The sequence below is a fragment of the Strix aluco genome, chromosome 3 (genome assembly GCF_031877795.1).
Source record: "Strix aluco isolate bStrAlu1 chromosome 3, bStrAlu1.hap1, whole genome shotgun sequence".
Lineage (NCBI taxonomy): Eukaryota > Metazoa > Chordata > Aves > Strigiformes > Strigidae > Strix > Strix aluco.
In genome coordinates, this window is record NC_133933.1 from 30837279 (window position 1) to 30981457 (window position 144179).

Sequence of the window (144179 nt, forward strand, 5' to 3'; positions counted from 1 at the left end):
TACCTGGATGTGCAACATCTGCAATTCCCCGGCTGTAAATATAAGATGATTATATTATTAGTGTCACTTGCTTCAGTCAGCTAAACCTTTCTTGACCTCTACTAAAAAGTCTAATCGTCTTTTTAAAGGATTGTAAATTTCATTTTATAAAGGGATGAGGGTTGAGGTTCACATCAGTAATATTTTTTTACTCTGTTCATACTTCAAGATGACACATTGTACTCCCCCCAGTCTGCATTAGGAGGCTCTTTCTTGCTCTGGTGGAAGTACATAACCAAGATAACGCCTGATGCCTTCTGACTTGTGCTTAAGAGCCAGTGCTCCTCACAGCTGTCTTAACTACTCCATCTGTAATGTTATTGGGAATTTGTTGCCAGAGATGAAGTGCTTGTGGATTCTCAGCCTATTTACATCTTCAGCTCTCCCCTAGGTCCCTGCAGCTTCCTTCTGTGTCCCTCAAACTAGACTTCATGGTGATGGCTAAGCAAGTAAAATCCAGGCCTCTAGGCCTAGCGGCTAGCTTTGGGAGCAACCTGGACCGAAGGGTTCAGCGTGTTGCTGCACCATATGGTTAATGTCTTTTATTGGGACAGTGGACATTGCACATGCAGCTGTACAGACCTTTTTCTTTTTGTTTGACATGAAGCCCTATCAGCTCTCATGCTCCAGTCTTGGCATGTCATTTTAAGTGCATTTTATTTTATGCTAAATAACTTGGTGTTTTGTTTAGAAGCTCCACCACTGTGATAATTTTCTTTATGACCTGAATGTGTAGAGGAGAAGCTGAATGTTCAACCTACTGTGCAAGTACCTTCAGCAGAAAATCACAGCTGTTTTCCTTTCTGGAAGATTAAATTGCACAAGGGGAGTTGCATCTCAAATCTCTTCACAGCAGAGTCCTGTTGTGATCAGCTGAGTATGCAATCTGCCTCCCTTCTCCCCTGGACTTTCCTTCTCTGTTCTTTTTTAGGAGATGCCTTTGGCAAGTTGTGGCTCTGTATTTCCATTCCACTCTTGAGATTATTGAGATTATTATTGCCAATCCTGCATTTTAGTGGGAGTGGGATGGTGCTCTTCTTAACTGGCATTAAATGAAAACTTTCTTAGGGAAGCATCCACTTCTCTACCATTAGCTGTTCAGTTCCTCAGCTCCTTACGGTGGGTGTCCCAGAGTCCTACTTGACCCTGCGTGGAGAAGGTTGGAGACTTCATGAGAATAACACTGGATTCAGTTATTATCAAGGCTTGCCTTCTGCAGGAATGCTTCCAGCTGCTCAAGGAGTGACCCCAGCCAGGGAGCCTGCCTACACAGCTAACGTGTCACCATTTGACTGGCCACTTTCTCTGGGTAACTGGTTCAGGTTCTCTTGGTACTGCTTCAACATATCCTCAGGGACAGGCACACAGAAAGGTTGCTTACCAGTGATGGGAAGTCTTACAGATAAGTTTGTCTTTAGGGAAATATCTCTCCTTACTATGACTTTTTTTTTTTTTCCTCATGGGATTTGAATGTTTAGAAGAATGGGAAGGTGTAGAGTTGGCTGCTTCTTTTGGGCTATGTTCAAGCAAAGGTAGGAAGAGTCCCACACTGCAAGCAAGTATTGCTGAGGCAAAAAAGTCTCCATCTTTTAGTGCCTGGTGGAAGTCTTGTGTGTGTGGATAGCACATCTTAATCTCCAGTTGGTGATAACTTCTAGTTACCAGTAAGCAGCTTCACCTTGTTGAAGTGTCATTTGTGGTTTGGGGAACTAGGAGTGGTTGATGGAAGGATGTTACTATCAGCCTGGGATATCTAAGTAGAATTGGCTGCTGGGACTCCAGCAATTGCCCAGGCTGCAGGAGGCGTGCTCAGAAGGAGCTGGAGCCTCCCTGCCTCTCCTTGCTGCCAGCCACCAGTACCTGTGCAGTCTGGGGGTTTGCTGTCGTAGACGTTTGAACTGTTGGCTAAGGGACAGTGCAGAATTCCACATCAAGTGGGTGGTTGGAGATCCCAGGCTTGATAGAGGCTCTTGGCCAGTCAGTGCTTGCCCTCAGACCTGGCTCTGGAAGTTCATCCACTGGAAAGCCCTCTGAGGCCTGACAAAGTCCCACAGAGCTGTGCTCTTCAGACTGTTAGGCAGCTCTTTCCAGTAAGAGGGAGAAGGGGGTTTATTATTATCTATTTTATTCCAAGGCTAACAATGGTCAGGGGAAAGAGCGATTGCTGGTTCTGTTCTGGGAGAGTCAGCTCAGCGGTGGCTAATTCAGGTGTGACTTTTGTGCAACTGTACTGAGCTAGCTTTGTCAGTAATGGGTTTTTTACCTGGTATTAATCAATACATATTTTGTTAAATGTTACAGGCTGATACAGGAACATAAGCTACATTAAAATAGTTCAGATGTTTACAAAGCAGGGCTCTGTGAATACCACACGTTGAACATGTGTTGTACCCCTCTGATCGTGTAGGGTGTGTTTGGATGCTGTTTAGTACACCTTATCCCCAGCTGGCCCTGAGAAGTAGCTGAGTATTTATGGTGGTAGATGGAAGCTTCGTACTAAAACATCCTCTCACTTCAGCTTGAGACCCTATGGAAGGGCACGGTGATTTTATTTCTTATCTTATATCTTATTTTGAAGCTCAGTGTATCCACCTGCACACATACACCCACAGGCACCAAGATGCATGTGTCCAAGTGGTCTGGCCAGGGCTATGTGCTACAGAGGACAGGAGTAACAGCTGCTGAGTCCTCCCTACATACCACATGGTTGGTGATGGCAGCTGCCTTTTGGAAAGGTCTTTTATTCAGCATAACTGTGGTGCTGGTGCTGTGTTTTGCCTCAGTATCCTGCTTCACCTTTCATAAATCTTAAGTAAGGCTGCCCATTGTCTTTTCTTGTTTTGGAGTGCCTTGGCTAGAATATAATAATGTGAAGAGGAATGGCACACCGCAGTCTCATTTTCTCCCTCTCGTTACCAAAGTGCAGCTCTGCTTCTGAGAAGTCAACTATACTGTGGCCATTTGGAGCTGAGGCTTCCTGGGCTGGGTGTAAACAGCATGTTTCTTAGCATCTACCCACTTTATTGCTGTCAGTCACATGTTTATCTATACATGCTGCTCTTTAAAGGTTTGCTCGATTATTTCTTCTGCTGTTTCATACATGTATGTTTCTATTCATACTTCATTTGCAGCAGTTTTAGCCTTTCTTCTACAAATTTTTGTACCAAGTATAAAAACTGCTTTGCATGTTCTTATCTTGAGGCTGTTACATATTCAGCCTCTATTTTTTTCCTGCTCTTCTGCCCCCTTTCCCCCTCTCCTGCCTTGCAAACATTAGATGGCCCAAATGTTACATGTTTGTGTCTTGATGGAGGGATTTGTCAAATATTCTTCTCTTGGAGGAAAAAAGAAGAGAGAGAGTATGAGGAGTTTCGCAGTGCACCAGGTGTAGGAGCTAAGAAATGGCAAGTACTGATCTTCGTCTCCATGACAGCAATGATTAAATGTTACTTTTTTATCAGTTTGTGAATATATATTTTCACAGTCTCTTTCCAGACAGCGTGAGCTCGGAGGTGGTAAGTTTTCCAGCTTGTCCTTTGCGTAGGATCCTGGAAGGAAAGCCAGGCTGGCTAGTCAGCCCGGGGCAGGGTGGGACAGCTGAGCTCAGGTTAGCGATGGCATCTGTGCAGACCACTGTGGGGTGTATTAGTGACTTAGAAAATCAAGATGCTGATTTGAAATCAACTATGTATGTGAGGAATAATGTGTGAAACATATTTCTGTACTTGCAGTACGCTAAACATGGAGGATGCTAAAGCCTTCTAATAAATCAGAGAAAAGGTTGTATAAAAATAACAAAGGCAAGGAGATCAGCAATATGTTCTCTGATGTAATCCACTGGTGTCCTCTAACCAGAGAAACCTGCATTAGAGAGGTAATGTTTGCTTCCCATAAAGACAGCTCCAAGGAGCCTGTGTCTTCCTGCAGTGATTGTATCAGAGTCTTTTGGAATGAATGAGTAATTCAGCACAAAATACACTAGAAGAAGAAAAAAAATCTGCGGTAATGGTTGGGCATCTATTTAATGCTGTTGAACTAGTCAGGCATCTCCTCTCTGTATTATAAATCTTTTCATGTCAAGGTCTAGTAATTCATAAAGTGCTTTAGTAGCTGAAAACTGGCATGAACTCTGAAACAAAGTAATTGATGTTATATTATTTTTTTCTGTGTACTACTTTACAATGTAGGCTTTAAGCTCTTCTCTATCTCTACTGTCAGCTTGAATAGGATGGAGCTGAAAATAAGGACTTTTTGAGTGGGTTTTTTTTAATAGAGAGGTAAATGCTGTGTGATAGCAGTGTATGTGGCACTTGGGGCATGCAGAAGGACACTGTTCAGCTGGGAGGCTAGGGGGTAACGGCTGTTAATATCAACATGTGAGACATTTAAATAAAACATTTCAGTGTGGGTAGCATTTCAAATGGATGGGCAGATGTGGAGTAAAAGTTACACAGGTGTTGAAAGGGGTCATGTCCATCTAGGACAGCAAACCCAAGAATCAGCATGGTTGCTTCACTGCACTGGAGCGTAACACGGGCTCAGGGTGGGAAGCTCTACTCCAGGCATAGCTGTTGAGGTGTGCAGGCTTTCCCAGCTGTGATTGCAGTGACAGGAAGATGCGGTGGTTTCCTGCTCTCAGAGCTTCAGGATCCACTTGTAAGTCTTCACCAGTGACAGAGACCTAGTTGTGAAATATTTGAGGAGGGTATGTGGTGCTGGGAATGAGTACCCACATAAGCAGCACTCTGGTTGAGTGCCAGCTTGCAAAGAGGGAGAGGACAGAAAGTCATTTTGTCCCACTGAAGTTGGGGACATGCTGTGGTATAATTATCTGAAATCTAGACATACCATTGTGAGTCTCTTCCTGAACAAAATGCTTCCTGAAATGAATTTAACCCTTTTTTAACATCACCTAATCTCAAGAACAATCTGAAGTACTCTACAATTTTAAAAAAACTTGTCAAGTAGAGAATAAATTTAAATTTTAGGTTCTAATTACATTTAAAATTCTGGGGTAAAAACAAGAAATGCTGTCATAATTTACTTAAAATATGCCTACAGCAACATTACAGAATCAATGTTACTTCTACTCTTGATTAATATATATAATTAATGAAAGATTCATTCATATGAATTTGTGAATTCACCTTATCCTTGTTTGTATTTTCCGCCTGTATTTCCTTCATCTTTAAGCTTAGTCTGTTATTTGTGTCAGAGAAATGAGTTTATATGTGTAAATGGGAAAACTCACACCCATTTGAAAAAGCCTTTGTCTAAGGCAGAGCTGTGCTACCCTCTGAACAGGTTACTTGGGTAGCTGAGAAGGCAAAAAGCAATTCTGAAAAGGAAAACTTTGCTTTGGGGGACTATGCGTGTGTTGGATCAGATGGATCTCCTTCCAGTTTGTGTCTACTGACATTGCTGCCTGGCTGGAGAGGGGGCTCGGTGTGTCTCCAGCTGGGAGGAGTGCACAGCTGGGAGGGACAGCGGTTCTTTGACGCTGCTCTTAAGTTCTGTATTGTCGCATATTTCAAAGTGACTTCTGTGGGGTTTTTTCCAAGAATTAAACTTAATTTTCATCCTCTTAACATGATTGTCAGTCTGGGGAATTGTGTGTCTCAGACTTACTGCTTTGGTCTCCTCCTTTCATCACCCCTCTAGCTGCAGCGATGGCTTACCACGTTTCGCATGCCCAAGTCTCCCCATTTCTGATTTGTGCTGCTTGACCCGGTTTTGCCTGGGAACATGATGTAAAATGTGTGGAGGCTTGGTTGCCTAGTGAAGTGGTGTGCCTTCAATCAGACAACAGGCTGCAGACCTGCCCTTTGGTCCTTGTTTTGCTGAGTTTGCCTAGTACATCTGATTCCTGCACCACCCTTTGCTCTGGAGAAATTGGCTTTGAGAACAAACTATAGAAATGCACCTCATAATGAACTTAATAGTTGACTCATGTTTATGGACTATCCTTCTTTTTAGTAGAAACAGGTTAATCAGGCAAGATTGTTCTCTGTGTGTTGCTTTGTAAGGGGCTGGTGAGATGGAAGGTGGGAGCCCTGCTCAGCTCTTCCTCTGCACCACGAGTGAGGGGGAAACTGCAAAACGAGGGTGCGTTCCACAGGGAAGGGTGCTGCAGAGGTGGTGCATGTCATGGAGAGCCCACAAAGCTGAGCTCCAGGCCAGGGTTTCTTCCAGCTTTCCCACCTCACAAATGTGTGTTGGATTAAAATTCAGAAAGTGTGAAGTGTCACTGTGAAGTGATGTGGGACCTTCAAATGCAGGTGCTTTGAGAGAGATGTTTTACGACTTCAGTGTTTCTGTCAGTCACTGAACATTGTGAGTCTGATATAATTAAAAAAACAGTTTCATACACGCATTACTTCAGGTTTGAGATAGCTGCATTGCTGTTACCATACATAAATATGCCTAAGCTTCTGTCTCCCCACAGGGGGCTGTTATCACATGGCACCATTCTATTTTTCTGGCTTTATCTCTTAATTAACTAATCTCTAATAATGCTTTTTTTTTTTAATAAACATTTGTGATCTGTCCCCGTTTTACCTTGATTATGGTAGTTTACAAAATGGTTTTATTTTACAAAATGGTTTACAAAACAAACAAGTCAGGTGGAAATAGTTAACTGTTTTGCCGGGATTCCTTTTCTTTATATCAGCCTTGAAAAAATCTTCCCTGGCCATTAGCTAGGAAGTGTGCAGTGCTTACAAGCTCGATATAGCATTCCCATGCTCTTTGCTAAGCTGCACGGATGCGTTTGTCTGGTATTATAAAATGTCCCAGCTCATGTAATGCATAGAGGCTAATCTTATCAATTGTATTAAGGTTACTTAGGAATTAATAGCTTTAAGGAAGCTGTTTATATTTTCTCCTTTAAAGCACTTTAGTGTGTTCTGTGTACCTTCAGATAAATGTCACCAGTAAAATAGTGCACTTCTTGCTATCTCTTTAAAAAAAAAAAAAAAAAAATCTTAAAAGTTGACACTTCAGGGCCTTGGTCTGGCTCTCAGATCTGGGTGCTTGGATTTAAGCCGGTAATCCGTATGAAGGTACCTAAAAAGAAGTGGCCTGGTTTGTATGAAATAAGCTCACATCCTCCTGAAGTTTGTTAGTTTGAAAATCAGGGCATGGCTCTGGAAGTTGTTGGATTGCTGCAAGCAGATTTGACTCATAAGCTTTAGACTTAAATTTAAAATAACAACAATGCTTTATTTTGAATGTGTGTTGTAAGTTAGATTTAAATGGGGAAAAAAGAGGTTATAAACCCAGTTTAGCTGATTGACAAAGATCCTGAGGATGACAGTGGTTTCACTTGTTGAGCATGTCTAGAAGTTAAGGCCTGTGAAGATGTTTTAATTCCTATGTACCACAAGATGATACTACTGAAATGGTCCAGCAAATTCTGTTTCTAGTAAGAGGCAAGTGATTTAGGGGTCTGTTTGCACATCCTGAGCTTAGCTGGGCATGTGAGAAGAGGAAGGTTTGCTTTCTCTCAGAGCATTATATAGAATGGTGGAAGAGCCCCACCTATAGAAACACATAAAGCGGGTCCAAAAAAAATGAATTCAGAAGCGAAAAGTCAGCAGTAACGCAAATTAAAGAAATCTGTATTAAATTGTATATATTTAAACATTTTCTTTAAAGAGATCTTTACTTGCAATAGAATTTTTAATACCTAAATTTACATTTGCAGGCAGCAGAGATAGCTTTATCTAGAACAGCATTTACGAAGTCACAAGAAAGTGTATGTCAGATTGGATGAATGGTATATTACAGGTAATATTTTACAAAGCAGTCATATTACAATCTTGTAGTAATTATAAGATGTTACAGAGATTTTCATTAACCAGGAGGCTTTATTTTAGACAGCATTAGCATATACACTATTTGTTCTTGTATTTATGAAGCCCTGATTCCAGTACTATTCTTCATAAACCTGTCTCAGATGGTGTCTCTACCTGCCTGATACTGTGAGACTCTTGCTCTGGGAACTCGTTTCTCCAATGTGGCATTGAAAGAGTAATTTGACAATTTGTTATGTCGCTTTAGCAATAGATTGAAAAAAAAAAAAATAGAGGCCACAAATAATTGGAGAGTCATCTCTAAATCAATGGCCTAAACCAGATTTCTAGGGCAGCAATAAATCTAGATCTCTTTGAAAAATCAGATGTCATCAGGTAACTGGTATAGATCACAGCACACTGAAGCCTCACAAGGAAAAACTGTAATTAATCCTTGTAATGCAGCTCCTATCCATATGTGACTCCTCTGAAAAGCTCTTCTCTGATATATGTGGCCACATCATGCTCCATCCACAATCCTGTTCTTCTCTAATGGACCAACTGAGAGGAGCAGCCAGTCGTAGCAATCTCTTACTGAGAAGAAAGGAGTTGGTCTGGTTTGTACAGTTCTGCCATGCAGAGTATCCCCTCAGTAAAGCAATAGATGATAGGCTGTGGTGAGTAGCAAGTTGGCTTTTATCTTAGTGCCCTTGTTCTAGTCAGTCTTGCGCACAAAAGAAGAGTGTTGACTTTTTAATTAATTATTGTAACTAAATTCATTATTGTAACTGAAGTTAAAAGCTTTGACCAGCTTTGAAAAAGTGAAAGGATGCCACAAATACCTGTCAAAATCAAACCTTAGGTGCAGATGGCCTGAAACAGCCTGGCCACTGAGATGTAGACTATGGTTTGATGTATGGACATGTCCCTACCTGTCCTGCTGTCAACTGGTCTGTCCATCCTAGAAGGAGTTTGAACAAAAGCTGGAGGAGCTGAGTGCTGCTGGGGCAAGTGCACAAGTGATGAAGAATGAAAACTAACAGGCTGCACTATGATTAGGCAGCTGCAAACATGGCTTCATTTGAAGACTGGCCACCAGCCAGGTGGAAGGGACCTGCTGAGAAAACTCTCCCAGGTACACTGCAGAGTACAGGATTTGCCCAGCTGGGGTAAAAAAAAAAAAGTGGTGCCTGGCTTGTAGCTGAGGGACTGAGATGTCTGCAATTGTTTGTGCAGGAGGTTGGGGCTTGCTCTCAGGTTTCTTGCCCTTTAGCTGAAATTATCTAGCAGCTGCATGATGCTCTGTTCCCTTACTAGAGGCCACACACCACAGCAAACTCTTTCCATGTCTTATTCCAACTTTGTATATGAGAAAGGGTCCCCCAGCTATGACAATATGTTTGGAGAAATGCAGCATATGCAAAATGTGCCTTTCCTTTGACTTAAAAGGTATAATGAAGGGTACCCTATCACTGATAACGAAAAGTAAAACTTGTAAAATTTGCACACCGGGGACTGATTTAAACTTACTTTTCCCTGGCCTCAAAGTTTGAGGCTTGATGTACTTGCAGATGAATGGTATCCATTTGCTAGGATGCTGGAAAACATTTAAAGTGTTAGTTCTAAGTAGCCTTTTTTTTTTTTTTTTCTTGTTTTAAAAATAGTTGGGCTTGAATATTGTGGAGCAAGCTATGAGATTACATACTCTTTAAAATGTTCAGAATAACTGTAGCTGGCACATGCTCATAGCATTGATTCCACCTACTACAAGTGGAATTTTCTAAGCTTCTGCTTGTTTAAATACAAGGTGAAGCGTAAGTCTACAGCATACTAATTCAAGATATACAGGCTGAAAAAAACCCTGAGAAACAAAACCCATAAATCTTACCTTAATGTTGTTTTCATGATACTTGTGCTGTTTCATTAAATTACAATTTTTGCTTAGTACATAAATTCTCAGCATAAGTTTACATTTTGTTCTATGTACATCTTAAGAATAGAGCAGAAAATACCATTGCTTAGCACATTAACAAAAATAACATTATATGAGAGGTTTGTCAAAATAACTGTATACTAAGTTATATACAATTCTGGAAATACTTCTTCCTTTGAGTTCTAAGATGTTACTCCCCAGAAAACCAATCTGTTTGCCTTCTAAAGTTGAAGTACATAAAGCATGCTGATAAAGCAACTTTAGCAAAAAATACTAACTTTTCAAATTCCACTTTTAATTTCAAAATAAGATGGAATGGATCACTGTGTGATGCCAGCAATTTTATTTTATTTTTTTAAACTAACTGTCCCTGATAAGGGAACACATAAATATTGCAAGTCCTAGAGGGGTCATTTCCCCAAGAAGATATTAATATGGTGTACTGACATTGTGGATAAATGTATTATCCCAAGGTGCACTATGTTGTATACTCCCATACACAAAAAAAAAATAAATACGTAGATATGTGTGTTCTGATGGTTGATACATAGCTTTTAAAACAGATCTTCACAATTCTCAGGTTTTTTTGATTCCTCTCTGATAAAAAGTCCACATCAATTAGAAGCTCAACTGACCGTTGTGACAGCTGGCGTCTTCCCAGCTTCCCCTCCTTCGGCCCCTTCGGCGTCTGCTTCCACCTGATTGAGCTTACCAATCTTTTTCAAACTCTCCAGCGCAGACTTCAAAGTGTCCTTCAGGCTGTTCTCCAGGATCCACCCTTCACTTTCACATTCAGGGTCTTCGGGATTTGGAATGCTTTCCAGAGAGGTGTGCAGAAGACGCAAGCCAACCGTCACAGACATCTGTGCCATGCAATGGAAAAGACAGAGTGTCAGGCAAACCTTTATACCTTTGTCCGCATCCTTACCGTCCTCTGCTATCAGCAGCCTGGGCTGGTGACGTGAACAAAATGCCAAAGGCACCAAACAGATACAGCTTAAGCGCTGTGGGAATCCTCCACAGGAGAGGAGATCCTGAGCAGCCCTCCTGCTTTGAGATGGCCAGAAGAGGTGAAGGGGAGCTGGCAGGAGGAAAATGTCCCTTCACAAGTAGGGAAGGAGAGGGTGGAGGTCTGAAATGAGTGAGCACCACAGCAAGTGTGACAGTTGATAAGCAATGAGTGGATGCATCAACTGATGAAGGAAGCACATGCTGGCTGCTGCAAAACAGCAGCTTTGTGTGGCCATGTGCACAAGGGGCCTTTCCACGTACCCCATCACAGGGGTGGCACCTTCTGGGAGATTTTAATGAAATTTCTGCTCCTGTGCACTAGATGTCCATAAAGCTGTATGTGCAACAACATCCTCTGCCACCACTCAATTTTAACTCTAAATGTTTTTACTTTACATTGACCTTAATATGTGTGGCAAGTATATTAATCTGATCAAGGAAATATTCATGAGTGTGCAGAACTGAGCCGTATTAGGATTTAAGCCATCAGCTTGTCTACTTCAAATTCTGGTTTTGTTTTTATATAGGTATGTGCAAATAAGGAAATCAAGGCAGCAGGTGATCTGTATCTCTTGCTGGTTCCATCTAAAACAAATATCTAGTTCTGATAATATATTTATCAGGCCCAGCAGCCCTGAATGAGACTTCTTCTACTGCATTATGCTGATGTAACACCCCTGACACAGGCAACACCCCAAACCTGCCTCCAGAGATAAATAATGTTTTTAGCTAGTCTCCTGCCTTCTAACACCATGCAGAACAGCTGGAGTTCCACCGTTGTGGTGCTCATGAAGGAAAGTGATGGATCTGTGAAGTAGAGAAAGAAAGAAAGAAAAGACAGTGCCGAGAAGAGCCAGCTTGATGAGATGGTAGAGGGGGTGGTCAGGATGAGGCAGCAGTAAGACTGATTTAGTCTTTCATGTGCTAGGTAAAGCTAAAATTGAGACCACTTCTTGTTGTTAACAACCTCATAGGATTTGTTCTGTAAGGGAAGTACAATACCTCTGTTATCCTACCCAAATTGCCAAGGAAGTGATTGGTCTTCCTGAACCCTAATGGCTAAAGAGGTCAGCATCCCTGTGTGTTGCTTATCTGGTGTCACAGCTGAGGCCCATGGAGAGCTGCCCTGGACCTGCAAGGTGCTGCTCTCTGTTGAGGCTTTTCAACTAGAGATGGAGGAATCTTGTAAACTCTCATGCAGGATTACGGCATCGTGTAGCTGGGTAGATCTGAAGTTGGGATTCAGCCACATAGCATGGCCCATGGCAAAATTCACATCTGGCTTTTGGACTCATGGAACTGCTCAAGCATGTGCTGCTGTGGACCATTCATTAGCCTGTCTACCCTGGTCATCCTGCCTGTGTATGTCTCCAAACTCTTGGAAGACTAAAGCTACCATTGGTTACTCCCAGAATTTTCAGATGTTCATGTTTCTCTGCCTTCACTCAAGAAAGGGAAGAACATTGGTCAAACAAAAAAGCTTGATCAAATACTTCCATATTCAAAGAATATCCATACCCATATTCTGTTTAACTCGCATGAATGACTCACAACACCTTGGTCCTCAAAGAAGTTTACTATTTGGTAAATTAGTCTATCTTCCTAGATGATAGCATAGAGCCTTGGGCCATCAGTTTTGTGAAGTCCTGCACCAGGGAAGGAACAACCCCATCCACCATTATATGCTGGGGGTGACTGGCTGAAAGCAGCTTGGCAATAAAGGGCATTAGGGTCCTGGTGGACACTAAGTTGAACATGAGCCAGCTTGTGGCGAAGGTGGTGAATGGTATCCATGAGCACAAATTGAAACACAGGAACTTCTGTTTGAACATCAGGAAACACTTTTTCGCTGTGAGGCTGACTGAGCACTGGCACATGTTGCCCAGAAAAGTGTTGGAGTCTCCATCCTTGGAGATTTTCAAAAGCTGTCTTAGACTTGGTCCTGGGCAACCAGCTCCAGGTGGCCCTGCTCGAGCAGGGAGTTGTGGACAAGAGGACCTCCAGCCTCCCTTCCAACCTCAACCAGTTTGTGACTTTGAGTGGTAGACTTGTGCTTAATCACAACCCAGCAGAGAAGGCCTGGGCATCAAGGTCTCACAGCTAGCCCAGCCTCCCTGAGTGATGATGTCCCTTAGCCGATAGACAAACTGTCATGAAAACTCTTGTCATTTTATAACAACTTTAAAGTGGCAGGAAGAACAAGGCTGCAGTGTTTCTCCAGGGCTGGGTATGGGCAGGCTGGGCTGGTGCATCCCTCTGCACCACAGCATGCTCAGCCCCTCGATCTATGCCAGCAGAGCAAACTGTGTCCTTCTGGACAGTCCCTGCTGCCTGTGGGCTGGTTTTGAAGATTATCAGGAGTTCACTCCTAGTATTCAGTGCATCAGAGTTTACTCTCCAGCACATGATGTGCAATCCACTTCCTGCTCATGTTTGATCACTCTCCTGGGTTCCCACCTCCTGGAACTCAGTGCTGGGCTCCCTCTGTGGCACCACACATGAGATGAATCTCAGGGTATCAGCCATTGCAGTGCCTGTGACCTATCAAGAGCCATGTGTTTATACAGGTGAAGGACCTGGAGCATCTCAGGAATCAGCTACTGCCCTCCCTTTTGAAATACTCTATTCAGGTCACCCCCAAACCCCCCATTTCCTCTTTTCTGGCTGAGGCAAGTCAAGAAGACAGCTAGGCTTGCTCTGCTTGGCCTTCTGCAGGGAAGCCCATATGTTTGCTAGGGTTTAGCCTGAGGCAGCTTAGCTAGAGCAGGGTGTGATGTTTTTGTCACCCTCATGACTGGTTGTCACTCGTGCAAAGCCTACAGCTTTTGCTAGTAAAAGCAGTATGTGGATAATAATACATTTCCAGAAAATATGACAGGCTACATTTTTTTTCAAATAGAAGTTTTGATACTTCAGAATAGGTTCATTTTTCCTTGCACCTGATACAGAAACACTAAACCTAAATGTCCTTCCTTGAGGTCCCTACAACCATTTGGCACGTTATGTTTTTCTACAGCTCAAAGTAACAGCTGCAATTAGTATTTTCCTCCATGCTCTGTCCCCCTTCCCACACCTCAGTACTACCAAGCCAGCTGGAAGAGTCCTCCATCAGCCCCCAAGAAGGGCTTTGCTAGGGAGGTGCTGTGGCTGAGTTCACAGTGGCTCCAGGTGCAAAGCAAACCAGAACACTCCTTTGCTTTTGCACTTTTCTGTAATTTCTCATCAAGCTAGTCAAAGGGAAAATGAGAAGCACAGAGTCAGTGTGTTGACTGACTGCTGGTCAGACTGACATCTTACCTTGGCCAGGAGTTGGGACCTCTGCTGTGCTCCTACTCAGTATAAAATTGTTTCCTACCTGACTGGAATTTAAAGAAAGTAGTTATATTTCAAGGGGGACTAAATTACTGTCTGCTTCCTGCTTTGCCTTAAAAGCAGAGGGAGTTTGAGACTCAAATCTGGAGCCTTTATGGTAGAATATCAGGCAAGTCATAAATATTCAGGAGGGCCAATTATTATAACCCAGGACTGTGATATTTCTTTAAAGCTTTGCCCCGAGAGTCCTCTGATTGCCTGAAAAAAACCTCACCTTATATTTTGAAAAAGATGAAGAAAAAAGAGAAGATTGTATTTCTCATTACGCCACAGATCGAAAAAAATACCTGGGTGTACTTTGAAGAGTTAGAAATAAAATACTGCATTTCTGTTGCTGCTATTAATGTTAGCGTATCACTGTCATTAATCTCCTACAAGTCAGCAGAGGTGTTACAGGTTCCTAGTCGTGATTTGTTGCAGCTGGCATTAGTATCTCTGCACATTTTTCCTCCGACTTTTTGAATTTCCTTCTGATTTTCATATACAGCTAAAATTACCGTCTCTTCAAAAACTCTCTATTTGAATCTGGGCTTCTCTTTCTTTTCTTACCAGAATAACAGTGCTACGAGGAGGTAGTACATTTCTCAGCCCTGCAGAGTGATTATTTTTAAAATAACACACATGAAATAACTTTATGACATTTTTTTCAGTTCACAGATTATTTGGGTAGCTGTTTATTTTCTAAAAAGCATCTTCTTTCCTGGAAGGGTGTAGGTCAGTGCTTGTATCAAAATATAATGCATCTTTTTAAATTTGCATTTATCTAAATTTTTAAAAAGCCAGCTGAATCATTTAAAATAGGCAATGTCATTTGCAGCAGCCGTTTCAAGGATTAGAAAGGGTCACACAGGGAGCTTCACCCTCCCCGTTTCCCATTCGGTCCTGCCCTACCTCTGCATCCAGCACCTCATGCGCCAGCCCTTGTGCCACTGCCAGCCCATGCTCCCTGCCTATAAGTATTGATTAAACACCCCTGCTAGAAAACTGGCCATCTCCCAGAGGCAGAAGGACATGTTTTGCTCACATTGAATGAATAGTATTTTAACAGCAAAGCTAAAATGCTATTATGGGCTATGGTCCCCACAAACATCTGAACTGGGCAGTATTGGCACCTGTTTGCATATGCATGGTCGTTTTGGGAAGCAGAATAAAATAAAATTAATCCATCTGCTTCACCTAAGCCACTTCTTGTGACCTAAAAGATTGGTGGAGCTGATGATGGACCTTAAACCAAATGCTGCTCTGAAGCTGGACCCTGTGCATGGCTCTAGGTCTTACTCTCATCAGCACATAAATCCCTTAATTGCACTTTCTGTCCCACAAATTACTGCCATCTCTTTCCAATACACTGCTTTGTGTACTTTTCATTCTCCACTAATGGTGACACATGTGAAATTAATGCATCTGGACAGCTGAGCCCTCACATGCTCTTCTCTTCCCAGCACTCTGCATTTGGCAGAAAATCAGGCCCTTTTTCCCTCTTGCTGTGGGATACTTGAGGCTCTGGCCCCTTGCTCTGAAGGGGAGGACTGTAACCTAACACCCACCCCATGCTTCCCAGCTATGTCTCCAGCCTGGGACCTTTCAGGCCTTACGCAGATGTTCACTATTAGATGTTTTCTCAGCCAAAGAACAGTGACAGATGATTTATTTTAAACAGATCTGATCTTTAACTTGAAAGTCCATGCTGAGAAATGCTCTGCTCCTCTAGAGCTGGCGCTTCAACAAAGCATGGCTGAGGGGACAGGGTTACCTCAAAAAGCCAGACGAAAAGGACAACGGCACCCATGGAGGTCATGATGCTGCTGTAGTAGTGCAGGAGGGCTTCCCGACAGCCATGGCGCCAGAGGTTGAGCTCCTCCGTTTGGTAGTCGTAGCTGTAGTGAGCTGAGTTGTTGGTGACTTGGTGCTGGATGCAGGGTCTTGGGGAGCTGGGGTTGCAGCAGCTGAAAGGGACGCCGTCCACCAAGTACCTTCCATCCACGTTGCTTTTGATCCGACTATGGGCAAGGAAAGAAGGAAGCGTGAATACACACACACACATATAAAAATATACTGAAGCAGTTTTGCACAAGAAAGGCAAGCAAAGGCAACGCGGACTTTCCACCACACCTCCTGGCCATTTCTCTGCATCCCCTGTTCATATGGCGGCATTTGTCCCAGGTGTTTTTCTTTGAAATCTTTTCCCATATCAAGGCTACACTGAGTCTATAATTAACTCTTCGTGATGGAAATGCACTCTCTTGGGTCACTTCTTCAAAGAAATTAATTTTTAAGAAAACTAAATGGCAGAGAGAAATTTCAGGAGGGGCAGTCAGAAAAGAGTGATCACAGCATAGTTAGGGTGGAAGGGAAGTGTTGGAGGTGACCTGAGCTTGGAAAAGGACCCACAACAGCCTTAGGACCCACCATATCCAGCTAGACCATTGATCCAGCAAACCTAACATCTTCTTTTTGATGATAACAGCTCCAGGAAGAGATTACGCATTTATTCTTGGATTGGGAATGTTGCCAGTGTTTAAAGCATGAAATGTGCTTCAGCAACAGGATGTTGAATAATGTCTGAATTTCTGAAGGTCCCAAACTATTGTTCATTTGAGACTGTGGCTGCTCTCCATAAACAGCCATTTAGTGTGGTGCCTTATGAGATGTTTAGATGAGAGATACTTAGAAGGGAAATAGTTCCACTGACACTGCAAAAAAAGACTATAATAAGAGGACTGCAACTCTGATAGATGCCATTTTGCTTAGAAAATGGCAGAATGGAGACCTCCAGTGATCTAGAAAGGTGAAAAAAATCTGAGAGTCGCTTGTAGCATTCTATATTGATATTTTAAAGTTGTGTCATAGAGAGAGAGGTGATTGCAGCAGCCTGGTGAAGCAAAATTCCACTTTGCAGTCATGGCCTAAATATATCTAAACGTCAAATGCAGTTGAGATTTTATGTCTAGATGTAAAGTGTGCTCTGAGTTGGGTCTAATTCCTATTGATGTGTAAATGCTGCACCAGTTTCAGAGAGGTTGGATCAGGCCTTCACTCTACAAAAAATATAAAAATCGCATTGCAGGGGACAGACTCCCACCTTCCCTGGAACTAAGGCAAACTTTGCTATTGACTTCAAAGGGGCCCGAATATCCCACCAGCAATGTGAGCAGAGATTGTGCACCACCGTGTAGTTCAAACCTTGAATTCACTCATTAACATCCATTTGTGGATTTTTAATGCCCTATTTCCTGCCTCAGTTGTACAAAGAAATTGCCTTGAGTCTCAGTCCCAGACAAGACATCATTTATTAAGGACAATATAACCTTGTTTTCCCTCTGTGCTTTGCCCTTCCACTGCTGCTGGATTAAGTTACAGCTCTCAAATCTCCATATAATGCTGGCAAGGTGAACTTATTATGTTTTCAAGTAGTTATTTATACCCATGGGCATACCTTCGTAATGCAAATACTCCCTTATTAAATAGCGAATATATTTGTCATAACCCTGCAGTGCGATAGGTTAAGCCTGTAACAGTTTTCACTACAAAGTCCTACTTCAAAATTGCAAAACCAACCAGATCACCCAACAAGTAAAAGCAACATGCGGAAAGACACACAAGTGAAATACCATTTACACAGCCAGGCAGGGATCCCAAGAGATACACAAAGCTTTTTGCAAAATTACTTCAGACATTTTTAACATAGGCAGTATATTTAAAAGGCAGATTTCTTCCAGTTTACGAGACCCTTTGTGCAACCACACAGTATGAATGTTAACGAGTGATGTTCCCAAAGAACTCTGAATAACGATCTCTTCCCCTGGTGCTTAATTTTTTAAAAGGCTGTGGATATTTATGCTCAATGCTCATTTTTTAATTCAGAAAGTTAATTTGTTCTCATGTTTATTTTTTACTTGCGCTTACTGCACCTAACCTGATTTTGAGATTACTGCTTCTTTGGGCACTGACATCAGAGCCATTAAGGTGTTTCTGGTCAACAATCTGCTCTGGTTTGTAAAGTTGGAATCAGTGCTGTTTTCATGTGAGGTTTAAAAAAATTAGGCACAAGTATATATATTGAACATGTTTTTATACAGGAGAGGATTTAAAATGCATTTGGCTACAAGGGGCACTGTGTAAAGCTAGGAACGTCAGTGGATGTTGATGCTCAATATTGTCACAGCACCAAAGCAATCCATTGAGGGAATATAAAAATAAAATTCTAAATCTTAAGGGTTTAAAACACATGAGTTATTGGTAAAGCATTACTGTTTCTATTTGTTTCCATGAGACTGATTAATTGCCAGTATCTAAAGTGAAGTTTTAAAACTGGTATGAACAGTATATAGCCAAGGAAGTCTTTTTTAGGAACTTAATAAATTGCATTGAAATCTGCTTTAAGAATACTGATGTTCTGATACTTACCTGTTGATTTTGGGAGGAGGCATGTGTGGCTCAACATAATGGGTTTATAAGGAGGTAAAAGACAGTAAAAAATATTATTTTAAGTCTGTTTACATCGCACTGAGTAAGAGTGAGAATTGTATTTTGGTGCTTTATATTTTATGTTCTGGATAACAAAAGAGAAATTTGTCAGGGGAGGAAGCAATCTAGCTGATCATTTGGGATGCTTATTAATCAAGAGTAGAGAAAAAAAAACATTTTATACAAAACCCTCTCCAGTCGGTGCCTGTTGTGATGTACATTTCTTTAGTATAATACCAATCAAAATAATGATAGTACGCGATACAAACCCCACTAAGTCACTTACTCTTTCACTTCCTTGGAGCTGAAGTCCAGGTATCTGTTGCTGATCCACTGAATTTCGAACCAATCTTTGAAGCCATTGTTCCCACAGCATTTGAACTCAATTTGGAGCATGTCAATGGTCTTCTTCATGAAGCATCTTCCAGGGGTGTCTGTGTCCCGGTAGAACTTCATGCTGTTCTTGAGCCCCTGAGCCAGTGTGCTCTCCAGATTGCCCCGCATGAGAAAGCAAATCAGAGCAACGAAGAAAATGAGAATGTTAAAGAGGAAACACAGTGCCAAATAAGGTTTCAGCAAAGGCTTCCACCTGGCAAATTTAGCGGGATCCAGAGAATCATAACAAATTTTGCCAGCAAAACCATTGGAGGCGCAGGATAATATACCCATCAATATCAAGGAATTGGGCACAAAGTGGCTTTCAGAATTGTCCATCACGTCGCTTCGCTTCCGGAGTTCAATTTTGAGGAACAAACCCATGCTAAAAACAAGGATTCCAGCAAACACTGAAAGCCAGTTCATGAGCCATAGTCCCTGCGCTAGTTTTACCCGTTTCTTCTGACTGAATTTGATTTTCAGCAGTGCCATCTTCGTAATGTGAGATGCCGGAAGATTTTGCAGCCTCTACCCCTCTTCTCGGTGCAAGTGACTTGAGGAAAAACCATTCAGGCGTTAGCAGAGACCCCGAATGGCACGGTTGGAAGCAAGCCACTGCACGGTCCTTCCATCTTGAGCTTCCCCAGTTAGTATTCAAGCAAGTAAAATATTCAAATATCCCAATTAACAATTTCACATTAATGAGAATAATGGGCAATTAGCATCTACAACTATTTCTGGTGGTTCTTTCCAAGCAAAGGAGAAACAGACTCAAGGTTTCGAATGGTTTGATCTGGATCTGCACGACGTCATTCTAATACCTTTAATCATTTGATCCAATTTGTAGAAATGTCTGTCAAGAGATGAGTGGAAATAATCCCTCATTTTACTATTTAGTAGATTTGTGCTTTCTTATGATAGGCTGCCGGGCAGAATATGAAATTGCAGAGAGATAAAAAGATCTTTTTGCCAGAAGAATATGGATCCTTTGAGGAAAAAGGAAGAGGGCTCCAAGATTAAAAAAGGCTGCTTGAATACAGATATATACTTACCCCTACAAGACCTTGATTTATTCATATCTGCAGCCAAAACCACCTTTCTAGTCCTTATCCTTCTGTGTTGACCTGGGTTGCCATTCTGTGGTTTATGTGTTCTGGAAGCAGATAAGTGTGTGGTTTACAGTGACCTAAAAAAACTAAGTTTGGTATTTTCTATTTACTTCCAGGGCTTGTACCATCTCTTGGCCTTGGCAGGAGGGAAGGAGAAAAGAAAAGTTCAGAGAAACTCAATAAATAAACCCAGGGCTGAAATCTAGAGATGCTTTTATAAAAAGTGAGCTGACATGAGCAGCTTACTGGATAATCACTGGGCCAGGGAGGGGAGAAGGGCTGCCCAAGCTGACCCAGGAGTTTACACCAGGGAGGAATTTGACCCAGCAGCTGGGGAGGGACCCTCGGGCTGTTGTCACTAGCCAGTGCAAGGGTGGCACCCCCCGGGTCCTGGGGGTCTGCTGAGGGACCTGCAGCCTGGCTCTGCTTTCACACTGTAGAGGGCAGAAAAGGAGGGATGCAACCCCTCCTCTGGCAGAGGCCTTCCTGCTTATGCCGCACTGCCATTTCAGCCAAGCATGGATGCTGGGCTTTTGCTCTTTCCAGTGCTTTAGGAGTTTTACTCACTTTGAAATATCACCTCCTGCTCACCCCTCGCCCTGCAGAGGTTCAGAGCTATTGGGAATGTCCTGCGCTGGCTCAGCACCTGCTGCAGAAACGCAAAATCAGCCCCAGGCAACCTCAAGTAATGCAAAATTATTCTGCAGGTGTGTGAGAGTGTGGGTGCTAACACTGCAGGTGAGAAAGAGCAGCCCCAAGAGAGGGACTGGGGGGGGGGGCTTTGCCCTGACCCGAGCCAACTCGACTTGCTGCCACCCGAGTGCATCCTCTAGTGGCTGCCAGCAGCATGGAGCACCAACGCCCAGGGAATGGTGAAGGGACCTGCCCAGGAGGAAGGCAAGTGTGAAAACTAATTATAATAATTTAAAAAAAAATGCACTGAAACCCATCATTTTGGTAGTGGGGTGCTGTGGATGCTGCTCAGTTACTGCTTGAGATCCTGGGACACCAGAGGTCTTTTCAGGAAGGACAAAGGCTATCAAGCTGCTACTTTTTCCAGTACTAATAGAAGGTTTTTGCCATGGACCTTTCCTGGCCCATCTGGGTGCTATCGAAGTGACCTGGAGAGCAGCTGGTAACTGGTGTTTTCCTAAAGCAGGCCTGATTTGTTCACATTGCTGCTGCCCTTGCAGGTGGAGGGTGAGTGTGCAAGAGGAAAGAGGAAGGCAATTATCCATCAGGGCCTATTCTCTCTGCTTGCCATGAAATGGATGAAAAGTGCTGTATTGTGGAAAAACCTGTTAAATACTTTTGTGTGATAAGCCATAGCACTGAAATAATATCCCTCCTGGCCTCTTGGCAAAATAGCCCACAACCATGCAGCACACATTACTATGTTTTACTGACTCCTCCAGGGCTCAACTAGGAAATATAAGATAGTCTGGAGGGTGTATTTATCTGACAGCCTGAAGTTAATTCTAGATAAATGAACCTGAAACTTTTTCCTTTCTTGTCAGTGCTGACAGAGCAAAACTCTAGTTAAAGTGGAAAAGAATTTTCTATCAGGTCTGTGGATCATGAGGATATACAGTGAAGTATGTTCTGCAGTGCAGTTAACATGACAAGAAATAGTAAACCTGCCCATGGCAGATGTAAGCCTGGTGCTGCTCTGGATATTGGGAAGCTTATATTCAGGATCACAGATAATGTCTGAATACCCATTACCTTAATTAGCATTCAGACGTCTGCAATAAATCTGATGCAGCAAAACCATGCCATTGTATACACGATAGTGTTTCCTGTTAATTCAGGAATAAAAATAGTGAAATAGAACATACAGCACATGCTTCCATTGATCCACTTAAAGGAAGGTAACAGGAGGGGTCCTAATAAACCACTCCCAAATACTTAATGTTTTCTAGGAGATGATCAGTGAAAGGACACTCAGATAGTAATTAGACCATGAACACTTTAGGTAATACCTTTCAGCAGAGAGAGCAATCAACATAACCAAAACAACACAGATTTGTAAATTTGCTGTGTTTATTTAAATAGTTTCAATAGTTCACTACCAGCTGGGGACTTAGAGTGGCACAAACTACCCACCTATCAAGTCAGCTCACCATGCTTGGAAACTTTAAAGGGGGTTGGTGACATTAAATCATAGGCTATACTCTGAGCTTCCTTCAAAAAATGAAGTTAGTACTTTTAAAAGCGGGACGTTAATGCTTCCCAATTATCTCAGACACAGAGCTGATGAGCCCTGTGCAAGCTTCAGCACAAACTGATCACCTGAGGGCTGTCTCAAGCAAAGTAAGCTAAGGAAGAGCAAGGTTACAGGGGATCATTGAGAAGTGCTTTGGAGTGTGGACAGCACAAAAAAGAAAACTGGTTTTGCCTGGCATCTGCTTTTCTTACAAATCTTTATTTTGGCTGGGATTTGCCTTTAATTGGGCAGACTTACTAATGCTTTCTACTTCAAATAGAAAATATTGAAACTGATCCATAGCAGACAAAAGCTAATTGCAGCAAGGATGTTTGAGTTAATGGTCTCAGAGGTTGCATATTAACTCAAATGTAAAATTCATATGCCATTTCAGAGAAAAAAAAAAGGTAGAATAAAATATTCAAATGGTTATTGATCTGCTAGAACTCAGCATGAATGTGTTCAAATTCAAAATATTGCTAAAAAATTATATTTTCTAAGGATGACAATACAATATTGATACCTTTCCAAAAAGCTCTGTCTGCTAACCTAAATATAAGCCAAAAACTTATCAGTTAATGTTAAGAGGGAGGAAAAGGGTTTTTTTAATGCTGATAGCTCAATCTGGTATTTGGTATACAGTCTGCTGCCCAGTCCTGGAGTAACCATGCTCTTTCCGTCTTCAGGAATATGAGATATAAAAGGCAAGTTCCTTTTATATAGGTATATCCTATGTGCCTAAACTATGGAAGTGCTCTTAGTTGGTAAAAAAAATAATTTCCAGGCCCAATCTTTCTTTCACACTGCTCTGTGATATGAAACATGTGGCTTTCTCTGGTTCTTTTTTCTTTTCTTTTGTTAGAAGGGGTTAGGTTTCATTGCAAGGATGAAGATGTCTGGTTTTACCTATGATAGGAAGTTGTTATGTAGAGATAAGAGTTTGTTTATGTACTGTAGTTTATTGTTTGAGTTTATTGTTTGGCTTGCACTTGTAACTGTGTGGAGTGTACAGGGACACTCCTGAGGAACAACGTGATAAAATGGCTGTACCACACTGTATGATTAACAGCTGGAAAAAAGTCTGATTTATGACTCCTTTTTTTTTTTTTTTTCTCCAATGTACACTAGTAACTTGGTAGGCTACTATTTCTGTGGCATGTGAAGTGACTACAGGTCCTGAAGCTGAAAACAGAGGCAAGTTGCTAAATTCACTGCTGGAGCTGTTGGATACACCCTGGGAAGGGTGATTTGACCTGCTGGACCCCGTGGCATCTAAACTATGCTGGGGCACACCGCGGGGGTTTTAGTGTCATCTTGCTCTGGGTCATTCCCAGCATTTCAGCCATCCTTATCCACAGTGTGGGTAACATGTTCAAAAAATACAGTTTTCCTTTGACCCCCAAGATGTTCATTATGAGTATTTATTTGTATTACTGATGCCTAGGGTGTAGTGTTCACTGCTGAAAGAAGAGGAGTTATAAATCAATGTTTGTACTTGCAGAAACAGGAAAGAAATATGTTGGGAATTGAAAGAAGCTTACAAAAGGCTCACAATAGTCATTACTGCTGGAAAACATCTCAGCACAACAGATGGACCCTCAAGCAAGTCAGATAAATCAGATCACGATGTGAATGGAAATGCTGCAATTCCACAAGTTGCACAGATCTATTTTTTTTTTTTCTCAGTATTCATATCTTTCCTTGTATGTGATGAAATTGGCTTTTAGTACAGTACAGGCTGTGAGCTCTCTTGTGCAGACCCAATGGTCGTAACAGGAAAGCTGCCTAGAAAAAAACACCACAATCATAGGGGTGGGGGAGAGCCTGATGGAAAGTGGGAGGTAAGGGCACAAGGCTGAGCAGCAAAAGGATGATGCATAAAGGAGGTAAAGAAATGTATTTGTCTGTATACAGTTCTCAAATACAACAAGTCTGCCCTCAGATGCCACTCATATGCTGGGAGAAATCCACTTGGAAAGAAGTAGGATGCATATTAAGGGTGGGCTGGGGGGAAGGATTGTATATTCACAAAAAATCCTTCCACTAAAGAATTTCTAAGTATTTTGTAACACCTGAAACAATTCCAGGTAAAGCCACTAAGATTTGATGCTTGTCTACATAGAGCTATTGCCTAAATAGGAAGAAGCTTTAAAAAAAAAAAAATAATCCCAGCCTTCAAAAATATAATGCTTAAAAATGTGTAAGAAATTGTCTTATGTACGTATTTCTTACCTGTTTTTCACACAATTTTGTTAGAGTCCACACCAGAATCTATTTAAATGAAAGAGGATTGGATAAAGAGAGGATACAAATAACTCCATTTTTGTTCCTGGTATTCAGAGTAACATGTGCCAACAGAGGGAAATGCCTGGATTCTGTTGGGAACTGAGGAGGTTGGACAGACCTCCAGGTGAGATGATGGCCTCATTGGAAGCAGCAGCAAAGCTCTCCACTGCTTCTCTGGAGGCAAGCTTTGGTTCGTGCTGCCTCTCACAGCCTCAGCAAATGCTGACACTCAAAGCTCTGTATGGTGCCGAATAATGCTCTCAATTTTCTTCTACGGGTTCATGTGTATTTTTGCACAGAACTATTTTATTTCATTCACAGACACATATGAGCTTTAAAAAGTTGAGTAACAGCACTGTGGTGAGCTCAGGATGTTTCACTGGCTCTAAAGATTTTGATCAGCTGGAGGAGGGCTGTACAACCAAGCTGTCTTTCAAAAACCCTTAAACCAGGAGTTTGCTCTCCTGACTCCCTGTGGAAAACAGTTCTGCACCTCAATGCCCTGCACTGTTTTTAAAATTTTTATGCCAGTTAGCCCTGTATTCAGGGCCAATTTGCACCTAGTTTATGGTGCTGATGTTTCTGTTATCCTCATGTCTTCACAACCATGTCCCTGGCAGGCATTTATTTTTCAGCTCCTTCTGAAGCCTCGCATAATTAATTTCTTTAGGATATGTGTTTTTTAAAGAAGTTCCTTGGTTATTCTAGCAGCAATGAGATGCAAACCAGAGCTAGGGTTCTTGAGGAGGCTTTGCTTCAGTCTTGCATTATGCATGTTACATGAATCCCATGCGGGTCACACCGACAAACTGCTGCAGACAGAAGCAAAGAGGTGATGGTGGTGCTCTTAACTGGTTGGGAAATTACCGTCCCTGAACATGCTCATTCAGTGGGCTCCTTTGAATAGTTTTCTCCCTTGCATCATGTTTTTAGTTCTCCATCTTGCTACTAGGCAAGGTAGCTTGAAAGCAGCTTGATTTCACAGCAGTCCTGACTGCTTCTGCCCTCCCTGTAGCATGGCTGTGAGCCTGATGTTACCTGCTACCTGCTCAGCCATGAAACTTGCTCACCGCACAGACTTGCACAAAGCCTCCCAGACAAAGTACCTCTGCCCCTGTGAGTCTCCTGGAAAGGGGATTTTTGGAAGCTCTCCCTAGTAGGTTAGACACAAAGCAATCCTGGCTCCTGGCCTAGAAGAGGCTGACAGGCTTTTTCTTCATGTCAGCACTGCTTATCACTCCGAGGGAAGACACTGAGCATGTGCTGTGCTCCTTTCTCCAAGATGCGATTAGCAGAGACAAAGTGGTTCTGACCAGGCTGGCATTGCAAGTCTCCTTGACCCAGGAGAACAGACAGCCTGGCAGATCTCAAATCAGATGCTGCAGAAACTCTGCTCAACCTTCCCTCTGAGTATTTCTTAGTTGCAAGCTTCAGAAGGGAAATTCAGGAGCCCGGCCACTTGCTGCTGACAGCTCAGGGCATGTCACGACACACTCCTTACTCTCTTGGAAGGAGGTTTGCTTCTGTGTGATGTATGAGATGCTCCATCATCAAGTCATCTAGAGACGGGATAGCACAAAATTCCTCACTTGTTGAAACAAGACACTCTCAGTAAAACTATTTCATTGCTTTCATACTTAAGATATGCTTTTGACCTCTTGAACAAACAGCTTAAGGCTCACCCACAGACAGGAAGCAATTTTTCTGATGCCTTGTCAGTTGATGCAAAAGGTAAAGAAATGCGATGAAGCTACAAATACTGTGGACTAGACCTTTAGTCTTCCCGTGTTTAGCATTTACTCTGTTAAGTAGTTTCACTGAAATGATCTAGACAACTCTATAGTCTAGACGTGCTAAAGTATCTCCAACATCTTATTTCCAAAACATTCATTTATGTCAACATGAAAAAAAATTTTTCCATCTAAGAAAACAGATGCTAAGAAATTAGTTTAAGAAATAGCTGAGAAATTTTAAATACAGATTATACACAACTAGCCTGTAAAACTTTTTTTCATATATATACACACACTTACTCCTACCATGCTTTTAAATACTTTTGTAAAAATTTAATAAGTATATAACTCTCAATACATCTGAGCTATCATTTTCCACTAGATTTGACTGGAAAATGGATTCTCAAATGAGTAACTGTACTTTTTGGCCTATCAGCTAATATTCTCTCACTCACATGGCATTTTACTTTTTTCCTCCCTACAAGGGCTGGCAGAATGCTGTGGGTTATAGCAGAGGTGAGTAACACACGAGCTGTCTACACTCTTGTTGTCAGGAGGAAGTGTTCTGGGGCACACAGATGACAGCCTGCTAGTGCTTATAGCAACCGTGACTTCCTTTTCCATATGTATTTTTAATAAATATATAGTGTTGTTAAAATAGCTAACTAGATAGAAATGCTTAGGTGTTTCTTTCAGACCTGAAAAAGCTGCAATTTCTATACTGATTGAGCCTGTGAATATGCTAGCAAACCTTGTCCAGTGCGTAACTGGTGTGCACACACTACATTACTATTAACATGACATACTTGTTTTAATATAGTTTTGAATTTCTGCTAGCATGAGTCTACATTAGGAAATTAACCTTTAAAAAAGGAGCATGGAAATGTGCAACTGTGTGTGTACATATATGAAGGTACATATTTAGAACTATAAATCACACATAAGTATTTGCCTGAACAAATGTTTTCAGACTTGCTGTCCTCAAATTAAATTTTCTTGTTTGATGTCATGCTTGAGACCAAGGTACACTTACCTGTTTGTATTACAAAGGTAACGATAAATCTTTAAGGCAAAGTAATGGTTTGGAACATCTTTAGCAGTCTCCCCTGAAGTCATGTTCCTGAAGAGTATTACCTAATAATTTTGCTTAGACAAAAATTAAGTATTTGAAGAAAACATTAGGAGCTGGGATATCAGTTACTGACCTCTGAAAAATGTCACTAGGGAAGCATTTTCAGACTTAAATTGAAGTCTAAATTTCCTTGGTTTGACTCCTGCTATTTATTCAGGCATTATTGCATGCTATGGACCAACAGCTAATACAGGAATGCACTCACAGGCCAGTCTGAAGCGTATTGAGAAGCTCACATCTGGTACCTGCTACAGCCTAGTGGTAGTCTCTCCATTTCTAGATTTGCCAGTGTCCATCAACACAGTAAACATAAGCCTTTATAGCTTTTGGCTAGCTGAACAAAGGCATTTCTGTAGTTCCTACTGGCTGAACAATTTGCAGTCCCAGGATGAGAGGATGCCAAGGGGATTTGTCACTATGAGGGTATGTGGGGAAGAAAGATTAACTACAGAATCACGTTTGGTACCATGATGGATGTATTAAGATACTAGAGAGCCTCCCTCTAACATCCCTCTAACAACAGGTATTAAAAATTATGTACAGTAAAGCAAGACTAAGGGTGTTTAAGTCATTCTACCATGCTGTCAATGCAAAGAAGAATCATTAGTAAAGGGACAACTGAAACAATTGAACAAATATATTTGAAATGCAAAATCATTAACAGAAGTAAACAAATCAAAGTTGTGAAGAATATAAAAATTCCCTTTTTCCCCCCTCCCCTTTTACATTAAATATGCTGAAAACAACTTCAATAAAGTTTCTCTGCTCAAAATCAGCCAAGTACTCAAGTGAAGTTTCAAGAACTTCCCATAGCAGTGATGCAGTCTGCTCAGCTAGTATTCATTTTCTGTTAGAGGCACATATATGATGGTAGGGCAGCATAAATACTTTGCAGTTTTAAATACAACTCTAAGCTCATTCTTAGCCAAGATAAGCAGTGATTTCTTGCAAAATGCCACAAGTTAAGGAGCGCACTTTATGCAAAATAACATGCGCTCTTGGAACTGGAATATAGCACCTCACTTTCCCATTTTCCTGACTCCCTCTTGTCAACACTGGACTTGGGCAGTAGCAGGGGGGCTGTAAATTAAGATCACAGCACCACTGAGCATATTGTCTGGTGGACTGATGAAACAACTAGTAGGACATACCTGAACATTTCTCCCCTCAAGTTTCAGAACGCAGTAGAACAATTTACCTAGCTTCTGTAACGTTAACCAGCACTTACTACACCCCCCCAAAAGTACACTCAAAGCACTCATTAGTCTCAGGTTAAAACTCTTTATAGAAGGAGCATCCTTTTACATAATATTTTCAGTCTGTGAAGATTTAGTATTTATATAGCCTGTATAGGTTTGTTAATTTCAAGCAATTGTTAATATACTAGGAGAGCATTAAATGTTTATTAGACTCTTTTTCCTTTAGACTTAACTCACCTGAAATAAAAGTCTAAAGACAACTTACAGATTTCACCCACATCAACAGAACCTGGCTCATAATTATACCATAGGCTAGGCTATGCTGTTCAGTTACAAATTCCTTTGAATTAACCTTTTGTCTCCATTACCTCACAGAAGTCCTCTCCTGCACTTGCTGTAATATATAGTGTACTGTTGTCTGCAACTTGAGAACCACAAAAATATGAAAAATTTGGTATTTCATCTTTTCACTCCAGTACAGCTTGTACTACTTGCAGCTAATTTAGATTCTGCCTGGGTGAGTGAAAGCAGCACAACAGCTCTAACAGAGGCTCGCTGTTGTTTGTCTATCAGTGCCTCTTGCCCCTCCTTAATTAGAAAAAGCAGTGAGGTACTGCAGTAGATGGCAACTTCCACAGTGACACACAAAGATTACAACAGCAACTTGTGTAAGCACAGCAAACTATATGTGACTGGTATTCTTCGATTGAAAAAAATCCAATCATACATTGTAATTCACAATTTAAATACCGAATGGAATCATTTAATGGCATATTGGGGACCAAACCCCAGAGTTTATGAATCGAGACCGCGTTTACGCCAGGATTTCTTGCTCAGCAGGGAGCTGCCTCTGCAGTCAGTCAGTCCCAGCAACTGATTCTCTCGTGCTCGGGGATGAGGCTCCAGTTGGGCGAAGGCTCGTCAGTCGCCAGCCAGCCAAAGTCATCCACCAGGTTCCAGTTGTTTCTGTTTCTGTCCAGCCCCGAAGACTGGAAATCTGCCTCGATGCCAGGGTAGCTCCAGGTGTAGGGGGCGAAGGAGACCTTAGTGCAGTCCTCGATCACGGCTCGGCTAGTCACCTGCACGTAGAACCGGCTGTCGCGGGTGCGATGGATGCGGAGCTGCTGGCAGGCCAGCACCAGGAGGCAATCGCTGCAGCCATCCACCAGCACGGAGGTGGAGACGGGCCCGCAGAGCACGGTGCAGCCCCGGCAGTCCCGCACCCGCAGCGTGTTGGCGTTGCCGCGGAGCCGCACCCGGCAGCCGCGCAGCCCGGCGAGCACCACGTCGCGCTGCAGCAGCTCCGCGGGGCCGAGCTCCAGCGCCTCCTCCTCGGCGCCGCTGAACCCGCACAGCGGTGGCCCGCCCGCCTCCCCTTCGGCGGGGCCGCAGTCGGGGGCCGGCGCGGCGGCCGCGGGCCGGGCGGGCTCGGCGGGGCGCGGCTCGCTGCCCGGCGCCGCTTCTTTCTTGAGGGCCCGGAAGGCGAATTTCTTCTTGGGCTGCAGCTGCTGGCGCCGGGCCGCCAGGTCCCCCTGCAGCCGCGCCACGGTCTCCTGTCCCTGCCGCACCTCGTAGGGCGCCAGGAACCGCACGCTCTCGGTCAGCAGCTTCTGCAGCCCCTGCAGGCGGGCGGCCGCCTCCTCCAGCGGCCCCGCCGCCAGCAGCGCCTCCACGGCCTCTCGCTCCCTGGCGAAGGCGGCCACCAAGAACTCGCTCTGCTCCTCCTTCACCACCTGCGCCTCCTTCTTCTGCCGCTGCCGCTCCACGCCCTGCTGCCGCTCCGCTTCCCGCCGCTGCAGCCGCTCCGGCAGCACCGCGGCGGCCATCTCGGGCTGCAGGGAAGCCACGAAGGCGGCCGGCGCCCGCAGCTCCTGGGCGGCCGCCGCCTCTCCCGCCGCCTCCATCTTGGCTCCTCGCCTCCCCTCCGGTCACTAAGCAGCCCGCCGATTGGCTGCCGGCAGCCCCGGCTGCGTCGCTGCCGCCGATTGGCGGGCTGGGGGGCTCCCGGCGGGCGGGGAGGAGGGCCGGAGGGAGGGGTCTCCTGTGGTTTTAAAGGGGCCGGCGCCTCTCTGCGGGATGGGGTGAGTCCTGGCGGCAGGTGCCGCGCTCCGCGGGGCGCGTTATCCCGCTTCCCAAATTAGCAGCCGGGCTATAAATAACCCTCTGCCCTCCCCCGTCCTTCCCCCCTGCGCGCGCGCGCGTAAGTGCCCGCTCCTGCCTCCCTCCCTTCCTTCCCTCCCTTCCCCTCCCCCCTCCCAGGCCGCGCCTGCGGCGGGGAGCGCGGCGGCCCTTCCCTGGGCCGATGGCTCGGAGAGGGGGGGCCCGGCTGCCGGCACCCCCCACCCGCCGCCCTTCCTGCGGGCGGCAGAGCCAGAGCGGGGCCGGGGGCGTCTTGCCCCCGCCGCGGGGAGGGGCGGGGAGGGCGGCTCCGTGGCGGGGAGGGCGGCTGAGGGCCGCAGCCGCTTCAGCCGCCTCAGCCGGGCCGCCTGCTGCAGGCGGCGGCAGCTCTCCACCTGCTGATAAAAAGGAAAAGCCGCTGGCTGCTCGGGTCTTGTCTGAGCTGGTCGCGTATTTCTGGTGGGCGTCAGGCTACCCCGCGGGCCCGCCAGGTGCCTGGTGGTGGCGCTGCCCGCACTCAGGGAGGCGCGGAGCCCCCGGCCTGAGGCCGGCTGGCGGCTTGGCAGGCCCCATGGCCTCAGGAGGCTCTGTACCTGCCGCGTTTTCACAAGCCTTCCCTGCCGTGTCCTCTTCTGCAGTGAAGTAGTGATGAAAAAGGCTGTTAAATACTTGTACGCAACTGCAAAGGTGCTGCCACAGAGGCCGTTTTTCTTCTTAGCTGCTTACCTGATTTCTTGGGTGTTTTGTTCCAGAAGAGGGTTCAGTTCTTGATGGAAAATGTGAGAGCAGCGCCTGTGGATTGCTGTGCCCTAGAGGGAGGTCTGTAGGAGAAATCCATAGAGGCTTCTATGAAAGCATGGCAAGGAAAGCTTTTCTTGCATGTTTTTTACTTTTTTTTTTACAACTAGGAAATGCATTTTAAGTAAATTTGCAGCAGGAACCAGAAATGAAGTACACCTGGCTACAAAGTAGACAAGTGACCATCATTCTTATCCTTTTGAGAACTGGTCTTATGTTTCGTGGAGTGTTAATTTTTGCAAAGGTAACACAAATTAGAACACTCTTAGAAACATATGAAAATAAATTTAACTCCTCTCCAGTTCTACAAATATCTTCTCCCTTCCTTTGGCATTTCAAAGTTACCTATACTAAATTAACATAGAACCTAAAACTATCCATTGAAACAAAAAGGTGGTAAACCCAAAGCAGATACTCCAAATTTACTGTTCTCTCTTTGGTGATAGCATGAGTTTTCTGTCCAATGTTCCTGTTTGGAAGTACAGATTGCTATGCTACTTAAGGTTAGCATTTGAAAGTAGCCTTAGCTTGGAAGTAGACATTGTTTCCTGAGAAATAGGGTTTAATTTGTGTCAGACGTGATAGAACATCATTAGAGGGTAGGGAGTACCTGAACCTTACATGTAACAATGTCAGCCCAGTTAGCATGACAGTAGAAATGCAGTGAAATGCCTTTAATCCTTACAGTGCATAAAGGACTTGCACTAAAATAGACAATATTCTTTCCTTATCATTGTTACAATATAAAATCGTGAGATCTCAAGAGGTTGTTGTACAACAGTAGTACTTTGGAGCAGGTTGGATGGGGGGGCAGCAGGATGGGTAACATTGTGGCTAATGCATTACAGCTCTTAACTGTCACAACACGGCAATGGTAATGTGTACAGAATTTTGTTTCTGAAAAATGAGATTTTGAGTCTTAAAAATTAAAACCTCTTAGCTTGTAGAAAGGGAGAATGCTCAACTGTGAAAAAGGAAGGATAACTTGAAATATTCTCACTTGATTTTTTTTCCCTACCAGTGTGTTTAAATGGTGCATTTAGTAAGTCTTAGGCATTTTTGCTAATAAATAGTCAAAACCACTCCTGCAGTAATTGCAGTAATGTTACACTGGGCAGGAAGATAGTGCAATCAATTCACTAAAAAAATTTTTTAAAAATTTCCTTATTTCTATCTTGTTCCATAAGAAAGATGCGTAAGTTTCATTTTACATAGCAGGCATTTTTGCCTTATGCTCCCATGACTGTAGGTAATACAGATGGTAACAGTGATGTAAGTGCTTATCCCATACATAAGAATACTAACAGAAAAAGGCTTTTGCTGTTTTTCAGTATGCACAAATGTTACTGGAGTGTGGCTTTGGTATCATTACACAGACGTGACCTGGTAGATGAACTGCAGTGGGTAAAACAACTTTATATATGAAAAGATTACAAGAAAACACTAGTATACACAGCCCAAAATAAATGTTAAGTATTTTATGCTGCAGTATAATGATTACTTTCTATTACATTTGGGCACTTAGAAAGCTAGGTATTCTAAATTGTTTTTTTCTAGAGGTGATTGGAGGTTTAAATTAATGAGGACCAAATACTCTTGTGAATAGCAGCTTCTGGGAGAGACTGGAATCTTTCCACCTTCCTAATGTGCTCAAATGATTTTTGGGTTAGAAGCAAAATAACCCCAGATACAAGATGGTGAAGTGTATGACCATAATGAAAAATTAAAAAGGGAGCAGTAAAATTCTTCAACTATCTCATCTTGATGTTCCAAAATTACTTTCCACACTTACAATTTGAGGTTTGGTATAATTGATATTGGTATATATTTTTTTTTTGTGGTAATACAAAGACTGACAATTTTCTTCCTGACTTTGCTGGCAGCAACTTTTATGTTTTAAGGCTGCTTAGTGAGCTCTATTATAAGCCATAGAGAACAGAAAATTTACAATTTCCCAAACAGTAACCACCTGAATAAAATATAAGCCTTCTACCTCAGGCTCAGGCTCATTTTGGTGAGCTGCAACAAGCAGTTTAGCTGTTTGAGGATATTAGATAAAAGTAAGGTACATAGTTCTGTCTGTGTTATAATTTTTTTTCTACTCCCCCCCGCCCCGCCCTGGATGTGCTTTAGTTCCTCTCTGGTTTGAAAGTAGGTAGTAGTCATTTCAGTAAGACCTTTTGCTGTTGCTTGGACTGTACAGTGTCATTTGTTTTATGAGAAGTTGCCGGTTGCACGTGCTTACTTGGATCTAGCGCTGTGAAACTCCAAAACATGAGCTCCATTACGCATGCATACAGGTTTAAATCTGTGTCCTGTGGTTATCGCTCTTGAGTGCTATCTATCTGAAACATTTTGTACTGATTTAGACTAGTTCATCTCATAGCCTTTTGAAGTGAGATGTATTGCATAGTTCAGGTGAAGGTTCAAGATCCTGTCTCATTCCATCATTATTTTAAGAAGAGTGGGGAATAAAAGCAAGATCCACAGAGGCAACTGGGTGGCTGGGCTCATAATAATGGATTCTTGAACCTGAGGTTCCTGAGCTTGTTAAAGTCAAGAACCTCATAGTTGTGGTGCGATCTCAAGATGTAGATTTGCACACACGCAAGCAAAGGAAGGAAGTAAATAGAGTTATTCCTTATCATCAGAATGTATTCCCAACGCTGACATTTTTATTCCAAAGGGTGTTAAAGTATGTACGTTGCACCATCACACACACAAAAAGATGCTATTTTGTCGTTCAGCTGTGTTTTTAAGAAAAGCAGCAGCCCCTGTGTCTTGCATGGAGCTCTTATCTGATAGATGTGATCTCTGCCTGTTTGATTGAGTTTCTCCAGAAGAGATTAGCAGATGAACATAATTACTTCTGGCTACAAAGTAGGTACTTCAGTGGCTTGTGCAACCATTGTATTCTACTGCTGGTTTTAGTGAAGGCTCCTTGAACTCCTCTGGCACTGTGATCAGGCATTAAAGATGTAAGCTATATTATGATTCATTTATGATACTGTAGACTGTACATTTTTCATGGTGGAATGGGGCTTCAGTAAATGTGACTGTCAAGTCACTGTATCTCTGTTCTTTTGGAAAAAAAATTCCTTTAAAATTATGTTTGACATACTGATTGTTTTTAAAAAAGCTTTTGTTTGGACTAAAATGTTGTGCTTTATATATTTGACCATATGGAAAGGCAAGACAATGTAAAATATGTGTGTTTTTAAATCACTAATTAGAGAGTTAGAGCTAAAACTATAAAACTTACTTGGTACATATTAATTACTGTGAGTAATGCAAAAGCTTTGAAATGGGAATGCTTAAGATACTAATTATATTCCGACCAGTCAAGGTGCACTTGTTTTGAAACGAGTCTGAGCTGGTCCCTTCTGAGAACCTGATATTCCCAATGCCAAAGGTAGAGAAACAAATTCATTTCTATGAAAATGAGTTATCCTCCAAAACCAGGGACGGACTTCAAAGCATAACATTTTATGACAAGAGGCCCTTCAAGATTAACAAAGGAAAGCCCAAATATGCTAAACGCAAAAGTTCAAGAACAGAAGAGCACTCAGGTTAGGTCCAGGCCTAGCTGCTAACTGGTATTTAGAATCCTAACTTGCTAATTGACATTAGTTAAATTCCAAAGACTAAGTATGTAAGCTACAGGTGCTGTCTTATGGACTCTCCCTTTGAGGTAATTATTAGTTCTGGAGTTCCTAAGAGATTTTTTTCAGTGCTTTACTTTAGACTTCAGACGCTTTTACTTTTTTTTTAAGGCATTTTATTCTATGTTTGGTTATTGGTTCAGTGAACCACCTAGGTTCAATAGTATGTCAAAGTTTTCCATTTTGGAATTGTGAATCTTAATTGCAAACTTATTCCATTTTTCTGAATAATATAAATAAAATTAACTTGAAGTCATTGTATCCAAGTTTACTGATTTTTCTGTTAGCTCTTTTCTAGTATATTCATTAGTTAACAAAACTAAACTTGCATTCTTTTTGCCTTTTATCCATCTTATGAAAAAATCTGTCAGTTATCATTTTGAAGGAGGACTGCCTCTTCCTATTATTAGCATTTGTTCTTCAGTCTAAATCTGAGAGAATAAATTCCATTCATATTGATACACTTTCTAGTGATAATATTAAAACTTATCTTACAGCAATCTTTATTCATATCCAGATCTTACCCAGCTGGTTTCTAGTAGGGCCCCAGAAATACCCAAGTAAAACCATTCTTTCTCAGAGGTTGTGACTTTGATGGTGTTTTATTCATAATGTCCTTTCTGTTCCTCCATTTTGTCTTGTCCTGATACAAGTATAGTTTATCATGTTTGTGTTTCTTTCCTGAACATGAATGCTTTTGGTATAACTTACTATTCCACTCTGTTTCTGTTATCCCTATAGCACCTCGTTTCATGTTTTAGGCTTCCATTTTTTGTTTAGGTTTCTTCTATTAATAGTTGATTTTTTTTTCTTTTTAAAATCATCCATAGCACCTCAGTTGCATTAAGAATGGTTCTTTTGTTAGCTTCATTGTCTGACTGCTTTTTTTAGACCTTGTGTCCATCTACTCATTAACATACTCTTATGCATTTCTGTATCTTTGCTTACCTGATTTTTTCTTCCCATTCATCTATGCTAACCAAATTAACTATGAATATTATAGAAGCATCTCCCAATTTTTGCCATAATTTTTAGTTTAAATTTCTTCTATAATTCTTGGTGGTGTTAGTCATTGAAGATTATTTCTCCAGATACCGTAATAAAGTTCTGTCTCCGGAGGGGTTTTTTTCCGATACGTTTCAATGGCTGAGTATTTTAAGATTACTCTAAATTGGAAGTGAGAGCTATTAATCTTTCAAACTTAATTCTCCTTTTTAAGGTACTCTTAGCTGAAGAATATTTTTGAGCTGAGACTCTATTTAAATAACCTAGAGCATGATGTAGTTATTCTTGATCTGTTCCAATAATACTTTTGCACTGTCATTTGTTTCAATGGGAGGTCCAGTCACCACATTTTCTCTGGTTTTACTTGCCTTCTGGATGTCATATCCACATCTCAGAAGCACAGTTCTTTGGATTCATCACAGAACAGCCCTGTTAGCTTTCACACGATCTCCAGTTGTAGAAACCTGTCTGTCTTTTGGTATTGGCATAAATTTCTTGTTCTGAGGTTCACTCTTTGTTACCTCCTCTTACTACCTATGTCCTAACGTTTTGGTTAGATAGTCCTGTGTTTGGGTGTGGTGACTGATACTGGCGTCATACAGCTTTATAAGTTACATCATGCAATTATGACCCTGGTTTTGTAAGTAAGGCCTGGTATCAAGCTGAAATTGTAATATTTAGGAAATTTTTACTGGTGGGTCATCAAGGTATTGGTGGCAACTATTCAAAATTTGGTGGTTGATATGGCTATTGAACTGAATTTTTCATGTGGCATGTTGCACTTGTATTCCAAGTTAAAGCCCTTGTCTCCCTTCACATCACTGTATTTGAGTGCCCTACTTTCCAAGCATTGTCACCTCTACCTTTCTACTGCTTGTACCTTTTAATGATGACCTATTTGTTTCTGTGGCTGCAAGCTTAGAGTTATTTATTCTTATCTAAATTAGTAATTAATAAAGCAGTATGTAGTTGGATAAATGATGTGTCTGACCATGAGCTGACAAACAAGAAACATGTTAAGGGATGGAGAGAGATGGAAGCATGGGAGGAAGATGTGCCATCAATACAGCTGAGGCACTTGGTCTGAGGAAGCAAGGCTGCAGTGGAGTAAATGTCATTCCTTTCCATCCAGTACACCTCAGAGACGATGCAGTGAGTTGAGGTTACAGAACAACTATTCACGCAAGGATCTTGGGATGACTGTGGAATTCATTCCTTTAATGAAAATGGCTTAGTCCTTAAATTCTTCCTTATGAATCTGCTGCTGCTTTTGAGGTACTAATTTACAATTGCACAAGAACTGGAATGCTTGTGATGCAGACCTGGAAAAATGGGCTGCATAATAATAAAGTGACTTGATCTAGGAGAAACCTGTAGACAGAATGAATGGGGAGGGTGTTTTGTACCCCCTTATTTTCTTCCTCTCAATATCTAAGCCTAGTTTTCACTTCTGCACAATCTGTCATTTCAGGGCTAAGTATCTCAGCTCACTCCAAATGTCATTTGGTGTCTTCGCACACCTATGAGAGTGGTAGTTGTTAAATAGCATGGTCACAGTTTGACAGCTGATGTCAAAATATAGCCAAGTAGTCTGTTGTGTGATGGGTGCACATGACGTTCCCAGTAGCTGTACTTAAGAATTATTATGCCAATGTCTGTCTTCTAAAGATTTCTCCTTTTCATTTTTGACACTGGTCTTGCCTTCTCATGCTTATTTCCCCTTACTCCTTCTGAAGCTGCTACAGGCAAATGAATGAGAAAATGAATGAATGTGAATGAGGAAACTAAGGAGAGAGAGCAACTGAATGTGCATTGTACGTAATTTGGAGGACTCTGGTTGGGGACGACAGCTTTGGGCAGGTGACCTTGGGGTAGAAGAATTTTGACATATTAGGGTCTTTTGTGTTAATGCAGTAAGGCAGTGAGAAGAGAGGGACAACCTCCTGGGGCAATGACACTCAGTTCAGACACACCATGTGATCCTCTTAAAAAGCATGAGTACCTCACGGCAAAAGCAGTATTTCTTTACAAATGTGGTCTGGAAAATTCTGTAGTACACCAGAAAGTGATAACACTACAGCTGAAGGCTGCATTCAAAGTTATTAGTATTGAAGGTAACATTAAATACATACTTCAGTCTGACCTATAAAGTCACATTCAACCCTTGATTTTTTTTTTTTTAGTAACTGTTTCTACCTGAGCCAGTTTTGTTTCTGAACAGATATAGCAAATATAGAAATAAATGCAAATTTACTTCTGCAGAGGGTACAATGTGTTCTGGTTTGGTTTTGTCCACTCAGTGGCAATATGTAAAGGCTTTCATTCTTAAACTCACTGACTTCTGTAGATCTGGAGAAATCTTGTTGCTTCAGGGTGCTTCTTTGTATAGATGTTAGCTCTCCTTCCCTTTTTGTAGTGTCCCTGCTTAGCAAGGTTATTGCCAACACTACTTTGAAACATGCTTCAGGAAAAGTAAGTGTATATTATGGTACAATCACGGACAATTTGCGCAGGCTTCCTCGTGTTTCTTATGATAAGGGAATCGGTTCAAAATCATTTGTCCTCCTCCTATTCTTTCTTTGTATTGCCTACTTCGTATTTGTGGTTTCTGTAGGACTAGAAGAATAATAATATACCAGATGGTCTGCCTAGTAACCTCTGAGGCAAAGTTCCTTCCTCTTAACCCAGTCAGAGGAATGCTTGTGGGGTCCCCTCAGCTCACAAGTTCTTACATGAGCAATGTTCTCTGAAGCCAGTGATGCTGAGTGGGCTTTAATTCAGGGCAGAGTTTGGCCCCTTGAAGCATGTGCTGAAGTTAAGGACCTTGAAGTTTGGCCTTTTCGATTTTTCTAATGCTAGTGTCAGGAGCATAGGCTGTAAGAGCAATTAGGATGCTGAGCTCTTTGACATGTGGCATTTACATCCATACTGTTGGCTATTCAGGTCCATACTGTATTTAAGAAAAGTGAAGTTAATATATTGGCTGATGGACTAGGCAGCATCAAGCTTGTGTCTGGACGGCACAAAGGATCTGTTCGACTCATGCTAAGGCCTGTTTGCTAGGGCCCAACCTTTCCATTTAAGGAGTGATTTGAAACTTCACCTAAGTTCTCTACCATGGGCATGCATGTAAACAAGAATGGCAGGTGAGTCTTGGCTTTGGCAAAGGTTTGGCATCAGGCTTAACTTTTGTTTCCCGTATTACAATCTGAATTGGTTGATTACTTAAAAAATAATATAACCAGATGCTAGTTGAAAATGATGCTGAGGTGCTGACTTTTTTTTAAAACATAAAAAATCTGGCCAACTTCTTCAAGAAGGTCCACTTAGTACGCTGCCCGTAACTGTATTTAAAAACTAAAGACTGTAAGTGGTTTTGAGCTGTAAAGCTAATAAAGCAGAATGTGCTACTAAGTAAAGACTTCAAATCCTTGTCTCTAAGGAGTTTTAACAAAGTTACTTTTTCTTAGGAAAAAAATAGAAAGGTTGCTGTGTGCAAGTCCTTGGGAATTACCATTACTAGCACAAAAAGGGTCTTAAAAAAATTTCTTGTTTTAAAATCAATACCCCACATATCTCTACATGCTAAGAATCTAACTCTTCAATCAAAATGGTTTGGTTTTAAATAAACTAGGCCTCTCTGAATCATCTGAATAAAGACTTTTCAATTATTTTTAATGAACAAAGTGACTATTTTAAGTTGATTTAGTTTTGTATAACCAGAAAGCTTTGAACAAAATCACTATATTAATGCTTTTAGCTGAAATAAATTGTAGAATTGTATCAGTGAACTCCCAGTGCTATAAGCTTTGACTCCAAATTAGTTTTTAGGTTACCCCAAACTTTTTTTAAGCAGGTGAAATTCATGTCATTTTTTTCCACCAAGAGTGGTAAGAATGTATCTAAAAATATTTAAAATATTGCAACTTGTTAAGAGGATCAAATCTTACCTTTTTCAAGGTGACCTTGCATTTATTTTTCCGGGGACCCCCCCACCCACCCCACGCGTGTAGTGGTTTACAGCTCTAATATGGAGGAAGTCAACCAAGTTGTTAAAATTAATGTTCTTTTTAGTGGGGAAAAACCTGTGTCGTTTTTTACTTTTCTGTCACCCAAAACACACCCCAACTTTTAACCGAAAGTAAACATCTGAGGCACGTATAGATTGCCAGATTTACGTCTTTCTCAAAAAAAAAAAAAAAAAAAAAAAAAGGCAGCTAAACTTTTTAAAGGGACTGACTGTAAAAACCGCGAAGCAAGGATCGCGTTGGAGCTGGGGACTCATCATGTCAGGGCGGCGGTGCGTGTGCCCGGGCGCCGGTCTGCGGCATTGTCTCCCGGCGGAGCTGCGCGGCCGGGCCCCGCCGGCGCGGCGCGGTGCTGCGCGGTGCGGTGCAGCGCGGTGCAGCGCGGAGCTCTGCTCTGCTCGCCTCTCCTCTCCTCTCGTCTCCTCTCCCCGTCTCTCCTCTCGTCGTCTCTCCTCTCTCGCTCTCTTTCTCTTTCCCCCTCTCTCGCTCGCTCGCTCTCTCCCCCCTCCCTCCTCGCTCTCTCGCTCTCCCTCTCTCTCTCTTACACTGCCAGCCCCTGATGTGATGGCGAAGAAACCCCGTTGACAAGGCACTGCTTTTTCATGACGGTGAGTTTCCCTTTGAGTGTATTATAATTTTGTGATAAAAATTTCAAGGAAAAAAAAAACACACAACCTCCTTCCTCCCTTCCTTCGGGGAGGGAAAAGAGAGGGGGGAAATCTATCTCCAGACAGACAGAAAAGAAAGAGGAGCAAATTAACAACCAGGAGTTGCCAAAACCAGGATATTAGGTTTCAGCCCAGAGAGCTATTGGCTCTGGGGCTATGTATATAAATATATATCTAGAGAGAGAGCGAGCGAGAGGGGAGACGAGGAGGAAGAAGAGGGATATTTTGTGGGTGGCTGTTGTTTGGGCAGATGTGGATTCACATGGAAATGAACTATATATTTATTTTTTCCGCGAGGCTGGTGGTGGTGGCTGCTGAGGGCACTTAAAAAAAAAGTTGTTTCTTAAAATAAAAGCGGGGGGGGGGGGGGGGGGGTTGAAGGGAGAGATAAGGTTTCAGGTCCAGGCTGATAGCTGCAGAGAGGGGAGAGGTTTGGGGTGGGTTTCTTTTTCTTGCTGATGCCATGCAAATTCAGGAGAGGAGGGAAGAAAAATCTCTTTTAATGACTCATTGATTGAGCCGGTTTAAAATTAGTTGTTGTTGTTGTCTTTTTTTTTTTTTTATTTTCCGCCCCCTTGATGGCCATCAAGAGAGGGATGGAAAGAGGAGAGGAGGGAGAGAGAGAGAGTGTGTGTGTGTATGTGTGAGTGTGAGAGAGAGAGTGAGAGGGAGAGAGGGGGATAGAGAGAGTGTGTGAGGGAGAAAGAAAAATAATCTTTTCAAATCTCCTCCCTCTTTTTTTTTCCCCCTCGTTTCTTTGCTTTTCTCTAAAGCTCTGTGGTCTGTGAAACACTCTTTCTTCCTCCTCGTCGGGAAAATGGAGACACTTCGTCTCTGTCCTGGCTGTGGAGCTGGGAAGGATTTTTCTTTTCTTTTTTCCTTTTTCACTCCTGGCTTGATTTTTTCCTTTCCCCCGTCCACTCGCCACCACCCTAATCTTGTCATTTCTTTGAGCTTATGTCTCAGATTTGTGCCTTCTGGGGATTTATTTTTCACTCGTTTCCTCGTTTTCAGTGTCGCCACTAGATTTGATTTGATTTGTTCGGTTATTTATTTGCAATTTCCTCCGAATTGCTCCGTGCCTCCTGCTTTTAACCAAGGAATGGAAACGGTGCTGCTTTTTGTGTGTGTGCGAAATGCTCGGTCGGTAGGTTTGGGCTAATGCGCTTTTTTCTCCTTTTCGGGACCGAGTTTTCAGCTGTGGGTTGGTTGTTTTTTTTTTGTGTGTGTGTGTGGTTTTTTTTTTTCTCCCTTTTGGAGAGAGAATATTTAACTGTAACGCCTCTTTTTAAAATATAACAATAAACCGTCTCTTCCTGGAGTAACCCGTTTGGCTTTGCTGTAGAGTGGATGTGAATCTGATCCTTTGTGCTGCTGGGAGTATTTTCCTTAAAAGAAACAATGTTTACTAATAGTTTTTACTTGTGGCTTAAAACAGTAGGTGGTTGTGAAGGGATTTTCAGAAATCCTCACAGTTCACATTGGGGGGGGGGGGGGGGGGGGGGCCTTCAGTACTTGTTATAATTTGGTTTTGGTATTAATTCCAAAATTCACTTACAGATTATGGCAGAAAGCAGGTGTGGTAATGTTAAAAACAGGACAAAATTAAACGACGTACAGAAGGCACGTTTATATTTACTTAGAACTGTTCCTAAATTATCACTGGGGGAAGGAAAGAGATGTGGAGGCCTTTACTTTTCCCCGATTCTGGGCTCCCCGCGCCTCTCCTCCTCGGGGCTCGGCAGTACGGAACGAAGCGGGATTTGAAGGAGAGGAGGGGAGAGGGTCTCCGGCGGAGGCTGCGGCCGTGCCCGGGCTCGGCGGCCAGCGCTTGCCGTGCCGCTCTCGGTGCGAGTGGGAGTGGGAGAGAGCGGGGAAGATGGCGCTGTCTGGCTTCCTGCCAGCGTTTGTTGCGCAGTTTCACTCTGACTCTCCTCCCCCACGGGCGCCATTTTAAGGCCTTTTCAGCCGTCGCCGCGCCGTGTGGGGCGTTGCCGTCGCGCCCCGCTCGGGCCATTTCTCTTTCTGTCGCGGAGGCGTTACTCTCTCGGGCCTTGAGATCCTCTCCCTGAAATCCCAGAAGCTGTTTGTTTCCTCCCTCCCTTCTTTTTCTTTCTTTGAGAAATTGCCGTAAGGGGTTTCATCTGTGTGTGCTTTGAGGAGACGTGAAGGATTCTTGGCTGTGTGTATGCAGGAGAGCAAAAAGGGTGTATTGTTCTGGGCACGGGTCTTTTTGGGAAGGGCCCCGTCAGGGTTGCGGCCCTGAATCGCTGCCTTCTCAGGCTTCCCCCATCCCCTGAGTCGTCTGGATCACGGTCCTGTGAGGTATTAAGCTGCCTTGGTTTGGAGGGGCCTGTGCTCGCAGCTTAAAGCCTGTAAACATCACTTGAGAGCTTGTTTTCATATCTCTTAAGATAGGTGTTTTTTGACATGAGATGCATTCCAAGTGTAGGAAGAAAAGAGATTTGAAAGAACATCCTCCTCTGTTGAATGATGACCAAAAAAATACACCATGTCATTAAAACAGAAATCCACCTTTAAAAAATGCTCTAGTGTAGCACATACGGTAATCTTCATTGAAGAGCCTTCAGTACCTTTAAAAGTGCTTGCAAAAATACAAGGTCAAGTAACTTTTTGGTGGGTGGGTAGGTAACTCATTTTGTTGCTGTTATTCTCTTGGTAATTGTTGGGTTTTTTTTGGGGGGGGGTACGCTGACATATTCAAGTTTTTATCATTCTGTCTCACAGGAAGCAGTGCTTTTTGCAAATTATTAAACTCTGGCAGCGCCGCTTTAATATGCTTTTAAAGTTTTGTTTTGGTGCTGTTTTTTAGGGAGAGTGTTGAAATTGGTCTATTTTTGATCAAAACTTTTTTGTGTGTGTTCCATTTCTGTGTAACCTGATCAGTGCTCATGAGACTTGAGTTTAATACCAACAACATCTGTATGCAGGAACAGCAAGTATGCTGCCAGCCCCACTCGCTGTGCCCACTAAGGAGTGTGGAATGCTTGTTTAGTTCTTTGTTTTATGTTTTTTGACAGAACAGAGGAGGGCTTCCCCATGCTTCTTGCTCGTTCCTGAAAGAAGTGGGAGATTTTTTAAAATTTGTGATTAATTTTAAAGCTGTTTAATTTCTTTGCCTGTTGGTGTTGAAAGGTTTTCAATGACATCTCTGTAAAATAGACATATGTCTGGATATAAACTTTTTTTTCTAAAGACGTTTGTGGGGACGACCATGTTAACATTTTAGCTTTTTAAACGATACACCTGCTAAAACTAATTTTTTAAAAATCTATTGAATGTGGAGTACAGGATTTGTTTACATATTTCAGAAATCTTATTACATGAAATTCGCTCTTTCTGGAAGTGATTATTTTGCTTTTTTGTTAACAGTAGTCTTGGGGTCAAGATAGTGAATTTTTTTTAGTGATAGTGTATTTTTATAAATAAAATTTCTTTGTTATGCACTAATGTCTGCCAGATTGTGTGTGGATTTTTTCATTAATTTGTGAAAATAATGAAGAAATTACAAAAATGGGATAAAAATGACCAGTTTATGTTCTCTCTGGGCATAATACTTGCCAAATGATTATCTGACTTGCTTGCATTAAAGCAAAATGTATTCTCATCTGGAGTTGAGATCTTTGGATAGTATTTAAATATAGTAGATTTGTTCTTTTGATGTATTTCTTTGGCTGTGTCTGAGCTTAAGTTTTTTCTTTTTGTTGTTGCAAGTAGTACTTTGTACTTCCTGTAGCTTGTTGAGGTTGAGCTCACCATGTGGATAAACGAGCTTAATTGTGCTTTCATTGGTGCACCTTGGGTTATTCACTAGTATGATACTCATGTATTTTGTGTTGTTTTGTTGATACTTCGGGCACTTGCCTTGTATATTATACCTGTACTTGAGTTGATAATACTCTCAGTATATGTGTGGCCTTAAGCGAGGTCAGTTGTGCCCTTAACAGAGATGGTTCCACTGTAGCTAAATACATATGTCACCTTATAGATGTGCAGTTTTCCTGCTGCCTCTGTGTCCTTTTCCAGTAGAGTTTATATATTTAGTATAATTATAGTGAGATAAAAACCCAAAGTCCTGCTAGTATAAGCTGCATTTCCAGTTTCCTCCAAGGAGCCTTTCTGTATCTATGAAGTTTTGCAACAGGGGTAAGTCTGTAGTGTAGAGTTGAAGAGGTTTGCAGTCATGGATGTGTTGGTGTGCTGCTTGGGCATTCGCTGTAGTCTAGCTGTATTTTCAGAGTTTTGCTGGTATACTTCCACATCAGTTCCAGAAAAGTTCTGTCTGCATAACTGCAGTTATGTTTTATAATGTGGCTCTAATGGTCAATGATCATGCCTTTTCACGCTGCATTAGGCTTGTGATAAGTCTAATGGCTGGTGCTTCTTAGCGTAGATATAGCAGTGAGAGCGTGAAAGTGTCATCCCTGTCTAAGTAATAGATACAGTCCAGGCATAAGAGCCTCTTTGATAATGTAGTTCATTCTGTTCAGAGAGTTGGCGTAATTTCTTGTAGTAGTTCTGCTGGAATAAGCTGCATCTGTGCTTGAAAGGTTTTTATGGTGACATACCCAGTCCAGCACAGACATGGGGATTGTCTACAAAAACAAGCATGTTTTGCTTGCTTACAGCAGAGGAAAAGCAGCAAGATTAATAAACTGTTCTTACATTCATTGTGACCTGCAACTGTTCTAGTTTGAAAGTGGGAATGAGCAGTATCAGTAAAGCCCTTGCACCAACATAAATGCATAAACACCAACCTGAACTGATGTTTTTCAAGATCGTCACGTAGTTAAGTGAACGTGTGTACCTTTATTTTTCAAATGTTCATTTGCCCCTTCTTTCATTGTTGAAAAAACTAGTGTATTATTTTTGCTTTATTTGATCGTTGTTGAGGTTTTAGACAAAAATTAACATGATTAGCACAAATAGACTATCAAATTTTTTTTATTGCTTTATTTTCTTTCACTAGTTTTAAAATGTTATAGAACTACTTCTGATGTTACTTTAAGTAAGTGAATGCTTACTAAAAGGAAAAGAAAGTTAGCAAATCACTGTCAAAACTTGATACAATAGCCTTTCTTTCACAGCAGGTATTAAGAAAGGGTGGTGAAGAGAGGGGTGTCCAGGGAGAAAGTTTTAACTTCATTGCAGGAGACTGATTATTTTTGTAAGGGCTGATCTTATGCCTTGTCCCAGGTGGAACTTGTAGTAGTTTTACTGTGAACTTGATCTGAGTGTGGAGTTTAAAGATCTGGTGTTGAAGCTTGAATTTACTGAGATGTGTCAACTACAGAAAACACTTGGCCCCACTGAAGTAGGTGGCAAAATCTCCACTGGCTTCAGCAAGGCATTGGCTTCAACAAGGGCAAGATTGGCAGTGTGGAGGATTTTCAGTTTGGTTTTGGGGGTGTTGAAATGGACTGCACTGCTGAATTAATGTGCTGGTTTTGGCTGGGGTACAGTTAGTTTTCTTCACAGTAGCTAGTATGGGGCTATGTTGTGGATTTGTGCTGGAAACAGCGTTGGTCATTCAGGGATGTTTTAGTTATTGCTGAGCTGTGCTGACACAGAGTGAAGCCCTTGTCTACTTCTCACAGCACCCCACCAGTGGGTAGACTGGGGGAGCACAAGAAGCTGGGAGGGGACAGAGCTGAGCCAGCTGACCCCAACTGACCAAAGGGATATCCCACTCCGTATGATGTCGTGCTCAGCATATAGAGCTGGGGGAAGAAGGGGGGGGACACGGACGTTTGGAGTTACATAATTTTGACTTCCCAAGTAACAGTTAATGCATGATGGAGCCCTGCTGTCCTGGAGATGGCCCAACACCTGCCTGACCATGGGAAGTGGTGAATGAAGTCCTTGTCTTCCTTTGCTGCGTGCGCAGCTTTTGCTTTGCTTATTAGACTGTCTTTATCTCAGCCCAGGAGTTTTCTCACTTTTACCCTTTCGATTCTCCCCCCCCATCCCACTGGGGGAGTGAGCGAGCTGCTGCGTGGGGCTCAGTTGCCAGCTGGGGTTAAACCATGACAATTAGTTACACATCTGTCAATTCATTGTATTGAAATTTCAGTTAATTTCCCAAACATAATAACTGAAAGGAGTATAAATCTCCATTCAGCTTTAATTATTGGCAGTTGTTAGCTGATAGTAGCTTGTGTGAATCATGCCTGTGACAAGGTAACCTTTTTTTGGTGTTTGGAGTGGCAATGAAAAGGTGTTCATTGGGCATTGGTTTATAAATTAATTGAGAAATGATCGGTTCATAAGGAAGTTACATTCTGGGACTGCATAAGTGGTTTTTTTAGAATCTTTGAAAATTATATGCACAGAATGAGGTGTATGATACATAGGTATTCTCTAGTAGAAACAAGGTAAAAACATCTGAAGAACTGACTCAACATTTCTTGAATACATTTGTTGCACAAATGAATATATTTGTTACACAAATAATGTATGCTAATAGCCTGTGTTGCTGTGTACAGTAGTTTCTAGAAATACTTAAGAGCATCTAACTTCCTTTGGGCAGGTCAACATTTCTTTCCTAAGGAAATGTTGAGATGACACATTCTTCTTTTCCTGTTTTGGGATGAAACCTGAGGGGATAAAAGGACCTTTCAGAATGTTTTATGAATATTGAGATTCCTGAAGAATTGTGTATGCGGTGGAGCAGCTTAGAAGACAGAGCCCAAAATAGGCCGCAGCATAGTGATGAAGATAGTCACTGCTGAGGAAATGGGCTGAGCTGAGTGTTCAACCTGGTGAATCCCATGGGATAGGAAAGGATCCTGACCTCCAGGCTGCAAGTTACTCTGGATTTCCTCTATGTGGTTTAAAAAAAATCTGTTTCCAGATGAAAGTCTTGTCAAGATTTTGGCCTTGCCAAGAGCAGCTCTGGAAGAAGTAGGAAAAAATTGTATTGAATACATTAGAAATTTGATGCCAAACGTGTGGCCGAGGGAAACCAGATTTTAGACAGCTGCACCGGGGGTTCATACATGTACTTGGTGTGCTTGACTGTAGCTGGATTAACCTTTACTATCATACATGCTGTTAACAGTTGAACTGCACATTTCAATTTTTTTATTAATATATTAAAATATCACTATTTTTTGAAAGCTTGATAAGTTACCCCATTTGCCAAACTCAATAATTTTTTTTTTTATGGTATACTAAAGGGAAGTAAAATTTAAGAGTTGGATAAACAACCTATTTTACGTTGTTTGTGCTTTAATGTGTGTTTTTTTATTTGCCCTTCTATATGTGAAGCTGGTACTTCACAGTTGTGTAAAGACTCTGCCCGCCCTCTTAGGTGTTCATCTCCTGCCAGATCTTAGAAACCGTAAGGATGCATAATGCCATGCCTAGCAATTCATGAGAGATAACACTTCTGTGTTTCTTTTCTTGTTGCTATTTGTCTGATTCCTGAATATTTCCTATTTTTTGGAATAATTTTTCATCTTTCTCTGAGTATTTAAAATTACAGATTTCTTCTTGTACTCTGTTGTATACAGATGTCTTTGAAATACTGATGATTAAATTCAGTTCCACAGCTGATTTCAAACACTGTGAGTTCATCTTAAAAGTACGACTCAAATTTAGAATCTTGGAATGAAAACACATTTTCATGTATATAGAAAGTTCACGCTTGCCTATTGCACTGTGTTACTAGGTTAGAATCCCAAACTTTGTTAGCTCTTTTTTAGAGCACAGTTCCTGGTAGATTTTGCAACAGTACAGTAGTTGCTTTTTGTTGATTACTCTGGAAGAGAAAGTATTCATAATGAATAATTACATATTGTAGAATGTAAGCAGAGAATGGTTTACAAGTTAAATCTTCATGTTGTACATTTTTAAAATTAATTTTGCTTCCTTACTGCTGTTGTCTTGAAATGGCAACTTTCTGATAATTACGCCTTCTGTATTTTTGCCTGAGTAAAATTGAGAGTGAGATTTTAATTTGCAGTCAAGTTTTTCAATATTTACCTCTTTTCCATCGAATACTGTGTCATTATTCCACTGCACATAATTTTTTGCAGTAATGAGGGGGGGAGGTGGAAATACCTCTTAATACTATTTTTTTGTATTGTCTGTGTAAAAATCAGTTTCTTGAAAATAAAGGGCTTGATGTGGTGAGCAGCTCTTAGGTTGGTCATAAAACACATGCTTGATTAGTTACAAGAATCTGAAATTGTCCACTTTGCAAGATACTAGATTGTTCAAAAGTAGCATGACTTGAAATTTAAGAATAAAATATATGGTAATAGGGGTTTGAGTTTATATTCCTTTCTTACACTCCTGTGTGGCAGAGAATGCAAATGAGGTCTGGTTGTTCCTGTGTAGTTGAGTTTCCTTCAATGAATCCAAGGCTGCCTGTTAGGAACCGGAGAGAGAACTGAGGGTGTAAGGAAGGCAGTGTGGTTACAGCACCTTAGCAACCTGGAGTGCATACTGCTTAAATGGTATGCAGTACCTAATATGTGGTAAAATGCTTAAATGCCTTCTCTCCCCCCCCAAGTTCAGAAGCACACTGAGTGAAATATTAGCACTGTGAAAATTAATGGGAGTCATGGTGTGGAAATTTGTGTGAGGAAAGGACTTTGACTCTGGGCGTTTTGTCTCTGCAGTCAGTGTGGAATCACTTAACGCTCCTGTGATCCTTTGATGTATTTTAAAAAGGGAAGGATGCTTGTATATATGCTGGTTAATAGAGTTATCTTACATCTGTATTCAAAAAAGATAAGAGGGATAAAAATGTCATAAATTTGCTGTAGCACACTCATATCATGCTCTACAGTGACTATTAGAGTAACTTTGATTTCTTCTATTTTTGTTCTGATGATTATTGTTATAGTGACAATTTATTTCTTCAGATATTCCATAGTGAAGTTACTGTTAATGTTGGGATTGTAGATTAAAATTGTGGAGAATGGTGTAGAGTAACAGAACAGTACAGAAGGTTTGATGGCTCAGATCCATTATAAAGCATGACGGAGGTGTCGTCAGAGTTCCTGCTGACTGGATGTGTACAAAGTCTTACCGATCTTGTGAGGATTAGTGGGCATGTCTCGTCACTCAAACAGTAGTTGCTTCAGGTGCTACACCTGTTACCGTATGCAAGTTTGATTATCTCCCACTATAAAGCTGTAACTATAGCAGTCATTTCCTGTTCCAAAGCATTGATTTCCAAAGGGCAGTGTTCACTCTCAGAAGTCGTGGGCCAGCACAATGCCAGTCAGGAATTGATCCCGTGTAGTTGCACGGAAGCTAAGAGTCTGTAGATTTCTACAACAGTTTTGCAGTTAAATTTATTTACTTGTGGCTTACCAAGGTTTGATGTTGATCGTATCACACTTTTGGGAATTACTGCTCTAAATGTTTTTCTAAACTAGCCACTCTCTTAGGCTTTTTACAAACTGTGAAAATAATATTTTACAAATAATATTTTACTTCTTTATATCTGAAGTTATGTATTAAGGTTGTATGAAATTATAAATTACTTTGAGAAAGAAAAATGATTCTTTTGTGACAAGCTTGTATATAATTTGAGTGAATTTAAAATCCAGTATTTACAATGGTTTTGAATACTCCTGTTTTTTAAGTTGTAAAAAAAATGTACATTATAGGAAGCCTATATGAATAGTTGGACTGTTTCTGGACAAATCCAGTTTTAATGACTCTGCAGGTTGTAGACCCTGCATGTGTTGCGTGATACTGTGGATTATGAGGCATGGTGATTAAAAATTTAGGCTGGTAAGGACCCCGGGAGGTTGTCCAGCCCCGCCCCCTGCTGTAAGCAGAACTAGCTTCAAGGTTAGGCCATGTTGGTCAGGGCCATTGGAGTGAGTTTGTGAACTTCTTTTGTCCTTGTATCCGGTTGGGATTTTCTGTGTTGTATGTTTTGGCTGTTGCCTCCTGTCTTGCAGCGGCGCATTGATGAGACGAGGCTCTGCTTGTCTTAGTACCCCTTTTAGCTAGTGGCAAACTGCAGGTAGCAACTGGGTTAATGTTGTCCAAGCTGAAGAAATGTAGTTCCCTCAGAGTTTCTTAGTGTCATGTGCCTGCAGGATTTTATTGGCATTCTGCTGGACTCTTTCAAGTTTTTCTGTATTTCTTTTAAAGGGGAGTGGGGTGTGTGTGGCAAAACTGGACGCTGTATTTCAGATGGGAGCTCACAAGTGCTGAGTAGAGGGGAGTAGTTGCTTCCATCGACCTACTGCTTGCACTGCAGCTAATGTGAGAGTGCTGGCCGTATTAACTGTACATGTGCAACTACAGTCCAACAATTGCTTTAAGCTGGCTGAAGCACTGCTGCCTTCCCCCATGCTTAACTACCCAGCTCCCTCATTCCTATTCCCTCTCTTGTGCTGGCACTAGCACTTTTATAGCCCTGTGGCAAGCCAGAACCAAATCAAGAAGCTAATCCAAGTGGAAACAGATCAATGTATTTTGTCAGATCAATTTTCTGTTCCAGGCAACTGTTCAAAGCCTTCAGCTGAGTCAGGGAAAGTGGATGAGAGGGGAGCAGGACTGCTCTCCTCCTCTTCTGTTGGTCTTTGCTCTGTAGTAGGTGGGAGTGTTGAAAGGGAGGCAGAGGCTTTAAGGCCAAGTAATAACAGTCCCCCAGAGGATTGGCTTGCATAGCTGGGACTTCCTTGTCAGTTTTATTACTTTCACCTTTTCTTATATTCTGTTTGGAAGTGTGTGGTAAAGGGCACTCTGGTTATTTCCCAGAAGGGATAGGCAGTGCTGCTTCCACAAGTATGTGTGACCCAAGTTGAAGTATATACTAGGTTCCCCAGTGCAGTAGCAGGGAAATGAAATAAAACAGCAGAGGCTTTGCTAATAATAAATTACAGGGAATATCTGTGCTGGGTTGTGACTAATTAGTAAGGATTGCCCTTTGTAAATTAGTTGGATGCACCAGCAGCGCTGAGTTTGGCCTACTTACGATAAACAGATTTTAAAAATTTTTTTAAAAAAAGGCACTGTAGAACAGTATTGATGATAACTAGGTATTTGTTAGGCTACATTGTAACAGCTGTCCAGCAGGCTGTGTGAATCTTCCCAACCTGTATTTTGCCCAAAATATCTCTAGTGTGGGCTCTTGTCAGGGCCTTGGGCACACTGGTAGGCCCCAGCTGCCCAGACAGGCCTCACCTGGAGCCTCTACCCACAGCCCTTGCCCACGGGCTGAACCCCCTGTCAACTGATCCAGATACAGAAGTGAGTCAATCTTAAAGAGTCTAGGCCAGTGGTCTCCAGATGTTTTTGATTGCACACCTGTATTGGTAAAAGTTTTTTACAAATTATATGCATGCACTACTGAGGTTCGGGTATTTTCTTCCTGTACCCCAGTGGATTATCTTGCACACGCTCCACTTCGGAGACCACTGGTCTAGGCTATGTAGCTCTAATACTCTAATTGCACTAATTGTGTCAAGTTTTATTTTCAAACTGTCCTGGCTTAATATGGTTTATACCCATTTCATACACCAGTCATTGATTTGGCCCACTATATGTTAACAGTGATGAGGACAGAATTTGTGTAACTTGTGTATAGAAAAACCTGAAAAGATAGTTGGCAAGAAAAGCAGCAAACTTTTCTACCATTTGTGATGTAGAAGATTCATTAGGAGAACTTCACAGGATAGGCTTGCCTTTATTAACACACTTTTAAATGATCATCTGTGTCAAGGTCATGTGTTGCTAAAGTTGCCCTCTTTTCAAAAGAGACTGAAGGAGTAGCTGCTTTTGGGTGTGCAAGGACTTGGTCTGGTTGTGCACCTCCTCTACTGCTCTCCTGAAGTTAACAGGACACTAATCCTCATTGAAAATCTGCATCAGTTGAAAAGGTTTAAACCTGCAGTTATGTGATCGTGTAGATCTTGGGTATATGTGACGGAACAGGAGGAGAATTTAGTCTAAATATGTAGGTTTGTGGCTTGGTTGTAGTCTTGGTTGTTCTTTCACAGGCTACGTACCCCTATGTGTGCTGTTTAAATTGCGTGTCGGTCCTGTGGTATTTTGCAGAAGCGTGTACTACATGTTAGTGTAGCGTTCCCTAGCCATCAGTTGTGGGGATACTAAAATAGTAGTGATCTGTCTGTGCTTCATTTGCAATTTTCAAAGGTGTGGGAGCATGTAGCCCCTTAGACTGCGAATGATGATCAGAACAACTTTGGTATGTAGCAAGAGCTGTGTATGATAGGTGTGTTCAGTGGCTCTGTGACAGTACATTGATCAGCTGGATAAAAACTTGGTTTTATACAGATTAGCTCTTTGGTAAACCAGCATTAAAAAAAAAAAAAGGTGACATAATATTTCTTTTTCATGTGTGTACAGAATTCTGCTAGTGATGACAAGAATGTTTTTAAAGCTTGTTAGGAAGATGCATTTCTGGAGGGGACTGGTTATGATTCTTGGTGTTTATCAAAAATGTAGCTGTTTTGGGTTTTATTGTCTATCATAAGCTGGTAGGAGTTCACAGTATATTGGGTAGATTTTTCTTGTATCATGTTTGTGAAATGAGGAAAGCCAACAGATTATTTTTTCTAATAAAACCAACTCACGTTCAGCTAAAGGATTGAATAGTGGAGAATGTGTATTACCATTAACATTTTCTCTCATTGGTGTTTTCATGAAAAAAAAAAAAAGTTCCTTCTGATCGTTACATGCAGGTTTTAGTGAACTTAGCAAATTTGTCTAAATTGAGTTAGTAGTTTTAATACCCACAGGACTACTGTTTGAACAAAGTTCTGTGTGGTCACTTTCGATAATGTTGAACCCTTATTGTAGCGTAATCACAGAGAATATTTGGTTTGGTAAAGCAAAGACATTTTATTTAAATAACAATGTCAGTATTGCCATAGACATATGGGATGGAATTTCCAAAAGTAGGCATGCAGTGTGAAAACGAAGATCATGTTGACTTTCGATAGAGCTGATTTTTACTTCTGGGTAGCTAGGAATCCTTGAAACCTTGTTCTTGAGAGATGGATATGCTGTTTAGCTGTTAGAGGAAATAACAGCTTTCTGTAAATAGTACTAACAGTGCAGTTAGAGCAGAATGCTAATCACTTAATGGTAATAGCTTATTAATTTGTTCTTACTAATGCCCGTTTACATTTAAATTTTGTGACATAAAATGTCATGTTATTTGCTTAGTCTTAAATCGCAGGATCAGTGCTCATGCTAGTGGCTGTGTGCAAAAATGAGCAGATGTAACACTGAATCACGGGAGAAATTATTTTTCTTAAGACACATAATCACTTCATGAATGCTGGTTTTGTTGACACTTGATATAGTTCTCTGTAGCTGTGCTTTGTTTTCCTGCTCTCCCAGAGAGGTGATACTGAGAGATCCTTATGGTGTGATGTATGCTCTGGTTCTACTTCTCCGTCGCTATAAGCTGAAGCACAGGAGATTGAAGAAAAAATCTGAATGAGGTTATGCAGTATAGAAGACAGGGTACCCTCTGCTAGTCTGAAGTATAAACCAGATTCAGAATCAGTGGAGTATAGAAAAATTTTAGGAAAGAGGTTACAGAATCACAGGACAGCTGAGGTGGGAAGGGAGGTTTAGAGTTCACCTCATCCAGTGTCCTTCTCACAGAGGCTCAGCCCGAGCAGGCTGCTCAGGGCTCTGTCCAGCTGGGTTCTGGGTATCTCCAAGGATGGAGACTCTATAACCTTGCTGGAAAACCTGTGCCAGTATTTGAGTACCTTCAGAATTTTTTTTTTTAAGTTTTTTTTTCTTATGTTTAAATAGATTTTTTTGTTTGTTTCAATTTGTGCCCTTTGCCTCTTGTTCATTCACTGGATACCACTGAGAAGAGTTTGGCTTGGTCTTCTTTATGCGCCCCCCCCCCAGGTATTTATACACATGGGTAAGATTCCCCCACAGCCTTCTGTTCCCCAGGCAGAACAGTCTTGGTGCTCTCAGCCTCTTGTATAACAGATGCTCTGGACCTTTCATTGTCTTAATTGTTATGGAGATCTGTGTGGGGGAGAGCCTGAAGAATAATTCAAGTGGATCTGGCCAGGGAGAGCAGGTTTGTCTTTGGCAAGAAGTAAGAGAGAGAGCAAAATGAATTAAAGTCAAAACTATATTAATAAATTTGAGTGGTAAGTATGATAGCAGACTTTTTAATGGAAGTTGAGAAAAAAAACAAGCATGGAGTGCACAGTGATCAATTTGATGTGATTAGAAGATACTGTGAAGATGAGATTGGATAACTAAGTGGAAGCCGGGGTACCAAGAGGTTTAGGAAATGCTAGCGTCAATTGATAATTGAACTGGTGGATTAGATGGGATCTTTGCAGACAGAATAAGGGAGGATAAAGTGGTCCTGAGAGTTACTGACAGGGAAAAGGGTGAAGTCTCAGATGACATTCTGAGAGTTACAGTGAACAGGAGAACCACCAGCATGTGCAAACAGAAGCTTTGACGGAACGGCGATTGGAGGAAAGACTGATTGGAACATGTTTGGTACAGGCAGCACCCGACCCTGTAGCCAGTGTGCAAGAGAGTTGGTGGTCATGATACTGGGAGGCAAAACATGCTCTGCACCCAGTGAATGGATGCTTACATTAGGTTTGGCTAATGCAAATGAATTCCCCACCCGTTGTTAAAAGAATTGTCAGAACTCTGTACTGTTAATCACAAGTTTAAGTACACTTCTGAGTATTGTTGAGGAGAAACTGGAAGTGGCCATATTGTTGCAAGCAATAGCTAAGAAAGGTCTGCTAGAAGATAGTGTTCTTTTCAGTGCTTTGTAATGTCTTGGCTATAGTTTTGGTTCTAGCCCATAACAGCACTGTCATGATACTGACTAAATTTGTTTACCTTTCTGGCTGGTCGGAATTATAGCCGCTAATTTATAACAGTCTTTATAGGTTCTGTAGTGTTCGGTTATTCCCTCACTGGGATTAGCTGGGAGTAAATTCCTGTAGAAGCATTTTACATGGAGTTTTGAGATGGCATTCAGTGTTGGGTTTTTTTACTACTTCTTTTAAGTCATAGAAGTTCTGTTTAATCAGTTATCTTTGTCCAATTTAAAATTCTAAAAAAACCCCAACCCTAAATGGTAAAACATTGCACGGAATTTTGTATATCATTACACATGACTGAATTTGATTTTGAGATAAATCAGTGGACCTCTGTAGAAGGTGCAGGTTTATTTAAGAACTTTGTCGACAGTAGACATCTGTCAACTTCATAAATCACTGATAAAAAGTATTCAGATACTCTGAATTGGTTTTATTGTTGAAAGCAATCTTTTGTCTGATATGTATCAAATATCCATCTTCTCCCTTTTTGTTCTAGTTGTCATGGATGATGACGACGATGAATCCTGTCTCCTTGATCTTATTGGGTAAGTTTTCCTTAAGCAATTCTTTCAGAAAAGTTGGGAAAAATAATTTTACAAAATCACCTTCTAGGAGGTGATTCTATCTCAGTATTGTCTCAAGACTTAGATGACTTGCAAATGGAATGAGTAGCTGTGCTTCGCTTCCTCCATGTGGAGATGCGTGTATGGCAGAGCCTTCAATCCCAGTGTATACTAGCTGACAACTTTCCACTGATGGCATTCGCCTCAAGAGAGGCTGAGGAGTGAGTATGTATGGAGGTTGGATTCTCTTCTCAGCTAGTGGTAATATTAAGTCTGTGTTGAAGCGTGTTACTAGAGATATTGTTACAAACTTAATTGCAAAGAACTTTTTTTTTTTTTGATTAAAAAAATAAAAATCTTAATTTTTTGAGTAGTGGACCTAGATACTTTGTTAACACTATGCTTGTATTTTTAAAGGAAAAAGAATTGTTTTCTTAATGATAAATACTTAATTTCTGCTAATAACATGCATTTGCATAAAAATGTTAGAGAAACAGAACCTAATACTGTTAAGTAGTCACAATAAACAAGAATTTATCAGCATTTTGCTCAAAGATACTTGATTTTAATAAAATCGGGGATTTTAAATGGTCCTGAGGTGGTTTTGTTTTGTTCTATTTTTTTCCATTATTTTCATAAGATATTTATTTGGAGGTTTATTATTCCATATGGGAATCTCAAAAAATAATTAGTATAGAAGCATGAGCAAGATTTTTGTGGTTTGTGTAAGTGACAAGTTACCTTCCTTTGGCTAATGTTCATGTCAGTATTCAAGAACAGATAATATACCATAATGCATTTTAAACATAAGAAAATTGAACATGTCATAAGTGATACTTTGTTCAAACTCTGCCAGAAATTAGTATGACATCTGTCTCATAGATCATTTCCACTTCATATAAGAATTTTTTACTGTCTTAAATGTAGTAAATAAATAGGCCTTTTACCTTTCTCATACACTCAAAGCTTCCAGCAAAACCAGTGAGAGCTTTAACTTCAGAAAAAAACACAGTGGCTGCTGTAATTTGGGGGTTACTGTACCAAAACCACTGCCAGTAATGGCTTCCAGTTCTATTCTGTGAAGTATACTGTGCAAGATTACTGATGGTGGCCGCATGAAAACATCCTGCTTGGAACATCATGATGATAATTAACTGCATGGGACAGTTAAGTGCTCTGTCATGAGCATGAATCGCGAGGATCCTGGTACAAGTTCACAGGTGGTCCAGAAAATGAAGTGCTCTCTATACACATGAGTGTTTGTGTGAAAAATTACAGTGTTCTTCCTGCTGCTGGCAGCAATTACTGTCTTAAGTATCTAGAAGAATGGAAAACAGCATTTTTTTCAATTGGATCTTTGATTTTGGTAAGTGCTGTCTAAAATTTCTTCTTCACTAAAGACAATATTTGAGGTGATGAAGTGTTCTTCATTTTTAATTGCATTTTTCATAATTTAAAGCCAGTGAGTGTAATTAGTATCAAACAGCCTGATTATTGATAAAACTTGTAATCATAATAGAGCCCTATATGAGATTGAGTTCTGTTCTCCTTTATACTTGAAATTTAGTGTAATCCCCTACGAAAATGACACTTTCCTTTGAAAAGATACGTAACCACTTCTATGTTGTAAGCATAACTGTACCATAAAGTCCCTGCCAAGTGCTAACATGTCTTTTGTAAACATGTGAATGCAGTTTGTTTTTTAAATGAAAAAAAGAGGAGTAGAGGTGTATTTGTGGTTTTAGAAGAGTAGTTGTAAACCTGAAAGATCTTTAACTTGTTCCTTCTTTATCTTCTAGGATGATGAAGAGAGAAGGAGCGATGTTTTGAATTAATATTTTTTTACATGAGACTCTCCTGCTTCTCAAAAATGTTTTATTATTACTTGTTAATCAATAAAGAAGTTTTAAAATAAAAAAATTCCATGTCATTTTACTCTCCATGCTAATGGACATGTTGGGAAATGCTGTATAATTGTTGTATTAAAATAATCCCATGAAACACAGCACTTTAATGTTTTTTACTTGGTCTCTATGTGCAGTTACATTAATGTATTTGTGATTTGTTTGAATTTCCAACACTCATTCTGTCAGACCAGATTTTTAATCTGAGTTTTATTTAGTGATAGTGCTAAGTTAATGAAATACACTGAAGTTGTATTTCATAATATTTAATCAGTTATTTCTGTGGTTGATGTCACTTGGAAAAGGTGCTGCTTTTTTTCTCCAAGTCAAGGCACTGTTACTATGGCAAGCATAAATTTTTGTCAAATTATGTTAAGGGTAGCAGAAACCATGTTAAAGATTCAGGTTCATAAATACCCTACTGACTTAGACACTAGCTAAACAAACATTATAGTTCATCTCTGTAGAAGAGATGGTACCTGGTTTAGTTCAGATGTCATTTGGTGATAGCATTTTCCTTAGGTTTTGTGCTATGTGCTGCCATAAAATACTGTGTTTTAAGAGAATATGAATAATACCCTCATAAAGGGAAGTAAAGTAGAATGCAACTAAATTTTTGTGATGAACGTAGTTTATTTCTTGAAATGCCTTGGTACAATGACAGCAAATACAGTCAACAACTGAAAATTGTGCTGATACAGAAACACAGATCCTTACATGGTATAAACTTTCAGCTTTGCATTGGAGTCAGTGAAAGAATTGTGTTTCTATTATAAACCAGATTTATATGCATGCAATATCTGGCTTAGTTAAGTTAGCCTCATTAGTAGAAAGAGCTTCCTAAAAGTGGTAACTTTTTCTTTTTTTCCCCTTAAGGGACCCACAGGCGCTGAACTATTTTCTACATGGACCTAGTAGTAAATCTGTAAGTAGCATTCCTGTGTATTAGACATACAAAAGCTTCATTTAGTGTATTATTTCTAAACATTATTTTTGTCTTTTACCAGAGCAATGAAGACTTGACTAATGCAGAATATTCTGTAGCCAACTCAAATTCAATTTTCGCCAACTCCAATGTAAGTGGTCAGGAAATAAATTGTATTTGTACTGAGATTGCATGCTTCTGTTACAGCATTACTTGGCTTTTATAAAACTGAAGTAGATGTGGATTTTGACCTTTTTTTATGAAAATTCTGAATGCTAACATAGAACCATCTCATGCTGTTAATATTTTAAGTATTTCATTGGGTTTTCAGTGGGGAATTAATCAAAAGATACTGCACTGTTGAACTGTGTTTCGTAAATTCGTAAAACAGCTTGGTGAGCAGTGAAAATATTCTTCAGTGTTAACTGTCTCCAGTAAACTGGACTTGCAATTTTAGTGTCTGTAGATGTAGTAGTGCTCAAATGTAGACCTTAAAAGTTAGTCATTCATACATGTGCTGTGTATGTTAGGATGGTTTTGTTTCTCATTTCTAAGTAGAATCTGTGCTAGAAATTCTTTTAAATTAATGAATGGGGATCTTTTGTTCTTTGGGCTGAGTAGCTAAATTGGGATGTTTCCTTCCTGTAACTTCAGTGTTAGGGAAGTCACTTCAAATTCATTAGGTGTTGCAAGTAGTCCTCAGTATTCTTTTTTTGCCAGGAGTATGTTGCAGCCCTGGGCCAAGTTTTACCCAGTGAGGTTGTGGAATCCCCATCCTTGGAGATAAAGGCAAGGCTGATCTGCTCTAATGCTGGCCATAGTCCTGCTCTGAGTAGAAGGTTGGACTAGATGACTTCCAGAGATCCCTTCTGCCCCACATTTCTTTGATTTCATTGGTGTGTTTTTTAAAAAAAAACTTGTATTTTTCATCCCACAATTCAGTTATTTGAATATGTAGAGTAGGGTTTCCTTGGTAGTTCTTCCTTCTGTTGTACTGTTATCTTGACTCTGTTTGTCCCATGTTTCTAACAGATACGTGGATATATTTGTAGGTGTGTAGGGACCTTAAATAATTGGCATAAATAAATCCTGAAAACTGTTTATCTGTGCATAGAGAACTAGTGACTTTCCTGTAGCCACAGTAGTGTGACGTGTTTGCCCTGTCCTTCCCCTTTCAGTATCATTATTAAATATTGTAGAAGCAGCATATGTTGAGTGACAGTTCTTTATCCAGCTGGTTGACGTAATGGTGGGAGACTGGGGTACAAACAGTAATGGGGTGTGCCCAATTTTCAGCTAATCAGCAACAGTGGTTTCAACTTGGTACCAGGCTCGCCATTATCAGACAGCAGCTTCCTGTGTGCAACATGGCAGAGGTGGGTTTTGAGGGCTCATCCTGAGAAAAATGAGGTTATGGGGGGGGGGGGAGGGGGGAAAGGGTGACATATGGCATGCGTTTGTCATAGCCTAGACTTCCTAGTTGTTCTGTGTAGACATTCTTCTGATAAGCATGAGTAGCTGGGCAGGAATCGTGTGTATTTCTGGTGTATTTTCAGAAAGTAAGTTTTTGGAGTAATTTTGAGGGGGAGTGGGAGATTCCTGGCCAAGGTGGGATTATTGCACAGGGAGTAGCAGTTGGAAGGAACAAATATTTGGTGAAAGCTAACAGAGCGCTCTGGTATATGAGATTGGTGGGTGGGTAATCTAGAAGGCAGGTGATCAGAGGAGCAGGGATTTCTAGTGTCTGTGTCTAGGATGGCTTACTGTATTTTCATTTTCCAGGACTTGTTCCCCTCGTGCTCTTTCTCATTCTTTTGTATCTTTGTAATGAATACCAATGCCATCTTCTCTTCCCTCTCTCCTTTCCTCCCTCCTTTGTGTGACAGCCCTGTGCTGACCTAAGTGAAGAACGACTTGATTGCAAAGACAGATTCTTATAGTGGATTGTGAAAGAACATGGGGTATCTGAAATATAAATTGATGGTTTCACAGTCCCTGCTTATAATATAAGCTACCTGAAAAGTTAAAGGCTTCTGAGTTTTTTGTCGTTGAAGTTTTTGCAGATACTGAAAGTTCTGTCTTTGTATGTATTCAGAATTGCTACCATGAAGTAGGATTGACTGTCTTGATGCTCGTCTCATGCCTTTCAGTGGCAGAGTTTACAAATTCAATGTCAAGGGTTCAGTGCCTCAGCTGGTAAGCATGTTCAGCCAACACCTCACACAAACAAGATTTAAGTTCTTGCTGACTGAAGGACGAGAAAGCAGTGTCCGCTCCTTACCCCCCACCCTGCCCTGAGTTGAATGGTTGCATACCACCTCTGCTGATTCTAGATTGATTTCCTTGGGTGGTTGTCAGTCTCTTATAACTGTCATGAGAGGGTTCCTTAGCTGTTGCCCTGTTACCTGGGTTGTACTCAGTGACTGCTTCGACCTTCCTATTACAGTATAGTAGAACACCTTAAGAGAGCAGAATATTCATGGCACCAGCGGGAATAAGACTTGTTGGTAAGCAGATTCATGAAGTTACAGAGGCATGAATTTCTTACTGAAGTTAATGTGGTCTGCGTGGCTGTTCTGAATCTGGGCAGCAGTGATTCAAATGTTAACTTGGAAGGTCCCTGGTTCCAGTTTATGCACATAAAATTGTTTTTGGATGTTAAACAGTCCTGGGAGCAGGGAATGAAACTTGGGATTCTTCATGCCCCTGGGAGAATTTCAAGCTATTAATCTTGATTGCATGTAATATTATTTATTATTACTAGTAATAGTTGTATTGTTAGTACTAAGTACAGTAGCATTGACTGGAGCACTCTTAAGTTAGTCATGAAAGATTTCAGATTGGTTGTTGTTGCTGGAGACAATTTACAGATCCAATAGGGAATTCTCCACAAGAACTTGACAGTTATGAGTCCTAGTAATGCCCTAGTTAGTGACTCCTTTTTGCTCTGTCTGATGGTAGCTAGGTACAGTTGAGAACTTGATTTGTAATTTTAGGTTCATGAGGTGTAGACATGGAGACATTTAAGTACTAGTTTAATTCTTTCTGTTAACATAAATGTAAAAAAGTTTATTGTAGTTTTGTAATTGTATTTTGAAAACATTCTACTGAATTTTAAGAACAATCTTGATATTTTAAAACATGACCAAAGCTTCATAAAATAAACAGGCTGATTCAGAAACAGATTGGGGTAAAATTCTGAATAAGCATGATTGGGGAACTGAAGTTAGGGTGGGGATGTTGCTGCATGTGATAATTAAGGCTTGCAGCATCTTCATGTTGTTTATATGAGGTGAGAACAAGTGTCTATGACCTTCAAGGAGTGAAGGCTCTGAGTATGAACATAATTGATAATTTCACACCCACATTTTGCATTTATTTTGATCTAAAAAGAAATGGGATGTTGTTTTTGAATAGTTGAGATACGATTTTGCAATTTAGAAAGGTGTACTCTGTCTAACTTAAAACTATTGCAAGTATTACTATGTGTTTAAATTTGGTGTTCCACCTGTAGAAACCTGATACTTGTGTTCTCTAGAGTTTCTGGACATAATTTTGTTTCAGGAAAGTCTTAGTGACAGTAGGCAAGAGTAAAGTAGGTTCTGATTTTCCTTATCATAGTATTTATGGATGTAGACTTAAAGGATATTTTCATTCAAGGTGCCGCTTAGTATTTGCTGTAGTTTCAATGCTTATAGTTCTCCCAAATTGCTTCGCTAGCATAAACCACAAAGTTGGTAGCATTGTATTTCTTACTGCTTTGTTTCAAAAATTTTTCTAAACAAAGAATTAGCGTAATTCCTTAACCTTATGAAATGGTCACTAGTTTGCACTATGTGCCTATAGAAATGTTGGTAGGATTTTGAAGATGGATCTCATTTCATAGAGGAAGTCAGTGAAAGAGCAGCTTTCTTCTGCCTTTTCCCTGCTACTACTGTTGCTACTGAAACTGTGCCCCAGATTGAGTTACAGTGTAGGTCTTTTCGCTCCTCCTTTCTTTTATCCTTCTGTCTGTACAGTGCTCAGCTTGAGGAAGGGAAAATGGTACTTCAAGAGCATGTCACATCCTCTTGAAACAGGGCAACTGCAGAGCTGAGTGCTATGGAATTGGGACACTTGAGAAGTGAAAGGAGAGTAGTGTCTCCAGAGGTCTGTTATGAGGGCATGAGTGGGGTGTAAGTGATGCACATGTTTATGCTGGCCCACTGTATGGGATGAAAGTCACCTTATATACATACTGTGCAAAGAATATAATTTTGTAAAGAAAGTTTGCATGAAAAAAAACTTAATGGGGAAATAAGGTAGAGCTTGGAATTTCTGAAAAGGATGTGTTTTTTGTTTTGGGTTTCAGAACACTGATCCTAAGTCGTCTGTAAAAGGTGTAAGCGGTCAGCTTGGAGAGGGGCCTAGTGATGGACTGCAGCTGTCCAGTAGCCTTCAGTTTCTTGAAGATGAACTTGTATCTTCTCCTTTACCTGATCTTACTGAGGATCAGCCTTTTGATATTCTTCAGAAGTCCTTGCAGGAGGCCAATATTACTGAACAGACTTTGGCAGAAGAGGCATATTTGGATGCCAGTGTAGGTTCTAGCCAACAGTTTGCACAAGCTCAACTTCATCCTTCTTCATCAGCATCCTTTACTCAGGCTTCTAATGTTTCTAATTACTCAGGTCAGACGTTGCAACCTATAGGAGTTACTCAAGTGGTACAGCAACCTGTTGGAGCATCTTTTGCAAGCAATACAGTTGGTGTGCAACATGGCTTTATGCAACATGTCGGAATTAGCGTTCCCAGCCAGCATTTGTCTAATAGCAGCCAGATTAGTGGTTCTGGGCAGATACAGCTAATTGGTTCATTTAGTAATCAACCTTCCATGATGACCATTAATAACCTTGATGGATCTCAGATAATACTGAAAGGCAATGGTCAACAAACACCTGCAAACATGAGTAGTGGCCTCTTGGTTCATAGACAGACTCCAAATGGTAACTCACTGTTTGGTAACTCAAATTCAAGTCCAGTAGCACAACCTGTAACCGTTCCATTTAACAGCACAAATTTTCAGACGTCATTGCCTGTCCATAATATCATCATTCAAAGGGGTTTGGCACCAAACTCTAACAAAGTTCCCATTAATATCCAACCAAAGCCTATCCAGATGGGTCAGCAGACTGCTTACAATGTGAATAACTTGGGAATACAGCAGCATCATGTACAGCAAGGGATTCCGTTTGCTTCTGCAAACTCACCTCAGAGTTCAGTAGTTGGTCCTCATATGTCTGTTAATATTGTTAATCAACAAAATACAAGAAAATCAGTTACACCTCAGACAGTTAGCAATGCTGGAGGTAGTATTGTTATCCACTCTCCTATGGGACAGCCTCATGCACCTCAAAACCAGTTTCTCATACCTACAAGTTTGTCTGTTAATTCTAATTCAGTTCATCATGTCCAGACCATAAATGGACAACTTCTTCAGACTCAGCCTTCCCAGCTGGTTCCTAGCCAAGTGTCTGCCGAGCACGTAATGCTCAACAGGAACTCTACAAACATGCTAAGAGCCAACCAGTCGTATTCGGGACAGATGCTGAATAATCAGAACACAGCTGTTCAGCTTGTTTCCGGCCAGACATTCACAGCTCCTGGTAACCAAGTTATAGTAAATCATGGAACTTCACAAATTGTTGGTGGACAGGTGCCACTGCAGCAGGCGTCGCCAACGGTGTTGCATTTGTCACCCAGTCAAGCTAATGTTTCTCAAGGTAGATCGAATTTTACTACGATGTCACCTGGGCAATCTACAGTCTCAAGTATGTCAGCTTCCAATCGGTTTGCAGTTGCAAGTTCTTCTGGTTCAGTACATCCTAGCTTGGGACCATCAGTTCAGTCTGTCGCATCAGGAGGAAACTTCACTGGAGATCAGCTCACACAGAACAGAACTCAAGTTCCTGTCAGTGCATCGCATCGTCTTCCAGCATCCTCTTCCAAATCTGTCAGCACCTTTAGTCACACGTCAATTGGAGTAACACAACAACAGTTTGCCTTTGGTCAGGTATGAAAGCTGCTTAAAAATGTAGCCAAAGAAATGCTTGTAAGCTGTGCTAAAGTCTGGTTAAGAAAGTATTAAAATTGGTGTTAATACAGAGAACGTTAGTTTTGCTAGTTTGTTTTGTTACAGATACTGTGGAACTGCTGAAAATTACTGTAACCCAGAGATGACATTTCACTCGGTATTTTCCAAAGTCTATCACTGAGTGAATGAGTCTGTCACTTCTGTGAATTCAGAAGATTTTGTTGGTGATTTATAGTAATATTTTCAGAACTGCTTAGCACTGATCTATTTCTGCTGCCATTTAAAGGAAGGGACATTGTAAGATTACACAACTATGAGCTCTCCTGAAAATCTTACCACAGAACTAGATGTAAAGGCTTGGGTACATTCTTAGCACTTACAAGTCTTTTGACCTTACTAAAACTGTGCATGCATTTTCAAGGTTTGACCTATTCAAAATAGTTTTCTTGGGTTTCTCTTTGATATTTACCATACTGGCATTTTGCCCATTGTAGTTCTGTGTGTCTGGAGCAGCTAGAAGCTTTGAAATTTGACACAAAGACAAGGCAAGAGGTGTTTCTTAGAATCCTTAAAAGGAAATGCCTTTAGAAGTAGTTTGTAAAATTTAAAATATATTTTCTCTAAGAAGAGATCTACTTAGTAATAATATAAAAAAATTTTTCAGTTTACTTTTAAGGTGGGAACTGGTCTTTTTTTGTCCAGTTGACGCAGCTTCAGTATATATTCAACTCAAGTTTGGCTGTTTTCATAAGTGAACTTCCAAACTCTGCCAGTATTTAACTCAGTGACTTGTCACATGATTAGCGACAAGCTATTATTCCACTTCTGTTGTTTTTTTGCTTTTGTTTTTTTTCCTTGGTCATTATAAAATATTGATAGTAACTGTATATATTGTACTTCATTGTAAAGCATGTATCATTTAGTTGCTAAACAATGGACAGTTTGTTCCGCTGTGTATTTTTTTGTTGTGGAGACAGCTTATTTAGTCATCTTGCAGTTTTGAACTCAGAAGCTGGGCTTTCTGAGGGCCACTTGTAATGGTAAATCATGGGTCTTCTAGAACGTAACTGGTGTATATTTGTACTGTTAGTGTAATTTCTCTTCCTCTCTGATTTTCTTTATAATATTCTTGAACTTAGGAGTTGAGATGTCTGAAATTTCACCACTTAAGAGTTTGAAAAGGGATGTGTAGAGCTGAATTTTAGTTACCTTTTTTGTTTTTTTCCTCTGTTAAAAGCTTTCAGTAAATATTTGACTGTGGTTTGTTTTTTTTTTTTTTAATGTATGTGGCACAGAAAAAAGCTATGAACCAGACATCACCAGTTTCTGCATCGAAGACACAGGATAATTTGAGACAGCCTCAGCTAACAAGTCTTCTGAGCAACACACTATCAGGTCAACTAAGGTCTTTTTAAAATCATTTTCTCAATTTTCTCCAGCAACAGAAATTGGTTCTTCTTCGATGTGTCAGACTTGCATTGATGGCTCATGGTCATAGGGTCATAAAAGTTATCAGAATTCTATTTTTAGAATGCAAACTGAATTTTTCAGTATTGAATGTGTTCTTTTATTTTTCCCAACCACAACACTTCATTTTTTACAGTGAAAAGTTGAATCTCCCCAATAAGCAATTATTTCTCCACTCTATAAAATCCAAAATGGTACCTTTTTTCGTTTTTCTTATTTTTTTTTTCAGCTTAGGAAAATGGAAATAAGTAATTTTCAAAATATGGACATCTGCTAAAATTCTGTGAAACTTCTAGACCCTCTCTTGTGGTGGCCGCCTTAGATACAGACAAGGAAACATAGCGATTACAATGTTATATGAAGGCTGTCATCACTCAATTTATTTTTGAATGTGTGACTTCCAATTAGAATAGTTAATGCATTGTTCATGGCAAAATACTGGGCTTTTCAAGCTGTACCATGCTACTAAAAGAAAAGCAATATATTCAAAGCAAACAGGAAAATGCAGTAACCTTCATGTTCTCTTTGTACATAAGTAACCCTTTTGAATAAGGTCCCATGATCTACCTGCTTTTTTTTTTTTCCTTGTGTACTGTTACGTGCAAGCTGTCCAGGCAATTCTCTACAATCAGCACATGTGGTTTTTTTGGGGGAGGGAAAAGAAAATTTCTTATTTGTCTTGGTTGTAATGTAGCATGGCTGATAAGATGCTGTTTGAATTCTTGAGCAAGGCAATTGGAGGAAGTCTTCCCATGTAGAAAATCTAGGAAAAAAATATATCATGCCTGCTGTCTGAATACTTTCATGAGTTCTAGAAAAATTGGGTTTATGTGCTTGAGGGAGAGTTAGTATTGAAGCTTCATAAAATGTACTGTATGTTTTTCAGTAAATTGTTGGGACACTCGAATTTCTTCTTACATTGCAGTACTGTGATAGGAGATGATTTATATCCGAGGATTTTTGTAGTTTGCAGCACAAAATATCAGTCCTGTTTCATTTTTACGACCTAGTTTCTCCACAGGGTAGTTGCACTAATGCTTTTAAGCACGAGACATGCATCTTTCTGCTAAAAGCTAAAAACTCAAGTAAAATGATCAGGATAGGTACATGAAATTACTCTGTTCTTGCTTAGGATGACAGAGTCTTTTTAACATATTTTTTATAGGACAGGACTCTGGAGGAAAAATCATACAGCAGTCTCTAGGAACAACACAGCCACAAGAAAAAGTAATAGGATCATCATCAGTTCAACAGAGTATACAGGTAGAGAATACTTCTATTTATCTGTTTCCCTTTCCCTTTCCCTTAAAATTTTAGTGACATTAGGGATGTTTCAAGTCCATATTGATAATCTAGGAGTCTTTATTTGTCATACATTGACATAATAAATTAATATTTTGCAAAGTAGTATTATGAATGCTGCTTTGAGATTTAATTCAGTAAGTGGAATTTGACTGTACTGTTCCCTGAAGATAATTCTGTGTGACGTAGCAATTCTTCATTGAGTTGGACATAAGTTAGACCTACTCTTATGATTACTTCTTACAAACTCAGCTATCTTCTAGCTGATTGGAAGGGGATGGTTTGTGAGAAGTAGCAGAAAAATTCCATCTGGTCTTTGTCTGTTTTATTCCTTACTGCATTGTCTTCTTTCCTTTTTTCTTTTTTTTTCCCCCCAACCACGAAAAGTACTATATATGGCAACTATGTACAAAAATTTAACACTGCATCCGTGGTTTGGGGCTGGAAGGAGAGACCAGCTTTTTAGGGGAGGGAATACGAGAACTTCTGGAGGGAGGAGACATTTGTTACATTCGTGGACTGAGTAGCAGAGGGCAAGAAGTGAGGGTTTGACATAGGCTTGGAAGTGTGGGCTTCCTTGTGGATGGAACTACACTACAAAATCGCAGAAGAAAACAAGGGAGGATCTGATTTAGAATTTTTGTTCCTTGCTGTAAATGTATTTGTCAATGTAGTAGGACATGAATGTTTTTCCCTGCCTTACTGATACGCAAGTAGACCGAAAGATAGAGTAGTGCTCAATTATGAGTTCAGCCTGGTTTTGTAATTGTTGGTCAGATGTGGTGGTGGTGAGTACTTTTTGTGCTCTGAAGCTAGAGGCTTTTCGGCCAGCAAGTACCATTGTAGCGAGCCTGCTTCATGCTGCTCCTACTTTGCTAAGAAGTATGCTCTGTACCAGACTTTTTTTGTTCCTTCTAATCATGTTGTAGTTCAAAAGAGCTTTCACGCAATCTTTTTTTTAAATCGTAAGTAACTTTTGCTCTGTGAACAATTTCATTAGTAAAACTAGTTGACTGAAAAAAACCCAACAACTTCATATTAAACAAAGACTGTTTGTTCCAGAATAGCTTCTTTGGGAGAATACTTGGATTGCAGTAATGCCTCTCATACAGTAGGAACATGAGCCTTTGCCACCTCAGAGAGCCTTACATCTTAGGAAAGTGCTCCCTTGAAAAACCTTAGCTTCATAAATGTCTAAGGAAAGGAGAAGATGATGTAGATCTACCTGATGGTTGTATCTGCAGCATCGACACTGAAACAGAATTCCTAGAACCACTTTCACCCCCCACCCAGCCACCATGGCCTTTGAGAATTTAAGTATGCAACCTTAGCCTGCTTTCCTGACAGATACTCTAATCCATCAAAATTGGGTAAAATAACATCAACTGAGAAATGCCAAGACAGTTCTTGAGAACAGATTTCTTTGGAAAAGTTTTTAGTTGTACCTTTTCTTCTTTTCATCTGCTAAATTTGATAACCAATCTTTTTCCTAGTGAAGCATGTATATGCACGACAGTGGAATTTGCCTACGAACAACATTTCAGAGCTTTGGTTAATGTAAGAGAAGTGACTTCCCTATTTCATTGAAACAGTGCCCTGTGAAAGCAGGAGATAGTTGAAAGTGTTTATGCTTAGATGGTGGTTACACTTAGTATTGGTGATATACTTAATTGGCAGAAATAAATGCTGAAACTTAGGCTTTGCAAAGGAGGGGATATATTGTAATTTGTCTTTTATTTTGAACTTAGGTGGATGGTCATTTAGTTGGACAGAAAAGGCCTGCTGCTAAACAGTTAACTAAAGGAGCTTTGTAAGTTACTCTTCTTTTGTAATTCTGTTGCAGATATTTCCTCTAACCTTCATTTCTTTTTAGTTTTTTCAGTGTATAAATTTCTGTTAGAGTATGTGCTAACTATGTATAATTTATTTTCCTTGTAGTATTCTACAACAATTACAGAAGGATCAGGTGCATGCTGTGACACCAGATAAAAGTCGGTTCAGATCATTAAATGATGCAGTTCAGAGACTCCTTTCATATCATGTGTGCCAGGGATCACTGCCAACAGAGGAAGACTTAAGAAAAGGTAAATTTCTTTTTAAAAATTGGCAATAAGTTTGTAATCAATGTTTTGAGAGAATTCTTTATGTAAGTTAGAGCAATAAGAAAGGGAACATTTTAAAATTTGTGCAGGTTACTGAAGAACAGTATTTGAAAGTATACTCTTGTCTTTCTAGTGGACAGTGAATTTGAATCTGTAGCTACACAGCTTCTGAAGAGGACACAGGCTATGCTGAACAAATACAGATGTTTGCTTATAGAAGATGCAATGGTAAGGTGTATAATCTAGGTACATTTTATGTTTATAGGATGTGATTCAATTTGTTAAAAAACCCCAAAAACGTCTACAGGAAGGTGAGAGCTAGCATTACAGTTCGTTTTGTTGATACTATTTATCACCTTATGAAGGCAATAAATACATATATGAAGGTTTTAGAGATACATAGATATAGCCAGTGTACTTGTTACTGCACTAGCAATCTGTGGCCAAGCTCCATTTTTAAGTGTATGCATGTATCTTAAAATCAGTGAAATGGGTTGAGTTTGTTTTTCACATACCGCCTAAGTAAGGGTGTTGTTCTATATAAGTTCCATAGACATTGAAGACACATGAACTTCTGCTCTCTGCTTATACTTGTGCTGAACAAGCTGTGGTAGTTAGGCAGGTGATTTCTATATATTTCTGTGGATGATAGAGCCTGAAAGAATGTTGAAAATTTCCGTTCAGAGGCCTCCAGCCATATTACAATTGGAGCCAAATCATATTACAATTTAGGAAATCATTACTTCTCCTTAGAAGCTAGGTGGAGCCTCACATTTTCGTCAGAAATGCTTCTGATGTAAGTGCTTTCACAATGCCAAGCACGAGGTAAAAAAAAAACTAAGTTACTTTAAGAATGTATTTCACAAGGATCAGGAAATATCGTTGCAGCTTCAGACATGCTAGTTTTCAAGCCTGGGAAAGTTTTGAATTTGAGTATAATAGACATTTAAATCACTTTGCTTAGAGACAGGAATACATAATATAAGTGTTAGAATTAATATGGTTTTGGTATCTAATAGTCCCATTAAAAAAGATAACTATCAAATATTTGCAAGTAATTGCAGGCACAAAGGGGCAGTGGAGGTTAAATTCTTTTAGCATCTGGTATGTTGTATGGTAAATCCCATTCAGTCATTTTGAAGAGGTTATTTCACATAATGTTCAGATTTGGAACAAGATGCCTGTGTTGTGGCTTAAAAGCCATTGAACTTTCTTCTGGGATGGCTGGATCCACCTGGCTTGAAGGCATCATCAGCAAAATGCAACTCAGCACCAACTAGTTAAAGGGATGAGTGAGAAGTGCAAGGAAGAAACACAATAAGGTGGTCCCGCTGCAAGATTTTTGCTGGTTTTCTCTCTAAAAGAGAAAGATACTGTATGATGTAAAAAATTGGAATGTACAGTGGTAAACGTACTCAGTCCTGAAAAGGTACAATTCTTACAGTTGGAATAGTAATTCTGTGTTTTAAAATCTTTAACAAATAAAATGTACCATAAAATGTGAAGAGTGTTTTATGGTTGAGTAGTGGTTGGGGTCACAGTCAAGATCGCTGAAGATGCTCTGGAATTGTGCACATTCTCTGCAAATTTTCTTTTTCTCTGAAGAGTAACTACGCTATAAATGTTTTGATTTGGTACCAACATATGAGTGACTACAGAGGTAGTTGGTTTTTTTTTTTCCTTTTCCTGCAGCGGATAAATCCCTCTGCAGAAATGGTTATGATTGATAGGATGTTTAACCAGGAAGAGAGGGCATCTCTGACCCGGGATAAGCGTCTTGCACTTGTGGATCCTGGTAAGTAATAGTTAACGTCTGAATCTTACAAAAGCAGCATAAGCATGGGGTGTTTAAAAAATAGTTGTCGCCACAGTGAGGCACTGATTGCTAGGGATTCCGGTAATCAAAATACTTATAAGCAGGTGCAAGTTAAATTTTTATAATTCCCAAATTCAACGATCTAGAGACACTGTAAGGTTAAAGGCAGTTATTTGGGGGAAAAAATATATTTGGCCTGTTCAACAGAGAAATATTTCTGAGTTTCTTTTGACCATAGTCATGACATGGTCTTAATTCTAGTAGGGAAGAATCTGTTAGTGTGGTGGCAGCCAGAAAGAACACCACTGCATGAAGCATGAATGCTCTTGTTCACCTGAATGAAGTGTTGCTTTTGGAATGTCACAGCCACTTAAATGGCAGCATTTTTAACAGGCTGTTGAATGTAGCAACTAGAAACACATTATTTGTGTAAGGTAACAGTTACTATTTATTTAAATGTTCTGCATATTTTAAAAGATATTCAGAGGATGTATTGAAGAATGTATTAGTCTTCCAGATACCATATTGGCATATTTAGAATGCTGGGAAGTGCCCTTAGTCTGGTTTTACAGTGCACATAAGTGTGTAGTATGCTGATTAATTTGGTGATAGTCATCTACACTGGATGCAGCGTTACACTTGAGCATGTGTACGTCTCTTACAGACATGAATCTGTAGGCTGTGGATGTTATTTGAATTTTAATACTTAGAAACTACATTGGGAGTGTCTGTTATTTTGATGTATAGGTAATTTAAGTAAAATGTTGCTCCTTAATTTTCAGATGGTTATCAGGCCGATTTTTGTTGTTCTGCCAAACAATTTGATAAAACAGCTGAAGAAGCACAGTCCAGTAAAAGTGACCGTCAGTCTAGCAAAACATTACCTTCTAGAAGTCAGACTACCAAAACCCAAGCCAGAGACCGACCAAAATCCAGCTCAGCAGAGTCCACAAATCACAGTAAACTTCCTCTAGTGCCTAACAACATTCTGACACCCCAAGAAGGAATAGCTTCTACTAAAAAATCGGAGAGCCTCACTAAAGCTTTAAAGTTTGAGAAAGCTAATTGTTCTTCTGAGAGTCAATACGTGGCCCTTTCTGAAGAAAAAATGGCTGGAAAAGATCTTGCCAAGTCCACTGAGAATTCTCCGAGTTCTGAAGACTTGTCAAAAACTGTGTCAAGAGGCAGCCATGGAACACATAATAAAATATCAAGGAACACAGTTCAATCTTTCTCAAAGGTAACGTGTAATAATTCCCTCCAAGACAAAACTCTGAGGAGCTCTCCAAAGAATGAGGTTTTACATCCTGATAGCAGGAAAGGCTCTGGTGAACCCCAGCAAGACTTACTGCTCAATAAGAGTTTAGAAACTACGTTTAAAAACATCTTGGAACTTAAAAAAGCTGGGAGACAGCCACAAAATGAGGCGACAAGTAGTGGCTCAGTTGAATTAGAATTTCCTAATTTTTCACCTATTGCTTCACAGGAAAACTGCCTGGAAAAATTTATTCCAGACCACAGTGAAGGTGTTGTAGAAACTGACTCTATTTTAGAAGCAGCTGTAAATAGTATCTTAGAGTGTTAATAGTTACAGTACCATGGACAAATTATGTTTCTCTTAGCAGAAGCAAATGTGAACGACACCACAAGTACAGCCTGACATGCATTTAAGGTTAACCTTTCTAAACTAGATTCTGTTCTGTGTTTGAGAGCAATACTCATTGTGGTTACAGTGAGATATCCAAGTAAAGTTAATCCTTGTTAGAATGCAGTCTGTTAGGGCCTTACTATTTCGAGTATTATTATGATAGTGCTTTTGATAATTGTGCAGTACTGCAACATAACAAGGTTGCAGGTTGTTAGGCCCTATGTAATACGGTAATATACTGACAATCACAGTCATTTGAAAGGATATATTTATTAAGAAAATGTTTTTAAAAAGTGATGGAAGCAACAATTCTCCCCTACCCTTCTCTTCCACAAATCATCAGATTTTTAGTTTTTCTGGAAAACCCACTGTACCTCTATTCAGAAGTGATTATTTTCTTTGTTAATGAATCTGTGTTCTAGGATTCTTAAGTTGGAAGGATATCATCAGTGTGTTTACAAGGCTTCATAATTTAAACTTAAAAGTGCTTTTCTATTGCTTTCTGAGCAGAAACTAGTACTTGATGATATATTTGTAGTGGGTAACTTTAGTCTGTGGGATGATATTATATGATCTTAGTCACAGTGGCATGATAATGAAGTAATAAATGCTTGACTAAGGAAGGTAGAATGGAAGCCAGTAAATGGCAAAGTGTACAGGATGAGGCCATGATAGAGCCATGAATTTATATATATAATACATATATATGTTAACTCTTGAGGAAAAGATTTTGCATTTTATAATTGGATGTAGTCAGCCTTGAGTCTTTCTGAAGTGGTATAAATGTTTTTTTATTTGTTGTTTGGTTTTTTTTTTTTAGACCAAGTGTCAAAAGCACTTTTATTTGAAAACTGTTATGATATTTGTAGCTTATATTTTAAGAGGACATTAGCCTTACTCTGATTAAATTTAAAGGCCAGTGTTTATTTTTGATTTTTTTGCTTTTTGCTGTCAGAGAATGTTAAATCATCCACCGTAGCAGTCATAATTAACAAGATATGTACAGACCAAAGTTGATCAGCAATCCCATTGTTTAAACATATCAAAAAGTGTGTAATTATTAATTCATATTATAGAGCCAAGTGAAACCATTGCATGGTTTGTATTTGGCTTGCTGTCATGTTGTTAAGAGAGAATCTTATTATTTTATTTATTTATTTTAATCTATGACATCTTTTTTTTGCTGCCCATGCTGCTTTTTCCTAGTTTACTTTGGTCATGAGTGCTTTTGTGCACATAAATGCACTGACATTTGTCATGTGCATGTAGTACATATGTCTGCTCAGGAGGATATAGCTTTTGTGGTTTCTAAGGTATGCTCATGTTTTCCCCCAGACCTTCTCCACAATTTCGTAGAAAAATTACCAGCCATTTTCCAGACTTGCTGATTACAATTGTCATGATATAGAGGCTCATTGTGACAAGCTGTGGTTGTCAGTCAGATTGCCAGGAAAGAAAACAAAAGGTTTTGCTGTCATGTAATTCAGTCCATCTGAATAGCGCAAAAGAAAGCAGAATTAGATCCTTGTGACAGCAGGAGATTACAGTGCAACTCAGTATTGAGCTATAGTCCACTGTCTGACCATTGAAGGAAACCAAATCTAGAAAGCAATGTGAGAAAGATGAACTTAAAGTCATTTCCCCTTCGACGTGAATGGAAATACTGCTTTTGTACATTACTAATTGCCATTTAAAAAAATTGTGCCAATTTTAAAGTACATGTTTATAAAAACCCAACATTCCCAAGTGTTGTATAAAATATTCAAGGTAATAAGTATTGCCAGTTTTAAATTTTTAGTTAGGTGTCCATAGAATAGACTCTCAGGCGGTTAGTTGTTTTCTTATTGGCAAAACTGACAATATAGTCTTCACCTATTGCCTTTTTAGATTTAATAATATGCTCATGGCTGTGTATCCTGACGCGTATTTTATGTTATCATTTTGGAAATTTAACCATTCTAAACTATCTAGGTGGGAAAACAGTTAGTTACACAGCTGTATGTTAACTAGTTGAATTATTCTTTTATAGGGAAAAAAAAGTAGAGTTGCACATTCATTGATCCACTTGCTTTTTGTACCACCTCAAAATGGGTGTGGGGTTTCCAGCCTCTCTACAGCAAATACATAATCGAAGTATCAGGCTATGTGTCTTCTACTGGATCTCATTTAGGGATGGGGGACAATGGCATATAAAAAATTACAAATTACAAGATGTAGTCATGGTTGATTTGGTCAGACACATTTCTCTGAACTACTTATGAGAGGAACCCATTGAACAATCCTAGCAAGATTAATCTTAGATTGTTAATGTTCTGTTGTTCACTCCTTTGAATTCAATTCTAAAGGAATTCTGGTACGTGGTGAAGCAGTAAATGAAAGAATTGTATTTTTGTTGTGCTAAAAAATAGTATGAATTTATTAATCATATGGGCTCAAGTCCAGCAAAGTATTGTGAATGTGCATGACTTTAAACATGTTTTCATTATTTTGCTGGATCAGCATTGTGATTTCAATGTTATTTAATACTGCCTAATATTAAAACAAATTTTAAACTGGCAATTAAGAAAACTATGTTCATTTTGAAGATTTTAGTATAATTTATCTGTTAGATTAGGGAGGCCTTACAGACTGACTTCACTTAAAGAGGATGTGTCACTTATTGTCAGTGTGGTATGGACTTTATTTGCTTAAATACCTTCATTTGTAAAGTATGTCTCACTTGAAATTGCTTTGTATACATTTTGTAAAAATATTTATAAAATGTTTTGTAAAAAAAAAAGTATAACAAATTGCAGTTTATTTTGTTATGTTGGATAAATACTGTTAAAAGACACAAGTCAGTAAATATATTGTTAATCCATGGATAGGAAATGTTTAGTTGGAGATTACAAATTGAAACAACCATTGCAATACAGCCAAAGATTTGGGAAAAACTGTCTATCTGTGATTGTCTTGATTTAACCAAGTTGAATATTTACATTTCCAAAAGAGTACTGTTCTCAGTTTTAAGTAATATGGTTGCAAAATATTCTTACTCCTGTGCTTTTTGTAATGCAGCCCTGTTATAAAATATTTAATAGGCCAGCTTTCCATACTCCTCATGAATCTTTCTGGACATAACGCTATTAGGATTTGGTTCATGTGGCATTAGAACTACATATAGTAGTGTTGATCTTCAGATAACAAGATTTCCAGTGGTCCTGCTCTGTTGTCATCAGAAATCTTGCCATGGTGAGGTTGCTGAGACACGCTCTCCTCTGGCATGTTTTCACAAGGTAGAGGCATCATCTTCCTGATACCTTGGGAAGATAGAAGAAAAGAGAGGGTTTTGTTAGTCAGCTGGCCACTTCATCAGGTTTCAACAGCTGTGCCAGTTATATTTGGTTATAGATACCTGTGTTTGCAGTGTTTCCCATTCCTTCCTTTTGGCTGTGAGAAGGTACTACAATTGCTGGTGACATAGTGCGTCTTCCTACTTTTAGAGGGGTGATGAACCTTTTCTTACTGTGATTGAATTTTTCAGAAAGTATGCTGAGATTCTGATGTAGTACAGCTCTTATGCTTGGAACTTCAACACTTTATTTTTGGAGGCTGTGAAAATGAGGGATGGGTGAAGTACACTGCCTCTCAACTTGGAGTAGGGCCTGCAGTGTTGAAAGGTAGAAATCTTTTTGGTTAGTATTGGTTATTTTGTCAATGAGACAAAATAAACATGCCTTTTGAATGCTTCCCACATGAATTCAGACAGTAACAAATTGAATAAAATCAGTTGTGTATTATTTTAATCTCTGTTTGGGTTAGGATGGCTAAGCATCTTGGGTATTTTTTTTTTTCTCTTTATCATATCCCTGTAGAATTACTGGGCAAACTTTCTGGGTTGGGAAGCATTTGATGTCCAGTTTACCATGCAGCTGTCTTCACTTTAGAATATCTTTTCATTACAAGAACATAGTGTATTTTTTTAATTGCCTTTCAATAGCATTTTTATGGTGGGGTTTGTTATGTTTATTCCAACATTCAGGGCAGAGTTTCTGAAGATTGGGCATGTGTGTTAATGCATAGCTTATTTAAGAAAGTCAGAACAACTTTCATTTTGAGGATCTGTACAAAGAAAAAAAAAATTGCCAAATAAACTTGGCATAAAGAAAGGTATGTAAGTAATTTTAAACCTTAGAGAAATTCCTTTCTTCAGGAGGTGTTTTCTTTGTAAGCCTTTGAATTTTTCCTTTAGAATTGTACACACTTTTTCTTGGAGTTTTCACAACAATACGTTTGTCAGACAGTTTCAAGAACTGCAAGAAATTGTCTTCATGACTTGGGGGGTCAGCTGTCATTTTGGTTAAAGAAAGTCATTGCAGAAAACAAGCAAGTTCCAGTGAAGATCAGAACAGCAGCATCTCTGGTGCACAGATACAATATACTGTACGCAGATTTCAGATTGCAGTAGTGGCGGGTATATGAAATTATTTGTTTGTAATTTATGGCTCGACATTTGCCTTTCTGTGCTACTAGTCTTGCAACTGGAAGTTGAAAAAGATGTATAATAATGAGTTGCAATAGGTAAACACCAAGCAAGCTTGAGCAAACTTGCTGTACTAGGGAAGAAAAAGGACACAAAGTGCAGCTGAACCAATATTTTTGGTGTAAAAGCAAAAACCTCTAAAGTTGCCCTGTTCTGTGCTGAGCATAAAACCCTCCTTTATTTTTTTTTTCCTAGACTTGATACCATACAGTTTTGTGGGGAAAAATGTTTTACCAATGGAAGAACAAGCTAAATCAGAATTTAAGGCTCTCCTGTAGTATACTCTGCTTGGCCTTGTACGCTAGCTTTTGTTTAGGTGGGTGCCATTATTTCTGCAGATTATTAGTCTTCTGGAATGTAGTGCTCAGTCTTCATTGCAGCTTTTGCACAGCAGGATTTTTTGGAGGAATTTCATTCATTTTTTATTTTTTTCTTGAAATCATAGTCATTTAGGTTGGAAAAGACCCTTAAGATCATCAGGTCCAACTGTTAACCTAACACTGCCAAGTCAAATGAAGTGTTCTCATTTGAGGTAGATTGCTGCAACTATATTAATGAAACAACAGCAATTTTAGAATTCAGTGCTTTGAAGGGAAGCAAGGTTAAGTTAGTCCCTGCTGATACATCTAGATAGCTTTTAATGTTTCACTTAGCTTTTATGTCTACATAGCTTTTCATTATGTAGTGTAGTCATACCAGAAGCCAAATTTTCAAAATTATCCCAAACTTTTGGCTATACAAGTTCCTTACTGTCACATTTTTATTACAACTTGTGAAGATAGGATTGTTTCATTCTAGTTAATTTACCAAAACAGGCTTGTCCTGGTGGAGTTCCACTGTCTCTGCACGCCACTAAGGTGGATGTAATATAGACCTAACTCTGACATTCCTTTGTAGACACCTGACACATAGGTCCTGATCCACAGTCTGTTGAATCAGTGGAAAGGTGATTTTCAATAAAGGATTATGGTAGTAATACTTCCCTTTAAAAAATAAAAATTAAAAAAGCATGAAATGTAATTGATACAATATCCTTGGGTGGAAGGTGATGTAAGGACTCCCAGATTCTACAGCAATGACTGTCTCAGCACTTAGTAGATGGCATTATATAATTAATGGTGTTACATGGGGTGGTGATTGAATAAAATGTTTTCCTCTTAGCATTACACACTTTTAATAATTACTGCACACTTCTCAAAAGACAAAGCTTTACTCTCTCTGACTCCCAAGTGTTCATACTGGGATGTGAAACCATGCACAAGTCATGGTGAGAAATTATTGCAAGTAGTTAACGTTAGTAAGTGGTACAGTGACTGGAATTATAAAAGTGACTTAAAACAGTTTACATTTATATGAGGCTAAAATCCTGTCTGGGTTATTGTGACAAAAAGGTTCAGCAGCTGAAATTAAATTCAGAAATCGTGAATTGTGAAGTTTAATTTGAGAAGTACAGGGTTGAAATCATTGAAATAATGCATGTCATTCCTGAGCTGCATCTCAACAATTGGTTTCTCCTTGCCTTCAGGCTTTGGAAATTACTTCAGAGATACTCAAAACTGACAGCTTTTTGGAATTACCAGATGGCACATAAACGACACTGGAAAAAGCTGCTTGTTTTTAAAATTTTTCATACAACTTCTAAAGGTGTAATCACAAATTACGCTATTATTTTTGTGAGTGAATTCCATTTGCTGACAAGTCAGGCAGGTAATAGGCTTCAAGAGAGCTGCAGGCAGCACGTACTTGTTTGCATACAGAAAAACCTGGTTAAAGAAAATTTGGCCTGATTTGACTTCAGTGATTATTATTGGAAGTGAAGGGGCTAACATTATAAATATGGGTATTTAGATACTTTTCTTACATTGTGGCATTGAGCCACTGGGCCAGCAGTGACAAAATACACGTATAAATATCTGGTTTGTTCTCTCTAGAGTACTTTAAGTGAGGCGAACAATAATATTTCTGCAATATTACTGAATTTGAATACTTTTTAGAATTCAATTTGAAGCTGATTTCATCTCTGATTAGAACTTCCAAAGAGTCATTCCAAAACGCAGCAATTTTTGTTTTTAAATTTCCTAATACATCTTTCAGGCTCTTTTTTAGCCGTGCTGTGGATGATGTGTGTGTGGTGCGTATCCTTTGAGTGAGCAGCAGCAGCTGCAGAGAATAACGCTGCTGGAAACGTGCTGTAGTTCATTTCACAGCTTGATATTGTGAGGCGTACCCGAGGCTGACAAATGGCAGACAGACTAAAAATGCATGTGGTTAATATTACTGAGGTTGAACAATTCAATTTCACCTTGCTTTGAAGGTTAAATTAATCGGGGATTTGGAAGGCCCCTATTAACGGGCAAATAACAGATGAGTCTGCTGTGTCTGTGAAAGGTTGTGGATACCAAGTGCTCAGGAACAGGCACTCAGAAACCTTTGTGTATGGAGAAGGAAATTCAGATGAAGCTGAAGGAGACAAGGCTCCAGGGTTTAGAAGAGATGAACAGGAAGGTAGGTGGGCATATGTGGGATGGATTTTGTGGGAACCTTTGAGATTTGAATGACGAAACTTGATTTTAAAAACACCCAGGAAGTTGTACAGGATTGTATTCATTTCTGTATTAGATCACATAATTAACATTTAAAAAAAATTATTAAACATGCTGTCTTTTTTTCCCCCCTTGCATGTCTGTGAAAATACCTGGATGGCACTGGCTGAAGAATGAATTTAACATAGTGAATATTATACTCAGATGTAGATTTGTATATCTTACTGTTGCAAGGATCGGGTCAACACACAGTTTGAAAGCTGGTTATGAAAGAGCATAGCTAGTATGCAAGGTCTAGTTTTAAATTGAGCAAGAACATTACTAAAACTTGTGAGTAAACTCCAAAATATTGTGGCATTGGGGAAGTGTTTTCATGTTACTGAATGAGCATCGTTGGCAACGTATTCCTTATCATGAGGTAAAGGTGTGGAATCTGTTTGCTAATAAGCTGTTCCTTTGTGAGGTTAAATTTTCCCCATTGATAGAGTGGATTTTGAGTTTTTAGTGAAAACTTATACAACTTATGACACCTATAATAATTAGTGTTCAATTTATGAGAATGCATTATGTTACTATCATATTAAGGAGGGCAATTTTAATTTTGTGACAGCCAGTCTGAGAGTTAAAACTTATTTCCCAAGGAGTTCAAGACCTGCTTTTTTAAAAGTTCGCTTACACTGCATTTGGTTTGTCAAAGCCACCCTGCTCTGATTTTTTTTTTGTTGTTATATCCTTTGGCAATCAAATTTGAAGTCCCTAAGTAAATAAGCATTCTCAGATACTTCTAGTCTGAAGTCACTTTGACATGTTTCTGCAGTGGTGTTCTGTCAGAGACTGCCTGGGTTATATCAAAGCCATTGTGATCAAGCAGGATCCTACAAATAATTGTAACTGTTTATCTGTGCTCCCCTTTTCCTGAACTGAGATGGAATAACTTTGGGGGGAATTTAGGTTTATGTCTTCAATTTGTAAACTCTCTAGCTAAGAGATCCCCTTTGCTATTTGTATACAGATGTGTTTAGCATCTACCCCAAGCAGGGTGAAGGTATCTTCTTTCTTACCTGGCTAGCTTAGTAGAAATAAATACTAATCTAGATACCAGGGCAAAATTATTGGTGACAGTGAAAACTGGAAATTTGATTTATTTTTTTTTTCATCTGCCATGCTTTTTCAGACCTGAAGGTGCTAATAGCAGTTTTATGGCTACAACTCTGATACCAGGGTCCAGGCGTTGAAAGAAAGCGAGACTGAAGGTTGGAGTTCACCATGCCACGAATGGTGAGACCAGACTAAAGGAGCCTTGAAATGTTACAGGCAGATATAGTTCTGTTCCTATACTGCAATCCAAAGGCAATGTTTGACTTGAAATCCAGTTTTGTTGTGTGTATGGAGGGGAAGAGAAGGAGCAGACATAAACTGTTAAAGGTCCATTATTTTTACAACAGCCAAAAAATGAGGATTTTTGCTTCTTGCTTCCCCTCCTTTACTTAACAAGGCTGCAGGAGCTTTGACATCGCTGACTTGACTTAGTCTTCTGTAAAAATTTAAAAAAAGAAAAGGGAGGGTGGAAAGCAGAATACTCAGCTGTGTGTCCATTCTAGAGCTAGTTGAGTAACATCAGGTTCTGTGTGAGTAAACAGTAGGTTTCAATTGTCTGCTGCTAATTATCACCCAAATTTGATTTGCACGTTCTTCAAAGGGACTTACATCTTTCCATTTAGTTATTTGTTTCAGTGCGATGAATCTTTAATTCAAACCAAACATGGGTCAATTTCCAACTGGAAAAAAAATGCGAGGAATGTGTTTATCCGCGGTCATATCAGTGTCTCCTTTAGTTTTTATATATGTGGTGGTTCATGGCCTCAGTGGGGAGGTGAATTTGTGTCAATCCGTGAATTGGCTTTGCCTGTTTGGCAAGCTTGTACAGGGTTTGGCCAGTTGTAGAAGGGCTTAAATAATTGCGCCTAATGGGATGGTTCTGGTGGGCTTTAAGTAACAAGGGGAAGTTTTCAAGTTATACAAATGTAACCAAATCTCATTGTGAGTACATCTTTTCCCTAGATACGATTTTCCTTATGCAACATCAGGTCAGTTGGTCCTTTGCATGCATAATTTTTCTACTCCAGTAATTTTCTTTTTAATATGTAGGCTATTTGCTCCTCTGTCTGTAGTGATGCAGCCTACAGTTTACAGGGCATTGAATAGAGCACTTAGGGATATGGTGTAGTTGGGAACTGTCAGTGCTAGGTTAATGGTTGTACTAGATGATCTTCAAGATCCTTTCCAACCTAGATGATTCTGTGATTCTGTGAAATAATAGTTGCATACCTTTCCTCCACCAAAAGCATCAACTAAAAACTATAGGCTTATAATGAGAAAATAAGGCAGTTTAAGAAACGTCTGATGCAGCGATTGACTAAGATGTCAAGCACTGCCTTAGAAATCTTGCAGCATTGTGTCATCTGGACATTGACCTGGGCAACTAGTTCTAGGTGACCCTGCTTGAGCAGGGGTGTTGGACAAGATGACCTTCAATGGTCCCTTCCAACCTCAACCATTCTGTGATTCTGTGCCAATAATATTCAGAAAAAAAATGTGAAGAAAGGATATTTAAGTGTGCAGTCCTAGATGTAACTTTGGTTTCTCTGCAGTTTTGAATTGAACTTCCTGGGATCACACATGATGGCTGTATTGAAATATACATTGGTTTCAGTTGTTCATGAACTAGAAAGAGAATATATCGTCAGAAACATGTTAAAAGACTGTTACCAGTCAAATGCTTAGTACTTTAGAAATAACAGAATTACAGGTGCCTGTATGACTCTTTATCTTGCTTAAGGGAGCATATTTTTAATTTTTATGCTCTCATAGATTAAATGCTGAGAACATGTTAGCACTGCCTGTGCACGTTGTCACATAGTGCATTCACGTGCTTACACACACTCACCTCATTGCACCCTTTTGGATCTGCAATTATCCTTGGCTGTCAGACAGCTTTTAATTACGTGACTGTCTGCTCTTGCCAGGGTGCCTGTCTCGGTGAACAGCACAGCACAGGTACCTTGTACTGGAGTCAGGTCTATCTAAAGGGTTGGCTGCATGCTATGTAAAAGTTACACCAAGCCTAATGAGGCCAAAGACCTGTCTGAACAGCATCGCCATTTCCTAGGTAAGAGGTAGCCTCAATTCCCACTTCCTCAGCCTCTCTAAGAGCCAGATTTCCTCCTCTGATTGACTCTGCTGTGGAGGAAGCACCGATCTCCCAGATCCCTGGATACTCCCAGTACCAGTCTTTGTGAAGCCAAAATAGCAACTGGCAGTGAAGTAGGTGTCATCTTTATCAGAGCTGCCTCTTGAGTATTTACCAAACGCCGCAGCTACTGATCCTCTGTTGTGGGGTCTGCTACATGCTCGTAACTCCAGGCAGTCCTTCACAAAGCATTTGCTGGATGGAGTGAATGCTCTTCACTTTAACAGGCCTTGCCTGTTTTCACCGTTAAAAATACTCGGTGTCCATCCTCATCCACAGTCTCTGTCAGTTATCTAGTCTATCATCTGCTACTGCAGTAGCTGCCAGCTTCCCCCTTGAGAGCAGTCTTGATCTCTTCCGCTCATGGTGCAAGCCACACTGGCAATGTCTCTCTGAGTACAGATGGCAAACTTAAAAGGTCTTTGTTCAGACATTTGAGCCTCTGCTTTTTGTGCACCTTGAAATCAGTCTTTGTGATAAAAATTCATTATTTCTTTAGTGCCTTTGTGCTGTAATGGATCCAGCCAAAGAGCAATCTGCCATCCAGCTGGCCAGGCACTTAACAGCCACAGCAGGGAAAAGGGTAAATCCAATCAGTGAACTGCTGCCTGTAAAGGTGGTAGTGAAATCGTTAGCTAGCCCTGGCAATTGGTAACAACTGTTTACAGTTGCATGTAGTTTTGGTACAGATTCTTGCAAAAAAATGCATTCAAGACTGCACACTCCTGTTTCCTCTTCTGCATGTAGGAATGTGTAGACCTTGCAGGGTCAGGGTCCTGACAAACCAGGGGCGGGCGATGCTGGCTGGGTGCAGGTGCTAGAGCCTGCCTCGCTTGGTGGGATGCCGGACTGCTCTGAGCTTGGTGCAGGGCTCTGGCCTCTACCCTCAGCCAGGTGAGAGGGTTTACCCTTAAATCACTTGTACCTCTGGGTAGTGAGTATTTATGAGTGTGTCTTTTTAGAAAAATTTTATTTTCCTCAGAGAAAGAAGAAGGAATTGGGGGCAGGGAAATGCTAGAATCTGGGCAAAAGTTAAAATTTGCTCTGCAGACCCATTTTTTCCTGCATTTTAACTACTTATCAGAAAGAAATAGCATGTATAGATTCTGTAAGCAGACACAATAGTAATGCAATGTGTGAATTTCTCCCAGCTGTCTTAATGGAGTGTTGATATTAAAACCTAATTTCACTGCTGCTTGCTATGCTATTAACACCCAGCTAATACATTTGGTTAGTTCAGCTGTGTGGTACCATACTTTGTATCGGGGTGGATGTCAATTTGGACACTTCAATCAAAACATCAGTTTAAGATAAGTGAGTAGTCAAAATGCAGACAAAATCCGAGGCTATGGAAGCCAGAATAAGCTAGGAAAAGCCAGTAATATTGTAATTCTATTAAAATTAATTTGAATAAAACATTAATTTCTGTTATGCCAAAAAAAACATAGCAAAAAGAGAGAGAGTTGAGAGGAAATTAAAAAAATTTTACAAAGGTATCGAATAAAAGGGAACCTGACAAAATAGTGGCTGACACAGAGAAGGTGAAGTGGATACCTCCATGTGAACTTGAAATACAGAAAACCAGGACAGCTAATGAAACAAAGATAAGCATCAAGTGAGGTAAAAAATCTTTTATTAAGAATATAACTCTTCCAGAATAATAGTAACTGTCTTGTGTAATGGTATTTACTGGTACAAGGTTTTGAAACCTAGAGTGCAGTGAGATGAAAAAAACCACCCTGTTTGAGGAGACTGCACTTTTTAATGAGAAAACAATCTGTAAAAGTTATAACTATGGAGGTAGTTTAAGATCTAACCATTCCTTCTCAGCAGTGGTCTCTAAGTTGCTTGCTTCCCTGAGTATCTTGTAAATTTAATGATGTTCTATACTAATAAAACAAAAGCAGGGGTTTTAACCACTTAACAGTAGATCAGATGGAACAGGAAACTATTTCCAAAAATTCTGGAGCTTTCTGGGCTGGGGAAGGGATGTTTCTCTTGATTTAAAAATCCCTATATTTTATCAATTCTTGGTGACTGTGGTTTGCACATCAATTTCATGATTCTCCACGAGGTGGAGGAAGCAGCTTACGCTTCGGCGTGTGCGGGGGTGCGGGCTCTGTTGTGGGGAAGGCTGCAAGGACAGGCTCTCAAAGTTTGTGGCTGCTTTGCTCCTTTTAGAAACGATAACGGGGATTTCGACATTATGATTCATCAGGAGGTCTTTAAAGGCTTCATGAAGGATGCCGATGTGATCACGTCTGCTTTTCCATCGGAGAAGCTCAGTCCTGCAGTTGTGCAGTGCCTGTCCTGGGCTCATACAGCAAGGCAGTGGCCGGGCTGGCAGATAAACCTGGTTCTTGGAGATTCGGTGTGCTGCAGTATATTCACTCCTAGAGGTCAATTTCACTATAAAATTGATGTTCTTTATGGATAAAATACAAGTAGGAAAAATAACAGCTAGTGGCTGTAACTAAAATATTGTAACTTATACTAGGTTTCTGTTAAGGGCTCTGATTTTGCAAACAGTGTTTCAGATTTTCTGTTGTTGACTGTGGTGGGATTTGGAAGGCATTACCTTGCACAGTTAGCCCCAAGCTTGTGTGTCTCAGAATCCTGTGTTTTCAGTCTTTGCAGCTCCTAAAAATCAAACCCCACATAATTTGCAATTTCCTTTCCTTATCTTAAACCCTATCTATCATCTGATTGATTTTTATTTTTGCCTGTGATGAAACAGGTCAGCCCAAAATAGAAAATATTGGTTGGTTTCAAAATTCAATTCAGTTAATTTCTGTTGAGTATTAACAGAGATCTTTTTTTCATGTACACATGACACAGCACTGCTTCTGTTTTGGCTGATCATGTGAGTTACTTTTCAAGGCATTAAAGTGTGTTTGCAGTAGTGTTAAGGTTGTTTCCGAGTTGTGCAGAGCTAACTCGGTTGTATCAAGATAAAAAGCCATTGGAATGGGATGTTATTAAGGTGGTTTACAATAAGTGAACACAGGAGTAGAACTGAAGACTGACATAGTAAGTTGTAAAGAAGACTAGAAAGGGGTCTTGAGGAGCCATTTCATCCTTGACATGTGATCCTCTATGCCTATACCGTTCTTGGCAGAAGTTTGTCTAATGTTCCAGTTATGAGCTTACACAGAAGGTTGTTTTGCTTCCCTTTAGCCCAAACATTTTCTGTGAGCTGCTTGTTTCTGTGTCCCCACAAGCATCGTGTTGCCATAAATGAAGCATCTGTGAGCTGCAGTGTGAGGTTAGAATTGGGAGGTGAGGAAGATGCAGACTTGATAAATGGTGTTGCTGTTCGTGAAAATGCCCATGAACATGTTCTTAAATGTACAAAGGAGTACATTCTACAATGTTCCAAAGCTTTTATTTTCTGGGGACAAGGGTAGATGGTTGGTTGGTTTAGTTGATGCTTGCTCCCCTCTCCCCCCCCCCTTTACTGGTATTATTTGTGCCAGTTCCTTAAACGAAATAACAATATTTATTTTTGCCAAAATACATGAGGGCTTCTTCCACACAGCTTTGCCAGTTAGGGCCATAATTTTTTCTTGCTTCTGACTGATATACCTGTGATAGTAACTCATCTGGCTCATAGCTAGGACTTTGACATTTCTAACAGCTTGTATGTGATCTGTACTTCAGGTGAGGTTTGGCTTCTGTTCCTTTATGTATGTTAGCTTGTGACAAACTAACAAATGTTAATATAAACTTTACTGAAAGAGGTTTACAGGAGTCAAGCTCTTCTACCTTCTGAGACAGCTAAAAGAATATGTTTTGTTACTGAAGACTCGGTTGATTAGTGGTAATCTGTTAGTGTGGTCAGTCAGATGACCAAACCCTAATTCTTCTCTGGAGACTTAAAATTCAGGTGACCGTAGTTATGGTTAATAGAATCTTAGTTTTAACAGAAATCATTCTGCTTCAGTAATATGGAAACTTAATAGTAATATGCGTTCTCTGGGTAGAGAGGGAAATATATGGGAACACCCTCCAAAGTACTTGAAGAAAAATGCATTTATCCTGAAGAACGTAACCTTGGGTAGAGATACCTGATCTCTAGAGCTGTGCTAAATTATGTGAATTATCTGTCCCAGAAGAGGCAAAACTTATCTCCAGAGACCTGAAAGAATATGCTGGCTTTGCTATTCTATTATTGATAGAGGACTGAAGTTGGGCAATACCTACATGGGAGGTAGGTCACATTTAACAAAATGGGACAGTGGTTGCCTTAAAGCTTTGCTCTGTCTCTTATCTGGAGGGCCTGTCTCAGATTCTCTGGCAAGAGCAGGTTCAAAGCAAAAGCCAAAGGGAAACTGCAGAAAAAGCTCTGACAGCTTCCCTACAGGGTTGGGCTGGAGCGAGGACCAGCTTGTTGGTCTGGTTCTTGCTCTCCTCGGTGGGGGATGGCTCCTTGCTGAGCCGTGCCCAGGGCTGGGAACACCAGCCATGCCTCTCAGTAGGTGCCGTCAGTGCTTCTTAAAACCTCCCAGCAGCCTCCGGCATGAACGACCTGGGATGATGCTCCTGCTCCCCTGCCAGTGACCTGCATGGGAGAGGTGTTACCTTCTCTGCCACACTAATGACCATCCCTCCATCCCTGTCATCACAGACAATCGATATAAAATGAGGAAATAACAAGCTATAGGAATCAAATTTTACTGGTGTAGTTCAGAACTCCAGCAGATAAAAGCGAGGGTGAAATGAATGCTGTCACCTCCTTTTGGAATGTGGACTTTAGTAGCTCGAACTGGGACCAGTCTCCTGATACAGGAAGTTCTATGTCTTAAAGCTTGTAACAGCATTTTTTTCCTGTGTGATTTATTATCCTGATTGCTAGTTCCCTTCATCACAAAGGTGCTATCATTTCTAATCTTTTAAAAATCTTTATCAAGCCTTCTTTTATTTGCTGGTGGCTCAGGCCGACTGGGGAAAAAAAAAAGTCTATAAAACACGTGGTGAAGTGAAAAATATACCAAAATTTCACTTCAATGCTCTGGCCAAATCTATCTTATGGGAGTTGCTACTCTAGCCTGCTCTGTGCTGAAGAGCCATTTTTCTCATCTTCACTTGTGCTGCAAAATTGTGCTTCCTCTTATGCTGAGGCCAAATACATCCCAAGAAAAAATTGCTTGGTTTGCCAAACATGCAGCTGATGACACGTGTATTTATGCTCCCTGGCAAACTAAGTTAAACAAACAGGGACTAAGTTGGGCAGACATTATAGGAGGTAATACTTCATTATAACTTGACTATGAGCAGCTTATTCTCCTTTCCAATTATGGCATCCCTATGCATCACTTTCCCAAGAGAGGAGTATTCTGGGGAAGAAAAATTACAGCATATCAAGTCTTGAAAGCAAAAGCACAGTAACTGTACAGTAGGGGACAGTAGTTGAAATGAAGGGTCTGAGCACATGTACATATGTCTCATTTTGTTAAGAGCATGATTGTTTCTACCTCAGATATTAAACTGTTAAATTAATTCCTGAAAACTCAGTCACTCTGTTCTCAGTGTGCTTGAATTCAAGCCACGTTTCAGTAACATCAGGTTCTGTGCAAATAAACAGTAGGTTTCAATTGTCTGCTGCTAATTATCACCCAAATTTGATTTGCATGCTCTTCAAAGGGACTCATATCTTTCCATTTAGTTATTTGTTTCAGTGCGATGAATCTTTAATTCAAACCAAACATGGGTCAATTTCCAACTGGAAAAAAAAAATGCGAGGAATGTGTTTATCCGCGGTCATATCAGTGTCTCCTTTAGTTTTTATATATGTGGTGATTCATGGCCTCAGTGGGGAGGTGAATTTGTGTCAATCCGTGAATTGGCTTTGCCTGTTTGGCAAGTTTGTACAGGGTTTGGCCAGTTGTAGAAGGGCTTAAATGATTGCGCCTAATGGGATGGTTCTGGTGGGCTTTAGAATAAGGAGTGTAAGTCCTGAAGTTACACAGGCATAGAAAAATCTCGTTAGACTTCAATTCCCATCCTACCTATAAAAAGATATCTATGTGAGGACGAAATGGAGAGATGGGATAACATGATATAGACACTTTTCTACTGCATTGAATTTGAGTTTAAAATGTGTATATTTTATGCTGGCTCCTTGGTTGTCACTGTGACCCTCTGCCATGTGCACAGCCATAAAATTTCAGTCACAGAACGGAAGGAATTCTCGACATTTTTCTTTTTAAAATAAACAGAAAGCACCAAATGCAAGCAAGAGGGCTATAGCAACAATAAAATTTCATTGTAATAAATACCACATGTGATCACGATTTACGAAGCAGACAATAAAGACTAATTTAAAAAGAGAAATCCTTCTACTCTCTTTCATGTGGCTAAAGGCAGCATCATTTCTGTCTGTCTTTACTGGAGATTTATTCAAAGATTTAACACCCCCTTCTGTTTTTCTTCTGGAAGCTTGGAGGAGGATACTTTATTAACTTGCTATTTTTTAGATTCAAATCTGACCTCTGTTTTCTTTTAGCATGGAGGTGGTTGGTAGGAGTTTTGGATTTTTTTTCTTTAAAGAACACTTTCAAGATATTTCTGTAGTATAGTGTAGCATTTCCTGCATTTATTTATTTTTTCTAGTGACTGGAGTAAATGGACATTATTTTAAATAAGTCAAGGAATACTGAAAAAACCCTCCTCAAATTCTGTAATTTGTCTTTTGATACTTTTGAGATTGGTTATTTAATGTCTCAGAAAAAGAAGAACCTATTTTGGTTTGGTGCCCAAACAGTCAGCTAAGTCTGAACTGGTGACCTAACATAAAAATGTTTGCTGCTGTCAGTGGAGGAAAGATTTCAACTTTATGGCAAGTATTTCTTATGCCTCACTGTTTTGGGCATCTGTCAGTCACAATTTAAAATCAGTGTCCTTCTGAAGTGGAGCTGTAATTACAAAATTAATATTGTGCATTTTTACCGTGGCTGTACCTATAAGGTGCGTCTCAACAGGGTTTGATACAGGGAATTCTTCTTTGCCAAATGGAAACTTCTCTGTTTGTCTTGATCAGTGTTTCTGGTTTCCGGTGCTACGTGACTGGTTAATCTCCATATTATTTTTACAGTTTATTTTCAGTCCTGCCCAATCCAATCCAAATAGTTGTATGTTTTCTTCCTACAATGGAGGTAGAGTATGTGCTGGCAGAATTGATACAGCATACAAGACACATTAGGATGTATAGGATAAAAGTTTTGTGTTTGGATTGTCTCAACATTTGTTGATGAAGGTGGGGGAATCTTATTTATTTACCAAAACGAAAAGTAATAATAGACTTAGGAACAAGTACTTGCCTCTCACAATAGGAGTGGGATAAATCTTAAGATTTGTAGATGTATTTAATGTAAATTCCATGGGTGTTTTGTAAGGTTTGGTTGTGATGTATGTAGACACCTCTTCTAATATCTGTGGCTACTCTGCTCAGGTGATGAACAGCAACGTGAGAAAGACCTTGCCTTTTTATATTCTCAGGACCTTCAGATAATATCCAGAATGATTTGTCTCTAATAGAGTGAAGCCCTAAAGGAATGGTCGCCTCTGTGCAGAGATTTTGAGAGCGGATGGTGGTGGACTCTGTTAAGTTCTTCAGTGGTTTAGCCATAATCATCATAGTAGTTGGAGCTCACTTTAGTAAACCTGAGCATTCACCTTTTTAAGGAACTTCTGTCTGCAGGTTGGCTGCCTGGAGCAATGTTTATACCATACAAAGCACTATACCATTGCTAAAATACCTTGGAATCGTGCTGTTTTGTGGGAGGGTCTCTGTTCTCATTCTTGTTCCACCAGACTCTGAGTTGAGACTCTGGAAACTTGTGAATGTGATGGATACTGTTTGAAAACACCACTTCTGAATGAACACATGGTCTTTCTCTTGAGCTGTTGCATAGCAATAACTGGTATCCTTCAGGATTTGCATTGCACATGCTTGTTTCACTAGAATTTCTCTTTGAATTAAAAATTCAGAGAAAACAAGGACTTGAAGATGGGCTCCCACTCATAAAACTTCACAGGTAAGGGAAAAGACATGGGAGAACCCCCCAGTCACAGAATTTTCTGATCATCTCCTTGATGTGTATCTGGCTGTAAGTGCAACTGTTTCTGTGGGAACAATTCTGAACTCTGGTCCTTCATTTTTCTTCCTTCCAAGAGGAGGAGAGTGACCTGAAGTTCCCTTCTAGCCTAGCAGTATAGAGTAAATGGATTTTAAAGTAAAGATACATTTTTGAAGATGTGTTTACTTTAAAATTCTTTGCTTCAAAAATGAGGCTGCTTCCCCCCCCCCGCCCCCCAAGGTACCAGACTGCTTGAATTTTCCTTAATGTTTGCTGTTTGTAATATTATGGAGGAGGAAGCTTTCCCACTCTGTAATCTTTCACTCACTCTTTATGTCAGTCTGTCTCCCTAGATAGCTTCTGTGACCCCTTTCTCTTAGAAAGCTTTTTAACTGCAGTGGTCTTTTGATGTCTAGATTTTTAGCCAGCTTTGTTAGTTTGGCCAGGAGTCTTATGTTGTTGACTCATGACTTATGAAGAATAAGAAGTATAAGAAAGTTATATTTAACTGCAAACGCCCTGATGCATTCTTGGTAATTCAACGCATAACGTCCTGTTTATGTAGATCAGTTCAATCACAGAGGAAGTTCTTACAGTTTTCCAGACTGGACAAGAAACTAAAATAATACTTTGTTTTGCATAACTAATAACTTTAGTTTATTGACTGGTTCAGTCTAGTATAATTTGCATTCCTACTGCATATTATTGTTCATAAAATGGTAACACAGACAGTCTGTGTGTGCCAGAGCTTGTGTCCCCAACTTTGTGCTGAATGTTTGTACCTGGACTATCTGAGACTCCAATTGCCTTTATGTATGTAGGAATCTACTCTACAGTATTTGTTTATTTCTGCTTTTGGTCCAGCGAGTCTGTTAGAACAAAGTGAAGTGTTACTTTAGATTCTTCTCCAGTCCTAAAGTAATTTGAATTGTTTATGTATTACAGTCAGAAAGTAAGTATTGAAAGAAGAAATGTGGAGAAAATCAGCTCAACTAGATATGATTTTAAATAAGTTTTCCAAAAAATACTACTTGGTACAGCTCAGTCCTGAATTGAGAATGGGGAGGAATTAACTGACCTCCATAAACCTTCAGTGGGGCATGGCAGAAATAAGCTCTGTGGAGGACAAAGACAGACATTTTATCTACTAAAATTTCTCTAGTACATCCTAGCTAATCTTCACACCTGAGGAGTTTTGGGGCTGATGTGACCCCCCATGCTGCTTTCACGCCTAGGCAACTTTATTAATTTTATCAGGGTGAGGTCAGGAAATTCTTAAAGCACAGAGCAGGTCCATAACCAAACTTTTATAAGGGCTCCAAAGTTAGTGGTGTCCGGGGCGTAAAAACACTTTGAGAAAAGTCTTTGACAGAATATCCACATCTCTTCCCCCCAGTGTTGCTATTAAGAAAAAATGGGCCTTTTCTGTCTGGCAGAGAAACCTTGTCACAGTTATCCATGCCTTTGACACCTTGACGCTGTATTATGTTATCACCATGCACTCCATACGGGACCGTGTGCTGAGACCCTTGGAAATTGGAGCTGGTGCATGATGTGGAGCTTCATGCCAAGAACACTTTAGATCAGCTCTGCTGGTTGTTAATAAGTTCCTGGGCAGAATTCAAGGTGTTAGTTTGAACCTATAAAGCCCCAAATGGTTACCCAGGAGGCTGCTTCCCTTCCTGCAGCGCAGCACTTGTAACTGGGAGCAGCCAGAGACACTTGACCTCAGCTTTGGAATTTACTTCCCAAATCCATCCACCTGGCCTGGGGTCTGTCAAAAGTTAGTGTGTGCTGTAAGCTCAGCTTGTCTGCCTGATGACCTGGTAGGGGATGGTGTGAGGTACTGGGGGTTTGCTTTATGCTGGTGGTGGTGTGTAATTTTACCTACTGGTGAGTGGAGTTTTTTTCCCCTTTCTCTTTATGCTAGAAAGAACAGTATATTGTTTTTGAAATGATACCATAGCTACAGTTTATACCTGCAATCATGTGGCTGGAATTGAGGCATTGCCAGCTGCATTTTAATTAATGACATTTCTGATTCTGTTGAAATCAGTGGGAGTACACAACTCATTCCCTGATACTAGGATTTATTCCCCTGAGCAAAACTTTTGAGATCAGATAAAAATCTATAAAGAAGTTCTATATAAGGACAGATGAGATCAGGAAACCCTGTTAATAGGACTTCTCTTTAAGACTGAAGTCAGTGACATACCATTATAGAGCAGAAATGTCAGTTGAAGAAAACAAAGCAAAGACAAGCAATAGTATAAGGGGAGGCAAAATCTGTGTTGATGTTTGTCATGCGATCTGTTTTATTCTCAGCTTGTTAAACAAGGTTCAGAAGAGGGGAAGCTGCAAAAGGATGGGATGTGCTTGACCTTGTTTTCTGATGGAGAGAGGTAGGATGTGCAGTTACAGTTCTGCAGTGCAGAACGTACAACTTGCAAGCTGAACTGACTCTTGTTCCATGCAGATGGTAGGAGGTGCCATGATGTGGTCTCAGAGGCCGCATCAAGGAAGTTAAAGCTGGAAAACTAAACCTGGGATATTTGGGTACCTAAGTTAATTTGCATGGCTGTGCTGTGCCCTTTAAGAAATTGCCTGTAAAAACATTTTGGGGTTTGTAATAGTGTAGTCCATGAGCAGGAAGAAATGGCGACAAACGATTTGTTGCGTTTAGCAATAGAAATAATAATACAAATAATAATACATAGCTGTTTTAAATGGGAAGCCTAGAAGTCGTCCAATCACTTGATGAGAGAGATATCTGTTGCTTCTCTGTTTCACGTGGAACTGTCTGGAGAGGGAGGATAAGGTGTTAGAAAGCTGAGAGTGCTTTCTAAATGCCAAGGCTGGAGTATTTTATTCACCAGTGGCTCATCCCTAATGTTTGGCTATAGACCAAAGTTCCTATCTGATAAGACAGGATGTAAAACTGTGTGTAATCCATCCACCAAACAGCACAAGCCTCACAAGATGCCTCACAAGGCATCACAAGATTTTTCTGGTTTTGCACATATAAACAGTTTGTCCCTGTGTTTTTATTCCTATTTATTTAGACAGATCCCAAATTTAGGTATTGCACTATGTGGTCATCCACAGGAGAGAGGCACTGATCCCCCAGTGAACTCCGTGGGCCTCCCACCCACAGACCTCTGAAAGCACCAGGTCCCAGTGCAGCACATTCCTTCATAGAGAAAATATGTCAGATGCTCGATCAGCCCAAACTTAATCTTTTTCTGCTTTCAGCCTCCCAGCTATGGGGATATAGCTGTTTTAGGCAACCTGGAAAACTGCCTTTCCTTGTCAAAGCCCTCACATATTCACACAGTGAACAAACCCCACATGTCTGTCATGACAAAAGGCTTTTCTTCAGAGGTAGAGCCATCCCTGTGTACTCATGATTTTTCTAAACTGTGTGTTCATTGCCAGTAAAGAACTTTTTTTCCCTAGGAAAACGCATGTCCCAGCTCTAATAAGTTTATTTGTAAGTCTGATTGACATATGATGGGACAAAGTTAGACTGACAGTGAGTGTTTCATTGATGTGAAATTTTACACTGTATCTGGACATAGTATATACTTGGTTTATGATCCAGCTGGGCATGCTTGTTAGTTATTGTTGAGGTCAATCAAAGTGTAATTGTAACATAGGGAAAGACGGTCCCAGGGCTACAAAGATTTGTTTCCAACAGCTGCTATTCATTATTCATTAAACTCTACCTTCTGTTTTTGAAATTAATAACCCTTGGCCTTCTAACAAGGAATCAGACTTTAAGAATATAGATTTAAAAATCAAAGATGCACTAGTTTCATCCCCAGACAAGTGAGAGCATAAAGCACTTCAGCTAGTAATAGTAGCTGGCTGCAGAATTTAGTATTTCTGTTTGTGGAAAACCAGATGTGAGTGAGTTAATCTGAAATTTACGGGCACTGTATGCTGGATATGGGAGAGCTGACTGGTGTACAATAAACCCCAAACTTATGGAAGTCAGGGGGAACACTCAAAACTTCAGTTAAATAAAATTTCATAAAAATTAAGGTGAAGTACAGTATCACAAGTCTACAATGGGGGAATATCAGATTAAACAGAGTTTATTCAAATTGGCACTTGCACCTCCATTAAATTAGCAATTTTCCAACATCCATTCGTCATTGTTTGTCGGAAGTATAGCACAGGCTTTTGCTCAGGATGATGTCAGAAGGAGGCACGTGATGTTTCTGTCCCATGAATCCTATTCCTGTGTCTCTGTGAATGTTACTTCACTGAGACGGCACATGGGAAAGGTCTTGGGACAGCTTTGGAGCATGGCTGGAGACAGGGACTGCTTCACTGCCAAGTGCTAGCTCTGCAGTCCTGCTGAGCTCCTCTGTGGCTTTGTTTGTTGCTGCTGAAATGCAGCTACAGAGGGACCTGGAAACTGCGGGTGCAGTCCTACTGAGCTTATTTCACAGTGTTGGTCTGGAAGTGTTTTCTGTAGCTGGGTGAGGGATGTGTTTTTTGATTCCGTGAACCACAGAAAGAAACTAGTGGTATCTGTGAGTGATTTGTTTGAATGAAAGCTGTGATTTTTGAATTTCAGTATTGGTTGTATTGTCCACTGCAAATTTCTAAACTTTGAAAGTTAGGGACTACTGCTTCAACTGGTCTCAGAACAAAGCAGTCAAATGCATATTTGGGATATTATGGGATTTAAAAAAAAGTTATGTAAATAGCCACAAGGAAACTGTGACAGGCCTGTACCCATGTATCTATATATTTGCAAAGAAAAAAATTTTTTAAAATATTTACCTTTTTCAGTGGAAATATTTCAGCCTCTCTGTGGTGTGAGTCCCAGTGTTGGAATCCAGCACTCTGAAAACAATCTAATGAGGGGAAGACATTCTGTTTGAATTCTATCCTACCAAACCTCCACTGGAACAGACAAAAATTTTCTAGCATTCACTACTAGACAACACCGTTTTTGTTGAGATTTCTACTGTTGTGAGATACCCAACTGCTTGAAGAATGGTGCCCTTTCACTGCAACATCCTACCTATACATTAGTGGTGGGTGACTGTGGTAGGACTCATTACTGTGTCTGAGACATCCTGCCTTCAGATGTGTTGGGCACCATCACTGAATAGTGGAGTTTTAAATCCTGTGTATGGGAATGGACCCTATTTCTTTCTCCAAAACACTGGACTATTCTGTATTGGCATGAAACAAACTTGTGAGGCTTACCATTCCTCTTCAACAGTTATTACAAGTTTTAACAAATTCTAACAGTGAGCACCTCAAATTGTGCTTATGTTTCTTATTGAGTTTTATGTCAAAATCTGTGGAAAACTTATTTCAGTTGACTTCAGAGGACACTGGGTCCAGCCCAGGCAGCTCCAGGCACGTTTTCCCCATTTCATCACTTTGTCAGCACAAAGGGCTAATACACCGTGGTTAAAATATGTACAGGATATTATTCTGAGGCTGGATGTCTCAGTGCAGGCAATCTATGGGAAATATGATTACATTAACTGTGATGCGTGATCATAAGACCAGTAACTATGGTAGTATATCTTAAAGTTAGTTAAAATTGGTCTAAGAGTGTTAATGCAGCCATCTCTCTACTCTCTGAATCACTCTCCTATCCTTTTCTTTCCTGTGTAAATTCCACTACTTATGCATCTGGGGTACTTTAAACCAAAACTAAATGTTACATTTATGACACGTTTCTAAGCAAACATTGGGATATCCATTGCACATGAGCATGTTTCCTGAGCTCTGCCGGCCTTGTTGGGCAGCTTATCTTCTGTTCTCCCAAGTCTGACCTTTCATGTTTAGTTACTTTAAAGACACTAGAAAACCAACTATCTACTCAATTTCCTTGTAGCTTGGGAGTAAGGTTAAAATATCATGTAGCCACTGTATGTTTGACATTATACAGCCACAACTGATAAGCAAATATTTTCTTTTTAAATACACAGTACATTTTGCAAGAGTGTATAACAAATATTCTTATTGCTATTCTTTGTCCCAGAGAAGGCCTAGTGCTGTTAAATATAAAAAGTTGCCACTGGTGTTTATCTTACTAAATCTGTTCACATCAATTGGTTCTGCCTACCCCATATTTCAAAGCAAAATGATGGGGAAAGGTCGTATAGATTGACCTTCTCTTCAGTTCTCAGCTTAAGGGTGTCCTGTTTGTAATTAAGGAACAATTTCTTTTGTGATGGTAGTCAAGAAATTTTTCTTTCTTTTCTCTCTTTTCTTCACATAATATTTGTAAAGGTATGTGGAAGCCAGAGAACAGTTAATGCAGTTGGAAAATTTGTTGCTACAGAGGTAATTTATTTTTTTGAGAAAATCTGAAACAGCTCCTGTATTATATATTCAAATCCATACACTATCAGCAGCGAATTTGGAGGTAAAGGGCTAAATTCAAAGGTTTTGATTGCAAGGCCATCTGGCATTATTATGAAAAATGTTCTTGAATGCTTAGAAGAAACCTAAACCACATTGCTCAGTAGGTGCTGACTCCAATGAAATTCAACCATGTTGGTGCAGGTTTGTTGTCTGACTGTTGGAGACACTGTGGGAAAATCAGCGATTTCTATACTGATGAAGTGGCTGTGGCTGAGAATCATGATTTTAAGGGAAAAAATGTGAAATGGAACGTCTGGCATGTTGAAGCAAAATACTTTAAAATTGTACCTTTTTTTTAAAAAAAACTTGCAAGATTCATGCAAGTTGTACCTTTTTAGAAGACCAGAAAGAGATAATGAATATTTTGTTGCTCCAGCCTGGTTCTAGAGAGACACTGAAGAAAGAAAATCTATTTGCTGCCACAGAATGGTCTGAAAGAGTTTGGACAAGAAATATGCTCCTAGAGAACATGGAGACTGGCATTAGTTGGGTTGATCTCCTGAAGTCTGAGTTTTTAGATTTCTGTGAAACTCTGTTTGTTTGCCTGTTTTTCTTAAAGTCTGTGTGCTGTGTTTGCTTACAACTTTCACTGCTTGGATGGAACTGAAGGGATTAGCAATGGGATGTAAGGGCTTTTCTATCTAGGTCAGATTGGATTTAGCACTGACTGAAAATGACACTAGTTGTTCAGTATTCTGGATCAAATGTACAGTGGCCAGATTCATAGCAGTCTGGGTCATCTGAGGTCATAGTGCAGCTAAAGTTGAGAAAACATAGCCAAAGCTGAAGCAGCATTTTCAGACTGCTAATCAGGGAAGAACAGCACTGACTATTCCCACAGAAGGTTTCATTCGTATGTATTTCCTCTTCCCTTTTTGAGGCCAAATGTTTTATTCCTAGATGCCACATGTAATGCATTTATGAGCTAGGAAAGCACGCATCAGGCCAGGCATAAATCTGATAAATTGTTTTTAGTTTGAATCCATAGAATCATGGAATGGTTTGAGTTGGAAGGGACCTTAAAGATCATCTAGTTGCAACCCCCCTGCCATGGGCAGGGACACCTTTCACTAGTCCAGGTTGCTCAAAGCCCCCTCCAACCTGGAGGCAACCACAACATCCCTGAGCAACCTGTTCCAGTGTCTCACCACCCTCACAGTGAAGAATTTCTTTGTTATTTCTAATCTAAATCTACCCTCTCTCAGTTTAAATCCATTACCCCTCATCCTATCACTACACTCCCTAATAAAGAGTCCCTCGCCATCTTTCCTGTAGGCCCCCTTGGTACTGGAATTCTGGAGTCTGAATTGCTTTGTCACTACTTTGAATCAAGAGTCTGTTTCTGAGACTGTCAGCAGGCTCTAAAGGTCCTCTTTTAGGGTTTGAGGGGGGGAAGATCTTTACCTTTTCACTTTGTACAAGATTTATTTCAAACTAAAAAAAAAAAAAAAGAATTAAATGTCTAAATATCCCATTCAAAAAATGTGGATATAAAGGTAATTTGAAGTGATCAAATCTCTCATTTCACCTTTAACTCAGTGGACTCGTTTCCACAGACAATGCTAGTTTTGTGAAAGAGGTGGCAAGTAGGTTCCCTGGACTTCCCGCCATACGGTGCTGGAGCTCCTGATACAGACACGGTCTCTGCTCCATCTGATGAGCTGTGATGGGAGCACACAGCCAGTCAGGAAAAGAAAGGGAAGATAGAGTCATTGATATGTTAATCTTCCTTGTGAGTGTTTCTACCTTTCCCCTTTCTTTGTTCAGCAGAGAAGGAAATTGGAAAGAAAAAGGAACTGGTTTCTTCTTTGGCACCAAGGACCTGCCTGCACAGCAGTTCAGTAGCTTGTGAAAGGCAAATGTTGTTTGCCCTGGTTTCCTTATCGCCAAGCGGGGTTACTGGCTGCACCTCGATGACTGTGTTCAGTTTTGGGCCCCTCACTACAAAAAGGACATTGAATTTCTCGAGCGCATCCAGAGAAGGGCAACGAAGCTAGTGAAGGGTCTGGAGCACATGTCGTACGAGGAGCGGCTGAGGGAACTGGGGTTGTTTAGTCTGGAGAAGAGGAGGCTGAGGGGAGAGCTCATCGCCCTCTACAGCTACCTGAAAGGAGGTTGCAGAGAGCTGGGGATGAGTCTCTTTAACCAAGTAATAAGCGATAGAACAAGAGGGAATGGCCTCAAGTTGCGCCAGGGAAGGTTTAGACTGGATATTAGGAAGTATTTCTTTACAGAATGGGTTGTTAGGCGTTGGAATGGGCTGCCCAGGGAGGTGGTGGAGTCCCCATCCCTGGAGGTATTTAAGAGTCTGTGGTGGTTTAGGCCCTGCCAGGACCCGAGACCATGCTACTGCTGCCCCTCCCCCACCCTCTGACCGGAACGGGGCAGGGAGTGAAATACAAACCCCGGGGCTGAGATAAGGAGAGTTTTAATACAACAATGGAACAACAACAAGAACGATAACAATAGCAATAACTGTAATAACAATAAACAGAACAAGGGATATACCGATACAGCAGTGAGGAGAGCGATCGCACACCACGTGTTTACCAATCTTCCCGTGCTTGGGCGCCCGGACCTGACGTCAGCATGGTATTGAATAACCTGGCTAGAGCTCCCTTCCCACTGCCGGGGAAACTTAACCCTATCCTAGCTGAACCAAGACATAATCCACCCCTTTATTGTATACCATCTGCGTTGTGCCCAGCTGCCATTTAGCAATTAACAATAACAAAAAACCCCCCCACAATTAACAAAAGCACAATATAATTCACGGTATGTTTTCACCCAAACTCAAGTCCCCTTGTGGTACGTGTCGGACCTCTCCATCCTTCTGCATCACTCACCAGGTGCACCCAGGTCCTTGAGCAAAAGCAATCCCGTGGATGGGTTTGCCTTTGCCTGGCGCAGGACTAACCCAGACCCTTTTTCCCAGCACATCCCTCATGTGCACCACAGGGACTTTATCCCCATCTACAACGCGTGGAAGTTTTGACTGAGCTGGGCCAGCTCAACTGGCAGATCCTCTTGTGTTGACTAACCAAGTGGCCTCTACCAGATGTGTGTCCCAGTGTTTGAAGGTTCCACCTCCCATTGCTTTCAATGTAGTTTTTAACAGTCCATTGTAGCACTTGATTTTCGCAGAGGCTGGTGCGTGGTAGGGGATGTGGTAGACCCACTCGATGCCGTGTTCTTCTGCCTGGGCATCTATGAGGTTATTTCAGAAATGAGTCCCATTGTCTGACTCAATCCTCTCTAGGGTGCCGTGTCGCCACAGGACTTGGTCTTCAAGGCCCAGGATGGTATTCCGGGAGGTGGCGTGGGACACTGGATAAGTTTTCAGCCATCCAGTGGTTGCTTCCACCATTGTGAGCACGTGGCGCTTGCTCGGCGGGTCTGTGGCAGTGTGATGTAGTCGATCTGCCAGGCCTCTCCATATTTATATTTCAGCCATTGATCCTCATTCTGCTGGGGCTTCACCCGTTTGGCTTGTTTGATTGCAGCACACATCTCACATCCGTGGATGATTTCTATGATGGTGTCAATGGTGAGGTCCACTCCTCGATCTCGAGTCCACCTGTATGTTGCATCTCTGCCTTGGTGGCCCGAGGTCTCATGGGCCCACCGGGCTATGAACAGTTCACCTTTACTCTGCCAGTCCAGGTCCACCTGAGCCACTCCAATCTTAGCAGCTTGGTCCGCCTGCTGGTTGTGTTGATGTTCATCAGTGGCCCGACTCTTAAGTATATGGGTGTCCACATGGCGCACCTTCACAACGAGGTTCTCCACCCGGGCTGCAATATCCTGCCATACTTCAGCGGCCCAGACGGGTCTGCCCTTGCGTTGCCAGTTGCTCTGTTTCCATTGCTGCAACCACATCCACAGGGCACTTGCCACCACCACGAGTCAGTGTAGAGATAGAGTCTCGGCCACTTTTCTCACTCAGCAATATCCAAAGCCAATTGGGTGGCTTTCACCTCTGCGAACTGGCTCGATTCACCTTGTCCCTCAACAGCTTCAGTGGTTCGTCGTGTGAGATACCACACCGCAGCCTTCCATCATCGATGTTTTCCCACAATGCGACAAGACCCATCAGCGAATAGGGCATATCGCATCTCCTCATCTGGCAGCTCGTTATATGGTGGGGCCTCCTCAGCACGTTTCACCTCTTGTTCTGGTGACATCCCAGAATCTTTACTCTCTGGCCAGTTTGTGATCACCTCCAATATTCCTGGGCGGTCGGGGTTCCCTATTCAAGCCCGTTGTGTTATCAACGCAACCCATTTACTCCACGTGGCATCTGTTGCATGATGTGTGGAGGGAGCCTTTCCTTTGAACATCCATCCCAGCACCGGCAGTCGGGGTGCCAGGAGGAGCTGTGTCTCAGTGCTGATCACTTCTGAGGCAGCTCGAACTCCTTCGTACGCTGCCAGTATCTCCTTCTCAGTCAGAGTATAGTTAGCTTCAGAGCCTTTGTATCCCCGGCTCCAAAAGCCTAGAGGTTGGCCTTGGGTTTCCGCAGGTGCTTTCTGCCAGAGGCTCCAGGTAGGGCCATTCTCCTCTGCTGCGGTGTAGACCACATTCTCAACCTCCTGCCCTGCCCAGACTGGCCAGAGGGCTACTGCCTGGGCAATCTCCCACTTGATTTGTTCAAAGGCTTGTTGTTGCTCAGGGCCCCATTCAAAATCATTCTTCTTGCGGGTTACATGGTAGAGAGGGCTCACAATCAGGCTGTAGCTTGGGATGTGCATCCTCCAGAACCCCACAGCACCCAGGAAAGACTGAGTCTCCTTTTTAGTGGTTGGTGGGGCCATGGCTGTTATCTTGTTTATCACCTCCATTGGGATGTGGTGACGCCCATCTTGCCATTTTATTCCTAGGAATTGAATCTCCTTTCCTGGCCCCTTAACTTTCTGTTGCTTGATGGCAAAACCAGCCTTCAGGAGGATTTCAATTACCTTCTTTCCTTTCTCAAAGACTTCCTCAGCTGTGTCCCCCCATACAATGATATCGTCAATGAACTGCAGGTGTTCTGGAGCCCCACCTTTCTGCAGTGCAGTATGGACCAGTCTATGGCAAATGGTGGAGCTGTGTTTCCACCCCTGGGGCAATCGATTCCAGGTGTACTGGATACCCCTCCAAGTGAACGCAAACTGTGGCCTGTACTCTGGTGCTATTGGAATGGCGAAGAACGCGTTAGCGATGTCAATCATGGCATACCACTTGGCTGCCTTCGACTCCAGCTCATACTGGAGTTCTAGCATGTCCGGCACTGCAGCACTCATTGCTGGCGTAACTTCATTCAGGCCATGGTAGTCCACGGTCAGTGTCCATTCGCCATTAGGTTTTTTCACTGGCCATATAGGGCTGTTGAAGGGTGAATGAGTCTTGCTGATCACCTTCTGGCTTTCTAGTCGACGGATCAGCTGATGGATGGGGACCAGGGAATCTCGGTTAGTATGGTACTGCCGCCGGTGCACCGTCTTGGTAGCAATTGGCACTCGCTGCTCTTCAACCTTAAGCAACCCCACCACCGAGGGGTCCTCTGAGAGGCCGGGTAAGGTGGACAATTGCTCAACCTCCTCCAGGGCAGCTATACCAAAGGCCCACCGGTACCTTTTTGGGTCTTTAAAGTACCCTCTCCTAAGGTAATCTATACCTGGGATGCACAGGGCATCTGGGCCAGTCACAATGGGGTGCTTATGCCAGTCCTTCCCAGTTAAGCTTACTTCAGCCTCTAATAGGGTCAGCTGTTGGGACCCCCCTGTCACTCCGGAGATGCAGATGGGTTCAACCCCACTGTGGCTTGATGGCATCAGGGTGCACTGTACGCCAGTATCTACCAAGGCCTTATATTCTTGTGGGTCTGATGTGCCAGGCCATCGGATCCACACCGTCCAGTAAATCCGATTACCCCTTTCCTCCACCTGGCTGGAGGCAGGGCCCTTCTAATCCTGTTCACCATCACTCACTTGATCTAAGAGTGACTCCTGCAAGAATGACTCACTTGTCCCCTCAAGAGGGTCAAGCATACTGTTGGCCATTCTATTCTGTCTGTGGGATTTCCGACTGGACACTGGAGCTGCATCTCTCTTGGAAGACTCCCCTTTCATGGTGGTCTTCCCTTTCAGCTGCTGTACTCGTGCAGCTAGGGCAGAAGTGGGCTGTCCATGCCACCTCCTCATGTTTTCCTCATGGTCGTGGAGGAAGAACCACAGGGTGCCTCGTGGTGCGTACCTTCCACTGCCCTTCTCTTGGGTGGGGAAGTGCCTGCTTCTGATGGCTGAGACATCGGCCTGTGCAGGTGGAATGTAGGACATGTCCTGTTCCACTTTCTGGAGCCTCTGAGACAGTTACCTTGCAGCTGAAATGCAGGCATGTTGGAAGGAAGGGAGATTTCCCTCATACTGCCGGGGCTGGCCAGCCACTTCATCCACTGTCTGAGTCTGGGTGTCTCGCCACCAGGACACTACTGCTAGTGCTTTGGAATGTGCTTCTGGTGCACTTTGCAGGAACTTCCACCACATCACCTGTGTGCAAGGGGCCTGATCTGGATCCATTGGTGACCGCTCATCATTCAGATCACCATAAACCATGTCAAACACAGCCAATTCCCTGAGGTTCTGAATGCTTTTCTCCATGTTGGTCCACTTGCCTAACCGACATAGAACATCATCCTTGTAGGGGTACCTCTCCCTTACGCTGAGCAGGAGTCACCTCCAAAGGCTGAGGGTTTGAGCCTATTTCCCTATTGCCTTGTCAATAACAGCCTGCTTGGCTAAAGGTCCCAGCTGCTTGGCCTCTCTCCCCTCCAATTCCAAAACACCAGCTCCATTATCCTAGCATCGGAGCAGCCAGGTGCAAATTTTCTCACCCGGAAGGCGGCTGAAATCCTTCTGCATATCTCGCAACTCACTGAGGGATAGAGATCGGATGATTACATCTGGCTCTTCCTCCTGCTCTCGTGATGGGCCGGGTTCATCATCACCCTGTACACTGCGAGGGGATTTTTTGGTATATTTGGTTTTCCGTATCGGGGCGACTGATATTGGTACTGCTTGTCCCTCTGGCTCAGCTGCTGTACCAGTAGGTTCACCTTCAGATCCTGCAGCCCTTTGTCCCCCTTGAGGGCAGTGAACAGTGTTAAAGATGACACGGTAAGCATGGGCAAGCCCCCAGCACATTGCAACGAGTTGTGTCTCCCGGGATTTGTCAGATTGGCAACACACTTTTTCCAAATACTCCACCAGTTTATCAGGACTCTGCACTTGTTTGGGAGTGAAATCCCAAAGCATTGGGGGTGACCACTGACTCAGGCACTTGCCCATCTTTTCCCAAACACCTTGCCATTTATAACTATCTGCCCTCAGGGCAGGTTTCTGGGTGGCGCTATTATTGGAGAAATACCGCATGGCCCAAAACAAGATCTGGCAGACATTTAGAAAGCACAGTGCCGCAAGCACACTGGCCTGGGTGCTCCAGGGATAGCTGAAACTCTGAAAAACCGAGAGGATCTCTTCCCCTGGCTCACCCACAGAGGGGGTGAGACCCCAAACAAAAGCCCAGGCAGCAAACAGGTACCGGTTCACCCCCACAAGCAGTGATGCAAGCATATTATAAGCAGTCAGTAGCCAGTATAGCACAACAAGAGCCTTGGCATATTTTCCACCACCACCAAACACCAGCACTAGGAGCACACAGTGGATATAAGGATTAATCCAGCCCCACCATGCAAGCAAGTTGGCCAGCATTGCAAATGTTCCTTATCAAACAAATACATATAAAACCAGAAACATTGCACCTAACAGATTGCTCTAACACACCTTCTCCCTTTGTCCTTATCTCAACCCTCTCGAGCCCCACGTTGGGCGCCAAAAAGGCTGTGGTGGTTTAGGCCCTGCCGGGGTCTGAGATCACGCTGCCGCTGCCCCTCCCCCACCCTCGGACCGGACGGGGCAGGGAGTGAAATACAAACCCCGGGGCTGAGATAAGGAGAGGTTTAATACAACAGTGTAACAGCAACAAAACGAACAACAACAATAACAGTAATAACAATGAACAGAGCAAGAAATGTAACGATACAGCAGTGAGAGAGGCGACTGCACACAAAAGGGCGACTATCAATCTTCCCGCGCTTGGGCGCCCAGACCTGACACCAGCATGGTATTGAATAACCCGGCTAGAGCTCCCTCCCCACTGCTGGGGAAACTTAACCCTATCCTAGCTGAACCAGGACAGAGTCACATTGACATATAGCGCTTAGGGATATGGTGTAGTTGGGAACTGTCAGGTTAATGGTTGGACTAGATGATCTTCAAGGTCTTTTCCAACCTAGATGATTCCGTGATTCTGTGATACTTGCATCATGTGTGTGGGAGAAGGTTCAAGCTGTAATGCACTGGGTGACAACAAACAGCCGAGAATCAAGAGAATGGAGATTTAAATTTCATCTGACTTCTACATACCAAGCCAGGTGTATCCAGCATGCTTGTTGCTGTAATATTTGAGAACTACAGTTCATTTCTTGTTTGAAATACCAGAGCCCCAGTTCAAGGCCTTTATTGTGTATTGGTGAAGTAGTTCAGCCGTGCAAAAATTAGACTCCTAAGATTTATAAATTTGGCAAAGTATGGGACCTTCTCTGTAAGTGAGATTTTTTTCATGTCGTGGGACAACAAGCTTCAGTGGCTTTGCAGTTGCAGACACGTTGAGCTGTGTTGGCAGAATACTTCCTGTTTCGGGCAGACGAGATGTCGTAAATCTTCATTCTCTCTGTGATAAATTGTGTGTTAATAAAGATAGAATTTGCTTTGATATGTAACCAGGTTAAAAGAAGAATTCTTCTGATGAGACAAACCCAGAGATAGTGAAAATGGCAAATTAGGGTACAGGGGAAATGATGGATCCTGAAGAGGAATTTTTGTGTGGACAATGACAAATTCCGCACAGCTGTACTTGAATATTTTTAACATTTGAGTTGAGAACTAAGGGGTGCATTTACAAGCCGCTGGTACAGATATTTACTGAAAAATTTAGTGCTGAATTTTGGACGCAAGATGGATTTCACTACAAGCACACCACCTCCGTCCCATAAAACAGCCTGTCTCCGTATGTATAGTCCATCTTGTCTTATTCCACAAAAAGGGCCTGCAAATGAGTAACTGTAAGGTAGAAGGGATGATTCACCCAAAATGCTGTCTGCAGGGGTCACTTTGGTGCTCTCACCAGTGTCAAGTGCAGCGTGTCAAGAAATGAGCCCTCGTGTTAGTTCATTGGTATGTCCTCAGTTTGACTCACCGCTACGTTATTCCAGTTTTATACTGATGTAACACCATGGGAGTGACCTCCAGGTTTTTATCTCTGTGTCTCATTGAGGCATGTCTTAAGCATCCAGTCATCTTATTAACCGGGTGCCTTTCAGTACTGTGCATAAGGCTGGCAACTCTGACAAGGGTTGAGTGTGAGTTGCTATTGTATATCCACTACATCTTCAGGACCAAATCATTCAGAGCATGGTGGTATACAGAAAATCTCTTGATACTGCAGATTGGTCACATATGTCCCAGCATAAAGGACACTGAAATAACTAGGGACTTTACTAGAGACTGAAAGGTCACCTTCAACAACAATTATTCCCTTTTTACAGCTCACCTTCAGTCACGATCAGGCTGCACATTTTTGTGTTGCTTTCATTTCTCCTACCAATATTGGATGTTTTAAGGAGGTAAACCCTGGCCTCATCTATCATTCTGTCAAATGCTGATCAGACCTGTACTTGAATTATCAGTTGCATGTGGATTATGTTACCTGTCTCTGTTCTGATCTGTTTCTGTTTTCCATATGATACAGCTGGTGTAGGGTTTTTTATCATATAAAAGCTATAACCTGGAAGAACCAACATTAATTTCCTCTGGAGTCTTATGAAAAGTATCAAGGGTGCGCCTGACTTGTGGTGACAGAGCTTTTCAGCATACTCTGAGAAAGAACTGCTTCTGGGCACACATGGCAGCCAGATATAACTTACACGCACAGCGGTGTACATATAGTACTAGTTCATTAACTTTCCCTTCATGAATCTGTTAACCAGATACTTTACTAGCACTTTTAATGTACCATCACATGTCCGGGGTCAAATAGCCAGCTGCAGATAAGGCTGAGTTTCCATAAGACCTCCAACAATAGTGATTAGGTGAAAGCTTAATACCTTTAGAGTCTTATAAACCCTCTGTCTCATATATTACACTATGCATTCATGAAAGGGAAGACAGAATAAATTAGCCAATGTAAAATGTATCCGGAAGCCTAAAATAATCCTGTAATTCCCAGTATTATCCCTAATAATGTGACCCTAGAACCAGTGATGAAATGGAGCAACAAGGTCATTGCATGCCAGGGTTCAGATAAGATCGTCTGTGGATTCTTTCCTGCAAGATCTAACAAAAAAAAGTTAAAAGTAATTTGAAAAAACTCTTGAAAGTAGTCTTTAGTCTGAAGGGATTAGGAGCCCACAGATGAATATGATGATCCTCAATCTTCCCAAAAAAAAGCTTTGCAGAGACAGCCTCAAATCACTGCAAAGAAATCATTACAATTCAGGAACCTGGGGTCTGTTTTATCAGTTCCTAGACACAATGCAGCAGATACTGGGTATGATTCAGAAATGGTGCAAGAGGACTTGAAATGCACCCTGCATGGGCAGCTGATTGAAGTTGTTTCTGGAAAGGATGGCCATCTGGGTGAGGTTTGTGGGAAAAGCAGCTTTTTGGAGTTTAATTTCCTCCCAGAGCTGCAGTGAAAGCGATGAAGGTGTGAGGTAACTCTGGGAAGGAATCACAGCCGTGCAGTGGTCCTTGGCTGGAGCACTTGCACCCTGGCCTGGCCACCCTCTTGTGGGTCCTGTGTCCTCTGGCCTGTGTGGTGTCAGCTCTGCAGTGGAGGCCTCTTCGTCACTGGAGTGTATTTTCTTTTTGTGTGGGATAGGTACCATCAGCAGGAGCCGACAGATAAAAAGGGAATGGGGGAAGTGGTTGATGTGAAGGCTTAGCTGATGTTCCATCGGTCCCGTGCCCACAGCTGCATGTGGAGTAGATGGGTGTCTGTGGCCCTCTGCTTTTTGGGATCTTGGGGTGACTGTAACAGAGGGGCCAGCAGCTGGAACAACAGCAGTCTGATGGGCAGGCCACCAAAAGTACTGTGGTGCATCCCCTGAGTTGAGACGGAAGTCTGAATCCAAGAAAAACTTGGTTTTTGATTTTTCTTTGCAGACAAAAGGCAGATACCGGCAGAATGTAACTGATCCCAGGGTATCTGCTTATGAACTAGCGGTGCTGGTGATGTCTGGGGCTTAGTACCACATAGTCCTCCTTGAAACTAATCCCTATTCATTCTTCCCATAGGTTCCTAGGATAAGCAAGAATTTCTTGTTCCCAGTGGAGTAGACTGTGAACGCAGGAGGACTTTCTATGATTTTCTCTGGAAAGGAACTGTGGTTGGGACATATGGTCTTTTAATTTGGAAAAATCTTATATTTTCCAGGGTGCTTGCCATAAGTCACGGAGAGTTTGGGCTCACAGCAAAGATGGGAGGGTGGAAAAGTTTTGGGTTTTTCTGTTTGTATTTTTTTTTTTTTTATTTCTCCAGTTTGGGCTCTGACATACAATGTTTCACTCTGTTGTTTGAGATTTTGCCACTAAAACCTTGGGAAGAAAGGAACCGTCTTCCCCGTTGCAAGGCTGGTATTGTTTGGGATACCCTGCTGGGCTTCTGAAGAGAAGTGATGACAGACACCCTGCAACAGACATAAAAACCAGCTCTGGATTCTGAACAGCAAATCAAGCATGTGAGTAAAACCTACACTGATTTGTGTGTCTTCATCGTCGCCTGCCAGTTTCAAAGCAAGCTGGGTAAGTATAGCACTTTAAATACTTCTTGGGACAATTGGTTGTTTTGAATAACTAAAGAGAAATTTGAAAGACAACTTACAACTATGAAATGTATAATAGTGCAGTTTCTGGAGAAACAATACAATGTAGGGATATGGAGATATGAGCTGTAAAAGCCTCTAAGTCAGATAAACCACCAGGGATTCACTTTTACCATAGTGAGAAGACTCTCAATCCTCAGTACAGATGTGAGACGTCTACGCCCAATCAGAAAGAGCTGAGCCCCTTAGACAATTAGATCGTTAAAGTTAAATGCTTGGCTGTATCATTAACTTTATATTGTAATAATAAAAGGGTAGTAGGAACCTCCAGTAAAAGAGTCAGATGATGTGCTATTCCCAACCTGTGATTCCTATGGATTATGAGCATAGTGGCAGCCAACACACAGCACAGTTCCCATGTGAACAGATCTGTTTTCAAAATCACCGCTGTGAAATAAACACAAGGGTCCCTGGCAAGTGAGCTCTAGTCCAGTTTGGTTTGACAGCGGAGAGCAATTCCTGCACGTACACATTTCCAGTGCTGCGGGGCCAGAAGGGACATTGTGCTTTGACCTTGCCTCACCTGAGAGCAAAAGGATGAAGACGGACAAGTAGCTACGTTCATGGCAACAGAGGAGTGGGAGCAGAGAAACAGCATAGGCCTAATGTGGTTAACTCAGGCTTGGCTCATCAAGGACTGTCAGGGGTATAGAGAGACAGCCTTGAGACAGGGAGGGTGGCAGTAGCAGCTTTTGCTCCCCATAGCAAAGGGAATTGTGTCTGCTAGATCTACCCATATTGAAGGAAGAGGAACTTTAGACTACTATACCTCATCAGATCAAACAGCAATATTGGTCACTTAGCACACCTGAAAATGCTTGCCAGAAGCTTGTTTTCCTGTTTCTAGCTTGATAACCAAATGCACTTGCATACTTACATGTTCTACAGGGGTTAATTCGTTGGGACTACCTTGGGGATAGAAATATTTGGAAGCACTGGAATTCCTGTTTCTCCAAGTGTGAGTGGATGTTATCTGTTCATGTCCGACTGTGTCTTTGATATCTTCAGATGGAAGGTGATGGTGATGCCCGAAGCCGTTTCATTCCAGCCATATATCACCGTTCTGGCACCAGTCCTCCTTTGACATCTGACCTGAGTACTATCAGTTGCAGCACATTCAATTGCCTACAAAAGCCAGCTTTCTGTGGTAGGGAATACCATTTCCTGTAGCTTCTGGCAGACCCAAAGGGCCAGAGTACTCACTGGGCAGGTCTGAAGTGCCTGTTTCCACTGTAGAAGAGGCCCCCTTTGCTCATATGTAGCTTGCACCTTTGAGGGCAGCTCAGCCTTGCACAGAGGACAGAATGGATAGCACTCACTCAATAACTCACAGTTCTTCAGTGTCTCACTTTATTATTCCATGGCTTTTGCCAGCTCTTCTGGGTCATATATATTTTCAAATTATCCTTTATATATAAAGCTCTCTCTTTACGCGGACTTTTCTATGGTGCTGATCATGAAGTTATCTGATACTTTCATATCAATGCATTAATTTTCACTCTGCCCCAGTGAGGTGAGCAAATGGCCCAAACCAGAGGGGTTTAAATGAGGATTAAGACTGCAACAGGGATGTTGAGAGTCTCCAATAATTTCAGCTGGCTTTGTGAGAGATTAGCACTCTAGACATATCATCCCAAGGTGAGACTCCCTGAATTGTTGACTATCTGTGGGGAACTAGGAGTATTGGAGCTGCCTAGAGCCACCTGAAAACATTGCCCATTGGCAAGAGTAAACTTGAATTGCTGAGAGCAGAATTCATATGCTGGAGCCATGAAAATGCCTGTCCCTGCATTCACTTTGCACCATCCAGTCTTCCCAGCAAAAAGGCAGAATGAGGAAGAAGCAACAGAGATGTAAAAACCTGTGAGAGGTAAACAGGCAGTTCACCTCTGTGGGTTTTTTAAAATTTCCCCCAGCAGCATCAATGTTCAACAGTGATTTTATTCTGACCCACTGATGATAATATAAGTTGTTTTTCCCCACTATCTTCAGCTGGAACTTTATCAAACCTACTGGCTAAATCCACGTCATTTTGTGCACCCAAACACTCTTGAGTGCTCAAGTTGAGAGCCTTAATGCTCTGATTCTTTTTTTAATATATACTCTTTTTAGTGTGATTCCTGGAGAGCTTTGCACAAAACCCTTCTCCCTAAACATTCATGATACAGACTCCTATGCAATCAGTCAACAGGTCTGAACTGTTAGAGGCAAGCACAAACCTGACTCATGTGAGGCAATACGCTCTCAGACTAATGATGCCACAGTCTTTCTGCAAACTTGGGAGAGACTCTCTAAGAGCACCAGATTGTGAGAAAAATCATTACAGGATATCCCATCCTTGCAACAAGAGTGGTAGCTGAAAAGTTCATTTTGCCAGTGGGCTTCTCAGTCAAATGCAAACAGAGGAGGGCTTGTGATTCCTGACTGAGGTTTAAGTGGCATATGAGATTGGGGTATTTCTTTCAATATGATCCTGACAATAATATCTACTAAGCCCCATTTGGCAAGGCTTGCAAGATAACCTCTGCCAGTTGATACCACCTGGACCACTGGAATTTTTGCTCTAAATTTTAAAATTGTCTATTCACTGTATTTTTTTTGAACATTGCAAAATATTATTTTTTTGCTCATACTAAGGAATATAAAGACATAAGGAAAAACTTTGCTTTTTCTCCAGACCCCATTATTTAATGCAAACAGTTATATCCATCCGAGAACAACACTTCCAACGGCCCAGTAACTGAGTTCTGACTTTGCTTTTAAGCCATATTTCCTCTAATGTTAGGAGTGTACTTCTTTGCTCCTCTCTAACTAGAGCTCATAAAGAAGAACAAGCTTCTCTTGCTGACAGAGTACTTCGGAAAGTTAGGTTTTGAGGTTTATATTTTTAATATTACCATCCCATGAAAGTAAATAGATAATTAGGACTTCTTTTTGCAGGGGAAGAAATGGCAAGGAGGGATGAGGGAGAGGTCCAGATCTCAGCCTGATAACAGCAGTCTCTTGAAAGCAGCACTGTGGTGGGCAGTTTCAGTATGGTGATTTGTTTGATCTATTACAAAATCCTCTATACCAGTGTGTAGCTACCACCCACTTATATTTATTATGCAGTTTTATTTTTGCTTGGTAATATTTTTCTTGTGTTTATTTTAAAAGGTCTACATTTTGTGGTGACAGTCTCCCATTTTCCAAATTAACTGCTAGCAGATGTTGCTGTGTGGTGTGGAGCACATACAGCAGCCTAAACCACCAAGGTCTGGATACTGGCTTAGAAAAAAAATCTTTGTGTTATTCAAGCAAGTTTCAGGAGTGTCTACAAAGTGCTTATGTAGAATCTTATTCAGAAAATAAATTACTGTTCTTTTTATAGCTTTTAGATGGTTTTAGCTTTTGGAATTACTGCTGAAACCTAACAAGTCCATACCATGGTTTAAGAAATGAAATATCATTTGAGCAGTGTTATTTAGGAAAGGATTAGCTGCTGATACAGGCAAATGCAGGTAAATTGTATTTAGAGCTACAACTGCCTAGTATTGTCCCTTATAAAATCCCTGCTACTGCTGCACGTGTCTGCTAAACCTTAGCTTTTGGAGCTAAAAGCTTCAGTGTGAGCAGAGCTCTTTGAGTAGTCTATTTTTGAAACTATTGCTGAAAATGAGATTGAGAAATGGGGGTTTGTGATTTTCCTTTTGGAATGAGGTATTGCAATTTGTCTGGGGCATTGTTCTGTTGCCAGGGATGTGCTTTTTTTTGCTGCATATGTGAAACCATGCATTTGTGAGAAGCTGAGGTTGCATGTGTTGCAGAGTGACTTTGCTAGGCAGGTAGCTAACCTGTCCAGACCTTTTATATATCATGCTACAATTGCTCATCCATGTAACTAGGTAAGTTATAAGCACTCGCTGTTCTCCATGCTTGTTGGGAGTAGGACAAGAGGGGGAAAGAAGGTGTTAAAGTGCAGCAAGTAATTCACTGCCTAACTTGCTGCTAAAGTGCTCAGGAGGAAGCATGGCTGGTACAGCTGTGGCTTCATCACAGAAGGTTTTTAAGATCTGTTTGTGCAAGTGTTTGTTAGGAACGATGCAGGTATAGTTGGTTCTGCATTAGAGCAGGGTCATGGACTAGAAAACCTTTAAAGTTTCCTTTTAAATCTACTGCTCTCACTGAGCCTTGCTGTGTAGCCTCCCTCAAAGAAACTGGAAAGTTACCCCATTAGCTATCTTACTGCAGAAGAGCTGTCCACTAGATGTCACTGGTACTTCACTGAAATAAGATTTAAAAAGCCTTTTCTGATAGGTCGTTAAAGCGATGATGTACAGGTGAGCATCATCAGGGTGCTTGCACTCCTCTGAGGGCCGCTCCTCCGACATCTCATGATGGCCTGCGCTGGGCTTGTGTGGGGTGGCCAATACCTCGCTCAAGTTTAAGACCAGAAAATGAGACTATTCTATTTGTTAAGGTTTTGAAGAGCCTGTGGATGGGTACAGCAACGCTTTTGGAATTAGCACTGTGCAAGCACATTAAGGCAAATGCCTCTCTTGTGGAAGTATTTCAGTGGTGCTTTATTTATTGCTAAGGATTTTATTTGCTTATCTTCCAAATGCAACAGCTAATTCTGCATTTTATTCTAAGACAAAACTCCGTGCTGATATGGAATATGCATAGTTTTGTATGCTTTTTCCCTTTTCAAGAAGCTGTAAAGAGGACCTGAATGCCCAATAATCCTGTTAAAGAAGGGTTATCACAAAGATGGCAGATAAACAGAAGCTGGTCTTCACCAGTGTTTTTAATGCATAAGTTGGACAAATTATATCTGGTTTATTTCACTTGACCTACTAGAGGTCCCTCCAGTTAAATCACCTGTAGTTGGCCTATAGTTGACCCTTTGTTGACTTATTTAATCATCTGCCTAGTTTTCTGAACAGGTTGTGAACATTTAGACTTAAATCAGTCCTTGAAAAGGTCCTGTCATTAGGCAGTAAGGCTCATACCTGATAATCTGCCCGTCACATAATATGAACACAGATGACAATCACTTACCTCTTTTATGTCATGATATAAGGCTGAAATTGCCTAAAATGAGGAAGAAAGCCATTATTTAATCAATGGAATTGCGTCAATTGAGTAAAATTTGTCTCTAGTGTAAACAAATGGAATGTCTTTGCACTCTGTGAAAACAAGACTAAATTACTTGCAGATCTTGCAGATAGAAAAACATAGGAAGTGGACTTGTAGGCTGACACACTCAGGGTTTCAGAGTAAGCATTTAAAATAATTATCCAGATTACACTGGATTACTTAATATATTTTTTTGCATCATGTGTATACACTTTTATTTTTGAAACAATAAAAGCGTTATTAGGTTTTTTTTCAGTCATGTTTGATTATTTGAGAAATTCCTTAGAACAATGCAGGATTATTACCAATAAATATAGTTAAATAAGAAATGTCAAAAACCAGTTTTAACTTTTGAAGGTGAGTTGAAGAGCAGTGATCAGTGTGTCCCAGGACAGAGGAGTTTTTGGTACATGTACATATAAGAAGCTTGATGTGAGAGAATGATCTTTCATTAAAAAAATCTAACAAAACATAATCTAAGTTTCCTCCTTGTAGCCCCATACATATACAAGTAGCAGAACACAATAAAGAATATAGGAATTTCTAGATTTATGCATTTACCCAATTACCCAGTTTTTCGTACTATGAACGCTCAATATTTAGTGGCTATTTCCTGAAGAACAACCTGTATGTGGAAAAAACAGAAGCTGCATGGGCTATTGGGACATCAGCGTGCAGATTTTTCACATATCCTTAAGTTTTCCACGGGTCCAATGGAAGAAAATGTGAGCGTGTTAAAGATGTATGTTTCTAATCTATAAACACCATAATTTCTTACTTGCTAAAGTAAATTTTGTTTGCATTTTTGTGACTGGCCTAAAGTGACCATCTGGAGTATGATCAATCATGTGCTTGACCTGATGCCTCTAGAATGGAAGATATGCCTATGTAAGTCTTCCTCACTGATTCAGAAATTGGGATTGCTCCACCGAGAAGTTTATAGGAAGAAGCTAGTCTGGGAACCAGTTTGGTTTTTTTTTTTAAAGCTCCTATTGTGGCCTTTTGGAGATAATGTTGGATGATTGAAAGAAACACTGTGAGAATGGCAATAAATCGTGGGTTTAGTGTGTAGATCTTGATTCAAGAGGCTTTCAGGACAGTCCCTTTACTCAATGAATGCCCAGAGAACCAAGTCAAAAGACATTTAATAATCTCAGCACTTTGTAGGACTGGTCCTTAGCTGTGACATGATAGCTGACAGGCAAAAGGTAGAAGGGTGGGCAAAAATTCAGCACCAAAGGTCACAGAAGAGATATAGTAAATATGCAGTGCATTAGTCCTCCTCTTCTTCCTCTTTGAGTTGGCTAGAGCTGTGGCTGTGCAGGGATTTTGAAGGGGTAGGGTCCACAGCAGGGAAGAAGCTATCAATCAAAAGAGGCCACAGATCACTGCTATGCCATCCTCTTCTGTCACGGTCCATGCCAGGCTCTGACTTGAGGAAACTAACTCCCCTGATTTTATGGTAGCTGTGTGCAGAAGTTCCCGTCAGCGTGAGGGTGCAAGGCTGGACTGTGGTCCATGCAAAGCTAGGACTGCCTGCCCACTGTCTTCATCATTTGTCAAGTTACACCACATGGAAAAGAGTATTTGAAAGATGCTGGGCTGCATCTTTTCTCTAATTGTGGTTAGGGAACAGCAGTTGTGATGGTGTTTTCTTCTCAGATTTGTTTTCAGGAAGGTAAAAGGAGAAAGAAATGGCATCTTGGTGGAGCTGGAGATTTGGAGTCAGAGCTCTTGGTTCTGCCCTAGACCCTTGCAATACTGGAGCTGCAAATTTACAAACCAAAGATACAGAAGAAACAGGGGTTGCTTGCTGCCTCAAAGTGTTGGGTGTGGATTTCTGACAATGCACGGGGAGTGAGCTTGTCACCATGTAATGCCTAGAGATCTCCTCTTCATGTACAATAGGAAGTCTCACGTTCTCTCTCTGTGCCATGGAGGTTAACCCTCCCCAGAGGGATATGAACTTGAAACCTCTTTGGTTTATTTGAACATATGACATCTACAGCTCTCTCCCACATCTATCTTCACTACCAGCCCTAAAGTAGCAATCTGGCTAAACACAAGTCAGCAGGTTTGTTGCCGCTGGGGTTCCTGTATAACCATTTATCCACAGGAGCCAGAGTTTCTGTATTTCCATGGTGGCAACTTTAACTCGACCAGATCTCAGACTCCACAGGTGGCCTCCTGCAATGGGGTGTGTTTCTCATTTTATCGTGGTGGTATAAACTAAGGGGTGCTTTCTGCAGGCAGATTTTATGCGGAGGAGAAATGCTTTGTCCAGCTGAAAACAGAGTTGAAGAGTGTGAGTGGGGAGACTTTGGGTAGGAGGGTCTGTAAATCCTGGTGGACAGTTCATATTATTCTGGATTTTGAGAAATCAGCAGGAAGGCTACTGCCAGCTCTGGTTTCATTAGGGTGATGCTCTCTGAAACACCCTTGGCCGTTGGCTTCATTTACAGGTCAGTGTAATGATAAAGTTCACTTCCTTTCATTGGAGGGGTTGCTTTCGATATCTGAATATGTTTATTCAGAAATGCCTGACATAGCTGATAAAGAGAACACTATGCTAGTTATTCAGGAAATAAATATATCTAATAGCAAATAATCAGAGTGACAACTCTGTATTTGTCTGAGAATATGATTTCTACCACTTCATGCTCTAGGGTCTTGTTTCTCTTCTTTTGTCATTTAAGATAATTTGTTACCTTTTAACCGAATTTTAAAAAATGCTCTTTATTGTTACACTCTGCATAGTAAAGCATACTTAAGCAGCAAGGTAGACAAATCTGCACCTTGAGAGAGTATCATGTTGTACTGAGACTTCTGAGAGATTAGCTTTTGAAGAACCTCTTTGTTTTTATTCTGAATATGATCCAGTCCTGGGGATTTAATTTTCTTCTCCAGATCATTATGTTTGCATGTTTTCTTATCTAAGGAGGAATAAGTTTAGGGCATGAGCCTGTAAATCTGTTCTCACATAATTTATTAAGAGTCACGTGGTCCTGGTGCCACTGAAGGGAAAGATCTTTTAATTTTACACTGACATCTAGTCCTTTCAACATGGTTTTCCTCTTTAGAGCTCAGTGCATTATTCTGGTTTCCCACACTATGATTGTCCAGTGATTGGCAGGTCTGTGAGTAAAACTCATGTGAATTTTGTTCTCTTTCTGCTTAGTCACTCTCCCTTCTGCATCTCCTTACAGTGCCCAACATCCAGCAAAGTCAAATTGCCTTTAGTAATGCAAGATTGGCTCTTTGCTGGATAGCCTTGGTTGGACAGGGGAGCACAGGTTTAGCAGGATCCTGGAAGTCGTTTGGGTTTTCTCTCAAGTCAGCCAACTTTCTGTGTTCAGAGACCAGATTATCAGTTCATTCAAAAGACTGTTCTCATCCATTTTCCACAAAGAAATCTGAAGAGTTTATTGTTTCCGTGTTGTGATTCCCGAACAGTCGCTGTGGCTTGTGAATGACTTTTTCTATCATTTATGAAAATGCAGTGTAATACTTTGTGGGATTTGCAGAAAAAGGTTTCTGGTTTCCTTCTCCTTCCTTCCATTAACACTCTGAATATCCCAGGGAGTGAGTGCAGCTGTGTTCAGAACCACAACCTGTAAGAAACGATAGCGTGCTGGTCTGTCATGGCAGCCAGGCACAGTGTGACCATGGGGAATCGCCCCCCAAGTGCCACGTATGAAGCAGACTGCTCATGGTTAGGGCCGATGCTGTCTTTGTGGGGATAGACAAACAGCCTGATTCTGCTTGCACAAGCTGAGGACATTTTTTGCTCTGAAGAGGGAAGGGACAGGACCAAGGTGAGTTTTGAAAGTGGATTTGAAAGCTGTGTCTAGTTGATTTAGATGCCTTTCTTATAAGGGATTCGAGCACTAAGGGATTAAAAGTGGAGTGATGCCTTAAGGTCTTCAGCTTCCACATCCAACTCCTGTTAATGGGGAATGGACTCACAAGACAAAACCAGTAAATGTGGCCTCCAAGGATGAGTATATTTGTGATTTCCCAAGCCTTTGGATCCTACCGGGAAACTTTCAGACAAAAAGGCAAAAAGCTTCCTATTACCAAAAGTTCAAATACTGTACTTAAAAGGGGCTTACTCCAGGTTTCTAAAGGCAGCTGATCAAAGTGTGGCTTTGTGCACAGAGCAGAATATGCTTCACATGCATCCAAATTAAGTTGCTCTCCTGTAGCAGCAGCAGCATGGCTGAGTGCTAGCCTGTGCTTCCCAGTGAGCCTGCTCGCCACATCGTTCCTCTTCTCTGAATGAGCAGCTCTCAGCAGGCAGCTGCTCTCTAGTCAGGATGGTTTTAGGTAAACTTAGTATAAAGAGTGGGATTGCATTATAACTATGGGGAAGAATCTGACAAGGTTTTCTGAGTACTTGTAACTCTAAGTTATAAACTTAGTTGTAGCAGGCTCCAAAGACTGAGAAACTGTGACCTGTCAGTCTGGGAGCTGGGACTCCTGTTTGACATTGTCTGCTCAGCTGTGACATAAGCATGCAAATATCTTGCTTGGAGCAGAGAAGCTGTGCTCCAAAGACAGCTTTTGGGCTGGGTCTGAACCCTAATTTTCATAGATCTGAAGGACTCACAGTTCCTGCTAGAGTCACCAGGAGACGCAGGTGCCAATATTGCTGAATAGCAAGACTTGATTCAAGTTGGATACTCTTGGTTTCAAGCTGACAGTTAGAAATGCTGCTTCTAGTGTCTATGCATGTCTCTTGAAAATGTGGGATGCTGTCGGGCTTGGCTGGTCTACTGATATTTGCCAGCATTTTTAAGACCCCTCAGAGGTTTAAACAACTGTACATTACTGTTGTTATTAACAATCAGAAGGTATTTATTTTATTATAACTTGGGCAGTATTTTATTCAGAGCAGCTCAACCCATCTTCTAATATCTGTGAGTTATGGTTTGGTACCTTGCCAGTCATTTCTCCAAAAACTTGGTGCTCTAGACTTTGCTTTGCTCACTGAGACAGCCGGAACTCTTCTGGTCTTGGGAGCAGTGAATGTAAACATGTGACACTACAGCCCACAAATGGCATCAAGTTTACAGTGCAAGGGACTGGATCACCTCTGTGTTTCTGTTCATGCCACCATAACCCCATTTATTTCGACACAGCTGATCTGGAATAATACAGGTGATAGTCAGAGAAGTTGACAAAAGTGCCCGTAGGCCACTACAAACAGTTAAAAATAATAAACCAACCTGACTCAGCTTCTCACATGACAAGAATTCCTCTGCTGCACTAAAATTATGTGGCCAGTATACTGGGATCCATCTTCATTACTTGCATATTTTATTGTGTTTGATGATTAAGGGAGAGTCTGAAAGTAAGGTAGAAAATACAGAACACTTGAATTCATTAAGAGCCAGAGGAGATTGATTAAAATGTGCTTTGCAACCCCAGACCAGTTCCTTACCCATTCTGCAGACACACAAGCTGTGGCTTCTTTAAAATCCACTGTCAAGAGGACAAAATGTTGCTTTCTTTCACTTTTTTTTTTTTTTTTTACTTTCGCTCTCTGATTAGTCCTGTTGTTTCTGTATGAATAAACCTGTTGCATGTCCATCCGCAAACACTTTTGTGATGTGCCTCGGCCGGCAAACAGATGCTGTTTAATTTCTTCTGATCTCTTTTCCTGATGAACCTCTTCATTATCTGTATTGTTACAGACATAATTCAAGATTCTCCAGCTTATTTCCTGTTTTTTTTTTTTTTTTTCCCCACAATAGAATAGGGATGACGATTTATTGTGTATATGATGTTAGGCCTAAAAGCCCTTTCCTGGGCTCTTACTCAGTTGTTCCAGGAGCTATATAAAACCAGAACAAAGACAATGTGTGTCCATATTGCATACTTTTTAACTAGTTATTCTAGAAAGGCGGGAATTCTCCTTAACTGTGAGACAAATTCTCTCCTCTTCAACTCCATTAGCTGTATACCAGGATTGAAAAATCTGACCATTGTCATTTAACAGTAGATGCTCTTCATGCTGTCCTTGATAACTTCAGTGATGAGAATGAATTAAATGAGAGCTTGCCTGTTGCAAGAGGTTGCATTTCAGAGGGTAACTTGATAATTAATTTTTTACTGAAAAGGACGCTATGTCTTAGTTATTTCCCTTGTAGGAAATTCTGGTTCATCAAAGCCTGGTCTGCTGCTTAGGTAAGTTCAGGTTTCACGGGAGAATGAAGGACTGGACATCGGGATGTCACAAGATTTTTCAGAGGCTTATTGTAACGATAACCAGTTTTGCAAGTATGATTTGTATTTATATTTCACATCTGGCTTTCTAAGGTGTAATTAACTTTTAGTCTAACCTGTTTCTAGCAGTTCTTGCTTGTATAGAACCTTCCAGTTATTTGGAAGCTTTTTCTACTGATAATCTCTATGCTGATAAATAAAAACAAATACTAGAAGACAGCAGAGCTCCTAGTGAGCTATCTTGCTTATATAGCTGTTCCTTCCCTGGGTATCTGCCACCGCCTCCAGGGAGCAGGATGCAATGAAACTGTAGACGCTCCTTTGAGGGATTCTCACTGAGCTGTTGACAAGTTCTTCATGGGCTGTGGACAATATACCACTATGCACTTGTGTCACACCACAGGGCCTCCCATTGACGCTTATCCTTTTCGTTTGGCCTCTGACCTCCACTGCTTGCCACTTAGTGAAGTGGCAGTTCAGAAAAGAAAGCAAAAGTCAGACCAAAGTAGCTTTCATCTACCTTGCATAGCCCAGTTTGTACTTATTGCTATTTTTCAAATTACTAATAATTAATAGAGATCCTATATATTTTCCCATTTTGAAATAAAACCCATTCTTGAGTATAAATGGATGAAGTAGCATTGTTCCCTGCTACCCAGATATGTGGATTTTCACCCTGACATCCTTATTTCCACCCCTCATTTCTTTTTTTTTTTTAAGCAGAGGTAATCCAGAACTAACCCCAGAGAGTTAAAAAAATTAGAAATGCAAATTTACAGGTTTGGGCCCTCTGCAATTTCTGACTTTCACACATCTTAGTGATCTGTACTTGGAATTACTGAACTGAAAGCAAAATGTCGTGTTTAAGTACAGTTTAGACAATCCATGCAACAATGATTTTGTATGTGAGCATCTCTTCCATTTCGGTAATTAAAACACTCCATTACAATTGTTCGGTACATAAATGCCAATCTTTGAAGTCTAGAATGGAAATAATTGTATTACTCTGGATCTGTGACTGTAGAACTGTGGCACCCCAACTCTTCACACAGTGATGCCAAAGAATAACTTCAGTGGCCTCCAAGTCTGCTAATTGAATTACTGGATTACAGAAATGCTGAAAACCCTCTGTCTCTAACCAGGATTCTGTGGTGTCAAGGTGTGCAAAATCAGAATGAAAAATCACCTCTCATGACACGTGGGTTGGAAAATAATGCAAGAAGCCTCCTTCATTTCTCTGCTTGATCTCCAGTAGCGGTTGAATACTACCCCTCCTCCCACTGAGTTCGGAAGTGGTCATCAAATGAAAGGGTAGAGCTAGAGGGAAGGAAGATGGTGATTTAATTAGAGATCTAAGGGGTCATTTTTTTTTTCCCAGCATGTAGTATTGTTGTAAGTCAGCACTTATTGATGTGTGATGATTACAGGCAGCCAAGAAACAGGCCTGTACATCCACTCTTCTAGATTTATGATGGCAGAGACAGGACCTTTTGCTTTTAAGAACGAGCAGTTTGCCCACTTTGTTTACAGTTAAACTGATCTAGAGAAAAGATTCAGTGAAAATGAAATTAGATTAAATATGTAGGAAGAATAGCTGTAAAAGCAAAGCATATGTTAAAAATTGACAGTGGTCATTTACAAAACAGGTAAAGCTTTGAAAATATGCTCAAGAGATTTAGGAGCATAGATTTTATCGAAAGTCAGCAGGATTTGTATTTCTAAACCACATATAGTGTTTTGAGTATTTTCTCTAGTATTTGTACTTAAGTTTAGTAAAAAGAAAATGTATTAAAATTGTTTAGTTTTGAGGTTTAAGATGCAGAACTTTGGGAAATTACTAATTTAGCTTTAAGGAGGTTTACTTACTAAATCTTCAGTTTTGATCAGAGGTTTCACAGTTTTACCTAGTGCTGCTGACATCAGAGTATTACTTGAGAAACTATGCTTTCTTTCATTCATTCAAGAAAAAAATTAAGATCCTGACTCTTAACTGGCTGGAAGAGCTCATGATTTAAAAAGCTGTCTTGTATATGAGGGTGGAGAGATGTCTGAGCTGTGATTTTATTTATTTTTTTTTTTAATACTTGCTTTTGGCAGGAGCATTACAAAAAATGACAATCAAAACAAAAGTTTCTTAGTGATGATTAAACATCAAGGCACTAGTGGTGAAAGGAAGCTGCTGGATATCCTAACAATTTAAGTGAATGCTGTAGTCAAGTTACCTTCGTTTGCTCCTTTATTTCATTAAGATAGAAACAGTGGACCATGTTGAGCATTTAATCCTTTTGCATGCCTCTCAATGAACTAAGAAGGTGGTCCTTGCTTAAAACAGATAGACAATCATCAGACCACTAAGGCGGCCAGTTGTGACTTCATTCACACTGGTGCTCAGTGGATGACAAGCCTTTGCAGGATCAGGGCCAATATTTATAACTCCAATCTACTGCATAGCTCTTTTTCAGTTCTTGATTCTTAACAGGTGCTCTCCCCCTGCCCAGTTCTCTGCAGACTGTGAAAGCAATTGAAGGTATTACGGTTAGACACTAAATACATCATGAAGATTAACTTGATAAATGATCAATTCTGGCCTCATGCTTGAAATTTAAGTCAATTGTCTGGATGAAATGTGTAAATCCCTGTATAACAGACATTTATCTCTTTCCAGACTTTTCAGTGCTCTGCACAAGATGAAAGCAAGTAAGTGGATAATCTTTTCTGGAGGTGATGCTGTATTTTTTCTTCCATGAAGTATAATTTCCTGGGATGTGGTGTCCAGCTGTACGCATGCAATGTATGTTGACAATAAGGAACACAGGTACTTTGACAAATGTTTCTGCCGGTGAAGCTCTGAATAACCTAGGATCTGATAGACATCCCAGGTAGAAAATGGGATCTTCCCTTCCAAGCATTCCCACTAATGTCCTGTGGGTCACATCCCTGTGCTTGGGGCTTGCCCCTGACAAGAGTGATGGTAGTATTTATTCTTCCCAATAGCCTGCAGGAATCGTGCTGCGTATGCTTTAGTGGGAATATTCTCTTTTTCTCTTACTTCTTTCCCTTCCCCCCCCCCCTCTCCTGATCCTAGCTTCACCCCTTCTTTTACCTTTTCTGGATGGATTGTACATTTTCAAAGTTTAATGCTTGCTTATTTTCCCGTTGTTCCCTAAGTGGCACAGCTGAAGTATTACAGGCCGGCCATCAAAGTGCCTTTAAAAAGGAAATAGTCAGGAATTCACATGTGTATGAACTATATGTCTTTGCATAGCAATTTTTGTGGGTTATCAGAGCAAAATATGACTTGCTTTGACAGTGGTCCCATCATAAGCTCTTACCTTCAGGAATTCAACCTCCTACTTTTACAACCTATTCATAGTCCCTTTGGAAGTTTTAAACACAGCATGTTAGGATGTTGGTTAACAGCAAATAAACCTGTGCGCTGACCTGCCCATGTGCTAATAATAAGTCATGAGTCTGCTTTTTAAGAAACTCTGTCACAAATGGTGGTTGAAAAAATAAATGAACGACTGAATTCCTACAGATAAGACCATCCAGATGGGACTGCTGGGGGGTAGGTTAATGAGTTGGCCCTGCGGCCTCGACAGTCTTCCTTCAAAAAAAGGGGCACGTGTTGTTCAGACGAGCCCATGGCCTCTTATTTTCCAAAGGTGAAATTTACCATAGAGTGAAGGGCCAGCGAGAGGTCTCTGCCTCAGGCTCGCATGGGGCTTGACTGATAGATAAGGCTTGTGCTAGCGAACCTCACTTTTAGGGAGTAAACTAGGGCTTTTGGTACGTTCCTAAAGAGCAATCGAGCCTAGGCGTGAACATTTTGTACAGGCTTTTGATACACACTCCTGATCCTTAAGGATTTGTAAAGAGGCGTGCATTTATGGGTTAGATGGGGAATGTATGATTATCTTGCTTTATACCTTTTAATGAGTGTGCATAAAGACTGCGTATGTGGGAAAAAACGCCATCATTTTTTGCAAGAATTGGATGGCTTTAATTTCTAGATTTGTTTTTTTGTTGTATCACTATAGTAATTAGTTCCACTTTTCCATAATACTAATCAGTTCAGCATTTTCTGAAAGGACTTTTTGTACTGCAGAAATTACTTCCATTTGCATGGAATGTTGGATTTGCTTAAAATAAGAAATGACGTTTTTGGCCAGTAGATACACCAGATATTAGGTACCTTTTTTGGGGATGGGAGGTGGCTAAATAATAACACCAATATAAACAACAATGATATGCAGCTGTTATCTCTAATGCAATAGCATTTCAGTTCCTGGGGGTATGGGGTGACTGTTGCTTTATGCCTTGGACAGAAACATAGCATGGATAACAACAGCTAAACTCCCTGGTCTTGGGAGTTGCTTCCTCTTTTGGCTGATGGACAATTTGCAGAGTGAGTTCCATGATTTCTAGTGTCTCAGGAGTGCATTAGAGTTTCACAGCAGGAGATTTGTAAAAGGGAAAGGAATGGTGTACAGGGAATTAAAAGGTCTGTAAAACTAGAGGCTCTCTCTCCTGTGAGGAGTGATCTTGTCTGAATCAATAAACGTCCATGGTCTGTGTTTTTCAGCTGTGATTATTAGGACTGTATGTTCTGTCAGGGCATTCTGAGCAGAGCCAATATTGTCTTAATAACACCAAAAAATGTATTTACAGCTATTTGTCCAAACGCTGAATAACTGTTCCTTTTGTTCTCTGTCCTTTGCTATTCCCAGACCATAATGCAAACAGGTTTGGGCTCTGAGTCCAGTGAAGTATTTCTAAGCATACTTAACTCCGGGCACATGACTACTCCGGTTAACATTTGTAAGACTTTCTACAGGCTTAAAGGTAAGCACACGCTTAAATGGTTTGCTAACTCTGAGTCTCATTTTTCCTGAGTATTTAGGAGAACATTAGCGACTGTGCCATGCACAATAAAAGTTGCTCTTGAATAAAGATCGTTATTATCTGTCATTCCTTTTCCATTATTCTGTATTCATCATTACCTATGCTCCTGCTGAACTGTTTATTTTGGATCAAAAACTGTAGTAAAGGGGCATTGATGAACAGTTGCGCTTTGATATAACAAGTAGTCAAAGGCAATGACTGAGCAAAAATCTTAAAAGTCCAAGATTTCTTTTACAGAAATGCTATGTAAACATGTGGAAAAAGGAAATATAGCTACAGAATAAGAAAGCAGGAAAGAAGTGGCTACATGTATGTTTTCACTGCAAAAGGGTATTTTTTTTACTGCCACGTAACTGGGTGCCTGCTAAGTCTTACCCTGCAAGGTCCTACAGGCATTACAGATTTCAACCACATGGTAGCTAAGTAGGCTTAACTCTCTTGCACTCAGCAGCGACTGACTTTGCCTATTCCGATCTCTTAGAAAAACTATAGTGCTTAGCTTCGGCTAAGTGGGATAGCTAACATTTAACACTGTAAAGTTATGCAACTACCACAGCAAAATCAGAGTAATATTGGCAGTGAAGGGAAAGCCCATTTTTATTTACAATAATTATTAAATCAGGGTAGCAGCTAGGGAAATTAAATTCACGTGTATTAGACAAAGACACAGTCACAGCTGAATTCTTAAAAGTAAGAACATGAAACAGAAAACCAACTAGCTGGTTATGAGTAGGACATGTTGTTTATGAGCTGTTTGGTTACATTTTCTGCTGATCCATCTGCCTGTGGAAATCCTTTGCCATCCCTTGAAGACTAAAATATCATTCTGAAGATAGAGGCAGGATTCAAGCGGTACCATTCTCCCCAGATATCTTCTGATGAGGTGTCAGCTTCCTTTTGGCAGAGCCTGGAGGATAGATAAGGGACTGTGGTTACAGGCACAAAGGGCTTTTATGATAAGGTGAGAAAGAGAAAGTTTCAGATTAGCAGGAATTTGTATCTTTATTGTGCTTTTAACTTCAGTTTCAAATCTTAAAACAGATTTTTGCTGGTACGTGAACTTGGTGAACTAATGTCCTATTGCATTTTAATTTCATCACTCTAATTCTCTGACTTCAAAGCCTGGTCCAAGTCTAGAGAAAAGTTCACAATCCGCTTGATTTGGCTACAGAAATGTGAGTTTGTTGTATGTGGTCACAAAACAGGGAGAGCTCTTGAAATAGATCAGCCAAGAATAGAAAAGGCTACTATATGTTTTGAAGGATCCATTGTATTTGTACCTGGGTAATGAATAATCTTAACTAGATCTTCACTGTTAAAGGACAGACTACTAATTTTTAAGGAAACAAATAGAAGAAGCCTCGGTGTTTAACTGAAAATAAAATTAAGCAAATCAGTAAAACAAATATAAAAAACTGCAGGATGTATTTCTTTCCTCTCCCTAACTCTTTCTCCCATAGTCATCTTATTCTCTTGTTTTGTTCATCTGAAAAAGTTTTTAGATTTGCAAGTCTGTTCCACAAATTCAAGTTTTAGAGCTTTAAAATTGCGACCCATCAAAGTTCACTCTAAGCCTGAGGGATATATCACATTCCCTAAAATTTTTAAGACTGTTCATCAGATCAGATGGAAATCTAAGAGGTGCAGTAGTATCTCACTACTTATGAATCACACTCAGCATTTTGTGTGGCCATCCTTTGAGATAAAACTCACTGGTGTGTGAAGTCAATTATTTCACATACAAAAACTTTACAAATCACTCCCTAGTTCCCATGTTTTAGATGTACCCATACCTGTTACGTTACTTTGGGGAGTGTTAGCTGTACTTTGACTTTGTGGGAAATGAGATAAAAAAGAAATAAGATTTGGTTCACTGGAAAAGGACAGTTAGCGAGAGTGGAGCTGGTGAAAATTCAGGAGGGTATATTTTAAATTCCCTTTCTTTAGGTTGTTGAAAGAATCCATGTAGACTGAAGAAATAGTATTATTACTACCACTGCACTGTAAAGAAACTGCAGAACAGAAATCAGAAACAAATATTAAGGAGAAGACCCCAGATTTTGTCCTGAACATTTCTCAGAAGTGGTAAGAAACTGGATGGGCCCAAATACAGAACCTGATTCAGGTAATAAGCCAGGTGCAAATATCGTTCTTGTGGTGGTCTGTCAGGTCTATCAGTCCATTCTCATTTACAGTGGATCTCTCTGTACAATAACAGTAATTTGGTCTCTGGTGCTTTGGGACAACTTCTACAATGGGGCAAGTAGTGGCCAGTACTGAACATACCTGAACTCTGGTTCTGGATGTGCATATCAGTCCACAGACGCATCTCCATCAGAATCTGCAAAGGTAGATCAGTGCTCCAGTGCTGAAAAATGCCACTTCTCTTTGTGGTCCAGGGGAACTGCTGGGTACTCAAATGTTTATCAGAGCAGGACATTTAGAAGCATAAAAATAGATGCAGTGCCTAACTTTGTCTTGGTAGCCCTTATTTGGGCAAAACAAATATCAACTTCTTCGGATTTTTCATGATGTGAAGGCTGCTGAATTGACATGTGGCTATTTTTTCATTTACTCAAAAGCAATTTGTTTATTGCTGCTATATCTTAGTTTATAATATTATCGTTCAATGACATATGAATATATAAACAGTCCTCAGCTGGTGAAAACCAGCAGCATCCATCAAGAGTCTGGCCCTGTGCGCTCACTTGCATTATCTGAATTTCTCTAACTTTTCTGTGTACTGCATGAAGTCTCTGCTCCTCTCATATCTGTGCAAGGAGATTTATTTGGCAGTAAAAATGTCCACTTAAATTGAAAGTTCAGTTATTTACTTTATAGAAGTGCATAGCCTTCAATAAATCAGTCTTTCTTTCTCTTTTCTATTATTATTTATTGTTTACATTACTGTAACAGACATGTCTCCTGTAAAGCCTTTCAGCTTTAATCCACCAAAGGGGGGAAAACGTGATGTTGAATTACAATTGAAGCAAAGGAGCAGCTGGACCTCTGAATTTTATTCCCCACTGACGGACGAGGGGCCGCTCTCTGTGTTGTCATTCAGTATCAGAAAAAAGCAATTTTCACTTGATTTTCGATGCAAGAATTATTGCCTCTTTAAAGGGGTGTTGAGGGCCTAGAAGAGAAGGACAAGTGTCTCCGAGAGGGATGTGTGCCTGCTGCCACAGAGGGAGTGGTGGAAAGTAGGCAGTGTGCTGCAGTAAAAATGCTGTATAGACCCCTTAGACAGTTAGGAGTATCTTGTGTAAAAATCTAGATGCTCATTTGTAACCCTAGACACCCGTGTGTTTTAAAAACATGACTCTAGAAGTGTCTTCTGGGAGGAGGATTTTAGGTCCTTGGTTGTGGTTGAATACCCTGTCCCTGAGAATGCTCTGGCATGGTGCAGGCATGGTGAATCCCATACACTCTGTAAGGAGTTGTTGCTCTCAGGTAGAATGTAAATTCCATTCATTTTGTATGCTTTCTGATTTGTACATTGGAGATGGTAACTCTGAGCCAATACAGACATTTATTATATGATTTAAGTGCATTCTTATTTAACCCAGTTGATGTCTTGGGTGACTTCATCCCCTCTGTAGATGTTTCACCTCTTTGTCTACACTTATTTACTGCTTGTACTACTGAAAATCATTCAAGCGCCCCAGTGATTGAAAGAGCCTGACTAAACGTTTTCTAAAGGAAAGCAGGACAAGTCTGTAAAATTGGTTGCAAAATGTACTTATCAGCATGTGTTGTGGTATGGTATGCACTCCATGTCACATGGCAAGAATCCCCAGTCTGTCCCTGCAGCTATTCCTTATGTTGAAACTGCTTTCAACCCTGATGTTATTTCTGTCTTTATTTTTGGCAGCAGGGTTAGCAAGTTTAAATTTTAAAGGAGGGGAATAAGAGAGATACAGAACTGCTTGGTGAAGGGGTCAGAAAGGACAGGCTAGCTGAAAGCAGTCGGGACTGCTAATGCATTCCTCTTCCATCTCCTCGTGGGGCAGAGGAAGACAAAATCCTGCATGGAGCCCAGAGGTCCCTACCCCCACTTTCATCTCATCCACCCTATAAGCTTTTGTGTCAAAGCCAACCTCTTCCTGCTGGAGGACGACTGGATGTGATTCCTTTCAGAGGCTGTCAGCACTTCTCCTGTAACTGCCCTGTGGAGATGCTGTTGAGTGACATGAAACACTTTTTCTCCTGACAGGATTAGCGAGCCATCTCTCCACACTGCCCAGCTTCCCCCTCTGCCTCCACCAGCTTGTTCGATGTGGCCAAAGAGGCATGCTAGGTCTTGGATAGCAAAATAGCATTGGGTCACTTCTCCCATGTTTGCTACTGACAGAGGATCTCTATTCTTAGAGGAAACTTTTACTCTTTACACAGCAAATTAGACCGTTTTTGGAGCAAGAATAGGAATTATTAGTCTGTGTTCATTTCATCTGTGCCTCTCCATTTATGTCTTGTGGAAGCATAGGGATTGTCCGGCGTTATGCCCAGTCTGTGGTCCTTCCAGATTAGTTCCTGCTCTGACCACAATCTCACCAGGTGTTCTGTAGGAGGGAGAAGATGACAATGGTAGTTAGCCTGTCCCTGCAGAAATGCCGTGACTGATCTCTGATGATGTAAAAATCCCCTCTTTCTGGGAAGAAAGATACAATAAAGTCTTGCCAATGGGAATCCCAGAATCAGGATTTTCTGGCTGTTCATTTTGACTCCCTGAGTAACAACGTAAGATGGACAGAGAGATGTTTTTTAGGCACTCTAGGTGATCTGTCTAGCAATTTGCTGGAGGGAATCAAGAAATCGGTACTAACTTGCATCTCCCCTGCACCATAATTGTTGCTTTTTTATTCTGTCCCTCTTTCCATTGTCCCCTCATCCAGTTTGCACTCTCCGTTAGTATTTGGCTGTATTGGGTTACTCAAGCAGGTCTTACCTTTCATTTGACTACTTTCCCTTCATCTCAAAGTTACTGTGCCTTTTTTGAATGAATGCCTTGACTGTGCTTCTGCTAAATTATGCTAACTGAAGCGTGCCTGCAAGGTCTTCAAAGACCAATTATCTTGCCTTGCATTTAAATGCGTACTTTTCTCATTGCCAAAATATAGATGCAAATATGTATGAAAAATTACATTTATTACATGACTACATAAAATGACTAGAAAGAAGCAGCACACATTTTTTTTCATTGCATATATAGTGGGGTTAGGATGTATTCAGCCAAGTATGTATTCAGATTATTCATTCAGCTTGCAGTAAGCATGTGTATTAAAATCAGTGTTGGGTCTGCTTATGGGTTGAATCTGGCTCTGCAAATTTCCAATATTATGTTACTACATTACAATATGCTGTCATGTTCAAACCTTTGAATTTATTAAGCAGGATGTAATATGCCAAATCTTTACAAATTACTCATTGTTTTGGTACTGGATGTTGGCAGTATTGTCATTATCATAGCAAGCCAAATGACCCTTGCACTAGATTTTCCATGTTATTTTCCACGTTATTTTCCAAGCAGATGTCAATGCAAGAAAGTAATCTCAGTTTATCTCAAATTATTGTACTTTCAGATGGTTATTCAATCCATGAAGTATGGGATGGTCCATATTCACATTATCCCAAGGGAAGCCCTTTGAAAGAACTGTGACCTCTTTGCTCTTGAAGGTTAGAGGAAAGTGTTTTCTTCCAACTCTTTACAACTCTGCTTTCCATATGCTGCCAACTCTACTAATCTTTTTGCCAAGGAAAAACAGCCCTTTCCTTTCTGTCCTATTCCTCCTTTAATTTGTCCTGTTCAGGTTTATTTCTGGAGAAGAGAACTTGTTTCTTCTCTAAAGCAATCTTTTCTTGCAACAACCACTCAAGCATTATGGTTTTACCATGGCTTGATCCTTTTGGAAACACTGAAATGTGAAAAAGGGCACTTGGATCCCATGGTGATGAGCAGGCTTAAAAACACTTAGGTAGATTAAAAAGGCTGAGTTGCTGAGTTTTGTGGCTTCTGTTTGGATTTTTTGTTTCATTTAACCTGCCGTGTCAACAGAGCCAAAACTCTGAAAGGCATACCAGACAGGAAAAGCCAGTTGGGAAATGACCTGAAACTGTTGTTGGCACCGCACTTTAAAAGCGAGCCTTTTTATTGTCTGCAAAGCAGAGGTTGTGGAACACTATCCTTGTGTTATTATTAGCTAGTGCAATGCTGAGGATACCTCTGAATAGTGGCATTTCATGTACGAAAAGAGAATCCGAGAAAACTCTCATTTCAGACCTGAAGTTTTGATTTTCCTATGGCAGGAATTTTTCTTTGTTGGATTTTGAAGTGAAAGAAAAATTGTGTCACAGGGCCTGACTTTTCATCAGATGCTTGAAATCAATTATGAGGCATGCTGAAAGGACTTCAAGAGTGCTTCAGAGAATCCTGATTATTCTCCTGACACAAGCTTCCTATATTGTCTAACTAGCATTACTAAGAAAGACAAAATGTTGTCCGCTATGCAACAATTATGCCATAAAAAGAAAAAAAGGAATGAGAAAGGCAAAGGCGTTATAAATTTACAAAGGAAACCAAGTATAGAGTGACCTCTCTTGCTCTTTATTATCAAGGCACCAAGTATGTGTTTCTTAATGTACAATTCTAGCTAAATTTAATCTATACACTGTCTACCATATTCCCTCTAGGGAATGGAATGCCAAACGAGCACACAGTGTTCTCACATTAAAATCTTCCATCAGCATTGCTGTGGGCTGTGGGGGATATTAAGTCAGCCAGTCTCCTTGCTGCTCTAGCCTGAAGAAGGGGCCAAAGTTCAACAGTTTCATTAATTCATTCAGGAAGAGAGGAAAGTAAAAACAAACCAAGTATTTGTTTTCATTGATTGTCCAGGTTTCATTGATTGTCCAGACAGCCAACTCACTTCGTTGTCTTATTCCCCTTTCCCCCTTTTCCCCTTCTAGAAATCAAGGGGTTATGGAATTTTAATGTCAGCAATGAAGATACTGAAAATACTTAAACAAATCATTCCATCATAGTCAAGCCTTTGCTGAAAATTTTAGTTTTTACTTTAAACTCCTTCACTTCATTAGTTTAATTTTATCAGACTGATAGTCATTTTTAAGCATAAGCTCTTTATTTTGTTACGGTTCTTTATCCAATGAAACTTTACTAATTTTCTTTTCCTACTAGTCACTGAACAAAGACTGTGTTTCAAGAATGCTGGCTGGTTTGCAGAGCTCTGGCTGTATGAGATAGCTCCTTCTCTTCTGAAAATGCAACCTCACGTAGCATAGAGCAATTAAACTGTTGGGAAATCTGAGAAACCCTCTGGTCACAGGAGATGCAATCCTACATTGACTGCAAAACTCCCTGCCAGATGAAATAAAAATAGCTATTAATTTCACCATGTTAGGAGCTAAGAGCGCTTACGGAAGCCAAGCTCAAAAGCCATCCCTTTGTTCAGGCTTTCCCCCAAACGTAAATGCAATCATACTGTCAAATAAAACCAGAGGCAACAATCTTAATACAAGACACTGCTGTTGCACTTGTATAATCTGAACAAATACTCAGTCTCAGACTGCTGTGTACCAGTTTGAGAACGCTACTGGAAACTCAGAGAACATATTCACTGCGCTAAAACATAGTTCACCCTTAAAAATGTATGAAAGTTACAGCAACGAGGCCAAAAAAATGAAAGAAGGGCTGGACCAGAAATATGGAGGATAGCAATAGATTACCTTGGTTAACTTGGTAGTTCAGGAGTTCATGAGAAGTTTCTGACTGCTGTTCTTTGTTTTGATTCTGCAGAGCAATTTCCCCTGTCCTCTTCCGCCTCTTTTATGTTATTTATTTTCTAGTAACACTGACCTTCTGCATTGAAAAATAAAAAGAGTTTCCTCTGCAAAGAATGACTCTTCCATGTGAAAAGATTTTTCTTGTATATGAGTTCACATTTTGTGAATATATTATCTTGCAGGTTTTTCTGGCTCCTTCATAAAACTGTACCATAGATTTTAGGTAAATGCTTCAAAAGTGCGTAACTTGGAAGCCACATTCCCTGGTTTTCATTAAGATCTGAATTAGTCTTTTAAGTCAGATTTGAAAATAAAGCTGAGGCTCATAAGTCACTTAGGTGCTCCTCAAATTTACTTTTAGGGTAAATCCTGAATGCGTTTTTTTTCCCTGTGTATTGTTTATAATGATAATCTAATGTTTAGCCAATGCTTGGCTGTGGAACAACAGAGAGTTGTGAGATGACCAAGCTCATTTCCTGAGTTGCATCTTTTTGTTTTCATAACAAGTCTTTACTTAACATTTCATTTAACAAGCCTTGTGGACTATCTCTTGATTAGATTCTGCATGTTTCCTGCCACTTGCATGAACTGAGAAATGTAACCTTAAAGCCAAAGCCAATATAAATATTTTTTCATAGAGTGATGTAACAACCAGCTTTTTGTTTCACAAAATTCAGACTTGCTAGAAACTCTGAAACTTTCCTCCATTTTCAGGCTGTCTTGAAAAATCATTTCAGATGGTCACTTATATAAATGAGGAAGCTGAGGATTTAGCATTGTCGGAACTTATTGCAGAATCACTATCAGAAAAAAATGGTTAAGCTTTCAGAAGGAAGATTGGGATGTCAGTATTCTCAGAATTAAGTTAAATAGTCCTGGGGTAACCTGCGTGCATTGCACTTACGCGTGTGTGTAAAGTCGGAGTCCCCTTGTATTATTTGTTCACTGTATATTCATTGCTATGCGGACAAATTAAAAAAAAATCTTCATCTAATTTGCCTTGCAGTCACAATCAGCTAAAACTTTTTCTTCCCTGCATAATTCCTGGATTTGATTGCTAATTTGTGGGACTAACTTTGTAGGGCCTGTACTCTGCTCATAGATTTCACAGTGGAAACCTGGAGTGACTTCAGCTGAGTGAAGTTACTATGCAAATGTTCTTGTGTGGAGATCAGCAGCTAGTCCAGAAGAAGAGAGTCATAGTGGGTATTTCTGGAGAGTCTGAATGAGAAATTGTGGTTGATGGTAACATCAAGACCAAGAGAAAATTGAATTGAAGTTTAGGGGGGAAGTTTGCGCTATAAGCATAGTTTTGGGGAAGAGGCCAGCTGAGATAGTCAGGACTGAAGATTGTCACCATGGGATATGCCCCTGAGAGGTTCAGCCAAAGGACTTGAATGTTGGAAGTTTTTCAGTTTTGTTGTGTTTTTTTTTTTCCTCCACCAGTGTAAGATTAATTTATAGTATTTGGGCAGGGGGGAAGTTGGGGGATAGGGTCAAACTGATGGCAAGCTGCCAAAATCTGCTTAACTTCTTTATCAAAAGAAAAATAAACTTTCATCTGCTTTTCTGATGTCTTTGAGTGTGAAAATGGGTGTGTTGCAAACCGAATGCACAAGCTGCTCCGCAGCAATGAATTTCAAATTCTTAAAGTTTATGGGACATTATTAAACCTGTAGTTATGGTGGTATGTTAGCAATTGCTGAGTTTTACTAGCTTTACTTGAGTTCACTTTAAAAAAATGAAAAATCTCGGTGAATTGCTGCTGCTCTTAGTTTCCAATGGTCAATGTTCAATTGCTGCTTGGATTTCTCTGCTGATTGTTTTGATTTGCTGCTCAAAGGCCAACATGTAATTCACTCAGTCTGGTTCCTGAGTCTGATTACTATTTTTATAGTGCCATCTCCCAGTCTCAGTCTTTATAGTTTTTTTTGATTGGTGTAGGGCCATCGCAGTTTGGTGTTCTGTTGTGAACTTTCAGTGAGATGTGCCAGGTCTGCAAGATGGTTCTGTTTTTTTCCCCTTCTATCTGATTGTTGTGAAACTGCACTTCTTCAAGAACGCCAAAGCTCCCCAAATATTCTAATTTACTCTTTGGTATCCAAATTATGTATCATGGTCCTAATAAGTTCCCCAGTTATTGAATTTGCCTGAGTCTTCTGTCCATTTTCATAAAACTATTCTTGTTAGATAAGACCCTATTTTCAGTCACTTTAGCTTTGCCAGACTTTAACTATTTAGTTTAAATTTTGTCAGGTGTCTGCATCAAGCATAATGCATTTCCCTGGATAAAAAATACACCAACATCCTCTAGCATTTTTCAGAGTAATGCAAAGGAAAAAAAGACACTGTTTCATTTATATTTTAACTGTTTAGTATTAAAAAGATAAAAAATGTATTTGTAGCCGTGAGCTTTGAATCAGAGACCTGACAAAGCCAGAGGTTTGTGTATTTGGGCCAGAAATACATCTTTTGACATCTACTCTAAAAGAAATCTTACCTTATTTGATGAAATTATCACCTTTTGTTTTAGAAATCAGAATTCTAATATATTTTTCAGAAATGTTTTAGCTTATAAAGTCTTAATTATATGAAGCATTGACATTTCCTGGGTATCGAAAATTTCAATTTTGCTCAATTATTACCAAGGTAATTTATTCTTTGATACCATGTGTTAGAATACTTTTGAATATAATATTTTGAAGCTACTAGGAGTACCATTAAAAATGCCAAGAAGTCAAGTTGCAGTTCTGATTTCTGGAAGACTTTAAGTAAGCATGGTAGAAAAGAAAAAAAATGTTCATTGTCATATGAAGACACTTTCTTTTTGCTTATTGTTAAATTACTCATGGTGGATGTGGCAGGGTTTGGTGGTGAATATGGCCTATGGCTGTGTAGTTGAAGATCCTGTCAGGTGACGAAAACACTGGAAAGTCTGAATGAAAACACTCAAAAGTGACAGATAAGGATTTTCATAAATGTTAAGTTTGTCATGGGCAAAATAGTCTTAACTTTGGGAATTTTACTTAATTTATTGCCAATGAAACTTTTAATTACCGATTCAAGTATTGAGAAAAACAAGGCAATTAAATGAACACTGAGGGAAAGACCTTTCCTCCCCCTTCTCCAGGCTTGGCTTCAGTCCAACTCCTCTCCTCCTCCTTCCTGGTCTTGGCCTTCCCCATCACCACATGTGTTACCAGAGAGTCCTGGTCCCCTCAGTGAGGTGACAGGTGGCACAGCAGGTTGGGGTCACCGACCTAATGGCTTTCTGCTGCTCCTTACTTGTTTTCCTCTGCACCAGTGTGGGTCACCCATGGCTGCAGTCCCTCAGGGGTGTACTCGCTCTGGTGTGGGGCGACCTCTGTCCCATGGGGGTGTCTCTCCTCTGTCAGGGAGCACATTCTTCCCAGAGCGTGTCCCCAGCTGTGTCCCCGGTGATGTTGTTTTCTACATGTTCCCTCCATTTTGATTCCTTTTCTTTCTCAAAACACATGTCTTCTGCCTCAGTGGTTACTTTCTTTAACTACATCTAAGCTGAAGTGCCATGGGCTCCCCTGATGGGCTGCAGTTTTGAGGTGCTCACAGTGATGTTGGAGTGAGCAGGACCTTGTGGTGACCAGTCCTCCTCCACACAGGGCCCCTGCAGCCCCTGGCTACCCACACCCTGCCATTTAGGCCCAGTAGAAATTTAGGAATATTTCTTAACTTACCAGTTCTTGGCTTTACACCTTAAATATATATTTTTTGTAAATACAGGGCTTGTTGTAAATCTATTTTCAGAGCATCTGAAGATGAAATCATATAGATGGGTGTGTTATTTGCAATTGGATTCTGCTGAACAAAAATTCTTTCTCACAGTGGCACTTTCTATTGTAAAAACAGGCCAAGACACCTCATGACCGGGTGAGTGCTCATGAAGCTTGACATGATTAAATGTCCCTGAAAAATCTGAAGACAATTTGTCATAAAAGAAAATATGAAGACATTTTGTTACAGGAATTCAAGGTGCTATTTCCCAGTTGGATCTTTCTTGCTATCCATCTGTTGAATAACTTGAGCTGAGAGCAGTGTAGGTGAGCATTCCCTGAAATGGGAGTCTTGGAGAAGACATTCAGATTTGGTACATTTGGTAGAGCTGACTCTTTGATACCTCTTGTGTTTTGCTACTGCATGGAATTTTGCTTTACCAGATTTTTTGAAGCTTTTCTGAAAAGTTACAGTTAAAGTTTTGAGGAGAAAAAGAGACATCAGATATCTTTTCCAATATTTTCTGGTTCTAGGACTGAAAAGCTGCTACAGCTAATTTATCCCTCTAAACATTAGGCACTGCTATTTGAAAAAATGAGGAGATAAGTAGGATGGCAGTGTCCAATAAAAGCATAGGTTTAGTGGAAGATGTGAGAATACAGGACTGGCAGAAGCAGGGGTGAATATTAAAATGTTTTCATCCTGCAACTTTGCTATGTTGATTTTTAAATACAGTTCCAATAAAAATAGTATCCCTGCTTATAGCTGAACTGCAGTCAGCTCCCTTTGTGCAAAACACCAATTGATATGAATGAGTTATGCCAGCAAGAAATAAAGACAGAATATGTTATTTGAAAGCCATGCTTGTCAGATAAAAGGGGGAATAAATTATTACGTACCTTTGGAAAAAAATACATTAAAAATAAAAACAGTGAAGAGAAAAGCATTGGGTGAAGAAATACAGTTAAAAGAGCACATCTGTTTCAAATTCTTATTTGGGGAAAAAATCTCCACATATGTTTTTATTTTAAATTTGCATGTGTGTTGTTATCCTTGTGTTAACTATTAGGTAAATAAAAGTATTGAGAATCCATTTTTCAGTGAAGTTTGGTTAGTAATATTTGTACACATTGTGAGAGATAATTTGAAAGCTAATTGAAGCTTTGTGAGGAACCAGTTCCCTGCAGGTCCCTTAATTTAAAATACCTGCCTTTTGTCTATTAGTGTTGACCAAAGGCACTTATTTATTTTGGAAATGAAACAATTTTACCCTTCAGTTTGCATTTTTGATATGACTTGCTAAAGTACAGCGTAACACAGAACCATGTCACAGCTACAGCTATAGCAAGAATTGAATTGTAGAGGAACACACATTTGGTTTTGGTTAATGAGGTACATGCATTCAGCTGTGATTGGTTTAGATAGCGATTTTAGATACACTCTTGTGAAGTTAATAAGTTTTCTACTGAATAGATAGGGGGATCTCACACTAATAAACATAGCCATTTGAGCGTAAGTAGGAGTGAAATTCCAATGCCATTGAAATCTGTGGTAAAAACTCTATCAGTTTCCTTCAATGGAACCTGTATTTTACCTCACAGCCTTTGTATGGGTCTCCCAACCTCAGTCTCCATTTTTATAAAGATTGTGGTGAAAAAGTATTCTCTTTATTTTATGTTGCAAGGTCCCTGACATTAAAAAAACTACTGGCATGAGAGTCTAAAACCATACTGTTCTGCTTTTGTCATCAAATTAAAGTGCCTAAATTAGGAACCTTGACCATTTTCAAGGTCAGCCAAGAGAGATGGGGCAATTTATCCCACCTGGGATCTGATTCATCCCACCTGTGCATTGTACTATGCACAGGTGGGAGGAGCCAGACAGTGGAGCTGCCCATTGCTTCTGCACTTCCCTGGAGAGCATGAGATCTTCAGATGCTCAAGAGGGCATTGATCTACTCTATCGCAGGCACTCTGAGGAGCACTCACTGCAATATCAAAAAACAGAAGTCAAGGTGGGACTTCTGAAATTACCCCCCAAGTAGCTGGGCAGTGTGAACTCAGTTCCTGATGTTAATTAGGAGAACACACAGGTGAGAATGAATTTTTACTCTATGTTTTGCAGGAGCTAGAAACGCGCTGGGCTTTGAATGAAAATAACTTTATGGACTCATTATGCTCTCTTCTTTGCTGCAGAAAAGTTAGTGATTCAATATCGTTGCTTCTGCCACTTTATTAGCCCAAGAAACAGTCATAAAAAGTAGCGCTAGAGTCATTAGAGAACTCTATTAAAACCATCGCTGTGCCTCTAACTGTTGGAGGAAAAGAAAAAGACTTCTAGACCAAAGTTTTCTATCCAAGATTTTTGCCCTCTGTAGAGACGAAGGAGGCTAAAAAAGAAATCCCTGTCTGTAGTTCTTGCCAAATAGGCATGGCTTCAGTGTTTGGAGAGTCTCCCTCGGGAGATCAGGAATGGTTTGATGTAGAAAGATTTATGGGCACTTAAAACTTACAATGAAACTGTTATCTTTGCTCTCTCTCCTCTTTCTAAATCATATGAAGTCAGGTGGTATGTACTCACAGCAGTATTAGTAACTGTCAAGTCAGATGTAAAGCAAAAAAGATTCCTGACTTGGGTAAAAATTAGACCTGAGGACGAAAACTGTCAGTGAAGAAGTGATTTTTTGTGTTGTCTCCAATAGTAAGTAAGGTGCTGCTCTTGCAAATCATTCTCTATAAGAAGATCTTGTGCCAAGTCTCGTTAACTTCAGCAGGAGCTTCGTGAGAGCCTGGGGATCCTGCCTTTCAGAGCAATTTATGTGACTGAGGCTGAGATGGAGAAAGAGCATTGTGTGGTGGAGGGCAAGGTGGGGAGCTGCTGGCAGAGGGAACTAGGCAGGAAAGGAGTGAAGGGGGAAATAGAAAGGTAGTAATGTCATTACAATCAGAAAGGTTTTCTTGGGTTAAAATCCATCTGAAATACATTCTCTGTTCTTTTTTTAAAAATATAGCCTTAATGATCCTGCATTGCCAGGGATCAATCCTGCCTACACTGAGGGCAGTGAAGTCTGTTAGTTGGTTTTACAAGCCTGGGTTTCAGCCTCTGTCAGATCATTCACATACATGTATTTCTGACTTGCACAAGGTTGCCGTAGCATTGCAGAGTTGGTTTGTACCCTCCTTTATTTTCATGCTAAGATGGAAACATTTTGAAACCCAGCTCAGAAAAAGAGAAATCCTGAAAGAAAACACAGAAGTTCCTGTTAAATTCTCTCAAGATTGTGTAGGATTGTAAAAATTCTCCAAAGCTGGCTTGATAAATGTGGGAGATTGATGATACATCACACTATCTGTTTTTAGACATTCCCCACCTTTAGCCATCAAAAAATTACTGCTGTGGTAATCATTGCAACTGATGCTCTTAGGAGTGGAAACTCAGTTTTTCAGACTGAGGTATCCAGAGAGAGAAGGTGAGAATACACATTGAAACCCACAGTTTCAGCTTTCTCCATGTATTTTCTTGTCAAAGAAAAAATTTTCTTGTTTTATTTATCTTCTCCTATCCTCTTTAAGATCCTCAGTTAAAAAGATGATTTGCTTACTGTTGGGATGAGCCTGCTAACCTCATCTCCAGCCCAGTCCTACATTCTGTTTGACAGAGGCCAGCACCATCCGTGCCAGAGAAGGTTTCATGAGCCGCTGAGATAGGTGTTGCTGAAAAACCTGGGTTTAGGGTAAGTTTCTTCTTTCCTCTCACCCACTTTAATAAGAGTTTTGCTGATGTCGTGAAGTCTGAGTGCTTGTCATTAATAATAATTAAAGAATAGTGTCTACAAGTTTGAAAAGGCTGATTGAAAACAGGAGTATACGTGATTTTTTTTGCATTTGGAGTTAATATGTAATCTATTTGTGCTGTACTATGGTATAATATAAATTTATTTAAAATAAGATTTTGTTACTTTCAGAGACTTGCTGTTTAAACTATTTTTTTTATGCAGTGGCTAAACACTTTTAACCTCCCTTTCCTAACTCTTATTCTGTGCTCCATATGTATGAGATCTCATTTTGAACACTTATTGTTAATTTTTATGATTGGTGTAAGAGAGAAGCATGGAATCTAGGTCACTTGGATTGAATCCATGGGAAAATGCCCCTAAAAATTAATTTATGATGGATGAGATTGATGCTGAAAAGGCTGACAATTTGTTTCATTATGTTTGGAGAATGAAGCTGAAGGCTTGACAACACCAAACTGAGGCAGGCACAGCAAAGCCCAGTTCTTGGCAATCTTCACTCACAGCTTTGTCCTTGCATCTCTTTAATCATAGGTAATATGCTGCTCTTTGGCAGCTCCTGAGCAAAATCCTGAATTAATTTGCACCCAGGGGAGAGTACAAATCATCAGTGTGATGCTGTTGATGGTGTTTATTTTTCAGAAACTTCAGTAGTGAAAAGAAATGTTTCTGAAACGTAGGTTGGTGAAGGGAGGAACAGGAGAAATGGGGTAGCCAGAGTAGGAAACAAGAGTATTTCTTAACACTGTGTCCAGGAAGGAATAGATACTGAGGGCTGACGACTGGGTACTGCTTAACCTGTGGAAAGCATGTGTCCTTAGCAGGGATTTGTCCTTCCACATACACCATAACTGCTCAGTGTTTAGTGTGCAATGGTCTGCTGGTAACAAAAATATGTCAGCAAATTAATTTCTTTTTGGGATCTGTATCATCTTTAAGCTTCTAAAATGGCATAATTTCTCTTTTTATGCCTTCATTGAATCAGACAAAGTACAATTTTTTTTAAACTTTAATGTCAGGATAGCTCTCAAATATGTTACTGCAAGAACTTTCATGAGCAGAAGCATTAAGTGCTTCCCCGCTCTCATTTGACTAATGAAGGGAATGACTAATGGTGTGAGAGTTCACACATTTCATTCTATTTGCTGAGCTACAAAAGTGATAAGAATTTCCATTTGTGGAATAAAGAGGAAGATGACTATTAGAACAGAGATCCTACTTCAAACTTGCTGCACTGATTTTCTTTAGCATTGCTTCTTTTGTTGTGGGAAAATGTAGAGCTGAAAATACTTTTCCATTTTAAACAAAGAGAGTTGTGTTTCTGGGTTAGCAAACGCTGTGATCTTGATGCTCTGGATCTATCACAAGAAAAACTGAGAGCTTGGAGTCTAATAATGACGGGAATCGACCTCATTTGTCATCAAAACTCAGTTTTGGGAAAAAGAAATTTTCTTTAAAAATAACGTGTTTAGGCCTATTTATAGATTCTGTGAAATTTCAGAAATAAAGGCATGCGTAGCTGCTAGCACCTTGTGGTGTATCAGACAGCAATGCTGTAAACTATTAGCCATGCAAATGGTGTTTCCATATGCAAACATGGAGAAGACTATGGCCGCTTAGGCGTTTACAAGCACACAACGTGTGCATGTTTATGACTGTGCAACGGTACATGGACTTTGGCCGCGGAAATGTTGTCGATAAAGTGTAAAACCATAGATGTATACACAAGCACATTCCCTGCTTATTAGCAACCTGCTATAAACCCCTGTTGACATAGCTATTGGTTGTGCGTAATCATCGTGCGCATTTTTAACTATCACATTAAGATTCTCAGTTTCTTGTAAAATCAGTCACTACAGTATTTTCTTTTTTTATTAATACCTGTGTGTATGAGGTGTCTGACAGAGTTATTATCCACTTTGGTGATGAAAAACTCCTGCTGAGGTCCGGGAGAACAGAATTGCAAAGACCAGCACGATGTCTGTCTTATAAAGCGCTCATTCTTCTGACTGACCATCTGTGTGTGAAAAAGGACTGCTATTACGCAGCAGTAGTTTTGTTGAGTTTGGCCTTGATTTCTTTTTTCCAGATTCTGCCTAGCAAAGAGGGAGGGAGAGAAGGGAAAAAACGAATTTCATTGGGGAATGGAGGAGGTGGGGGTGGAGGGAAGTGGACTGAAAGCTTAAAAAATGAGTGACTGGTAGAAGAGTAAAGTCAAGGC

The 144179-nt window shown here is 40.7% G+C and overlaps 3 protein-coding genes and 1 long non-coding RNA gene across 16 annotated transcripts; 2 read left to right on the forward strand and 2 right to left on the reverse strand.

The window, feature by feature from the left end:
- Positions 1–7630: 7630 nt before the first annotated feature.
- PRPH2 (peripherin 2) lies at positions 7631–19801 on the reverse strand. Its single transcript, XM_074817995.1, has 3 exons — positions 18902–19801; positions 15902–16148; positions 7631–10628 (listed from the first exon to the last, which is right to left on the reverse strand). The coding sequence occupies exons 1-3, from the start codon at positions 19480–19482 to the stop codon at positions 10392–10394; spliced, it is 1065 nt and encodes a 354-aa protein (XP_074674096.1). The 5' UTR covers positions 19483–19801; the 3' UTR covers positions 7631–10391.
- An 8277-nt stretch (positions 19802–28078) lies between these two features.
- TBCC (tubulin folding cofactor C) lies at positions 28079–30724 on the reverse strand. Its single transcript, XM_074818009.1, has one exon. It carries the CDS (start codon positions 30557–30559, stop codon positions 29516–29518), a length of 1044 nt encoding a protein of 347 aa, XP_074674110.1. The 5' UTR covers positions 30560–30724; the 3' UTR covers positions 28079–29515.
- On the forward strand, positions 30681–76519 carry BICRAL (BICRA like chromatin remodeling complex associated protein). Of its 12 annotated transcripts, XM_074817997.1 has the most exons (14): positions 33233–40874; positions 56283–56331; positions 56429–56570; positions 59130–59178; positions 59261–59329; positions 59899–59967; positions 63530–65230; positions 66547–66646; positions 67884–67981; positions 69769–69830; positions 69959–70104; positions 70256–70350; positions 71815–71917; positions 72721–76519. In XM_074817997.1, the coding sequence occupies exons 3-14, from the start codon at positions 56485–56487 to the stop codon at positions 73521–73523; spliced, it is 3381 nt and encodes a 1126-aa protein (XP_074674098.1). In that variant the 5' UTR covers positions 33233–40874; positions 56283–56331; positions 56429–56484; the 3' UTR covers positions 73524–76519. The 12 variants fall into 12 exon arrangements, with proteins under 12 accessions (XP_074674101.1, XP_074674098.1, XP_074674100.1 ...); XM_074818000.1 differs by lacking the exons at positions 33233–40874; positions 56429–56570 and adding an exon at positions 30681–30736; XM_074817999.1 differs by lacking the exon at positions 56429–56570 and having other exon boundaries at positions 40243–40874.
- Positions 76520–109766: 33247 nt separating this feature from the next.
- LOC141921727 (uncharacterized) lies at positions 109767–138262 on the forward strand. Of its 2 annotated transcripts, none has more exons than XR_012622753.1 (4): positions 109767–110220; positions 124376–124501; positions 126441–126555; positions 138199–138262. It is a non-coding gene; the product is annotated as an uncharacterized LOC141921727 (long non-coding RNA). The 2 variants fall into 2 exon arrangements; XR_012622752.1 differs by lacking the exon at positions 138199–138262 and adding an exon at positions 128563–128680.
- Positions 138263–144179: the final 5917 nt, after the last annotated feature.

Excerpts from the sequence above, each read along its gene's own strand:
- PRPH2 (XM_074817995.1), bottom strand. The coding sequence starts at position 19,482 with ATGGCACTGCTGAAAATCAAATTCAGTCAGAAGAAACGGGTAAAACTA. Across the intron at positions 16,149-18,901 it reads AGCTCCAAGGAAGTGAAAGA|TCGGATCAAAAGCAACGTGG; the intron begins GTAAGTGACTTA and ends CCTTGCCCATAG. Across the intron at positions 10,629-15,901 it reads TTTTCGTCTGGCTTTTTGAG|ATGTCTGTGACGGTTGGCTT; the intron begins GTAACCCTGTCC and ends TGCATGGCACAG.
- TBCC (XM_074818009.1), bottom strand. The coding sequence starts at position 30,559 with ATGGAGGCGGCGGGAGAGGCGGCGGCCGCCCAGGAGCTGCGGGCGCCG.
- BICRAL (XM_074817996.1), top strand. The coding sequence starts at position 55,439 with ATGTTTGGTACAGGCAGCACCCGACCCTGTAGCCAGTGTGCAAGAGAG. Across the intron at positions 59,330-59,898 it reads CAATTTTCGCCAACTCCAAT|GAGTATGTTGCAGCCCTGGG; the intron begins GTAAGTGGTCAG and ends TTTTTTTGCCAG. Across the intron at positions 67,982-69,768 it reads CAGTTCAACAGAGTATACAG|GTGGATGGTCATTTAGTTGG; the intron begins GTAGAGAATACT and ends TTTTGAACTTAG.